This window comes from Bufo bufo, chromosome 8, assembly GCF_905171765.1.
Source record: "Bufo bufo chromosome 8, aBufBuf1.1, whole genome shotgun sequence".
Classification (NCBI taxonomy): Eukaryota; Metazoa; Chordata; class Amphibia; order Anura; family Bufonidae; genus Bufo; species Bufo bufo.
In genome coordinates this window covers 200,020,367-200,144,709 of record NC_053396.1, presented here as the reverse complement: position 1 = coordinate 200,144,709, position 124,343 = coordinate 200,020,367, and the positions used below count along the sequence as shown (strand labels likewise).

At 44.7% G+C, this 124,343-nt stretch overlaps 4 protein-coding genes across 5 annotated transcripts; 3 read left to right on the top strand and 1 right to left on the bottom strand.

Annotated features, from left to right (window-relative positions):
- Positions 1-9,128: 9,128 nt before the first annotated feature.
- Positions 9,129-25,923, top strand: PPP1R18 (protein phosphatase 1 regulatory subunit 18). Its single transcript, XM_040442583.1, has 4 exons — positions 9,129-9,822; positions 12,031-13,417; positions 23,417-23,609; positions 23,711-25,923. The coding sequence occupies exons 2-4, from the start codon at positions 12,167-12,169 to the stop codon at positions 23,728-23,730; spliced, it is 1,464 nt and encodes a 487-aa protein (XP_040298517.1). The 5' UTR covers positions 9,129-9,822; positions 12,031-12,166; the 3' UTR covers positions 23,731-25,923.
- A 17,958-nt stretch (positions 25,924-43,881) lies between these two features.
- On the top strand, positions 43,882-71,313 carry DHX16 (DEAH-box helicase 16). Of its 2 annotated transcripts, XM_040404932.1 has the most exons (22): positions 43,882-43,948; positions 44,365-44,639; positions 47,403-47,614; positions 47,699-47,861; positions 50,194-50,250; positions 50,645-50,899; positions 52,036-52,254; positions 55,107-55,301; positions 55,398-55,508; positions 56,613-56,728; positions 57,411-57,621; positions 58,241-58,339; positions 60,689-60,841; positions 60,943-61,083; positions 65,438-65,600; positions 67,611-67,729; positions 67,821-67,888; positions 68,032-68,194; positions 68,367-68,528; positions 69,832-70,005; positions 70,915-71,074; positions 71,180-71,313. In XM_040404932.1, exons 2-21 carry the CDS (start codon positions 44,442-44,444, stop codon positions 71,041-71,043), a joined length of 3,108 nt encoding a protein of 1,035 aa, XP_040260866.1. In that variant the 5' UTR covers positions 43,882-43,948; positions 44,365-44,441; the 3' UTR covers positions 71,044-71,074; positions 71,180-71,313. The 2 variants fall into 2 exon arrangements, with proteins under 2 accessions (XP_040260866.1, XP_040260867.1); XM_040404933.1 differs by lacking the exons at positions 43,882-43,948; positions 44,365-44,639; positions 47,403-47,614; ... (4 more) ...; positions 55,107-55,301; positions 55,398-55,508 and having other exon boundaries at positions 56,659-56,728; positions 57,383-57,621.
- Positions 71,314-75,964: 4,651 nt separating this feature from the next.
- Positions 75,965-81,983, bottom strand: MRPS18B (mitochondrial ribosomal protein S18B). The gene is made up of 7 exons (XM_040442694.1): positions 81,882-81,983; positions 81,703-81,808; positions 80,868-80,965; positions 80,235-80,303; positions 80,058-80,124; positions 79,922-79,981; positions 75,965-76,270 (listed from the first exon to the last, which is right to left on the bottom strand). The coding sequence occupies exons 1-7, from the start codon at positions 81,939-81,941 to the stop codon at positions 76,068-76,070; spliced, it is 663 nt and encodes a 220-aa protein (XP_040298628.1). The 5' UTR covers positions 81,942-81,983; the 3' UTR covers positions 75,965-76,067.
- Positions 81,984-82,809: 826 nt separating this feature from the next.
- PPP1R10 (protein phosphatase 1 regulatory subunit 10) lies at positions 82,810-100,971 on the top strand. Its single transcript, XM_040405054.1, has 20 exons — positions 82,810-82,862; positions 83,046-83,603; positions 91,344-91,461; positions 91,542-91,628; positions 91,878-92,013; positions 92,638-92,689; positions 92,790-92,867; positions 92,981-93,151; positions 93,247-93,349; positions 94,580-94,689; positions 95,081-95,181; positions 95,263-95,410; positions 95,500-95,649; positions 95,954-96,200; positions 96,328-96,403; positions 97,158-97,346; positions 97,491-97,617; positions 98,678-98,803; positions 99,036-99,371; positions 99,710-100,971. The coding sequence occupies exons 3-20, from the start codon at positions 91,355-91,357 to the stop codon at positions 99,814-99,816; spliced, it is 2,451 nt and encodes an 816-aa protein (XP_040260988.1). The 5' UTR covers positions 82,810-82,862; positions 83,046-83,603; positions 91,344-91,354; the 3' UTR covers positions 99,817-100,971.
- The last annotated feature ends 23,372 nt before the right edge of the window (positions 100,972-124,343 follow it).

The window sequence follows — 124,343 nt, the reverse complement described above, 5'->3', positions numbered from 1 at the left end:
AGTAGGAAAGTGGAAAAAAATTCCAAATGGGGTAGAATTGGGAAAAAGCGCAATTCTGATAAAGGATTTAGTTTTTTTTACACTGTACATTATGCGGTAAAATTGACCCGTTATCTTCATTCTCCAGGTCAGTACGGTTACAACGATACCACACTTGTATAATTTTTCTTGCATTTTAATACTGAAAATAATTAAAACCTTTGAGGAAAAAAATGAATTTATAACCATATTCTGACCCCTATAACTTTCTGTAGCTATGTGTACGGGGCTGTGTGAGGGCTCATTTTTTGCGGGACGATCTGTTCTTTTCAGTGATACCAATTTGAAGTGTGTGACTTTTTGATCACGTTTTATAAAAAAATTGGGGTAGTTTTTCCCCCCGTTACACCATTTGCCATATGCCAATAATATTGTTAGATTTTAATTGTATGGGCATTTTCGCACGCGGCGATGCCCATGATGTTTATTTATTTATTTTTGTTAAGTATTTTTATTTTAAGAAAAGGGGGGTGATTTGAACTTTTAGGTGTTTTTTTTATATATACAGTACAGACCAAAAGTTTGGACACACCTTCTCATTCAAAGAGATTTCTTTATTTTTATGACTATGAAAATTGTAGATTCACACTGAAGGCATCAAAACTATGAATTAACACATGTGGAAATATATACATAACAAACAAGTGTGAAACAACTGAAAATATGTCATATTCTAGGTTCTTCAAAGTAGCCACCTTTTGCTTTGATTACTGCTTTGAGAATAGCAGCATGTGGTAATAAGACTAGTAGAGGATCAAATGACAAATGACAGATAATGTACCTAAATGTAAGAATATGAACACATTATAAGTAAATATGTACAAAAACATTGAATTGTAATATCAGCAATGATAATGCCCTGCAAATTTGACCAGGTGAATGTAAAATACACAAATGGTGATATACCTTCCTTAACCAAATAACAGATATTCTACACCATTGTGATTTATATAACCAGTAACTGAATAATCAAAAGACGGCAAAACTTTTATTTATTTTTACTCTTTATCTTCTGTTTTTTTTTTACATACATATGTATATTATTAATATGTACCCATAATCAATGATGTAAATTGACTCGAAATGAATTGTTACTAAAATTGCCCTATTGTAATCTCCATAGTGCCTGACGAAGGCCAGATACGGCCGAAAACGTTTGCACAATAAAATCTCCTGCCGCATATCAATTGAAGAATAAATATCCTTGAAAGAAACTATTGCTGTGATCTATGTTTTTGATGACTACGGGGTTGGGAACCCTATCCACAGCAGCAAAAAGCAGAATAGCCACAAAGTTTGGTACAAAACGTAACTCAGGATCAGTAATGTAATGTATGTAAACAGTGACTGCACTCAGGATCACTACCGGATAAGTAATGTATATACACAGTGATTCCACCAGCAGAATAGTGAGTGCAGCTCTGAGGTATAATACAGGATGTAACTCAGGATCACTACAGAATAAGTAGTAATAAAAATAATCAATACTTAATAAGTAATGTATTAAATATATTATCATGCTGTAATATAAACTTTTTATTTGAATGCATATAAAACTGTAAAATGGTGTTCAAAGATGGACATTCGCTAACACCTTCTCATCCAGGGAGGAGCCGTCTCCTGAGCTCGCCGCCGCCCTCTGCTGAGTAGTGCAGTTTGTATAATGTACCAAGAACTGTAAGTAAGGGGTCATCTACTCTACTCTGGAGAGTGGTTGTCACATTTCAGGCCTACCCCACAATTCTTCAGAGGGGATACATTCCTGGGACCACCACCAATCAGCAAAATGAAGAGATTGCTGTGCCAAAGTTAAACACTGATTCTGAAGACCATTTACCATTTTACCAAGACCATTTACAATCGTCATCTGGAAGTGTCTCTATCCATTCAAGAAGCATAAAACATTTTGAATAGACCCTCATTGCATGCAGACCCAGTTCTCAGTAATAAACATGTGGTTTAGCCATATAGGTGAAATACTTCATGTGACCACCAGGGGGGGGGGGGGGGGGGAAAAAAAATGATGAATATAAATGATGGTTGCCATAAAATATTCATGTGTGTTATCTTTTTTTTCCATTTGCAGTTTTGTATGAAAAAGCTGAAAATCATCCAAGGCACTTATGTCCTCTCCTGAACTACACTTGACTGCCGGACTTATTTCCTCTGACTGTGCCTTTTTCCCACATTTCCCCTACCTTAGTTGTCTGCATGGCGAATTCATTTTTAAAGGGACAGTAACATAAAAAAATATAGATTTTCCTCTCCATTTAATAGCAAGCCATAATTCTTTTTAGACCAATCATAATAGATGTGGTAAACTTCTGATAATTCATAATTCTTTGAAAAAGCTAGCAAATTTTTGGAAATCCAGCCAATGCCAGAAGCAGAAGTGCTGTGTACTCAAATGCCAGGTATCTCATGGATCTATGTCCAAGTAAGACATGACACCAGACTATCAGATTCTTGTTGCATGCTGGATCAGGGGAAATTCTTTACCGTCTACGGAGAGCTGTTGTACACAGACTAGCATTTTATTTAGAACCTTCTTCTTGGCCAAGAATGTATGTGTTCTCAACAGGGAAAAGAGAATAAGCAACAGCTACACACTTTTGGCATCATCTTCTCTCCCTTGAGCACAAGGGAACAGACATGTCGAATTTCAGCTTCCCTTACACAATATATTATCACACTGTCTGCCTACAGCCACCACTAGAGGGCGCTCAGTGCATGGGAATTGATACAGTTACCATTGACTGCAATGGAAGCTGTAAAATAGCTTTGGACTTAGCTCCCCTTAGTGGAGGCTGCATGAAAGTGCAGAGTTTTCATGTGGGGAACTGAAGAAGGATTTTGGCACCAGGCCTCGCTGCCCTCAAGCCCAATAGCAGTTGTGTGGCCTTTTCCATGATAGGTACGCTACAAGGTTCAGACGACATTCATCTGATGTGTATTGCCAGCTTTACACTGTAGTCCGGACTATAGGTGGTGGCAGAGAGATACGGACCTTAGCAGTTCTCCTAATCTCTGGTGCATTTAAAATGATCAGTAATGCTGTCACGGCCTCGGTGTTGTGCGTGTGACACTTTGCCGTGCATGCCGGTTGCCAGGGGCAACGCATTTATGTCGGCTTGTATGTGCCTTTCTCTCCTTCTCCTGGTTCCTCCCCTGTCTGGTGCTGGAGGGGTTAAATACCTTGATGGATGCGGTCACTAGGTGCTTCTTATACCTGTTGCTTAAGGCCAGGAGTCTTACCTACCTGCCGCAGCTGCTGGACAGCACAACAGAAGACCACACAAAGGTGAACTGGAACCCATGCAAACTTACTGACATACGAACACAATGCCGGACTCAGTACGTACCGACACACATAGGAACCAGCACTTCAGCAACAGCTCACTGACTAGACTTTTGGTTCCCCCCTCCGGGAAACCGATGAGCCCCCTTCCGGAGGAACAACAAACAGGGTACGACTTGCATACCTGCCGGACATAAAACACCATGGCTGGAGTACAACTGACTCCTGACCTTAAGCCACAGGTATAAGAAGCACCTAGTGACCACATCCATCAAGGTATTTAACCCCTCCAGCACCAGACAGGGGAGGAACCGGGAGAAAGGCACATACAAGTCGACATAAATGCGTTGCCCCTGGCAACCGGCATGCACGGCAAAGTGTCACGCGCACAACACCGAGGCCGTGACAAATGCCCAATATGCTCCAACACAATCTGACTATCTGCTCAGATACATGGTCATCTTAAAAGGAATGTCCAGTTTAGAAAATCCATTTTCATATACACTTCAAGGGCATGCTGAGTTACTAGACATGGACCCTCAGTTCTGTGAGGAGCAGTTACAAAGAGCGTCTCTCACTCTGGAGGACCTATCCTGTCCTGTAATGTATGAGTATGAATGGACACTGTGCAATGCCTCCTTTCCCCTGTGGTGGCACTGCAGGGAAATCTAACACTTACTGCCGGGTTTCCCCACAGTTTAGAGCCGAATGCTGGGGGCCTCAAAAGGGGGACACTTTGATGTTTGATGATTATTAAAAGACCTAGGGATTGTCCAAACCGGAAAACCTTTTTAACCTAAAAAAAAGCTTCAATCTTTGGTTACAAATAATTATAAAGGGACCTGGGCGGGGGATCACAAGAAGATAATCTGGTCAATCTGGTCTCCATGCAAATGTGCTTGTCAAGAAGGCTGATTCAATCAGTAAACAGATCATTCAGAGGGTCAGCCGGGAGGGTAATTGAGTCAATTCAGGGGCTATATGCATGATAACGGGACAATAGCTAAAGTTTATGTAGATCTAAACACTGGTGCCTTCTCGAAGGTCTTTTCACATGGGCAGATTTCCTGCCCTTAACGACCAAGTCGATCAACGCTTGTTTAGCTGCATTTACATAGAGACTCTAGGGACGATTGTTCAGTTGATCGTTGGCCCATGTAAAAGGGTCATAGATTTAGGTGGCCAAAGATCAGCAAATATCTCACAAATATCTCATTGACCTGAACCCCCAGTTTTTCTGCAGACTAAATTTCAAAACATTTGGGCCGTACAGTAGAGTGCTTAGGATATGTTCCTAAACTCTAGCGGTCTGTTACAGCAGAGAAGCAGACTGACAGTTCACCATATTGGGCACTGCACATCCCCATTAACTATAGTGGGATCTGGCAGATTTCCGACATAAATTCTGGCTGTACAAAGTATTTTTTGTCCGGCCAAAATCCAGCATTTATGCTGGAAATCTGCCAGATCCCATTATAGTCAATGGGGATCTGGAAGTGCACAGTAGTGTCCGACTATGCCGGATACGGTTACCTCTGGCAGACTGTTGGAGTTCATAACGCATATGTGAACCTAGCCTTAGATGGCCGGTGGCGCATGTAATTCGACTTCTTTTGAAACATCCTTTGATGGCCCAGTAGAATTATTGCAAGGTGACTGTACACATTAGATGTAGGTAGGCCGAATGCTTGCTTAACCGACAGCTACTTCTTCCTATCTCCCATACACATGCACTAGACTGAGCATGCATGTGTTCTCAATAATAAGCTCCTGCCAGACACCTCTGGTCCCCTGAGAACAAAAGGATCCGGCGTGTTGAAATCCAACAGGTTGATCCTCCTCTCTCCCAACATCTGCTGGGAGGTCCCCATACACATTAGATGGTCAACAGGTCCAAGAGAAACATTGACCTAATCTGAATGCATTAAAATTTTCAAGGATCAAATAAATATTGGTGGTGACAGACAGGATCAGACTGGGGTTCCTTGGGCCTACCAAAAGAAAATTATTCTTTTGGCCCAACCCTCATATCATCAATAACGTCGTATAGGTTTTAATTCAAAGAAACAGACCCTAGTGGCAAGTAATTGGCTCCAAAGGCTGCTCCAATATTTTTTTTTCCTCCTGGTCCTTTAGGGCCTACTATCAGTTTTAGAGGTTGAGTCCACCAGGGGATTCTCTGGTACTTTGGTGGGCCAGTCCAACACTGGTGACCAATACAAATTATCATCGAAGAAAGAGGCAAAATGGATTATAGAACATGCTGCTGAGGAAGCCGGCCCGTGGAAGCATGAGAAATGGCCGCCTCCTGCAGGCACTTGTTCTACCCCACTATGTTATGGCCGTAGATTTGGAATAAAGCACATTCTTTTTCGGACTCGGTAGAGCGGTATTTCTTCTTGATAATGGACACGATAAGTCTCTTGACGATGGGAGCACCACTGCTCTGTGAGTGTCGGTGATAACCGGGACACGGTTGGGGCAGTGCTTAATAAAATATATGTGTGAAACACCCCCTGAATTACATGGGCGCCATATAATACTACTTTTCCCCTGCTACTGAGTTTTGCTCCAACTACAAAAAGGAGTTGTCTCAAGCCAAAGCCGGCTGTAAACAGAGGATAGCTTTCGGCTGGCAGTTATTATCTCTATATCCCAATTAACATGATCGCTCAACCGGACATTAATTTATGTAATGGAGTAAAGATGAAGGACCGCATACAAATACAACACCAGGGTCCTATATTCAGTTTCCCTCAGATCCAGGGCCAACCTGGCCATACACATGACATTCAAGGGGTTGTTCCACGATGAATGTAAAAAATGAAAAAACCAGACATAATATAAGACATGAAATTCTCCAACAAAGCTAGAACCAGCCGTGGACCTCACATGGATCCAGAGATCTCCCCGTTCATTGCTCTGCTAGATGTATTTGAAGCTGGCAGATCAGTGGATGTGTCCTTCTAAATGCAGCTCTCTAACAGTAGACAGGGCTGGTGGCAGTGGAAGTGAGCATGTGCGACCACCTCAGTGAGGTGGACAGAGAAGTAAGGAAAAGGACAAACAGCAGGTGGCGCCATACACATACAATGTGTTGAATAATTCAATGGCTATAGTGAATTTTTAATTACATGCAATTACAAAAGTATTCAGATCCAGGTGCTTTTAAAAAAAAATTGAATATATGTTGTCGGACAACCCCTTTAATGCCAGCCAAACCTGTTCGTTTCCGCAGGAACGGCCAATCATCTAATGTGTAGAGGGATCTTCTGAATCTCCCCTGACAGCAGATACCTAGGGGGAAAAAAGGGTAGGGCTGTTGGATTTCAGCATGCACGATCTGCCAGAGGTGTGGCAGTTTACTTCACTCAGAACACATTTGCACACTCGGACAAGCTCGGCGACACAGAGTATGTATGAGTTTGGTAGAAATTCGACAGCTATTGAAGGTGTAAGGGCACCTTTAGACATAAAGAGGACCACACACCTTGGACAGGTGCATATACCCTCATGAGGACAAAGGATCGGACGGATGTTGAAATCCTGGTTTGTAGAGTGAAACTAAATCGCACCTCCTCATTCCTATACTATTGACTACTGTATGTAATAAGCAGCATTTCTTATGATAAAACATGGCTATACAGCGGTTATATCAATCATTTGCTGTGCACTATTAGGAGGCAATTAGTATACAGTTTGATCAAAGAGCATAGGCCCACTTACCGCGACAAGGTTTCCTCCTGTCAAGTGGGAACCTACTCTAACCGTAGCGCAGTGCCGTGTGGCGATCACCGCGTCTCCACACTGCTCCAGCAGGCAATGGGATCCAGCAGCCAACCAGCCGCCCCGCTGTACAGCGGAGCCACCTAGGCCTCGGATCCCACAGCTCCACCAGCACAGCACAGAAACAACGACGGCCGCCATCCAGCGCCGCATGTGAAATCCAACATGCCTGGTTCCTACTTCATCTGTTGGGGGTTGCTGGCCAGACCACCAGACCACTCTTCTGTGTATGGGCACCTTAAAGAGGCTGTGCAACAATGAGAGAGGGGGGGGGGGGCAAACTCCCCCACTTAACCGGACCTTACTTACTTGTTTTCCGGCGCTGGCTCCCCGCTCCTTCTGGCCTGTGGCTCCCTCAATGTAGACATCCAGTTTGACATTGCTGCGGCGGAGACCAGATACCCTTGCATCTTGTGACCATTTGTCATGCCGTAAGGGGAGCCGGTTTCCACCGCGGCCAGTGATTGGCTGTAAAACGGGATGCACAGCGATATATCATAGGCCTCTTTCACAAGAACGATACGTATTAGGTCCAGATGCGTTCAGTGAAACTCGCACCATTTTGCAAGCAAGTTCAGTCAGTTTTGTCTGCGATTGCGTTAATTTTTTCATCCGCGCGGGTGCAATGCGTTTTGATGCGTTTTTCACGCGCGCGATAAAAAAATTAAGGTTTACAAACAACATCTCTTAGGGTACTTTCACACTTGTGGCGGAGTGTTCCGGCAGGCAGTTCCATCGCCAGAACTGCCTGCCGGATCTGTCAAAACGTATGCCAACTGATGGCATTTGTCAGACAGATCAGGATCCTGATCCGTCTTACAAAAGCATTGAAATGCCAGATCCGTCTTTCCAGTGTCATCCGGAAAAACGGATCCAGAACTAGCATTCCGGTTTTTTTGAATACCGGATCCGGCACTAATACATTCCTATGGAAAAAATTCAGGCAAGTGTTTCGTTTTTTTGGCCAGAGATAAAACCGTAGCATGCTGCGGTATTATCTCCGTCCTAAAACGTCAAAACGACTGAACTGAAGACATCCTGATGCATCCTGAACGGATTGCTCTCCATTCAGAATGCATGGGGATAAAACTGATCAGTTCTTTTCCGGTATTGAGCCCCTAGGACGGAACTCAGCGCCGGAAAAGAAAAACGCTAGTGTGAAAGTCCCCTTAGCAACCATCAGTAAAAAACGCATTGCATCCGCACTTGCTTGCGGATGCAATGCGTTATTCACGCAGTCCCATTAATTTTTATGTAGCCAGGGCTGCGTGAAAAACGCAGATTATAGAACATGCTGCGATTTTCACGTAACCCAGAACTGATGCGTGAAAAAAAACGCTCATGTGCACAGCCCCATTGAAATGAATGGGTCAAGATTCAGTGCGGGTGCTATGCGTTGACGTCCCGCATTACACCCGCGCGGAAAACTCGCTCGTGTGAAAGGGGCCATAGGCCTGGAGAAGAAACAGGTAAGTCATCTTCCCTTTCAGGTTGGGCCATTCTTGCACAAACCCTTGAAAGGGGTTATCCAAAGTATAAAACATGACCCTCAAATCCCGGGCCCCTCACCCGCGCCGCTCTTGATCCACGTACGGCCGCCGCTGCATCTACCCATTGTGCGAATCAAAACATCTGGTGACAGCAGCCAATAGCAGGCCGCGATGGGGGCGAGCCTCCCTAGTATGGCGGGTGACGGTAAGGAGGCTCGTCCCCGTGGCGGCCTGTATTGGCTGCTCTCCCTGTCACCAGATGTTTTGATCCACACGACGGGGGAGATGCAGCGGCGGCCATGGGGACATCAGGTTCCGGGAGAGCGGGGTGAGTATAATCTATATGAGGGGCCCGGGAATTGGGGGTCATGTTTTATACTTTGGATAACCCCTTTAATTGTTTTTTTTTTTATATATATACTTTTTCCTTGATTATCCGATAATCCAGAAGATTTAATAATTTGCTACCTATGCCAGATTAAAGGGATTGTACTGTAAAGATACATCCTCCAACAGATAGGTCTACCCAAGAAAAAAAAGGGACATTTTGGGCAGAGAAGCGCTGAGATTTGGAAGATATGAAAGCGTATCCGTGATGGCTTGAGTTTCTTAATTAGCTTTTCCATGTATATAGAACATCAGGGGAAGTCGTCATAGGAAGTGAGCAATCAGTATCGGAATGTGGTTTTTGTAATATTACCGGAGGCTTCAGCAGCCCCCCCCCCCCCCCCATTCGTTCAGCACGGCTAGGGTTAACAGGGCTGTATCCCCCCTCCTCCTTCCTTACTATCTCCACCCTCCCCCTTTACTCTCAGTATTATTCCTAGCAGTAACCTCACCCACCACCCTCTCTCTCCTTCTGTCTGGGAATCAATTTCTTCTTTCCGCACACCCTTCCCTCCCGGCTGCTTCATTTAAAGGGGAGTTTTCAGCACATTTCCTTTTGAAATTTTCTTATTTTTTTTAAACAATTCTTCCAAAAATAAAACTTGGAGTAATACCGCTGACCCGGACGGAGACCGTGCTGTGATTTTTGGGAAGGATGTTCAGCTTTCATTCCGCGATGAAAAGGAGACGCTGCTGACAGAGTCACCCTGGGGTCTCTTTCCGGGGAAATTAATTGAGGCATGATCCTACGGATATAGCGGAGCGACAACGAGGGCTTGGAAGCTTTGGGATCCAGCGGCGGAGGTGAACAGCTTGAAAGCGGTACGTATATCACTTGTGGTGTGTCCTACGTATATACATGTAATAATCCTATATAGCTTCCATAGGCCACCCTACATATGACCCAAACCCGACTTTTTACTTCTCATGCAACCAAAAATGATATAAATACTATATAAATACCAGATGATGACCAGTGATATGTCTCCCAGGACCATTACACATATATACCGCTATATACATCCGGTGACTTCTGTATGCACCGATTACTGCCGCGCTCTACAGAATTACATATAGCTCAGGTTTCGGAGATCAGCCCCCTATAGCGCCCCGTCTATATGTCACTCTGTGTGGACAGCTGCGCCTTTGTCTCTCTATTGTCTCCAGACAGGCCACAATATACTAACTATTCATCGCTGGCAGTCACATCTATTTTTGACTGAGCTTTCTGACTGGTTTGATGATGTCTCATTTGACTCTACGGTCTCTTCACCATCTCATTGTTTTGGGTCGCTATGTCTCCACCTCCAATGGTCTGTCTAGGCCCCCCCCCCCCCTAGATTTATTGCGATGTATGGTCCTACCAGTCTGGTGATCCTATTGTGTTTTCTTGATCCTTGCACTCTGCTGTCTAGTTATACTGTCTCATTGCACTGTGCTGTCTTCCTGTACGGTCTCATTGCACTGTGCTGTCTAGTTATACTGTCTCATTGCACTGTGCTGTCTTCCTGTACGGTCTCATTGTACTGTGCTGTCTAGTTATACTGTCTCATTGCACTGTGCTGTCTTCCTGTACGGTCTCATTGCACTGTGCTGTCTAGTTATACTGTCTTATTGCACTGTGCTGTCTTCCTGTACAGTCTCATTGCATTGTGCTGTCTAGTTATACTGTCTCATTGCACTGTGCTGTCTTCCTGTACGGTCTCATTGCACTGTGCTGTCTAGTTATACTGTCTCATTGCACTGTGCTGTCTTCCTGTACAGTCTCATTGCATTGTGCTGTCTAGTTATACTGTCTCATTGCACTGTGCTGTCTTCCTGTACGGTGTCATTGCACTGTGCTGTTTAGTTCCACTGTCTCATTGCTTTGTGCTGTCTAGTTCTGCTGTCTCATTGCACTGTGCTGTCTAGTTCTGCTGTCTCATTGCACTGTGCTGTTTTACCTTGTGGTCTCATTGTACTGTCCTGTCTAGCTCTGCTGTCTCATTCATTGCACTGTGAGGTCTCCCTCTACTGTCCCATTGCATTGTGCGGTCTTACATTACAGTCTCTCCTCTGCCATTGCACTGCTCTTTTCTACTCTCCTTTTAATGCACTCTCACTCTACTCTGTACTGTTTCTCTCTACCATCTCATTGCTCTCTCCGGTCTTGCTGCACGTTGCTGTCTCATTTTATGGACTTATTGTACTATGCTGTCTCATTCTACCACGCTCTCCCGCTTTAATGTCATTTGCACTGCGCTGTGTCTCTCCACTGTCTCATAGCAGTGCACTGTCCCGATCTACTGTCTCATTGCACAGTGTCACTGCACTGTCTCATTGTGCTGCTGTCACGCTCTGCTGTCTCATTGCGCTGCGCTCTGCTGTCATTGCACCGTGCTTCTTCATTTGATTGCATTGTGCAGCCTAGTCTGCCTTCCATTGTCCACTTCCACTCATTGCACTGCAATCCCATTCTCCTTTATGATTAGTCTGTTGACACTGTCGCTCCCTCCCCCTCTCTACCAGATAAAATATTTGTCTTCAGTACATACAATTTCGGAATTACAAGCTGCAAACCTTAATTTGGTGTTTACTCTTATTCCCAATGATAAATAGCTCAGTAATTACCATGGTGAAATGCATATTAACAACGCCATAGAGTGCCAGGTGTAGCTTGGGTGCCAAGTGGATGATGGATAATTACCATAGGAAGAGCTATTATTAATGCCATTCAGCTCTTCTGATTTGAATTTTAGATGAAGGTTGAATAAGACGTATTTTATATTATACGGTATGTTGCTATCATCGCACTCTTTTAGGCTCTTTTGTTCTGTACGCTACATTTTTAGAATGGTGTGGCCACCAACCTTACTGTTATTGTCCAATCATCTTTATATCCATGTCTATCTTAACTTCCTACCATTGCTGTTTGATACTACTAGTCTTCAAAGTAGTTGCTCATACCTTGTCCCTCTAACGTTCCTTTTGAGGGTTTTTTTTCAATGTTTTTCCCACCCTTAATCATAATATGGCATTGTGTTTCCTCAGGAGCATCCAACTACAACTAGTTTAGTTTTCTCCTTCCGCCATGCCTCCTTGGCAAATATTTATTATGGTGTCTGAAAAATAGCTGAAAAATTTGAGTCTACGTCCAAGCACAACACTTGGATCCATCAATACCAAAATGATGGAGGTCCCAGACTGGAAGGTCCATCTTCTAGAAAGAAAAAGAAAAGAAGAAGACGAGATGAAAAGGAGAGAGAGGGAGGAAGAGGAACGACTTGCCAAGATGCCTCCCTGGAAGAGAGAGATCATTCTGCGAAGGAAGGCCAAGGCCGGGGCCTCTATATCAGAGAACAAAATTGAGAGTGAAGGAGGAGAACAAGAGGAGAAAGTAGTTGGTGGTGAAGAAGAAGAGGAAAGAGAGAGCCGGGTCTTGAGAGAAAATATTGGACCAGTTCAAAAAAATCCATTTATCCAACAGGAGAAGCAAAGACGGATACCAGAATATTCCTGCATTAGACCAAAGTCTACCACCGAGCAAACGGTCCAACGCATTCCAAAGGTAGATGACCTAGTCAGAGAAACAAGTCTACCAAATGAGGTGAAGGAGCAAGATGCTCCATTAGAGGTGCAACAGTCTTCCTCCACTGATGTTAAAGGAAGGGTGAGCAGACTGCTTAGCCGATTTGGAGGTTCAAGGTCAGAAGACGATGGTAGTGACCCGTGTTTACAACGGGTAAATGGAGAAGGGGAAACCAAAACTGTATTGCCCATTCCTCTTGTAGTAACGCAGCCTGAAATTCAGGCCTCAAGTATTGCAAACCCCACTCCGCCTTCTCCTTCCTGCCTTCTTGCTACCACGGGAAGCCAGACTGTAACTCAGGAAACCACTCTCTACTCCTACGTCACTTCTTCCTCTTCCTGTGTTGACTCGGAGCCATCTGAGCTTTCAACTTGTGCGGCCCCTACGGTCATGAGTGGGTTCAACACCAGGAAAAGCATGACGGAAGAAGTTAGGCCTTTTCCTTTCCAGCTGCGTCCAGCATCTCCAGCCAGACAGTTAAGGCAGACTACCCAGGTTTCTCCAGTCTCGTCAAAGCCTGAAACCTTCAAAGTTAATGCTAGAAAAGCAGAAGAAGATGGGGAAACTGGGTTCAGTCCTTCCAAAGTCACTGGTAATATCCAGACCATCAAAAGAGTGACAGGAGACAGTCAAGCTGTGCAAAGAAGGAAAGGCAATACAATTACAGTCAACCCACGAAAAGTGGCCATCTGCGAGAATGGGTATGCTTCCACAGAGACTAAGTCCCCGGTCAACAAGCCCGAGTCTGGCAAGAAACGTTACCCAACAGCAGAAGAGATAGAAGTAATTGGGGGCTACTTGGATTTGCCTAAGTCCTGTCTAGCCAAGCACAGTCGGGACAAGAAGAAGGTAAACTGTGGTTTTCTCTTGTTCTTAGCACTTTCTGCATTGTAGTTTTATAGCATTACAACCTCACTTTTCTATAATATTTCTCTCACGTTATCTCGCATAACAAGAAGGTCATTATTTGCATATCTCTCCGTAAATCACATGACCAACTTCTCCTTTCTTATCCCCTTAGCTTTTAACTCAATCACAGAGCAAAGGGAGAATTTAAGTCAGCCATACACATACATACTAGTCAGCCACACACAGACATGTATATTATACTAGACTTGGCAGAGGGTAGAAAGCCCTGCCAGACTCCTCTGATGGTTGGGGGGCCTTACCTCACCAACAAGCAAGCTGAAATTTAATACGCCCAAACCTTCTAACTCCCAACACCTAACACTGGATGACATTTAGGAGGCCTCCCCACCCCCCACCCCCACCTATACATATTAGATGATTGTCTGATCCTGCTAAAATTGGAGGGTTTGGCCTACATATATCTAATGTTTTTGGGCAGGTTTATAGCTTCTAGGCACCAATGCAGAAGTTCTAATAGGGTCCTCACCCTACCATGGGCCTTTGGCTTTCCTTTTGCACCAGACATCAGGTGTGACCACTACCTCTGTACCTCCGTTAGCTCAGTCTTTTTGGTAATTTATACAGAATGGTAGAAAACCTAATTAAATTGAATAAGATGAAAATCTTTCCAATATATTCAGTCACAATTCTGTGCATTTTTTCCCACGACTGGTGAATTCTTCCAATGGGCTTCCGGTCGACCCTTTTGACTTATCACCGAGTCTGCCGTGACAGGAAAAATAGAGCTGCAAGCAACATTATTATTTTTAAAAAGTGCCAGTAATCCCGTTCTCCATTTGTCCTCCTCCACGGCCCCTACACAAGTACTCCCATCTCAATATATCTCTTCTAGAAGGTTATCGCTCATCCTCATTCCATTGGCAGGCTGGAACAAGTTGCAGGTCAATGTTTCAGCTGCAGGATACAGGCATGCTGTTATCCGAGCATTGCTCCAGCTGCATACCACATCACATTTATTTCTATATATTGCTTTTCCTCTTAATCTATGGGACATACCAGTAAGTGAAGCATTTTCGGGTGCCACTGAAAAATCCCTCAGATGAAAAACTCATCTTTGCAGCCAATGGTCCGAATGTTCATGGACAGGCTTGGATTGAGAGCAATAAGGCTATGTACAACCCTCGCAACCACATTTTTGTCTTCAGTTCCAACGCACCTAGATAAAAAAATAAAGCAACTTTGCAAATAGTCTTCATGGAAAAAAATATTATTAATAATTATATAATTATTATTAACCATTTTGTGTCTACAGCTGTATGCATTTCTAGGGTAATATACAACTAAGTCTACTTTCACACTCGCGTTTTAGCTTTCCGTTTGTGAGATCCGTTCAGGGCTCTCACAAGCGGTCCAAAGCGGATCAGTTTTCATTCTAATGCATTCTGGCACAATAGAAATCGGATCCGTCCTCTACTGACTTTCAATGGTGTTCAAGACGGATCCGTTTTGGCTATGTTACAGATAATACAACCGGATCCGTTCTGACTGGATGCAGACGATCGTATTATCTGAACGGATCCGTCCGTGAGTATGAAAGTAGCCTAACAAATCCTGTGTAGTCTGATCCTGCACTCCTACACACTATCTGCCCCCTACCAGGGTATCTACCATTTATCATTCCATGCAGGTTGAGATACCAGGGGACTGCCAGGATAACGTAGTTAGAATTAGCCCAAAGTCAAATATGTTGGTTGACAGAATGGTTCGACACCCAATGCCATAGTAGGGGCAAACAGAAGGGAATATGACTTCAAGATCAGACTACACAGAGTTTGTTTGTTGTCTGTTACTATGGTGACCAATAAGTCTGCATATGAGCTATAGACACACAACAGCTGGAAATCTTTAATAAAGACTATTTGAAAAGTGTATTTTTACATTGTAGATGCATTGAGGAAATAGAAAAATGGTTGCAAACATGTACATAGCCTTTAAAAAAGTTTCCCTCACCACATTAGGTACAGATGTCATTAATCTTTAGAATGAAGGGGTCCCTTTGAGTTTTTTACATATGTCACTCTTGACCAAAAATTGTGGTGGAACAGTAACCCTGCCATATTTATTTTGCTCTGAGTATCTTTTTATGTCACTGGAATTTGAGTGTGGTTGGCACCGGCAGATGTGGGAAAGAGGTGGTGGCTTCAGTTAGGGACTAAGATGGCTGGCAGGTGGTGGTTCAAAGGGGCAGGAAATGGCTGCTTTTGGTCGAAGGCCTGTATAATGAAGAAGTGGGGAATTTGATTGTCCTATAGGTCTTCAAGATGGACTTCACTGATTTGTTGCCAAGAACTGCTCCATGGTTTTATGGTGCAAACATTTTGACTGTAGTTTCAAAAGACCCGTTGACAGACAGGAGGACACCTGTCATCGTATGCATTCTTCTATGAAGGGAAAACATCTTCATTACAGAGGTTACTCTAGATACATGTTCCCTTTATTGTGTACATGTAAATACAGAAAGGCAATGAAACTGAACACAGGAAGTTCTTTTGGGAAGAGGTTTACAGCAGATTTACACAACATGATGTGACTTTTGTGACCCTTGAAATTAGGAACTTGCAGGACTTCTCATATAAAATTGACTAACCACCTTGACGGAAACCTCAAAATTCATAAAACTCTGTCCACCCTCAGATGAGAACTTCAAAATTCATAACATTTTGTGAATATTAAAGCCCACCATTCATTTATTTGTCTACTTACTGTCATAGCAAGTCCATTTAAGAGGCATAACATGAAGTTCCTGGGCCTCCAGGGCAAAATATTAACAACCAACCCAACTGTCAACGTGGATGCATCTAATGACTTAATTTAAAGATGACTTGGGTTGGGTCATGGCAAAAAATTGGTTGAAAACATGGAGGACCTCACATGACCGAGCACAGTACAGAAAGTGGCCAGTCACCAGAGGAAGTAGCTACTGAACAAGGGCTATCCAAACTAGACAACCTCTTTAACAGATATGTTATTGCACCCCTATAAGCACTGGCTTTTTTCTATCAGAACGCATGGAACGCATGTTCCATAGTCATGTACTGCACCTCTGATAAGATGACCAGTCAGGCAGGCAAAAGCCACTGAACAATGTCACCCATGAAGCCCTAAGTAAGAAGGATACCTACTTTTTTATAGTCTCGCAAATGGGGCCTCTTCCTGACAATTATAATGCCGGGTCAGCCATCGAGGGACTAAACAAATGTCCTGCTCAAACCTCTCCAGATGTCTACATGGCTAAGGTATGGATACATTTCCAAAGAAAATTACTGTTTATATGGACAAGTTCAGACGTAGGTCTTTGACCGGTGTAATACGGGACTCTTTCCATTAGGTATCTGCACCGTATAAATGACAAAGTAGACAAGCCCTTTAAATTTCGGAAAACATTGTTATATCCTATCCTTCTGCATTGTACCGTCTGGCCTTTAACATGTGTAGGGACTCCAAAAATTCAGCTTGCTCACCTAGCAGACCTTGAGCCGCTGCTGAGTGAGCTCTACTGTATAAGCTTCTACTGCAAAATACATGCAGTGGGCCTTAATGTTCAGCTCTCAAGTGATAGAGAATAATGAAATCATCCAGATTTTGCCTTCGGTTCATGGTGACGTGGGGGTGGACTCACAGCCGGAAGTGGAAGCAATGAGTAATAGAACGTAGAAGACAGAAAATAGGATGTAATAAGTGGGCCAAGCAGCTGCTGAATGTGGCTGTAAATGGTCCAACTGCAGGACAACTTCTCCAGATAGAGGCCTTGAAGGAATTCCCACCCCATATGCTCTTTATTCTGGACGCAGCACTTAAAGGGGTATCAGCCTGAAGCATTTATCACCCATTCACGGGATAGGTGATAAATGCTAGACAGGTGGGTGCCCTAGCAGTCAGAGCCCTACTGATCCAGCAGATAAATGCATCCGGCTGGAATACCCCTTTAATGCTAAAGGGGTTGTCCTGTCTGGACATTTATGTCATATCCTATCGATATGCCATGCATGTCCGACAGGTGCGGGTCCCAATCAATGGCAGGCGGTGATGGGGACGAGCCTCCCTGGTATTGCGGGTGACGCGGCTCGTCCCCCTCCCCGTTTGCCATTGGCTGCTCCCCCCGACACCGAATGTTTTGGTGCGGGGACCAGGAGCGGCGCAGTAAGCAGCGAGCAGGGTAAGTATATTCACTGTGAGGGGCCCAGCATATGGGGGATGTTTTTATAGTATTGGATAACCCCTTTAACTCAAGATCAATGGTACAAGGGTAGGACTGATTATAATACTGTCTGAGCCTATGCAAAACTGATGCTTGGATGTATCACTAATTCAGGGTCCAGGGTGAAGCATGACACTGGGATTCGCCGTTTCCCATGGGACTGGATGACTATCTAATGTGCATGCCGAGCTGAGCATGCATGTGTACGGAGAGTAGGAAGGAATAGCTGTGGGCCAGATGCACGTTCAGCTGACCGCTATCTAAAGTGCATCACCAGCTTTAGTTACTGGAGCTATGTTATAAAGAAGACCTATCACCTCTTTAGTAAATCCTTGCATCCCCCATAAAATAGTGATTTATGGTCTCCGCCGTGTGTCATCCCTCTGTTGTTCCTTCTGGACATGCATGAATAAATTGGGTGTTACCAATACAACATACCCTATTGACAAAGAGAGTGGTAACACCCATCGGTCAATTTATTTGTACATTTCACGTTTCCAGGAGGCATAACAGAGGAATACGTCATCTCATTTACCAAATTTATCAGTCAATGGAATGCCATGGGAGATTTGCCTATTATTCGAATACGTAAAAAATGCTCTAGATGGCTACTGGCTGCAGACTTCACAGCAGTTCGGGCCGACCGCAGTGTATTTTATTGAGACCGTCCCCTTCCCCTTTTCCGTGAATGAAACGTCACGCTGTCTGTTCACAGCCTTCTGCCATCCTGCAATACCTCGCCATTTTAATACTTGTTCTGCACCATTACCACCAGAGCCTTCGCCTGCACCAACTTCCTACTTCACTGACGTCTTTCAGGCCATAGTCTTTGTGCACTTCCTGGCCCGAACTATTGGGCAATCAGCCCATCTGCTAGTAGTTCTTAGGTTTCACGTGTTTGTCCACCAGTCATTCAGCTTTCATGTAACTGGTCACACATCTGCTAGAGGGCACACATTCTTCAGAAGCTGTGAAATCTGCAGACTTGCTGCTGGTCACACCTCTCATGGTCAACTTCTGATGGTCTTTATTCACCAGTGCAAACAAAAACTAATGTCGCCCAAATTGTCCCAGCCACATATGTTAGAAGAATGTCAGCAGAACCCACCGATTTTGGTGGGACCGGCCGGCCACCTTGTGCATATGCAGATGTCTGGACTGTCCCCCGATGGCAGATATCAGGAGAGAGAAAATTCGGGCATGTTACATTTCAACATGTTGGTTCCTTTTTCGCCAGGTTTCACCCAGACAAAAACCGATGCGTGCACCATTTTTTGTCTGGCCGAAACCCAGTGCTCATGCCAGACACTGGGCACATCCCCTTATAGTCAATAGGGTGCATGGCAGTAACTGGCTAGACTTGAATAGGAGGCTGTTCCTCTGCCAGATAACTTTACCGCAGAGGTGAAACTAGCCTAAGCCACCAGCTGTCCCTCTTCCTTTTTTGAGAACATATGCACACTCTGCTGGGCCAAGCGTGCATGTATTTGAGGTGATCGGAAGGAACATCAGCCGGCTAAAATTAACGTTTTGCTAACATCTATCTAATGGTGCCCATAGCGGAAGTGAAGAACGAGCATTGGGCCGATAACTATATCATATGTATGGCCAACTTTAGGTAGATGTTGTAGCTTGTTTGACTGCTATTCCTTCCAATCCTGACATGCATGCTCAGCTGAGCATGGATGTGTCCCTCATAGGCACCTGTGACTGCAGCATTTCTCCCTTGAGACTAAAAGAATCGAGCACATCAAAATTCAACATTTTACCGTGACTAAGGACACCCCCATGTAAATCCCACCTAAATAATCGCATTACTGACCATGTCCACCCCAAATCTATCAAGGTGGCTAAGAGATCACACTGTCTGTAGTCCCTATGTCTATAGGTATATAGAAAGGAGTCCTCCGCTCATGGCCCCCTGAATAGTCATAAGAGAGAGCTACTGTAATAAACAGCCGGACTTCCATGGGTATTCGCTTGCTTTGGGGAAGGGGATAAATAATTGAAATAGAAGGATTTTGGAGTTTGGCAGGAGCCTGTGGTATCAAGAAGGAACCCAAGAGAACCTAGCAGGAACATGCAACCTCCATGCAGATGACACAGCTATTTTCAGAAGAGCTATTGAAGTGTAGGGAGATTGGCGACCATACGTGGTCACCTCTCCATTTCCTGACAGGCGCAACGATGCCCCGTTCTATAGAAAGAAGCGGGTCCCAGAGGTTGGACCTGCGTGTATTAAACATTTATAACATATCCCATGGATATGCCATAAATGTCTCAGATGGGAATACCACTTTAATACTCCGCTCGCGCTTTGAGAAGAAGGTGCCATATATAGACAACATAAAAAGATTATCAGTCTGCAGGACAGAAGCAAGCTGGAGTGTAAACATTTCCGAATACAGCGTTCGTATCACATCGGCTGACGCTTATTGATAACGTTGCACATCAGAGAACAGAATGTGACTCCGCTGTTTGCCTGACCGATCACGTCTCGCTGAACGTCACCCCCCCCCACCACCACGAAGGGATATGATAAATAAACAGTGTGTCAACGTGTTTTATGTAAGAAATTGACACGAAAAGCCCTCAAATAGTAAAACTTTATAACACACCAAGCTGTAACATAGCGGGTGTGGAGCACTGTTTCACAGATTTAACCCCTATTTAGGGATCTGGTCTCAGCTGCAGGGGAACCACCAGGCTGCTACCTCTTGAAGTAGTCTCCATTCAGTGACAACTGACCCAGGTGGGTCAAGAGACACCAGTGCATGGCACCAAAGGGAACCAGTCAGTGGACAAACCGAGGGTCAGGGCAAGCAGAGTAAATTCAATCCAATACTTTAGGCCAATGGTTCGGGGAAGGCAGCACAGGATCAGTACGATTAAAATGGCAGAGTTCAGGGCAAACAGAAAACTAGGGAACCTTCTTGTTCAGGCACACTCCCATTGTGTAAGGTGCCTTAAAATTTCCAGGGTAGTCTACCATTGGGGGCAGATTAGGACATGTGTGCTGACCCTTTAAGAGCCAAAGAACATGCGTCCTATGGAAGTAGAGAGCTGCAATCAAGGAGCAGACGAGGAACTGCATGGATCAAGAAAAAACTCTGATGGCTGTTCCACCGGAAAGGAGCAGGAAGATGCCAGGGGGCACAATCCACTGGTATAGTGAGTATTCCAGCATCCATACCTGACGGGAGCAGAAAACATCAGAATAGCAGGACCACCAGAGGCCTGTGGCAGGTAAACAGAGAAGGAGTATATAGGCAAGGATAGGTTCACATTATCATAAAGCCACCATTGGGGATTTCGTAAATCTCAACAGCAGGAACTGTGCAGCATGCAGCACTCTATTTGAAGGACATGTCACACATAAGTATATTACAAGGTTTATTACTATACTAGAAAACTATGGCAAGGAGTCATAAAGTTCTTTGCCAGTACACCAATTTTTCCCTGACCCCCACTGAAACCTCAAAAAATAAAATAAATCTGAAATTCATAATCCAGTGTTGAGTCCCAGTCTCCATCTTTGTCTGGCTGGGACCAGTCAATACTGCTGCACCTCAATATATGGCATCACCGACTCCACCATAATTTCCGGTCAATAGACTCTTTCCATAGAATGAAGCGAATTGCTCGCCATGTCCGGACTGACTACATTATCGACCGTCTTTTAGTACAAATTAACACACAATGATTTTGCACTCCTTCCAAAAATCTGAAAATCTCACTACAATTTTGAAATAAAAAAAGGTCAATTCTGAAATTGCATTGCATATGATGAATTTGTCTGGTCTAGGGCCAGGATTTCGAGCAAACCTTCCTAAAGTGCAGGTCAAGAAGATGACTAGATGAGATAATCTCAGGCCAAGCAGTTTAAGGAAGAGTTAAGGAAGAGGAGTGGCTTAGAACAGAGAATTTGAGAAGAAGGCTTATGACATCTGTGGTCACTGGGGGGAGGAGAGACAGCTGGGCGAGATAGGGAGGGGAGACCATGCAAGAGAAGGTCTGGAAATCCCCTGGGGCTGGAGAGGGAGACAGAGATTATTGATGGCCTGAGGACAATGGACAGAGGGAATAAAAGGGAAACGCAGATTGCAGAGCAGTGAGATAAACTCTTTTATTGAGTGGATGTAATAACTTGAGCATAATAAGATTATTCAGAGAGGAGGAGAACTTCTATGTGATTGAGCTCCTTCCTCTTCTTTCTTCATCATTTTCTTTATGGTCTCCTGACCTTCCATGTTACCCTCACCCTTCATGTCATGATGGATCCCAGATAGATCTCAGCTTCTCAGTCCCTTCTTGTTTCCCCCAGGTGACCCCTAATGATATAATCTTGTTAAGGCCACAGCCAATTAAGAGATTAGCATAGTTAACCCCTTCCTGGCAGGCCTGTAATCAAGGTGACATATAGGTAGCCAATGCTTAGCATGTGATTTGGCTTACGGACAATTATTACTGTTGGACACGTGGATTTATGTGGTCTTTAATAATTACTACTGAAATTATAGAGTATATATTGTACAGCATCTATCACTATAGTAATTCAGTCCCTGAGGCACCATCCTAATGTACCTACTGCACACACCCGGTAGAACTGGGATGACACACCCTTAGGGAACTGATGATGTCACTAACATCCCCGAACACAGTGATACATTCCGGTGGTTGCTAAGTAATAATGTGATGTCATTCATGACATCACAGGGAGGCACGCAGAAGAGATTTCTCTGTATGCCTGTGTAGAGATTACTGTTACACAAATTTTTGCCCGTTCTACCCCTGCCAAAATTTTCACTAAACAACTGCTGTACTGGGATGACTATCCTCCATGTACAGAGGCTGCTTCTAAAGCTAAGGGAGGGGGATACACTAAAAAGTAAAATAGGGTCTTTGTTCTCTGCACCATAGCGCCATCATACATTTCATAATGTACATATATTTGACATTTTTATGCATGTGAATTACAGGATTATTTTTGAGAATAAATATATTTCACTGAGCAAACTACAGTACAGTCAAAGAAAACATGAGCAAATTAGGAAATATTGAATTTTTTTTCACATATTATGTGCCTTGTAATCATTGTAGCACATCTCATGAAAGTAAGAAAGAGATTAAGACAGCATACAAAAATTTTGGATAGGACATCTAATTAAAAATCCCACAAAACTCTTTTAAATATCGTCAAGACATTTCTTATTCTGGAGACAATGTGTCCTGTTTTCTGTTAAGGTCTTTAAGTTCTTCAGGCCAATATCTTTCTCCCTATACTCCCCGTACACATGGCCAAGCGTGCAAGGTTCGAGCATGTTAAAATTAACTCCCCGATCCTTCTCTGTCCCAACAACTGTCAACCAGGGAGAGTTGGGAGGCCTATCAGATGACTGGCCAATGCAGCCAAAATCTGCTGGTTCGTCCAACATTCACCTTATGTATATGGCTAGATTAAGATTCCTTTTACCTTCTAAAATGGTCTAGCTGGTTTGCGAGGTCTACTGAATTTTGCCGATCATTCCTACCCTACACTGATGTGTGTGGTATGTACATGTGAATCAGGGCATGGTTTTGAACCCGTCTATAAAGTAAAAAATATAATCTTTTCTCCACCCTTTGATCACTACTTTATTAGCACATCTCCAGTTCTGAGAACCTCCATAATGTAATCTCAATTCTTTCCACTAATGTCAATTCTCTCACCTCTCACTTAGATGAACATCTCCTTTCCAGAATCGGATCTAGAGAGCACCTTTGAGTATCAATCAGAGAGCTCTTTGTTGGCAGAATTCGGTCCAGCAGATGAGCCAGAGATTCAAGTCCCTCCACTTGCTCAGCCCGAGGATGACGAAGAGGAAGAAAGTGCCCCGTTGCGAAGCATCTTGAGAAGGAAAGCTCTCATAGTTGGTGAGTAATTTGACAATAACTTCACTTCATTTCTCTGTTTCTTCTACCATATAACATGGCCAAAATTAACCATAACACATCTTTATTCTGTTCTATTGTAGATGAATCCTGCAAACGTTGAGAAGAGGTCACAACGCGTTTTGGGTACTGAGCACCATGCACCTGTGGATCCTGGTATTTGAGTACCAGTGGAATTAGCCATGTTTACCAATGAAACAAGCACACGCAAACAGTCTAACAGTGGGGAAAAAAAACAGCCGTTACCGTCAAAGTCAAGAGGTAGCCCTGATCTACGAAGAGTTGCTGCTGTAGGCCAATCGAAATTTAAAATGGAGGTCATAGTGTTGTGGCTACCATTTAAACCATTGACTATTCCAGTGAAGGCCACAACCATTGATCATGGAACTAAGAGCGGCTCGTTCGTCTACATTCACCAAACCATTATTTATTGGTGAAACGATCCAAATCCCCTTCAACAGTGGATGAGTAACAATGACCTGTTCTTAGAATATATATATATATTAGCGGTGAGACTAGTTTTAGCCATATATTAGTATCATAATGTATTTAATTAGTTAATCGTGACAATGTATAGGCCCACTTTATTTAGGTTTAGGACAGAATTCACTTTAGCAGTTGTCCTAATTAGTCACATGTTAAAAATGCTGTACAGAATTAGAAAAATTTGGCTGCTGTCTTCCAAAAATGGCTCCACACCTGTCCACGGGTTGTGTCTTCCACTGACGTGAATGGGACTGAGCTGGAATTCCACACAAAACCTGTGTACAGGCGTGTTGCGCTGTATTTTGGAAGAGGGCAGCCATCTTGTTTTAATGTAAGGTCTTGACTCTTAGTGGAACAAGTTACTGTTACGAACCACTGAAACCATTACTAGTTAGAGTCCATCAGAATATTAGCATGTTCATTTTAGCTAGTTAGTCATTTAGTTAAAGTTTCCTATTGCTAAATAAGTTGCTAGAGAACGTTGAATATTACTGACGAGTTATACTATAGTCTATGGTACTAGTATTAACCCGTATTATTCCATTGGAAGGTCAAGAATTCTTAACAAATGGCCTCTGTAGAAAGGACTCCCGTTGACTCAGGATTGTTACAGTTCTCGACGAGGACACACTGGTTCAGACTTAACTCAAACGGCTAGTTTTTATTACCGGCAAGTATTTCTTTAAACTGCTTTTTTTGGTTGTTTTGTATTTTTTTTTACTATATTTTTTTAATATTTTTGTATTTTTTTATACAAGGAAATGTTCATAAACAAGCGTTCACTATCCAGGCTTTAAGATTTCCTATATACATGAGTGCCAAGCCTCCTTCTTAGCAAAAATGAGGGAGGAGTCATACAAAAAAGAGACCCTTAGATTGTCCAGCCACTTTGAATGTCGCCATATTTAATTTTATTTTTTCTTACCTATTATTTTTATTAGTATTGGTGGGGAAATACGTCCATGTTTGTGACTCAAAGGAGTCGGCGCCCTATACGGTTGCCATTCTGTCGACGATCTGGCATCATCGGGATGAGAGATAATTTCTATTATCTCAATATGGCTGCCACCACTGTGTATGGGTTTACCGGCCCGCTTTCCATTTGACATCATAGTATTCCAGCAGAGGCGAATCTGCTTCAATAATGCACTGTGTTTTGCACTTAATTTTGAATATTTTATTATAAATGTATGTATGTTTTCTCCTTGTATTTTTGGATGGATGTAAAATCATGACTGGGATTTTGAAAGTACATACTGTAAAATATACCATGAAGCGTATGATTCCAACAATGGCCTTGTCTTGATTCTTCTGTATTCTTATCATGCATGGCATGGTCATTAATCCTCATATGATTGTATGAAGATCTGCTTCATAGCATTAGAGGGTCCTGAGGGGTCTCTTCAGACAAGTTGATTACTAGGGGCCCACTGTTTGGATCCTTTGGAAGGGCGTCCATTGCAATGAATATGTGTATAAAGCCTGCTGTCTTCCAAAGGTCTTGGGTTTAGATAGTAGGAAGGATATCCCCAGAAGGGTAAGTCCAACAACTCCAGGCAAATTAATTCTTCAGATTTGAGTTTGACCAACTTACTAACTGCCCGTCATGAAGATACATTCTACAAATGGCTTTAATGTGTTTTTGGTGGTCTTCCAGTAAATCAAAGTCAATAATGGGAATTAATTTCTATGGACAGCCAGACAACAAGGTATGAATATCATTATTTAACCACTTAAAGAGATTATACAAACTATAAAGCATGCCCCCCAATGCCCGGGCCCCTTATGTAGGTTATATTTAACCTGCTCCCCCGCAATGCTAGGGAAGCTCGTCCTCATCGCGGCCTGCTATTGGCTGCTCCCCCCCATCGCCGGATGTTTTGATCCGTGTGATGGGGAGATGCAGCGGCGGCCATGCGGGGATCAGGAGCGGCAGGGGTCGCGGGGTAAGTATAACCTTTATGAAGGGCCCGGGCATTGGGGGGCATGTTTAATAGTTTGGATAACCACTTTAAAGTGTTTTTCAAAGACTTTTATATTGATAGCCGATTTTTACACATTTTTATTCTTTTTCTTTTTTTTTTTTTTGCAATAAATAAATTTAAAAATTTAAATTTTAATGGCCTCTGTGGTGACGTGTCCTAATCAGTACATGACCCAGAATTGACATGAAGTTTGGGCACGGCCGACTGGGAAGTTAAAGTGGCCCTGGAGAAAAACCTAAAAGTGGCCCCAAGTTGTAGGTGAGTCCATACTGGGAGAAGACAGGGCCAACACAAGCCACAAGTAGGCAGGGACAACAGAGCGGGCCAGCCATACCGTAGCGCAACACAAAAAATCACGCCAGCAGAACCAAATACTACAATGCAGCATAAAATACTGCCGGGTCACCATATTGAAGATGGGGGACACAGTGACATGATGCAAGAAGGGCACGTCACCGCCGCGGCATGCTATTGGCTTCAACCCCTCCGACAACAGATGTTGATTTCTGCAGACAGGGGAGATGCAAAGACGGCAGTGGAGCAATCCTGGAGGAAAGCAGTGTTGTATTTGCAGTGTAAATCTCGCGCCGTTCAGTATTCGGCGCAGGCGCAGTGAGGAAGCCGGCAGCCACCGAGCGTCCTTCCCTATTATAAAAGTTCGTTTTTCTCAATAAAGGCTTTAGGCAGTGTTATAGTTGTGTTCAGCTGACATTGGCACATGGCTCATGTCAGCCAGCTTAATACCTATTTTTCAGGTGACAGAAACCCTTTAAGCGTGATCATCACACTATTAAGAGATTTGTGGCTGATTCAGAGCATAGACGGGTTCATGCAGATAAAAAAGGCACATTGAGGAAGATTTCTGCCAGATCCATGCATCGGATCAAGAGAGCAGCTGCTAAAATACCATTACATAGCAGCAAACCGATAATTGAAGCTGCTGGTGCCTCTGGAGTCTCACGGACATCAAGGGTGTAGAGTCCCCCAGAGTCTTGCAACTGTGCACAAACCTTCTATTCGGCCACCACTAACCAATGCTCACAAGCAGAAACGGCTGCATTGGGCAGAAAAATACATAAAGACTAATTTTCAAACAGTCCTGTTCACTGATGAGTGCCTGCAACCCTGGATGGTCCAGATGGATGGAGTAGTGGATGGTTGGTGAACGGCCACCCTGTTCCAACAAAGCTGCGACATCAGCAAGGCGGTGGTGGAGTCATGTTTTGGGCCGGAATAATGGGAAGAGAGCTGGTTGGCCCCTTTAGGGTCCCCGAAGGTGTAAAGATGACCTCTGCATAGTATGTGGAGTTTCTGACTGACCACTTTCTTACCTGGTACAGAAGGAAGAACTATGCTTTCCGTAATAAAATCATCTTCATGCATGACAATGCACCATCTCATGCTGTAAAGAATACCTCTGCATCAATCGCTGCTATGGGGATAAAAGCAGTGGCTGGTTATAATTGGGGTGTTTGGGTCTGTAGCCCCGAGCCCGGCATCGCTGGGGGGCCCAACGCCCACAAACTACGGCGGGGCACGGGAGCACATAGTTCCCTGCCTCCTGATCACCGCTATAGGCCTCAGGCCTAGTAGGCCTGAAGCCTATGTGGTAGTAAAATCCCAGCGCAGGCGGAGGTGATGACGTCATCTCGCTCCTGTGCCTGGACGCAACAACCTGACGTGTGTGCACCATCTACGAGTGAACGCCGACTGGTACACAGGTAAGTATTAGTTTTTATTTTATTTTTTTGTGTGCCAACTTTGGGGGGCACAGAAGGGACAGTGGGGGAAAACTACTACGTGGGGGCAAATTACTAGTGTGGGGGACAATTAATACTGTGGGGGCAGTGTGGAGAAATGAATATTGTGGGGAAAAATTACTTAATGAAGGGCAGTGTGGGGGCAAATTGCTTAATGGATGGCAGTGTGGGGGCAAATTACCTAATGGATGGCAGTGTGGGGGCAAATTGCTTAATGGATGGCAGTGTGGGGGCAAATTACTTAATGGATGGCAGTGTGGGGGCAAATTACTTAATGGATGGCAGTGTCGGGGCAAATTACTTAATGGGGGGCAGTGTGGGGGCAAATTACTTAATGGATGGCAGTGTCGGGGCAAATTACTTAATGGGGGGCAGTGTGGGGGGGTTATTACTTGATGGGGCAGTGTGGGGGCAAATTACTTTGTGGGGGCAAACTACTACATGGGGAACAGTGTGCGGGGAATTACTACATGGGAGGCAGTGTGGGGGAAATGACTGTATGGGGCAGAGTATGGGAAATTACTATATGGGAGCAGTGTGGGGGAAATTACTATATGGGGGTATTGTGCGGGCGTTTCTATTAGGGGACATTATTTTTGGGAACACTATACAGGCATTATTACCTGGAGCACAATATAGGATGTTATTATTACTAGGGGACTTTATAACTGCTGTAGACACTATAGGGACCTTTGGGGTAATTTATCAAACTAGTGTAAAGTAGAATTGGCTTAGTTACCCATAGCAACAGATTTCACCTTTCATTTTTGACAGCTCCTTTGGAAAATGAAAGGTGGGATCTGATCGGTTTCTATGGGCACCTAAGCCAGTTGTACTTTACACCAGTTTGATAAATGACCCCAATTATAAGAACTCTAACGTGTCTGTGTAACAAACTCTGTAGAGACGAGATGAACGGCTGAAATAATTAGTCATGGTGGTCTGGGTCAAACGGAGAAGAGGAAAGAGAAGATGTACATGACAGAAGATGGATGTAACAGGTATGTGGTGCTGTATTCTCCTATAAGTAGAGCTGGCTCACCGCTGTGACCTGCATCTCATCTTCTCCTTTAGTCTTTTTTTATCATGCACACAGGTAGATCGACAGACAGGACGGCTCCAACTCTCCTCCACGGTTTTTACATTAAGGGAACATTCTCTGCGATGGTGACACCGGGGCTCAGTCTCGGTAAGATCAAACGAATATGAGATATGAAGATGAAAGACGGCACTCACCAGTAAAAGTCCAATTCCTGCTTTATTGTTCCACATAGACACGAAAGTACGGGCAGACGATAGGGGTGCAGGACGCCACACAGGCACCATGAGGCGACGGCCGTTTCGCTTAGATCACCCTTCCTCGGGCCTCCTAACGTAGTGACATCAATACGTCACTTTTATAAAGACAGACATGAGCACAAGCAGCGCTACCGGTAATACATAAAATACATAAAACACAAACCTAACAATAAGGTGCCACAATACAACAATGCCTATAAAAAGACACTTTTTTTTAATCATAATCATATGTATTTTAAATTTGGCAACTAAAATTTTAAGTTGTCACCTGCAGTCCTATGTAACAGCCCAGATAACAGTGGTAACTTTCTGTGTGCAGATAATGTAGTAGATGTTCCATGCAGTCCTATGTAACACCCCACATAACACAATAGTTCACTGTGTTATGTGGGGTGTTACATAGGACTGCAGGTAACATCTATGACATCTGTACTCAGAGAGTTATGAGATGGTGGGGGTCCGACTCCTGGCACCCCCGACGATCAGCTGTTTGAGTAGACCGCGATGTTCCAGTGAGCGCCGCAGCCTCTTCGCTCCTTACCAAGCACAGCGCTGTCTATTGCAGCTCAGACCCAATCACTTGGATGGGACAGAGCTGCACCTAGGCCACATGAGCGATAAATGTGACATCATATGGCCTAGGAAGAGACTGTGACGCTCACGAAGCACCGCAACCTCTTCATACAGAAGTTGGGTAGACCGGCCCGGGCCTATCATGCACTTAATCCACCCCTGGATAAAAGGAGAGAAAGTCATGGTGCGGCCTCCATCCTCCCCTGACCTCAATCCTATTGAGAACCTTTGGAGCATCCTCAAGCAAAAGATCTATGAGGGTGGGAGGCAGTGTACTTCCAAACAGCAGCTCTGGGAGGCTCTTCTGACATCTTGCAAACAAATTCAAGCAGAAACTGTCCAAAAACTCACAAGTTCAATGGATGCAAGACTCGTGAAGCTGCTATCAAATAAGGGGTCCTATGTTAAAATGTAACGTGACCTGTTAAGATGTTTAAAAAGTTAAAATGTTGTTAAAAGTTTGATTGAAATAGCTTTTGATTTCAGTAAATATGCTGCAAACACAACCAATGACAATCGTCAGTTCTTTACAACCTATAAAGTGTTTTTATACAGTGTGTAATAATTTGGAACAGTGCATGGTAAGTTTTTTTATGTTTTTTTTAAAAAAATACTGTTATTATTAACTAAGCAAATGTAACAGCTTTCCAATTAACTCACCTTATCTCCAGTGCCTGGTTTCTCAGATGTCACTGAGGGTCACATGACCTGTGATGTCAGCTTCTCGCCCTGCTCTGATAATGTTGGTGCACAAGCCTGACAGATCTGTACACAAGAGGTCACTGTGCTGGCCACGCCCCCCTGCACTGCCGGCTGCTGCTTATTGCTCTCTCCCAGGATTCTTAACCCCTTCAGCTGCACAGACTCAGGGCTGAAGTGTTTACTGTGTAGCTGCAGGCAGTGAAGAGACAAATGCTGAGCACAGGAGCTGAAAGAGAAGTTCTGCAGAGCATTGCAGGTAGGGGGAAGATCCTGTGTGTATTAGCAGTGTCATTGTACTGCTGGGACTTGTAGTTCTATACATACAACATGCTGCTGAGTCTCCCAGCAGGCAGACATGTCACTCAGGGCAGCTCTTGTATTCACTCCCTTAGCAGTGTCATTATACAGCTGGGACTTGTAGTTCTACACATACAACATGCTGCTGAGTCTCCCAGCAGGCAGACATGTCACTCAGGGCAGCTCTTGTATTCACTCCCTTAGCAGTGTCATTATACAGCTGGGACTTGTAGTTCTACACATACAACATGCTGCTGAGTCTCCCAGCAGGCAGACATGTCACTCAGGGCAGCTCTTGTATTAACGGAAACACAACGGAAACAAAAAAATGGAACAATGGATCCGTGAAAAACGGACCGCAAAACACTGAAAAAGCCATACGGTCGTGTGCAATATCTTTTTTTCCATAACTTGGACAACCCCTTTAATTAATGCTGAGAGTATCAGATTGTTACGTACCTGGCTAGCAGCCATCAGGAGGGCTTGTGCAACCCCCCTGGCTTTGGCCCACCAGGAAATTTTCCTGTAGGGTCTATGGCCAGTCCGCCCCTGCATTTGGGGAAACATCACCGCTGAGACCAGTCATTGACCATGCCCGTACAGAAGAGGACAGACAGGGACCAGAAGTCTAGCGAAGGGAGCCAGAGAGGTACAGCAGGGAACGTGGATTTCTTCACAGGTACCACTTAGTTTGGGGGATAGGAGGAGGGGGAATGAGGAGGACTAAAAATAAAAATATGGACAACTCCTTTAATGTTGCAAATTTTTCACCAGAATAAATGGGTTCCCTTAAAAGGGTTTTCTCATCTCAGACAATGGGGGCATATCGCTAGGATATGCCCCCATTTTCTTATAGGTGTGGGTCCCACCCCTGGGACCCACACCTATATCGAGAACGGAGCCCCGAAAGGGAAGGGGAGCACACTGCGCATGCGCAGCCACCCTCCATTCATTTCTATGGGGCCGCCAAAAATAGGCCGTCTGCCCCATAGAAATGAATAGGAGCATGGGCCGCGCATGCGCGGCACGCTCCCATTCAGTTCTATGGGAGAGGCGGGGATTAGCGCTTGGTGGTGGATGGACGCCGGGAAATTTGGGGTCCTCCAGCCACAGCGCTCCGTTCTCGATATAGGTGGGACCCGCACCTATGAGACAATGGGGGCATATCCTAGCGATGTCTCAGATGGGAATACCCCTTTAAAGCCTTATTTCTGGCAGAATAAAATTTCCTCATATGGCTGAATCACCAGAAGGCAATAAGAAGAGCTAGTGATTTATATCTGGACTTCAAATGACCCAACCCAAGCGATATATTGCTCATTTTGCTTGTAACGGACACAAAAAATTGTTTCATGCTGCTTGTCTATGATAACCATGGATAAATTTATCGGACAGATGGGAACCACGGGTGGTGACCCCAGGATCTCACTAATATATCAGACTTTTTAAACCCTTTACATAAATAACTGCACCCTGGCATTACTTGTTCCTACATGCAAAAACATTCCAAAAATATACACGTGATCACCATCTGCTAGTCATAAGTGGTACTATAGCTAAGCTACAGATACCAAAAAGAAACCTAATCCCTGCATCCTCAGCAGGTTTTGTTTGTCTCATTTCACACCATGGGGTTGACATAAAGAGATACTGGGACTAAATAAGTTACCAAACCAGCTAGGACTGGTCCAGAAACCTCGCACAAATACAAGCGCTTTAATGGTGAAACTTGATCTCTAAATTAAGGGCCACATAATCCAATTTTTGTGCACTGAGAAGCCGTCTTTGTGCGATGGGTGAACTACGTCTTGTAGCACAAGGAACATCAGATGTTCCTACGGATCAATGCTATAAACAAAAGGTTACATACTGACTCCCAAAAAGCTCAAATGGAGTAAACTATAGGATATGTGTCTATGGGCATGCTCAACAACTCAACTGGAAAAGTGCTCGGGGGGGGGGGGGGGGGGGGGGGGGGGGGGGGGGGGGGGGGGGGGGGGGGGGGGGGGGGGGGGGGAGGCAGAAAACAACTGTAAAAATTGGGCCTTGAGGACAACGTTGAACCAGATCTGATCTCCTCAAACAGTTTCTTCTGAAGCACAAATTAGTAGATTGGTATTGGTTGTAAAGCCATAAACTTCCTTAATTGTGCCTAGAATGTAAGTGCGCTGCTGGAAACCTTTACCTGGGCTCATCAATGACTTCACATGCTTCCGTATCTAGTGGTCATGCTCAATGACCACTATACATGTCACTGCACCTCTGAATGTCCACAGTAGTGCTGTTCTCCAAAGTATCTGTCTTGCTTCTTCTGGGATTCCAAGTATCGGACAACTCTTTCTGGTAGTGACCTTGCTCTGGGTTAAAGGGGTTCAGAATCATCAGTATCTGATTGGTGGGGGTCAAGTAAATGGGGCTGAGCTGTAATACCAAGCACTGCCACTATACAATGTACAGCGCTGCGCTTGGTGAGCTGTGAGAAGGCCCCGGCGCCCACAGGTGTCTTCCCAAAACAGCTGATTAGCGGGGGTCTTGAGTGTCAGACCCCCACGTATCAGATAGTGATGCCATCATTAAAAAAAAAATCTCAGAAAACCCTTTTAAACCTCATGCCCATGACCGTATCCGTTTTGCTGGCCGCAAATCGTGGATCCACAAAATGAGGATGCGTACCGTGTGCCGTCCGCATTTCTTTTGTGGACCCATTGACTGCATTTTGCTGGCATATTCTATCATTTCGAGGAACAGACAAATACAGTCAGGTCCAGAAATATTGGGACACCGACACAATTGTAAAATTGTAATGAATATAATGATACTGCGCTCTGGGACTCTAGGTATATTTAAATGAATGCGGGGGTGTCATAGGATAATACAATCCAGCACATAAATATACACTATTATACAAGTCTCTATCTGGCTTTGCCAGTGTACCTGCCGTGTAGACTTCTGCTTGTATGTTGATCCTCCTGCCTGTGCTTTTACATTTGATGCGCTGGTGCGTCTTCCTGAAGTCAGGGATTGCCGATTAAATGGTTATTACTCGCCGACTCTTCAATGCTGAAGTCCGGGGAATGAAGTGGTTCAGGTGTCGTATAGATCAGCGTGTAGGTCAGCGTGCAGCTTCGACACCCCTGCATTAATTTAAATATACCTAGAGTCCCAGAGCGCAGTATCATCATATTCATTACAGTGCTTTCTCTTATGCGGCAGACTTTGCGGTTCTGCTGCGATACCGCTGCCACCACTTAGCGCACCCACGGAGCGCCCTTGGAGCGTTATTTAAAAAAATTGTAAAATTGTTGGCTCTATACACCACCACAATGGATTTGAAATGAAACAAACAAGATGTGCTTTACCTGCAGACTGTCAGCTTTAATTTGAGGGTATTACAATGAGCAGATAAAAGGTCCAGAGTTCATTTCCAGTCTGCTATTTGCATCTGGAATCTGTTGCTGTCAACTCTCAAGATGAGATCCAAAGAGCTGTCACTATCAGTGAAGCAAGCCATCATTAGGCTGAAAAAACACAACAAACCCATCAGAGAGATAGCAAAAACATTAGGCGTGGCCAAAACAACTGTTTGGAACATTCTTAAAAAGAAGGAACGCACCGGTGAGCTCAGCAACACCAAAAAATCCCTGAAGACCACGGAAAACAACTTATGGTGGATGACCGAAGAATTCTTTCCCTGGTAAACAAAACACCCTTCACAACAGTTTGCCAGATCAAGAACACTCTCCAGGAGGTAGGTGTATGTGTGTCAAAGTCAACAATCAAGAGAAGACTTCACCAGAGTGACTACAGAGGGTTCAGCACAAGATGTAAACCATTGGTGAGCCTCAAAAACAGGAAGGCCAGATTAGAGTTTGCCAAACATCTTAAAAAGCCTTCACAGTTCTGGAACAACATCCTATGGACAGATGAGACCAAGATCAACTTGTACCAGAGTGATGGGAAGAGAAGAGTATGGAGAAGGAAAGGAACTGCTCATGATCCTAAGCATACCACCTCATCAGTGAAGCATGGTGGTGGTAGTGTCATGGCGTGGGCATGTATGGCTGCCAATGGAACTGCTTCTCTTGTATTTATTGATGATGTGACTGCTGACAAAAGCAGCAGGATGAATTCTGAAGTGTTTCGGGCAATATTATCTGCTCATATTCCGCCAAATGCATCAGAACTCATTGGACGGCGCTTCACAGCGCAGATGGACAATGACCCAAAGCATTCTGCAAAAGCAACCAAAGAGTTTTTTAAGGGAAAGAAGTGGAATGTTATGCAATGGCCGAGTCATTCACCGGACCTGAATCCGATTGGGCATGCATTTCACTTGCTGAAGACAAAATTGAAGGGAAAATGCCCCAAGAACAAGCAGGAACTGAAGACAGTTGCAGTAGAGGCCTGGCAGAGCATCACCAGGGAGGAAACCCAGCGTCTGGTGAGGTCTATGCGTTCCAGACTTCAGGCTGTAATTGACTGCAAAGGATTTGCAACCAAGTATTAAAAAGTGAAAGTTTGATTTATGATTATTATTCTGTCCTATTACTTTTGGCCCCTCAACAAGTGGGAGGCACATATGCAAACTGTTGTAATTCCTGCACCGTTCACCTGATTTGGATGTAAATACCTCAAATTAAAGCTGACAGTCTGCAGGTAAAGCACATCTTGTTCGTTTCATTTCAAATCCATTGTGGTGGTGTATAGAGCCAAAAATGTTAGAATTGTGTTGATGTCCAAATATTTATGGACCGACTGTATATTTGGCTTCAAACTGCGGACCACAGACCCATTGAAGTCAATGGGTCCGGAAAAATGCGGATATGGTATCCGTATTTTTCAGATCCACAATTTGTGCACCTCAAAATGTATTTCCTATGCAACTCCTTCATACAAAAGAACTACAGCTCCAGAGGATTCCTCGTGTACAGTCAATCCTACTGTTGCTGATATCTTGCCATGAGTGGCTCTGGACAACCAGCATCCTGACAGCAACGCTTACTGGATCCGGGCAAACTGCCGAGTCTATGACGAGCTCTATGTATTGTAAGTAACCACGACACTCAAAACAATAAGCAAGAAGATGTGCTCCTTTTATCATTTCGACCCCTACCGGACCATGATCGCGGCCTTGTAGATGAGAGAGCTACGTGTACGGCGTGACACGAGCACTGCTTTAGTTTTTTCCTAGCAGTGCCCGTGTCAGGCCGTGCATCTACAAGGCCGTGATCAAGGTCCTGGAGGGGTCGAAACGTTGGCCAAATTACTATGAGATGCTGGATGGATGAATAAAAGGAGAACATCTTTTTGCACACTGCTTCGAGTGCCGTGGTTAGTATTTTACAGACCTGATCCTACCACAGAGGACCATTTCTAGAGATGTCAGAGTGCCGACAGAAAAACGTTGCGACCTCCATATAATGGTCGTAGTGCCCTCTATCCGTTCAATGGTGTCAGTAATCTACACAAAGTCAGTGAAACCAAAGAAGTAGTACACAGAAGACTACAAACGGGTTGATGGTTCTCTGACCTAATGGATGAATGTGTCCTGCTGCCTGCAGTGTGGAGAGGTCTGGAGGCAGTACTGGAAACCAGCAGAAACCAGTATCGTCAATCCTAATTCAGCAGAGTCCCCTGTGATGTCATTTTAGAGGAATGTCATTCTTGCTGGAGCAATGCCATTGACTACGGGATCAGCTTTTATGTTCAATAGAAGTCCTTACAATCTAAATGTCTCCATATAGTAAGGCAACATCATATGAATTGGCCCAGCTGTTAAGAAAAAGTAAGTGAACCCTTTGTCATGACCTAGATTTCTGCACAGATAGTCAAATACATCCTCAGGATGGGTCATCAATATGGGGTGGACGAGGCTCTGACTACGGGGACCATGGCAGATCAGCTGTACAAAGAGGCTGTGGCACTCCGTGAGCGCTTAGGTCACTTTGTAGACCATGTGACGTCACGTTCATAGGTCACATGACCTAGGCGCAGCTCAGTCCCATTCAAATGAATGGGGCTGAGTTGCAATACCAAGCACAGCCACTATACAATGTATGGCGCTGTGCCAAGTAAGCTGCGAGAAGGATGCACCGCTCTCGGGAGTCGGACCCCCGTCTGTCTCATGTTGATGACCTATCCTGAGGATAGTTCATCACAGAAGTAGACGGCAGCATGTCCAATCCAACAAGATTTTTATTCACACATGGTGCATGAGACAGTACACACAATCTTGGTACAGCAACGTTTCGGCTACATCTTAGCTTTTGTCAAGCTAATGTAGAAGTGTATGAACCAAGTATATAAAGACCAATCGGTCCCTCCCCCAGTTACAATCTACCAATAGAACATCTAATTAAGTCTGTCTAAAACCTGCGTTAACTAAGTCCACCAATACATTTCATGTGAATCACATATCCTATAATACACAACCTATCAGTAGACATACAGTACAGACCAAAAGTTTGGACACACCTTCTCATTCAAAGAGTTTTCTTTATTTTCATGACTATGAAGGCATCAAAACTATGAATTAACACATGTGGAATTATATACATAACAAACAAGTGTGAAACAACTGAAAATATGTCATATTCTAGGTTCTTCAAAGTAGCCACCTTTTGCTTTGATTACTGCTTTGCACACTCTTGGCATTCTCTTGATGAGCGTCAAGAGGTAGTCCCCTGAAATGGTCTTCCAACAGTCTTGAAGGAGTTCCCAGAGATGCTTAGCACTTGTTGGCCCTTTTGCCTTCACTCTGCGGTCCAGCTCACCCCAAACCATCTCGATTGGGTTCAGGTCCGGTGACTGTGGAGGCCAGGTCATCTGGCGCAGCACCCCATCACTCTCCTTCATGGTCAAATAGCCCTTACTTTCAAAGTTTTCCCAATTTTTCGGCTGACTGACTGACCTTCATTTCTTAAAGTACTGATGGCCACTCGGTTTTCTTTACTTAGCTGCTTTTTTCTTGCCATAATACAAATTCTAACAGTCTATTCAGTAGGACTATCAGCTGTGTATCCACCTGACTTCTCCTCAACACAACTGATGGTCCCAACCCCATTTATAAGGCAAGAAATCCCACTTATTAAACCTTACAGGGCACACCTGTGAAGTGAAAACCATTTCAGGGGACTACCTCTTGAAGTTCATCAAGAGAATGCCAAGAGTGTGCAAAGCAGTAATCAAAGCAAAAGGTGGCTACTTTGAAGAACCTAGAATATGACATATTTTCAGTTGTTTCACACTTGTTTGTTATGTATATAATTCCACATGTGTTAATTCATAGTTTTGATGCCTTCAGTGTGAATCTACAATTTTCATAGTCATGAAAATAAAGAAAACTCTTTGAATGAGAAGGTGTGTCCAAACTTTTGGACTGTACTGTATATTACCTAAGGGAAGTGGCTGCAGCTGGACGCCCCCCTCATGGCGATGGAGATCGCTATCCTGGTGTTCCCTGGACTCCATTGCGCATGTCCGGTACATTTACTTCGCGATCACGTGACCCAAATGCGTCCACATGACCCAGGTTGCTATGACGCGAAACGGTCACGTGATCACACATGGGCGCTAGAGTGTGATCATGTGACCGGTTCTCCGATCACGTGACCGCTCTGCGTCATAGCAACCTGGGTCATGTGGACGGATTTGGGTCACGTGATTGCGAATTAAATGTTCATGTCTTTTATTGAGGACACTGAGTAAACATCCACAATGCAGTGAAGATAAGTAAGTGAACCTCTGTGTCAATGACTTTTCTCCAAGAGCTAATTGGCAAAAGGAGTTCAAATTAAAGGGGTATTCCCATGGCGCCTTTTCATACTTACCTGCTGCCAGCGGCGTTCACTTCCTGGATTCTGGCTGGGGGCGGGCTTCATCTTGATTGACGTCTTCTCCCGGCCGGGCCGTGGGCTGGACTGAATGCGCATGCCGCCGCGAATGCGCCATGGTGACTTATCCCTGGCCAGTATAGTACAGAGCCGGCGTGCGCGTTCGCGGCTCTGTACTATTCTGGCCAGGAAAAAGTCACCATGGCGCATGCGCGGCGGCGTGCGCGTTCAGGACTGCGAGCGGCCCGGCCGGGAGACAAGAAGGAGTCTTCTGCGCAAGTGCGGCCACAGGGATTCTGGAGAAGAGCGGTGGCCGTAACCAGGGGAGACCGAATGACAACAATGAGGTAAGTGGGGGATGAATACATACATTGTATAGCGGCTGTGCTTGCTATCGCAGCTCTGCCCCATTCACTTCTATGACCATGTGACAAATGAACGTGACATCACACGGCCTAGGAAAAGCTGGAGCGCCACTGCCTTCTCAAACAGCTGATCAGCAGGGGTCGGACCCTCACCAATCACATACTGATGACCTATCCAGAGGAAAACCCATATAAACAAAGGCACACAAAGCCTGGTTACTAGCAAATCTGTTGTTTACAGGAAACATTGGTTAGTATCAGAACCATACCTCAGAAGACCCCAGAAGACGTGTTACATGGATGCACGACGCTGAAAAAGGCCACAAAATCCATGGCTAAAGACCTGGATGTAAAAAATTCAACAATTAGACAAATAATCTACAAATTCTGCCCAAATAACCCAGGAGATATTCCTTTGTCTACTCACTGGTTATTATATCTCATCCTCTGCTTCCTGACACATTGGGCCAGTTTTACTAAAGTTGTCCTGGTTTTCGCTCTCTAATTTTGAGACCTGGTCTTATCACTTTGGCCCACAGACTTCAATACATTTTTCTCATTTGGAAATCTATACAGCAACGTTCAACCAGTTTCTAATTTTAAACCAGCTCCATGGTGGTGGTTGTTATTTACTATGAAAATCTGTGCCCACGTCAAATGAAGACCACTGCTAAATGTGACTAAAGGTTAAACAGCTGCTGACCATGGCTGACCATATTCAAGCACAAGAAAATTGACGAGCCAGACAGAAGAAGTCATTCTTTTTGGCACACCATAAGAAATGTGCCCAACTGTGCCAATCAGAATTACACAGGGCTGACTGTTGGTTACAGCGTTCATGTGAGGTATGTCATCGATGCAGCATCCGAAACATAAACTGGCCTTCTCTACAGTTTTTCAAAGTCCCAGAAAAATAAAAAATATGAAACAGTTGGTGACTTACCCAAATTCAACCAACTTGTCTAATATCTACCATGAACACAGAGTCTACCAGGACAACTTTAATAAAACTGCCCCAATGTGTCAGGAAGCAGAGGATAAGATATAATAACCAATGGGGCTTGGGTAGACAAAGGAGTATCCCCTGGGAAATTTGGGCAGGATTTTGGTGGTCTTAACAGGACCCCCCGCTCATAGGAAGAATAGCAACACACCTGAATTTGTAGATAATTTGTCTAATTGTAGAATTTTATACATCCAGGTCTTTAGATCTGGACTTCGCTGCAGGGGAACCACCAGGCCGCTTCCTCTTGGAACAGTCCTGGTGTGGTTAGCTGCTGACCCATGGGGATCAGAGACACCGATGCATGGCACCAAGGAAACAGGCAATACACGTAGTCAATAACAGGCCAAGGTCAGGGCTGGCAGAGTTCATGTAAATCCGTTAAACAATCTAAAGGTCAGGGCAAAGAGAGACATAGCAAGATCTATAGATACCGATTGCACGGGCAAGGAAGTGAGGTCACCAGCACAGCTATATAGGAGCAGCTGATTAGCAACTAGACACAGCCATGCAGCAGCTCACAAGACCTAATTCACACACATAAAGCTAGCACCTGAGCGCACAGGACAGCAGCAGGCACCACAGTACCACTGATATGGTTGGTACAACTGTATGGGCATTAATATGGCAGTATCAAGGTATTAAGATTATAAACCTTATAAATTCCGGATAATCTGGCCTACAATTTTTTGGGGTATTATGTCAAATCAGTGAGATTTGGGGATGAAAGGCTGCCGGATTTAAGGACTTTAAAATCACCATTTTAATAGTCTTTTACTTGGGCACTGTGTAGTGTTCTTTCTTGGGCACTTTACAGGCTCTGCTGTAAAATCCGTGTTCATGGTAGATATTAAAAAATAGGAAGTATAAGCGGCTCACCAACCAATTCAGAAACGGAAAGGTGCACACCCCTCTGGCTCACCCACAGCCTATATTCACACACTTGGATATATTGGATATAAATAAGTATGGGGGGCACTCAATATCGGGACCACATGGACCACCATACAAATAAATAAATATATAAATATTTATTTCATAAAATCCTATAAAGAAAACCACTATACCTATAAAAATATATAGAAATATATAAAAATATATTTATACAGTACAGACCAAAAGTTTGGACACACCTTCTCATTCAAAGAGTTTTCTTTATTTTCAGGACTATGAAGGCATCAAAACTATGAATTAACACATGTGGAATTATATACATAACAAACAACAAGTGTGAAACAACTGAAAATATGTCATATTCTAGGTTCTTCAAAGTAGCCACCTTTTGCTTTGATTACTGCTTTGCACACTCTTGGCATTCTCTTGATGAGCTTCAAGAGGTAGTCCCCTGAAATGGTCTTCCAACAGTCTTGAAGGAGTTCCCAGAGATGCTTAGCACTTGTTGGCCCTTTTGCCTTCACTCTGCGGTCCAGCTCACCCCAAACCATCTCGATTGGGTTCAGGTCCGGTGACTGTGGAGGCCAGGTCATCTGGCGTATCACCCCATCACTCTCCTTCATGGTCAAATAGCCCTTACTTTCAAAGTTTTCCCAATTTTTCGGCTGACTGACTGACCTTCATTTCTTAAAGTAATGATGGCCACTCGTTTTTCTTTACTTAGCTGCTTTTTTCTTGCCATAATACAAATTCTAACAGTCTATTCAGTAGGACTATCAGCTGTGTATCCACCTGACTTCTCCTCAATGCAACTGATGGTCCCAACCCCATTTATAAGGCAAGAAATCCCACTTATTAAACCTGACAGGGCACACCTGTGAAGTGAAAACCATTTCAGGGGACTTCCTCTTGAAGCTCATGAAGAGAATGCCAAGAGTGTGCAAAGCAGTAATCAAAGCAAAAGGTGGCTACTTTGAAGAACCTAGAATATGACATATTTTCAGTTGTTTCACACTTGTTTGTTATGTATATAATTCCACATGTGTTAATTCATAGTTTTGATGCCTTCAGTGTGAATCTACAATTTTCATAGTCATGAAAATAAAGAAAACTCTTTGAATGAGAAGGTGTGTCCAAACTTTTGGTCTGTACTGTATATATAAATAAATATAAAGGTAACAAGCGATAAAAACCTCCTTTCTGGGATATTCGATATCAACAGCAGTATATGTACCTAGATACCGTTTATATATAGAAGGATAAGATGTAAATCCACATATGCTAAGGCAATACCCAGTTGTTCAGTAACCTACAGTATATGTGCCTCTCTTGGATTCCTCCTCATTAGGTATATAACCTCTTCCAGTGCCCCTTTTATAGCGTTTTTCACGCTCTTGATAAAAAAAACGGAAGGTTTACAAACAACATCTCCTAGCACCTATCACTGAAAAACGCATCGCACCTGCGCGGAAAAAACAGAACAACTGAACACAATCGCAAATAAAACTGACTGAACTTTCTTGCAAAATGGTGCGAGTTTCACTGAACTCATCACATTGTTTGTGTGAAAGAGGCCTATCTCAGACTGTGTAGCATCTAGAGGAATGAGCCAGGTCTGGTTTTAAAGCTGAGCTATCTAAGCTTTAAAACACAACCAGGATCACAAAGGGGAGAGGGGGGGGGGGGGGGGGGGGTCGGCTACTTCAACCTGCTGTATCTCGCACCACACACAAAAAACATCAATAAACTTTCCTTTTAATACTACACACCTTCCTTTCCATTCCCGATCTTTAGGGCAGAACGCGTAGACCATTTCTCTAACAATACTTGCTACAGTTATTGCGATGATTCTCACTAGAGAGGAATATCTAATATATTTTGGACAGAAAACACATTTTCGCTCACTGACCGTTGCCAGAAACCATTGTTTTTAATTGGTTTTACAGGATAAAAACAGTATGGCAAACTGGGCTCCTGCATAGGGCCGCACGGTTCAGGGGGCAGCAATGAAATACAGAAGGTGCATGGGATCTCTTTTTCCTAGTTATTTGCTTCTCTATAGGAGCTCATTCAATAGCACCTTTGGACACAGGATGGCTTTGCATCATTTTTTGCTGCATTTTATTTTAACTATATATTTTAAAAGATGCCACCAAAAATCAAAGAGGGAGATTTATCAAAGCTGGTGTAAAGTAGAACTGGCTTAGTCGCCCATAGAAACCAATCAGATTCCACCTTTCAGAGCTCCTTTGGAAAATGAAAGGTGGAATCTGATTGGTTGCTATGGGCGACTAAGCCAGTTTTCCTTTGCACCTGTTTTGATAAATCTCCCCCATAGTGTGAACAAACTATTGTTTTCAATTAACGCCCTGTATTGAGCCGCACCCACTACACCCCTTTTTCACCCTTGTACTTTCCATTGGGAAATGTGACAACGTTACATAGAGAAGTCGGGGACATCATTGCTGCAGAGTCACAGACATAGATAACAGGGCGCACCTGAGTGACAAGGGATTCGGCAGGCGAAAAAGACTTATTTTTTACTTTAGAAAATTCTCTGCCTTCACTAAAAAATGTTGGGGTTGTGGTCCCTAGAAAATCCCTTTAATCGGTAGTCTATGGGTTAGTAGGTTTTATTTTAGCTCTGTGGTGTATTTTTGATGACTTTTATAGTCAAGAATATATATTAGCAACTTCTTAAAGGAATTTTCCATTTATTGACTTATTGAGGTCTTGCATCCCCTGAAATGAAAAGACACAAAACCAGCAGAGAGCAATCAGCTAAGCTTGAAAAAAAGCCCTGTGAAAAGTAATCCTTTTGATTTTGCCTATTTATATATATAAAAAAAACGAAGTTGCATGTCACCATGTTTTCGAAGCGCAGCAAAGCTCTCGCTTCCATCCAATCAACTTCAGCGGGAGACAACGAAACCTGACACTCTTCGGCCTCTAGTAATCCTTATTGGGCATGCGCACTGTACAGAGCATCACGAGGACGTGGCGTCATTGAGACGCATCATGCGTTTCACGACACGGAAGCGAGCGCTCCTGAGTGAGCAAATGACGTCATCCATAGGCGCCAGAGCTGGATTACGCTCGTCTGGGGCAAAGTGAGCTGGAGGGATGTACGTTTTCATTTACTTGATCTCGGTGGCTTACATACGCGTTCTATTGCGTATGGAGGTGATGAGTCTCTGGGAAATGCGGAGACGCAAGGGCTTCTGGGATATGTAGTGCCATAGCAACTGGTGAACCACATGTTTTGAGCTACTGAGTAGAGGGCTCTAGTGATTGGGCCTGGTGCGGACGTAACGCGTTAGTGCTGCTCATAGCAACCAATCAGATCACTGCTGACATTTTCAAATCTGCTCTGGAGAAATGAAAGCTGGAATCTGATTGGCTGCTGAGAGCAACATGGATACTTATTGTCTGTAGCAGGCACAGAGACATGCATGCAGAGCGCTGCGTTGCCAAGGCAACTGTAAGGTGTTCTGCCCCTTTAACTAATTTTTATATTTTTTGCCTTGCCATCTTCCTGCAGCCGCCTCATTTCTCCCCCGCATGACGTCCAGGCCGCCGTCACTGCCGCACATCTGACAGTCGTAAGCAGTACCCAAAATGGATTCAGTAGAAGTGTGGGTGAAGGAACGGCTCCACGATGTCCTGGGTATGAGTGATCGGCATGTGGCGCAATTCCTCATTGGCACCGCCAGGCGAAGTTCAAGCTCCACAGACTTCTTAAGCCGCTTGAATGACACCGGAGCCGTCGACGTGACCGACAAAGTGCGCAGCTTCGCTGAGGAGCTGTGGGGGAAGGTGAGAGCGTTGACTCTGGATATGGCCGTGACATCGGCGGGGACGATTACTTGCTATTGCTTTTCATCATCCTGCTGTTACGCGTAGAAGCAAGAGGGTGATCTCTCGGTCCCTCCTGCTTTACACTGCAGCTCATATTGGCTGCCCTTATCAGATAAGAACGACATATTTATGAGGAAGTAGTTCCCTTATGTACTCTGCAGTGTCCCACGTTCTTAGTAGTTCCCTTATGTACTTAGCGGTGCCCCACGTTCTTAGTAGTTCCCTTATGTACTTAGCAGTGCCCCACGTTCTTAGCAGTGCCCCACGTTCTTAGCAGTGCCCCACGTTCTTAGCAGTGCTCCACGTTCTTAGTAGTTCCCTTATGTACTTAGCAGTGCCCCACGTTCTTAGCAGTTCCCTTATGTACTTAGCGGTGCCCCATGTTCTTAGTAGTTCCCTTATGTACTTAGCGGTGCCCCACGTTCTTAGCAGTTCCTTTATGTACTTAGCGGTGCCCCACGTTCTTAGTAGTTCCCTTTATGTACTTAGCAGTTCCCTTATGTACTTAGCAGTGCCCCACGTTCTTAGTAGTTCCCTTTATGTACTCTGCAGTGCCCCACGTTCTTAGCAGTTCCCTTATGTACTCTGCAGTGCCCCACGTTCTTAGCAGTTCCCTTATGTACTCTGCAGTGCCCCACGTTCTTAGCAGTTCCCTTATGTACTCTGCAGTGCCCCACGTTCTTAGCAGTTCCCTTATGTACTTAGCAGTGCCCCACGTTCTTAGTAGTTCCCTTATGTACTTAGCGGTGCCCCACGTTCTTAGCAGTGCCCCACGTTCTTAGCAGTGCCCCACGTTCTTAGTAGTTCCCTTATGTACTTAGCAGTGCCCCACGTTCTTAGCAGTTCCCTTATGTACTTAGCGGTGCCCCATGTTCTTAGTAGTTCCCTTATGTACTTAGCGGTGCCCCACGTTCTTAGCAGTTCCTTTATGTACTTAGCGGTGCCCCACGTTCTTAGTAGTTCCCTTTATGTACTTAGCAGTTCCCTTATGTACTTAGCGGTGCCCCACGTTCTTAGTAGTTCCCTTATGTACTTAGCAGTGCCCCACGTTCTTAGTAGTTCCCTTTATGTACTCTGCAGTGCCCCACGTTCTTAGCAGTTCCCTTATGTACTCTGCAGTGCCCCACGTTCTTAGCAGTTCCCTTATGTACTCTGCAGTGCCCCACGTTCTTAGCAGTGCCCCACGTTCTTAGCAGTGCTCCACGTTCTTAGCAGTTCCCTTATGTACTTAGCAGTGCACCACGTTCTTAGCAGTTCCCTTATGTACTTAGCGGTGCCCCATGTTCTTAGTAGTTCCCTTATGTACTTAGCGGTGCCCCACGTTCTTAGCAGTGCCCCACGTTCTTAGCAGTGCTCCACGTTCTTAGTAGTTCCCTTATGTACTTAGCAGTGCCCCACGTTCTTAGCAGTTCCCTTATGTACTTAGCGGTGCCCCATGTTCTTAGTAGTTCCCTTATGTACTTAGCGGTGCCCCACGTTCTTAGCAGTTCCTTTATGTACTTAGCGGTGCCCCACGTTCTTAGTAGTTCCCTTTATGTACTTAGCAGTTCCCTTATGTACTCTGCAGTGCCCCACGTTCTTAGTAGTTCCCTTATGTACTTAGCAGTGCCCCACGTTCTTAGCAGTTCCCTTATGTACTCTGCAGTGCCCCACGTTCTTAGCAGTTCCCTTATGTACTTAGCGGTGCACCACGTTCTTAGCAGTTCCTTTATGTACTTAGCAGTGCCCCACGTTCTTAGTAGTTCCCTTTATGTACTCTGCAGTGCCCCACGTTCTTAGCAGTTCCCTTATGTACTCTGCAGTGCCCCACGTTCTTAGCAGTTCCCTTATGTACTCTGCAGTGCCCCACGTTCTTAGCAGTTCCCTTATGTACTTAGCAGTGCACCACGTTCTTAGCAGTTCCTTTATGTACTTAGCAGTGCCCCACGTTCTTAGTAGTTCCCTTATGTACTTAGCGGTGCCCCACGTTCTTAGCAGTGCCCCACGTTCTTAGCAGTGCCCCACGTTCTTAGCAGTGCCCCACGTTCTTAGTAGTTCCCTTATGTACTTAGCAGTGCCCCACGTTCTTAGCAGTTCCCTTATGTACTTAGCGGTGCCCCACGTTCTTAGTAGTTCCCTTATGTACTTAGCGGTGCCCCACGTTCTTAGCAGTTCCTTTATGTACTTAGCGGTGCCCCACGTTCTTAGTAGTTCCCTTATGTACTTAGCAGTGCCCCACGTTCTTAGTAGTTCCCTTTATGTACTTAGCAGTGCCCCACGTTCTTAGCAGTTCCCTTATGTACTCTGCAGTGCCCCACGTTCTTAGCAGTTCCCTTATGTACTCTGCAGTGCCCCACGTTCTTAGCAGTTCCCTTATGTACTTAGCAGTGCACCACGTTCTTAGCAGTTCCTTTATGTACTTAGCAGTGCCCCACGTTCTTAGTAGTTCCCTTATGTACTTAGCGGTGCCCCACGTTCTTAGTAGTTCCCTTATGTACTCTGCAGTGCCCCACGTTCTTAGTAGTTCCCTTATGTACTTAGCGGTGCCCCACGTTCTTAGCAGTTCCCTTATGTACTTAGGGGTTTGCAGCAGTGTCCTTTTGTTTTTATATCGCAGTGCTGAGTGAAGTCTCCCCATTGGTTGCTCTGTATTCCTGTGTGGGTTTCTGGCCATGTATGCACTGTGATAATCGAGATGCCAGTCTAATAACGAGAATTCTCTTCATTCCCTCATTGGCATAGCTGCCCCGTAAAGCCCCAGTCGAGCGCCCAGCCAGAGCTGCCGAAAGAGAAGCTTTAGCAATGCAGCAGAAGAACAAGTCTTATACTATGCTGGAAGAGAGCGACGAAGAGGAGGAGAAGGTCACGAGCAGAGACGAGAAGAAGGGAAAGAAGAAACATCTGAGGAAGAGGAAGAAAGAGGAATCATCGGACAGCGAAAATGACCGAGCACAGTGAGTACCGTGTGCCTTCACGGGTGGAGGAGAGGTGAATATTCACCAGGATGACCTCATTCATTGGTTTCTTACATCTGCCAGGAATGAGAAGGTGCCATCACCACAGGTCATCTCTGATGATGAGGAGGAGCGTGAGGAGCAGGCCAGGTTGAAGGACCTGGAAGAGAGAGATGCATTTGCAGAGAGGGTAAAGCAGAGAGATAAGGAAAAGACCAGGAACATTGTGGAGAGATCGGATAAGAAGGTAAGTACCGTAGCTTTAAATGTTAGGCTCCCCTTATATACTACTGGTCAACTGAAGTCAGTTACACGCTAAAGAGGAGCTGTCACCTCTCCAGACATGTCTTTTTTAGAAGGAACTTTTAATAAATCAGGAGCTTCTTTTTATGACTCAATGTTGTACCATTTTTCTGTTATTCCTATTAGAAATTTATGAATGAATTGCCAACAATTTGCAATAAAGGTCCCGCTGGGTGTTACCAGTTGGGGGGGGGGGGGGGGGGTGTCCCTGCACAATCTGACACTATCCAATCACTACTGCCAGTGTCAGACTGTGCAGGGACACCCCCAACTGGTAGCACCCAGTTGGACCTTTATTGCAAACTGCTGGAAATTCATTCATAAACTTTTAGCAGGGATAATAGAGGAATGCCACAACACAGAGTAATAGGAATAGGTTATTATTATTTATTTATTATTAAAGCGCCATTTATTCCTTAGCACTGTACATATGATAAGGGGTATACATACATAATACAGACAATTGCACTAATCATAAACAAGACAAGTTACAAACTGGTACAGAAGGAGAGAGGGCCCTGCCCGTGAGGGCTTACAATCTACATGGTATGGGAGACGGACACAGTAGGTGCGGGTGAAGTTGGTCATGGCGGTATAGAGGCAGCAGGGTCACTGGTTGTAGGCTTGTCTGAAGAGATGGGTTTTTGGGTTTCTTTTGAAGGATTCCACTGTAGGTGAGAGTCTAATATGTTGGGGTAGTGAGTTCCAGAGTGTGGGGGATGCACTGGAGAAATCTTGGAGGCGATTTTGGGAAGAGGTGATAAGAGGAGAGGAGAGAAGGAGGTCTTGTGAGGATCGGAGATTGCGTGTGGGGGTGTATCGGGAAAGTAGCTCAGAGATGTAGGGAGGGGACAGGTTATGGACGGCCTTGTATGTATTTGTTAGTATTTTGAACTTAATTCGTTGGGCAGTGAATTCGCTGGGCAGTGAAGGGATTGGCAGAGGAGTAACAGGGTGGGAGGTGGATTAGTCGGGCAGCAGAGTTGAGGATAGATTGGAGAGGTGCGAGAGTGCTAGATGGAAGGTCACATAGGAGGATGTTGCAGTAGTCCAGGCGGGAGATGATGAGGGCATGTACAAGCATTTTCGCAGACTCAAAGTTGAGGAAAGCGCGGATGCCGGAGATGTTTTTAAGTTGGAGGCGGCAGGTGGTGGAAAGGGCTTGGATGTGCGGTCGGGAGGAGAGGGCAGAATCCAAGGCAGCGGACTTGGTTGCAGCCTGTGAGTAGATGCTTCAGAATTGTTATTACATGGGGGAGGGCAAGTAGTTACTAAAACGGACAAGTCAGGATCGGGGACAGGTCCTCTTTAGTGCCCCATGGAAATCTCAAGGGTAGATGGCACTAAGGTCCTTCAGGTCTTTTTTTCCCTAGGAATTACTGTGGATATTGCAGTGCCCATTAATTGCTGGCATTGAGGGACCCTGTTCCCCCATCCAGCCCACTGAGGAGGAGTTTGCATTTAGCATTGGTCAGCCATGCACACCGCTGCTTAGTGAGAGTTCTAGAAACCACAACGATCCAACATCGGACTCTAATGCCAGCCATATCCATGAGATGCCCGTCGGCTGAAGGCTTGTCCGGCCAATGACCCTTTCTCCTTATGCCCCTATACACAGGCACCTGGCTCAGCGTGAGTCCTGAAGAAGGAGAGGAAGATGCTTTCAGACACTTCTGAGGGCAAGAACAAAAGTATTTGGGCATGTTGAATTCCAGCTGCCCGATCTTTCTCTCCCCCAACATGTATTGTCGGTTGAGAATCGGGAGGCCCCCATACACATTAGATGGCTGGCCAACATTTAGAGGCTTTAGGCTCCATTCACACTGGCATAGTGTACCGCAAGCCGAGGATCCGCAATAAACGGGCATCAGCCATGTGAACTCCGTATCGTGATTCGGATCTATTGACTTGAATGGATCCGTGATCCGCAAGATAAAGACATGTCTTACCTTTTGCGTAGTGTAGGCACGGACCCGTAAGCCTACGGAAGGGTTTCCGTGGACTTCCGGGTCCGTTCCTGCGCTCAGAACATGTTCTATCTTTTGCCGTATCTTGCGGATCGTGGACCCATTGAAGGCAGTGGCTTCGCACCAAGATACGGAGTTCACACACCTGGTGCCCAGGTTTTGCGAACCCACGGTTTGCCGTCCTCAACAGAGGCACGGTGCTACTACGGGCGTGTGAATGGGCCCTTCGATGCACTTGTGCGTGGATGAGGATTGCTGCAGTGGTCTGTGCTGGTATTTTCATTCACAGAGTGTATACTTTCTCATTAGGCTTACGAAGAAGCACAGAAGAGGCTCAAAATGGCAGAGGAGGATCGTAAAAAAATGGTAAGTGTTCCCCAAGACGGAAGTGGGTGCAAACGATTGGTGTCTGAACATTAACCACTTAATGCAAAATGAGGTACATGTACGCCATTGCTGATCAGGCACCTGCGGGATCAGGAGCGGGAGTGTTGCCTTTGGTGGCTGGGATCGGGGTTTGCAGATGTTTAACCCCCTGAAGCTCTACGATCATGGCTCATCGCGGTGCTCCCTCTGGGGCTGAACTGCATTATCAGACACGACCAACGCATTAAAAAAAGTATCAGTTTATTCTCGAAACGGCACTCCTGCCGTCTGGTATTAAAGTCCAGCCCCATTCAGACAACCCCCCCCCAGGTTACCGCCATTACCACGGTGGATATCTGCCTTATTTTACCTTCACTTTATTTGTCCTCCACAGGTTCCAGAGTTACGTAAAAAGTCTCGCAGAGATTATCTTGGGAAAAGAGAGAAGGAAAAGCTCGAGGACCTGGAAGCGGAGATAGTAGATGAGGAGTATTTCTTTGTGGACAGCGAGTTGACGAAGACCGAGAAGAAAGACCTTGAATACAAGAAAAAAGTCAGGGATTTGGCCAAAGAGTACAAGAAAGCCGGAGAGAAGGAGCGCATGGAAAAGCACGACCGTTACTTCATGCCTGAGGAGACCAGGAGTAAAGTACGTCATCGGCTCAGAGAATCAGAGAATTCACTTGTGCAACAAATGTTTTCTTATTCCTTCAATAGATTCAATTTAAAAAAATTAAAAGTGAATCAACTTGTGTTAAAAAAATAAATAAATTATACAGCTCCCATGCAGACCTATGTGTCTCCACTACATCGGCCCGGCTTTTTCTGCCCATCTACAGACCTTAAAAGAGAAGACCGAGAGAGTAGAGGGCAATGCATGGCTGCAGGATCTGACTACACTTGTTTGTAGTCTGTAACCATGGGGACGCATAGGGCTGTATATTCAAATCGGCAGATTTTTTTTTAACCAATCAATTCTCCATTTTTGATTTTCCTGTTTTCTCCCCGCCTTCTCAGAGCCATAACGTTTTTATTTTTCCGTTCACATAGCCGGATGAGGGCTTATTTTTGCGGGACAAATTGTACTTTCTAATGGCTCCATCTTAAATGGTGTGCAATGGAGTGGGAAGCTGGGGAAAAAAAAAAAATCCAAAACGCCACCGTTTTTATCGGTTTTGTTTTCATGGCGTTCCCTATGCGGTAAAACTAACTTGTTACCTTCAGGTCAGTACAATTACAGCGATACAGCTTTTTTTTTAAATAGTTTTTCTTGTGTTTTAATTAGAGTTTAGCGAAACGACCTTCGGATGCTTAATCCGAAGTCGCTTCGTTCAAAACTTCGGAATAATATTGTACGGAGATTCATCCGGATGCGGCTATGCCTATGATGTTTTTAATTTGTTAATTTTTATTTTGGGGAAAGGGGAGTGATTTGAACTTTTTATATAAACTTTTTTTATTTGATTTATTTTTTAGGTTACTATAGCCAGCAATCATTAGATTGCCATTTGTACGAGAATTTAGATTTTTATCTGTTACAGAATTCCGTATATTCTGATGCAGTTCTGTAACCTGCAGGCCTGTATTGGAATATACCAGTGATCACTACAGGGGTAACAGCTTAGGGGTAATTTCAGATTCTGCTCCCGAAAGAGAGAAACGGAGCATGCGATTGGATTTTCAAATTTTCACATTGGTTCAGATTTTACATCAAGTTATGTGGTACAATTAACTGACCCTGAACATTTCAGATATGAATACTGATTGTGTATTATTGCCGTGCAGAAAATTCCAGATCGGTACGAGGAGCCAGTGAGTGAAGAGCGTTTTGCTCCTCGGGAAGAACAGAGGCGATGGGAGGAGGAACACATCGGCGCCGCGGCTTTGAAATTCGGCGCAAAAGATGCCCATGCGCGTGGTCAGAAGGAATATGACTATGTAATGGAGGAAGATGAGGTGATACAGTTTGTCAGCGCCACGCAAATGAAAGGGACTGTGGAGAAGGTAAGCTGGCGGGAATTGTATTGTGAAATTTAAAGGGTTTGTCTCATCTGAGACATTGGTGGCGTAACGTCCCGACAGTAGAGAGCGTGCGCGGCGTGCCCTCCGTTCACTTCTATAGGACTGCCAGAGATGCCTGAGCCAGTGCTCGGCTATTTTTCGGACAGTCTATAGGAATGAATGGAGGGTGGCGGTGCATGCATGGCTGCTGTCCGCTCACTTCGGGTGTCCCGTTCTGGAGATCGGTGCGGGTCCCAGAGGTGGGACCTGCACCTATCTGACATTGGTGGCTTATCCTAGCGATATGCCAGCAATGTCTCAGATAAGACAACCACTTTGAGGTTCTGTAGAGTTCTCCTCCAAGTACTTGATGGTGAGCCAATGGAATCCCTCATCCTCTGTCCCATGTAATATCCGTAGCAGAGCGCTATTAAAGCTCATTATGGGGAAAAATCCTAATCCCTCCTTAGGCCTCTTGCACACGTGGTCGTGCTGCGGGCCGCAATGCACAAGCACAGTCCGTGGGGCAGCCGGAGCGGATTGCGGAGCCATTCACTTGAATGGGTCCGCGATCCGGCCGTTCCGCAAAAAGATAGGACATGTTCTATCTTTTTGAGAAACGGAAGTACGGGATGAAACCCCACGGAAGCACTCCATAGTGCTTCCGTAGGGTTCCGTTCCGTGCTTCCGTTCCGCATCTCCGGATTTGCGGACCCATTGAAGTGAATGGGTCCGCATCCGTGATACCGAATGCCCACGGAACGGCGCCCGTGTATTGCGGATCAGCAAATGCGGTCCGCAATACGGCAACACGTTCGTGTGCAAGAGGCCTTAGGCAGAGGTTTCATAAGATGCGTGCTTTCGGCCTTTCTATAAATGGTAGATTGTTCTTAGTGTGATGCAAGAACTATGCTGTGCACTGAGCCGGTCAGATGTCTTCCCCTCCTGCAACATCAGGGGTGTAGCTATAGGGGATGTAGCTGTAGTAGCCCCCTACTGGACCGAGGAACCTCGGGTGTCGCATAAGAAGACACCAGTATAATGCAAAGCATATGCTACAGGGCTCCAGATGGCGACCAAAATGGTCGCCAATGCGACTAAGAATTTACAAATGGCGACAAGACTTTTTAGCCTTGTCGCCATTTGCGACTAGTCCCGCAGCTCTGCCGTTGAATACAGCGGCGGGGCACAGGAGATGATAGTTCTCTGCCCCGCCGCCGATGTTCTTCTCAGCAGAGCAGTGGAGAAGGAGTCTCTCCCTCCCCCCTGTGCTGCCGCCGCCAGTAACAAGAGAGACCGGAGGAGGAGGGGAGGGGCTGTGGCCACTGCGCCACCAATGAAGATAACTGACCTGTTAACCCTTCAGATACCGCACCTGAGGGGTTAACTGCCGCGGATCGAGGCTCCCTGTCATAGAGGTCGGGTGCCGGCTATTTGATTCCGGCACCCGCCTCCTGTATTTGTATTAACAGGTCAGTTATCTTCATTGGTGGCGCAGTGCGCCCCCACCCCCCCAACACCCCAGTATAATAAACATTGGTGGCGCAGTGGGAAGTGCCAATGAGGGAAGATCCAATTGATCGCGTAGCAGCCGGTCTCCTGTTCTTTCTTCAGGACCTGTCAAAGGACCTGTGGTGACATCACTGAGCTCATCACATGGTCAATTACCATGCTGATGGATCATGTGATGAGCACAGTGATGTCACCACAGGTCCTTTGACAGGTCCTGAAGAAAGAATAGGAGACCGGCAGCTACGCGATCAATTGGAGGAGGTGAGTTAATTTTTTATTTATTTTTTAACCCTCATTGGCACTGCCCACTGCGCCACCAATGTTTATTATAATACAGTGAACAGACTTTCATCCTAGCAACCATGCGTGAAAATCGCACCGCATCCGCACTTGCTTGCGGATGCTTGCGATTTTCATGCAGCCCCATTAACTCCTATGGGGCCTGCGTTGCGTGAAAAACGCACAACATAGAGCATGCTGCGATTTTCACGCAACGCACAAGTGATACGTGAAAATCACCGCTCATGTGCACAGCCCCATAGAAATGAATGGGTCGGTATTCAGTGCGGGTGCAATGCGTTCACCTCACGCATTGCACCCGCGCAGAAATCTCGCCCGTGTGAAAGAGGCCTAAGGGTGAATAGGACAAGGGTTCCAGCCCCTAAGGGGGCTAATAGTAAGTTAAAAAAAAAACACAAACACTAAAAATATTAAGTTTAAATCCCCCCTTTCTCAATTTTACATATAAAATATATAAACAATAAATAAACATATTACATAGCGCTGCGTCCGAAAAGTGCAAACTATTAAATTATTAAAAAATATCTCCTATGCGGTGAGCATTCGCCATTTTTTTAGTCACCTTGTCACCCCAAAAAATAGGATAGGACTGTTCTATTATGGGCCGAACGTTTCATAAAATGCAAAATGCACGCGGCTTTTTTTGTTTTTTGCGCGGAATTGAATATAGCAATACTTTTTTATGGTTACGAAAGCTAATCAAAATCTTGGTATCGAAACAACCCTACGCCGATCTGATCGGCGTAGCATTGTCACGATACTAAGATTTTGATTTGGTTTCGATCTGGCGACTAAAAATTTAATTTGGCTCCTAAATTTTTCAGTTCAGGAGCCAATGGCTACTAGGTATTTTTTTTTTTAGTCTGGAGCACTGTGCTAATGAGGGGCCCTGTTACAGATTTTGCACTAGGGCCCAGACCTTTAGGTTATGCATTTGCACGGCATGCAGTCTCGCACCTTTTCTTAGAACTCTGCAATCTGCCGTTCCTCTGTTATTCCTCTTAGTAATGTATGAATAATCAGCTGTGATTTCACTGCTTTAGGAGGATGAAAATGAAAAGCTATTATCTGAGCTGGAGAAGAAGCAGCTGTCCATCCAGGAGGTGAGGCGCAGTCTGCCCGTCTTCCCCTATCGCTCAGATCTTCTCCAAGCTATTGGTGAGCATCAGATCCTCATCATAGAGGGAGAGACTGGATCTGGCAAGACGACACAGATTCCCCAGTACCTGCATGAAGAAGTAAGCGGTTTAATGTCTGATCCCGTCACTCATGTTCTCGCCATAGATCCCACGTAGACCGCCGTTCATTGTCCCCCGTTTCTCCTGTCTGTGCAGGGTTACACTCATAAAGGAATGAAGATCGGGTGCACTCAGCCTCGGAGAGTGGCTGCCATGAGCGTAGCCGCTCGTGTCGCGCAGGAAATGGCTGTGAAATTAGGCAATGAGGTAAAATGGTGTTTTATACCCTTGTACCAGGGCCTCGGAAGCATCTCGTATTGTCTTAGTTTCATCTGCTTCAGAGTTGACAACTTGAAAAGGTTGTCCCAAGATATAAGGTGGGTCCACGTGCAAGGCACAAAAAATGCGGATTGGATACAGACCCAAAATATGGTCGTGTGTAGGTAGCCTTAAAGGGGTTGGGCAAGAATGAGGGTTTATTTTTTTGCAACCCCCCCACCACCACCCTCAGACTTGGCTAGACCTGTAAAGGAAAGATGACTTACCTGGAGTGTTGAGCGAACTTCTGTTTTAAGTTCGGCGTCTAAAGTTCGGCTTCCGGTTAGCGAAGAATTCCGATATGGATTCCGAATTCCTTTGTGGTCCGTGGTAGCGGAATCAATAATGGCCAATTATTGATTCCGCTACCACGGACCACAAAGGAATTCGGAATCCATATCGGGATTCTCCGCTAACCGGAAGCCGAACTTTAGACGCCGAACTTAAAACAGAAGTTCGCTCAACACTACTTACCTGCTACCCTGCTATGTTCTGCTGGGCTCCTGCGATGTCAACGCCTGGTTTGACATTGCTTAACGGGGTAGAACATGTCCCATTTTTTTATTTTTTTTTGCAGTGCGGACCATCTCTTGCGGATCCCTTTAAGTGAATGGGTCAACATCCGCAAATGGTGTGCATATGAACGGTGCCCGTGCGTTGCGGACCACAAGTTCGTGTACATGAGCTCTTACCTAAACTTCCACCATAGTAGTGAGCAGCATAAAATCCTGACCTGATCCCTCATTACAGAGATTTCTTCTGAAGCAGTGCGGCATTTTAGAGGAAGCAGAGTGCGGCATTTCATGCTGCCCGTGGTTTGGGCATTGTGAACCCGATGGCAGGTTCCCTTTAAGGATGCCATAGCGGCCCTCTCAGAGGGCATTAGCCCCCAATTTTGGATTCCATAATGTGATATCTGCTTGATTTTTGCTCTGATGCAGGAGCGGGGCATAGTGACCATACAGGGCTGGGTGACAACCCATCTGGGTGCTATTATACTGATTATATTAGTTGTCACTCAGCTTTTACATCTTTACTGTTCTCTGCTCCTAGGTTGGATACAGTATTAGGTTTGAGGACTGCACATCTGAGCGCACAGTCCTGAAGTACATGACAGACGGGATGCTGCTCCGTGAATTTCTCACCGAGCCAGACTTGGCCAGTTACAGGTACTACATCCGCTCTCTCCTCCCTCTGGGATCTAATACTAATAACTTCGTGCAATCCTGACTTCTCCCTAAGGGTACTTTCACACTTGCGTTGTTTGATTCCGGCAGGCAGTTCCGTTGCCTGAACTGCCTGCCTGATCAGGCAAACTGTAGGCAAACTCATTTCATTTTTTCTGACTGATCAGGCATTTTTCAGACTGATCAGGATCCTGATCAGTCTGAAAAATGCCTGATCAGTCAGAAATATGCATTGCAATACCGGATCTGTTTTTTCCGGTGTCATCAGGCAAAATGGATCCGGTATTTATTTATTTTTCTCATTTTTAAAGGACGGAAGGACGGAGTCGGCATTCCGGTATTTTGAATGCCGGATCCGGCACTAATACATTCCTATGGGAAAAAATGCCGGATCCGTCATTCAGGCAAGTCTTCAGTCTCTTTTCGCCGGAGATAAAACCGTAGCATGCTACGGTTTTCTCTTTAGCCTGATCAGTCAAAACGACTGAACTGAAGACATCCTGATGCATCCTGAACGGATTTCTCTCCATTCAGAATGCATGGGGATAATCCTGATCAGTTCTTTTCCGGTATAGAGCCCCTAGGACGGAACTCAGTGCCGGAAAATGGAAAACTCTAATGTGAAGCTAACCTAAGTAATCTGCTCTATGCTTCCACTATCCAGTGTAGTTATTATAGACGAGGCTCACGAACGGACCCTGCACACAGATGTACTCTTTGGCCTTATCAAAGACATTGCCCGTTTCCGCCCAGACCTCAAAGTCCTGGTGTCCAGTGCGACCCTCAACACCGAGCGCTTTTCTTCTTTCTTCGATGATGCTCCCATTTTCCGAATCCCTGGCCGACGGTATCCTGTAGATATTTACTACACCAAGGTATGTAGATGAGAAGGTGACTACACATAAAGACATGTTCTGCATGGTGGACTTGGTGGGACTGTATAGGCTTCTTGTTATACCGCATTTGCCCTGTGGTAAAGATGGTGCTCCGCGTGCAGCTTTCCTATTCGGTAACAGGCAGGTTATATCCGCAGAGGACGACCCCTGTAGTTAAAAACTGCTGAATAAACTTCTAATCTATATTAGAAGCAATATTCAAAGCGTATCTCTCCACTCTCCTGACTTGTCAGTTCTTTTATGTACTTGTATTCCCTCTGAATTAACTCTAGGACATCTTTTCCTCTGTTATTCCTCCTGGAAATGTATGCCGAAATTGACTTATGGGCATTACCATTTCCTCTGTCAATGGGGAGTGTCCCTCCACAGGACACAATCGGCACTGTTTTCACAAGGGGAGGGATGGTAACTACTAGTTGTCCGTTTACGCATACGTTTCCAGGAAGAATAAAAGAGCAATGGTGCAACACAGAAAGGTTGCGCCAGCATTGTTAATTCACGGGGAATAGAAGTATTTACCACAACAGACATGTCATATCTTCCGTGGTAAAAGGGTGATGTAGCCTGGTTAACCGTTCATATTCTTCGTCCTCTCCAGGCACCAGAGGCTGATTACTTGGAGGCGTGCGTGGTGTCCGTCCTGCAGATTCATGTCACACAGCCGACCGGAGACATCTTGGTCTTTTTGACTGGACAGGTACAGACCAATCATGGCGGATGATGGGTGTGCTACGGATGTCCTGTTTTATTTCTCTCCACGGACACATACACGACATCACTTCATAAATGTAAGGCTGTGGCTACACGGCCACTTTGTGTGCAGCACACGTCACGTGGCTAAAGATGCACTGCACTGTGCAGCCCTGTAGTGACGCTCAAGTTGCTGATAGTCTCCAGAAACTTTCCATACATCTACATGACCATTGCAGCCATTCACTGGCCTTAACTGTGCTGCTAGCAAGTGCGGCATGTGACAACTGAGGTCATTCATTGGCTTCAGCGGTCATGTGGATGTATGGCATGTCATCGCCGCCGAAAAAGTAAACCAAGATTGTTGTTGACCAATGCAGCACCAACAGGGGATCTAACAATGGAGTACTGCTCAGACAACCCCTTTAACTAGTATACAATTGTGTGTGCCAATTGCAGAATGGCCAATATTGTGGACCTGGCTGCTATTACTTCATGTCACCCCAAGAGGGCAGTAACAGCACCACACTACATATTACTGGTGTCCAATATATATAAAAAGAAAATATAATATTAACCCCTTAGGGACACATGACGTACCGGTACGGCATGTTTCCCGAGTCCTTAAGGACACATGATGTACCGGTACGTCATGTGTTGTTCCGATCACTGGCGGGCAGTGATCGGAACAAGGTGCCTGCTCAAATCATTGAGCAGGCACCTCAACTAAATGCGCGGGGGGGGGGGGTCCCGTGACTCCCCCCATGTAGGCGATCACCGCAAACCGCAGGTCAATTCAGACCTGCGGTTTGCGGCTTTTACCTGGTGCGGCTGCGGTGCCATCGGGTCCCCATGGGGCTCTGGGGGGGACCCGATGGCTTGGAAGGCAGCGCAATGCCTTCCTGAGGCATCTGCGCTGCCTTCCGGTGAAAAGAGCCTGTGAGATCCAGCCCCCTGGATCTCACAGGCCCCGGAAGCTGTATGAGTAATACACACTGTATTACTCATAAAGCCAATGCATTCCAATACAGAAGTATTGGAATGCATTGTAAAGGAATATACCCCCAAAAGTTCAAGTCCCAAAGTGGGACAAAAAATAAAGTGAAAAATAAAGTTGAAAAAAAAAAGGTTCCCTGTTACACTGTTACATAATGTACTTTGGATTCTCTGTCCCAGTCTTCAGGCTGGATACCACCTTATTGCGATATGACCTCATCCTACCGAACCCACTTTCCACCAGGGTATAAGTAATGAGCAGAGGATGGCGCTTATACTGACTGCTCTGAGCAGAGGATGGCGCTTATACTGACTGCTCTGAGCAGAGGATGGCGCTTATACTGACTGCTCTGAGCAGAGGATGGCGCTTATACTGACTGCTCTGAGCAGAGGATGGCGCTTATACTGACTGCTCTGAGCAGAGGATGGCGCTTATACTGACTGCTCTGAGCAGAGGATGGCGCTTATACCGACTGCTCTGAGCAGAGGATGGCGCTTATACTGACTGCTCTGAGCAGAGGATGGCGCTTATACTGACTGCTCTGAGCAGAGGATGGCGCTTATACTGACTGCTCTGAGCAGAGGATGGCGCTTATACTGACTGCTCTGAGCAGAGGATGGCGCTTATACTGACTGCTCTGAGCAGAGGATGGCGCTTATACTGACTGCTCTGAGCAGAGGATGGCGCTTATACTGACTGCTCTGAGCAGAGGATGGCGCTTATACTGACTGCTCTGAGCAGAGGATGGCGCTTATACTGACTGCTCTGAGCAGAGGATGGCGCTTATACTGACTGCTCTGAGCAGAGGATGGCGCTTATACTGACTGCTCTGAGCAGAGGATGGCGCTTATACTGACTGCTCTGAGCAGAGGATGGCGCTTATACTGACTGCTCTGAGCAGAGGATGGCGCTTATACTGACTGCTCTGAGCAGAGGATGGCGCTTATACTGACTGCTCTGAGCAGAGGATGGCGCTTATACTGACTGCTCTGAGCAGAGGATGGCGCTTATACTGACTGCTCTGAGCAGAGGATGGCGCTTATACTGACTGCTCTGAGCAGAGGATGGCGCTTATACTGACTGCTCTGAGCAGAGGATGGCGCTTATACTGACTGCTCTGAGCAGAGGATGGCGCTTATACTGACTTCTCTGAGCAGAGGATAGCGCTTATACTGACTGCTCTGAGCAGAGGATGGCGCTTATACTGACTGCTCTGAGCAGAGGATGGCTCTTATACTGACTGCTCTGAGCAGAGGATGGCGCTTATACCGACTGCTTTGAGCAGAGGATGGCGCTTATACCGACTGCTCTGAGCAGAGGATGGCGCTTATACTCACTGCTGCTGTATATGTGTTACAGGAGGAGATCGAGGCCTGCTGTGAAATGTTACAAGAACGCTGTCGAAGGTTGGGTTCCAAGATCGCAGAGATGCTGATTTTGCCAATATACGCCAACCTGCCGTCTGACATGCAGGCCAAGATATTTGAACCTACCCCACCCGGAGCAAGAAAGGTATGATGAAGAATCGGAGTATGGCCTAGAATGGAGAGGTGGACTGTAGGAAGTCCATTATTTGCATAGTCCTCTTAATAATAGTTGTTTTTCCTATCGAGGTCGTCGTAGCCACTAACATTGCAGAGACATCACTGACCATCGATGGGATCATTTACGTCATTGACCCCGGGTTCTGCAAGCAGAAAAGCTACAATGCTCGTACAGGAATGGAGTCCCTCATTGTCATTCCCTGCTCAAAGGTGATGCCTCTCACTTCTTTTCTCCCTTATTAATATTTATCCTAAAGCGCCACGAATTCCAGGGCCCTGTACATATAAGAAGGGGTTTACATGCATAGTAAAAGACAAAAACAAGTATAATGGCCATAGACTGACTTGGTGATTGACGGTACAGAAGGGAAGAGGACCCTGCCTGTGAGGGATTACAATCTACAAGAGAAGGAGAGACAGTGGGTAGAAGCTGCTCGGACGTTAGTGCGGTAGTAATATGGTTATTGTAGTTTGTAGGCTTTTCTAGAGGTTGGGGGAAGAGTGTGATGTTCTGGGGTAGTGAGTTCCAGAGTATGGGGGAAGCACAGGTGAAAATCTTGTAGATAATTGTGTAAGGAGCAAAGAAGGAGGTCTTGTAAGAATTGAAGATTAAGGCCTCTTTCACACTATCGTATGGCTTTTTCAGTATTTTGCGGTCCGTTTTTCACGGATCCGTTGTTTTGTTTTGTGTTTCCGTTTTTCCGTATGGCATATACAGTATACAGTAATTACATAGAAAAAATTTGGCTGGGCATAACATTTTCAATAGATGGTTCAGAAAAAACATAACGGAAACTAAAGACATACGGATGCATTTCCGTATGTGTTCCGTTTTTTTGCGGACCCATTGACTTGAATGGAGCCACGGAACGTGATTTGCGGGCAATAATAGGACATGTTCTATCTTTAAACGGAACGGAAAAACAGAAATACGGAAACGGAATGCATAAGGAACACATTCCGTTTTTTTTGCGGAACCATTGAAATGAATGGTTCCGTGTACGGAACGCAAAAAACGGCCAGTAAACGGGGGGGAAAAAACGGTTGTGTGCAGGAGGCCTAAGTGTGGGGATGTATTGGGAAAGCAGGTCAGAGATGTAAGGAGGGGACAGGTTGTGGACGGCTTTGTATGTCGTCGTTGGTATTGTGAAATGAGGAGCCAGTGAAGGGATTGGCAGAGGAGAGAAGCGTTGGGAAAACGATGGGAGAGGTGGATTAACCGAGCAGAAGACTTGAGGTTGAATTGAAGGGGCGGAAGAGTGTTAGATAGGAGGCCACATAGGAGGATGCTGCAGTAGTCCAGGCGGAAGATGATGAAGGCATGCACTAGAATTTTAGTTGGCTAGGGGTTGAGAAAAGAGCGGATGCAAGAAGTGTTTTTGAGCAGAAGGTGCTAGGGACTTGGATCTGTGGTATGAGGGACAGGGGAGAATCAAATGTTATCCCAAGCCAGTGGACCTGTGAGACTGGAGAAAGTGTGAAGCCCTTACCTGTGACTGATGGGTAGGTAGGGTCTGGTAGGAGGTTGAGTAACAGGGAGGAAAGAGAAGTCTGTTTTCTCCATGTTAAAGGGGTTCTCCAGGAATTAAACAAATTGAAAATTTTCAAATATTATTTTATAATAAATATATTTCCAAATACCTTTCATTAGCTATAACGGCTTGTTTTGTCTGGGGAGCAATCATTAGGAGAAACAAAATGGCCGCCGTCCTATCAGTACACACAGAACCTGTTCTAATCACACAGGAGGACAAGTTACTTCACCACAATGAGCCATAGTGCTGCCTCATCCTCCTCTCTGCTTGTCAGGAATCATGATCCTGAATACAGGTGAATCTCTGTGGGAATGGAAATGATGATAAGGAGACATGAGAGGAGGGCGAGGTGGGGGTAATGAGCAGCAGCACTTGTTTACAGCCTCCATTACCACAGCCTGTCCTGTTTGTCCTCTCTGTACTTCATGTCTCCTCATGAACTAAATTCCCCAGAGATTCAACTAAAGTTCTTATCAGTTGTATTCAGGATCATAATCCCTGACAAGTAGAGAGGAGGAGGAGGCAGCTCTTTACCTCAGTGTTGTGAAGTAACTTGTCCTCCTGTGTGATCAGGACAGGTTTTGTGTGTACTAATGGGACGGCGGCCATTTTGTTTCCCCAAATGATTGATCCCTAGACAAAACGAGCCATTATAAATAATGAAAGGTATTTGAGAATATATTTATAATGAAGTAACATTTCAGTATTTTCATAATTCCCAGAGAACCCTTTTAAGTTTTAGAAAGCAGGAGGAGAAGAAAGGAGGATGTAGCTGATAGACTCGCTGGGATTTTGGATAGTAGGGAAGTGGCCAGAGAGGTAGATTTGAATTACATCAGCATAAAAGTGGTACTGAAAGCTGTGGGAGTCTGAGTTGTTCTCGGCTGAAGATATACTGTCAGGTCCATAAATATTGGGACATCGACACAATTCTAACATTTTTGGCTCTATACACCACCACAATGGATTTGAAATGAAACGGACAAGATGTGCTTTACCTGCAGACTGTCAGCTTTAATTTGAGGGGATTTACATCCAAATCAGGTGAACGGTGCAGGAATTACAGCAGTTTGCATATGTGCCTCCCACTTGTTAAGGGACCAAAAGTAATGGGACAATTGTCTTCTCGGCTGTCCCATGGCCAGGTGTGTGTTATTCCCTCATTATCCCAATTACAATAAGCAGATAAAAGGTCCAGAGGTCATTTCCAGTCTGCTGTTTGCATTTGGAATCTGTTGCTGTCAACTCTCAAGATGAGATCCGGAGAGCTGTCACTATCAGTGAAGCAAGCCATCATTAGGCTGAAAAAACACAACAAACCCATCAGAGAGATAGCAAAAACATTAGGTGTGGCCAAAACAACTGTTTGGAACATTCTTAAAAAGAAGGAACGCACCGGTGAGCTCAGCAACACCAAAAGACCCGGAAGACCACGGAAAACAACTGCGGTGGATGACCGAAGAAATATTTTCTTGGTGAATAAAACACCCTTCACAACAGTTGGCCAGATCAAGAACACTCTCCAGGAGGTAGGTGTATGTGTGTCAAAGTCAACAATCAAGAGAAGAATTCACCAGAGTGAATACAGAGGGTTCACCACAAGATGTAAACCATTGGTGAGCCTCAAAAACAGGAAGGCCAGATTAGAGTTTGCCAAACGACATCTACAAAAGCCTTCACAGTTCTGGAACAACATCCTATGGACAGATGAGACCAACATCAACTTGTACCAGAGTGATGGGAAGAGAAGAGTATGGAGAAGGAAAGGAACTGCTCATGATCCTAAGCATACCACCTCATCAGTGAAGCATGGTGGTGGTAGTGTCATGGCGTGGGCATGTATGGCTGCTAATGGAACTGGTTCTCTTGTATTTATTGATGATGTGACTGCTGACAAAAGCAGCAGGATGAATTCTGAAGTGTTTCGGGCAATATTATCTGCTCATATTCAGCCAAATGCTTCAGAACTCATTGGACGGCGCTTCACAGCGCAGATGGACAATGACCCAAAGCATACTGCAAAAGAAACCAAAGAGTTTAAGGGAAAGAAGTAGAATGCTATGCAATGGCCAAGTCAATCACCGGACCTGAATCAGATTGAGCTGCATTTCACTTGCTGAAGACAAAACTGAAGGGAAAATGCCCCAAGAACAAGCAGAAACTGAAGACAGTCGCAGTAGAGGCCTGGCAGAGCATCACCAGGGATGAAACCCAGCGTCTGGTGATGTCTATGCGTTCCAGACTTCAGGCTGCAATTGCCTGCAAAGGATTTGCAACCAAGTATTAAAAAGTGAAAGTTTGATTTATGATTATTATTCTGTCCCATTACTTTTGGCCCCTCAACAAGTGGGAGGCACATATGCAAACTGTTGTAATTCCTGCACCGTTCACCTGATTTGGATGTAAATCCCCTCAAATTAAAGCTGACAGTCTGCAGGTAAAGCACATCTTGTTTGTTTCATATCAAATCCATTGTGGTGGTGTATAGAGCCAAAATGTTAGAATTGTGTCGATGTCCCAATATTTATGGACCTGACTGTAGATGGAGAAGAGTAGGGGTTCCAGGACAGCGCCTTCAGGGACTGTGACAGAGAGAATGTAATGAGGAAGTGCTGTGTGAGTGGGATGAGGACATTCAGGAGTGGGTCAGGTCTCTGATGCCGAGGGAAGAGAGGGTTTGTAACAGGACAGTGGTCCGGTCCACTATGTCAAGATGGAAGAGCACAAAGTAATGTACAAGGCAGCGAACAGGTCTAGATGGAGGAGCACAGGGTAAGTAGTAGCCTAAAGGAAGATGACTCTCGGACAATCATTTTTACCCCTTCTGCAAACTATTGGCCAGGGGATTGTAACACCCATTTATCAATTTAGTCATACATTTCCAGGAGGAATAACAGAGGAACTGCACAATGTAGCATTCAAAGAAAAGATGCGTCAGAATTGCAGGGAGAATTTCTTTTTAATAATTGTACTGCCGCCATGTGTTTTGCTGATTTCTTCTCCTCCTTTTTTTTTTTTTTTCCCCCTAGGCCTCTGCCAACCAAAGAGCAGGGAGAGCCGGCCGTGTTGCTGCAGGGAAGTGTTTCCGATTATATACCGCTTGGGCGTACAAAAACGAAATGGAAGATGCAACTGTACCAGAAATCCAGAGAACCAACCTGGGAAATGTGGTTCTGCTGCTGAAGAGTTTGGGTGAGGAGGATGTTGGGAGTTGTATCCCCCTAATCCCTGTTTCAGTTTCTCTACTTGCTCAAACTGAATAGAAACATTTCTGTTGATACTGGACTGACAAGCCATTCTGGTCTAGCCCTGCCAGCACAGCTGCAGTTTGTTGCAGTGTATCAGTATAGGTAATGCTCTGTGAGCTGAACCTAGTACACCTCTCACCATCGCTACACCCCGTGCTGGTAATCTTTACCTACACTGAGACATTGTGGGAAAATGTAGCCACGTTTGAAAGGAGGACTTTTGTACTTGCGTTGTGAAGATCCGGCAGGCAGTTCCATCGCCGGAACTGCCTGCTGGATCCGGAAAACCGTGTGCAAACGGATACCATTTGTAGACGGATGCGGATTTGTCTGACAAATGCATTGAAACACTGGATCCGGAAAAACGGATCCGGTATATATATATATTTTTTTGCATTTGTAAAGGTCTGCGTGGAAAACCGGATCTGGCATTAATGCATTTCAGAGGAAAATAAAGCAAGATGTGGCATTCCGGCAAGTGTTCCGAAATTTTGGACTGAGAAAATACCGCAGCATGCAGCAGTATTTTCTCCAGCCAAATACCGTAAGAGTGACTGAACTGAAGACACCCTGATGCATATTGAACGGATTGCTCTCCATTCAGAATGCATTAGGATAAAACTGATCAGTTTTTTTCCGGTATTGAGCCCCTAGGACGGAACTTAATACCGGAAAAGTTTACCGCAAGTGTGAAAGTCCTACCTAAGCCAGGACAAGTTACTCAAAAAGTAGAGCAAGCTGATATCCTAAAAATGGCGAGACATCGAAACCCAAAAGGGGACAAGGCCTGTCTATTGTTTGTATGCCCAACTGGTGTGTGCAGACATCATAGAGCACTACGGCCAAGAGTGGCTCCCTCCCTGGAAGACTCGGCGTGACCATGAATGGCTGCCCATTCATTTGAGTTGTTGCCATGTAATACCGCATCTTTCCTGTAGTGGCCGCTACACTTGAAATGTGCAGTTCCTACAGCTCCCTCAAGTGGTCGTACAGGTTGGGCAGTTACTTTAATGGGTTATTCTCGTCTCATGATGAGCATTCTTCATCGCTTTATGATCACTGGGGGGAGGTGAGAATTCAAGGGATCAAACTCCCATGATCATAAAGCTATGAAATAGCGTAGCAATCTGCCATCACTTTGCAAGATGGGAATATTACTTTATATAAGGCCTCATGCACACAGATGTGTTACACACGGATCCTGGCCGAGTACATGCCACCATTTTTTTTTTTACTTCTGTAGAAATGCCCTATCCTTGTCCACAAAATGGACAATAAATAGGACATGTTCTATTTTTTTTGTGCGATGCCACGAAACAGACGCGCAGATGCCGACGGCACACAGCGTGCTGTTCACATCTTTTGCGGCCCCATTGAAATGAATGGGTCCTCATCAGATTCGACAGATACTACGGCCGTGTGCATGAGCCCTAAAGGTGTTGTCCACAATTTGTTTTAATACCCGACTTTGTTGGGACGTTTGAAGGGACCTATACTTCACCTGCTCTCCGCCACTGTGTCTTCACGGCACTTCCGGTCTCCGCATGTAAACTTCCTACATGGATCGGGTCACTTGCACCTCTGCAACCAATGACTGGCCTCAACAGTGAAGTGTCCCCAAGCAGCATGTCACTGTTGGGTCACGTGCTGCCTTGGAACACGTCACTGCTGAGACCAGTGGTTGGCTGCAGCAGCGCACGTGACCCTGCCTGTGACTGCGACTGGAAGTGAAGTGAAGACAGCCTGGGACCCACAGAGCCTGAAGAAGCAGAAGAGAACAGGTAGGTATCGTTCCATTCACAGGTCCGGTTTGGTGTAGGGGGAATTAAAAAAAAAAAAAACAACAATAAAAAACACCTTTTAAGTTTTTTATTTTTTACCACAAATATAACAGGAAATCTCAGTAGACTGTTCCCACCATTGCTCTGTCTTATCTTCTTGTTCTCTTCTCCAGGTATTAACGATCTCATTCACTTTGACTTCATGGACCCCCCACCCCATGAGACGCTGGTCCTGGCGCTGGAGCAGCTGTATGCCCTGGGGGCCCTTAACCATCTGGGGGAGCTTACCAAGGTGATACTAGTGGCGAGGGTAATGGTGGTCTAGTGATTCTTTCTCATCCGCGTCTCCTCCTTACATGCGGTTTTTCCATTGCGTTTTGCAGCTCGGGAGAAGAATGGCCGAGCTCCCCGTGGATCCCATGTTGTCCAAGATGATTCTGGCTTCGGAGAAGTGAGTTGCGTTGTCTGCTTTGGCCATGGAAGTCGTGATCTCCCAGCTCCTGACCCTCCTGCTTTTTCTTCCCTCCTGCCCCAGCCTGCTTTTCTGTCACCTTGACAAATACATCTTCCTGTTTTTTTTTATTTCTTCTCAAGATATGGGTGCTCCGAGCAGATTCTGACCATCGCTGCCATGTTGTCTGTCAATAATGCAATCTTCTATCGACCGAAGGACAAACTGGTTCATGCAGACACCGCACGCGCCAACTTCACGGTGCCCGGGGGAGACCACATGGTACTGCTCAATGTGTACACACAGGTAAATATATGACCGTACATATGTGCATGGCTGTTTTGGAACTTTACAGCCACATATCAGTTCAATTCAAAGGGATTTTCCAGGATTATAATAACATATCTGGTTTCCCGGGGGTGGGGGTGGCTTACACTTGGATGTTTCCGTACCCTCGTTATCTTATGGTCTTTTTCAGTGGGTAGAGACGGGTCACTCTCTGCAGTGGTGCTATGAGAACTTCATCCAGGCCCGTTCCCTCCGCCGTGCCCGTGATGTCCGAGAGCAGCTTGAAGGACTCATGACGCGGATAGAAATTGAGTTGAAGTCCTATGAAGAGGACACCGTGCCAATACGCAAGGTATGGCCAAATAAATGGGAGCGCTCCAATCCTACACACAATGTGAATTCTGGATTAAACTGAATTTCAAGTGAACCAGGAACACTTTGGACAATAATGTATAATGGTAAAAACAATATGTCCCCTGAACTTTGAGGCAGTGGTGGGTTCTAAACGGGGCTGTGGAGTCAGAGCTTTGGCTTACCAACTCCACGTGCCAGTCTCCCTGGGAATACTTAAAGGGATGTTCCGATAACATTAAGTTATCCCCTCCCCACAGGATAGGGAATAGCTATTAGATGGGTGGGGGTCCCAGTGGTAGGACCAATCACAAAAACAGGAGCCTTGCACCCTCTGCAGCTCCCTAAAATGAATGGAGCAGCCAGTCAGGCATGCATGTGGCCGCCCCTTTCATGCGCTGTACTTGGCAGAACTCCAATAGAAATGAATGGAGCGGTAGTACGCATGCTCGACTGGCTGCTCCGTTCATTTCAGGGGGTACAGGGCCCCCGTTCTTGTGATCAGTTGGGGTCCCAGCAGTAGGACCCTACCCATCTAATAGTTATTCCCTATAACTTAATGTAACCGGAATACCTATTTAAAGGAACACTCCTGCATGACTAGTGTAGGACCGGAAAGGACTTCAGTGGGGCTGAGCTGTGCCTAGGCCTAAGCAAAGTTGTGCTACTGCAAGCGCTGGTGCCTTCTCAAACAGCTGATCGGCGGGGATACCGGGTGTCGTACCTCCACCGATGACACAAGGATCATGACAACAACCCTTCACGTCCTGCAATGTGCATCAGTTCTGTACACAGTATTCCCTTATAGGGGTATTCCCATCACAGAGAATAGGGGCATATCGCTAGGATATGCTCCCATTGTCTGATGGGTGCGGGTCCTACCTCTGGAGCGAGAACAGAGCGGAGAGAGTGGTAGCTGGAGGACCCCAGCCACCGCCAAGCGCTCTCTCCATACAAGGGAATGGGAGTGCACCACTTTCACGGCTACTGCTCCCATTCCTTTCTATGGGGCCAAGCCAGCACCCAGCTATTTTCGGCGGACCCATAGAAATGAATGGAGGGCAGCTGCTCATGCGCAGTGCACCCTCTGCCACCTTCCCCGCTCCGTTCTCGGTGTAGGTGCGGGTCCCAGAGGTTTTAGCGATATACCCCTTTAACTATGCCCTCTTGTGTGTCACATTGCCTGGTAATTCAGCACGGGATCACTGCTCCGTTTATTCCCCGATTTGACTTCTAATCATGTAACAGATTCAGCTGTGGAACCGACTTGTTTTCATTGTTCCTTATGTCATTTTACATATTAGGCAATCACAGCCGGGTATTTCTACCACACCGCCAGGCTTACCCGCAGTGGATACAAGACAGTGAAACAGCAGCAGTCGGTATTCATCCACCCAAACAGCAGCTTACACGAGGATCAGCCCCGCTGGGTCATATACCACGAGCTGGTCTTCACCACCAAGGAGTTTATGAGACAGGTGAGATCTGATGGTTGAGAGTATATATATATATATATATATATATATAGGCATCATGGGTCACGTCATCTTCCACATACAGCCCTGAGAATCGTAATTCCTCTATACGTCCTAGTGGAGCATATCAGAAAAGGTTCAGATACATCAACAGCCACTTCAAGATGAGCATATACTGCCTGTGCTGTCGGGTGCAGGACAACAGCTATAATTCACACCCGCAGCTCCACATGGTATATTGTTGGCCCTGTCTTTCATCAATTTGGACCCGACTGCAAAACGGGGCCACTGTTATTATTATTTTTTTCAGGGCCACTTTAAGTTCCCAGTCTGCCCCTGTTGCTGAAACTGATTTAAATGTGGCACCGTTCCTGGCAGCTCTCTGCTGTCCCCCCTCCCTTCTCTTTATGTTAGAGATAGCAGAAAGAAGGTGGAGGTTGGATGAGCAGATCAGAGTGTGGAGAGGTGGGAGGCATCCAGTGAGGGCAGCTCACACACTGTAGATAGAGAGGAGAGTGCACACAAGGCAGTTTTCAGGGGGAAAGCAGTAGCATCCTGGACACACAGACCTCACATGCAGCATGTATTGCTGGGAAGGACACATCCATATAAAGAAATGTCTGAAACTAGGAGCAGGTTGTAAACTGGGGGTCTGAAAATGAACAAATGGAAAAGAATGTTGTGGTCCTCAAGAGGTTCAACCCGTTATCAGATGACATTTCTTTTGGTCTAGCATGGTCACTAAGTGTAGTATCCATGGGGTGATCCACCTTGGTTTCTAGGTTAACTGAGCAGTCACACAGTATCGGTGCCGTGGGCCCGACAATATACATTTTTGTCTGAATATTTTATTTACTGTCTAAGTGGTTGGTAAACTGTGATCCATCTCTGACAATTACGTTATACCCGCAGATCATTGAAATCGACAGTTCCTGGCTCCTCGAGGTGGCACCACATTACTACAAGTCCAGGGAACTGGAAGATGCAAGCAGTAAAAAGATGCCTAAACAAGCAGGAAAGAGCAAAGAGGAACTCGGCTAAATGGCGGCCATGTTTTAATTCTAGAACTCAGGTAAGTGTTTAGAATAGCAGTAAAGTTCAAATATGTTCCTGTATCTGCACCTGGGACTGTATGATATGTATGGCTACCAATCACAACTTGTATTTTGTCTTGCAGGAAGAACGGCTGGAGGAGATGCCCGGTCAGCAGCAGCCGCCGCCTGGCATTGGGTTATACGTGACTCATATCTGTACAGCTCTTGTATATAAAAGTTCTCATTTTGGATACAATACACGCTTCTGTCTCTTGTATTGATAAGACCACATTCCTGGTTTACACGAGTGTTATTCCCATCCTGGACATGAAGGTATTGTCCACAGGATACGACGGGAATATCTCAGGGATGTGAAACCAGCATCTCCACAATGGGAATCCCCGAACTGTGCTCGGCTGTTGAATGAAGCAAGCTGTACAGATGCATTCATTCTCTGTCTGGTTGGTCAGCGGACCCTGGGTATAGGTCCTCTGCGCCTTGTGAAAACGCTTAATCAAAATAACAAAAACTTTTTTTATTGAAATAATTGAGTTTAAAAGTGAGGAGCAAAAGAACCGAGCCCGAATTCACTGGTCATAAGGTGGGACTATACCACACTTGCCCTCAGGTGGTAAATCTTGGGGGGGGGGGTGTAAAAGAGATGAGACGGCGCGCGCAGTGTGCACGTCCCGTCTCTTTCTGCATATTATTACATGCCTCATGAGTGGGTATTCGTGCCTGAGAAACACCAATATTTTCATCTGTAGGTGAGAGCTGTAGGTACTCATATTTGATATGCCTGAATCAGGGATCAGCAACCTCCGGCACTCCAGCTGTTCAAAAACTACAACTCCCAGAATGCTTTATTTACTTCTGTGGGAGTTAGAAGAGCAGCCGAGCATGTTTCCATGGTGGGAGTTGGAGTTTCACAGCAGCTGGCGTCCCGAAGGTTGCTGATCCCTGGCCTAAATACATAGTGCTCCATTTCAGGCATTTTGGATTTAAAGGGGCTTCACCGTGACTTTTATATTGATGGGCCGTCCTCAGGACAAACCATCAATACCAGATCTGCAGGGATGTGACACCCAGCACCCCTGTCAATCAGTCATTTTGGAGTAACTACTGCACAGCTCCATTCATTATGTAATACACGGTGCACAGCAGTTCTCTTGTCGCACCCCCACCAATCTGATGTTGATGGCCATCAATATACCAGTCCCAAAGAACCCCCGAGGTCTAGTCACTCACCTGCATACCCCACAGCTGTTACTTCCATAGTCAGCTTTCTGTGTCTGGCCTATTTACCAGCGGCGACATATGAGCACCCACATAGCGGCCCGTCAGAACGAGACCATGTACAATTCTCCTTTACATAATAACACAGGACGCAACGTTGTCACATCCGTCTGCAAACGAGATGCAACATGAAAGCCGTAATGCATGGTACATATGTAGGAAAAGCCAGGGCTGCCACTACTGTACCAATACTATAGCTGCCAGCCATTGGCTTGTAGCCCTCTCCTAAATGCTAGAAAATAGACACATTGGGGCAGATTTACCAATATTGGACTGTTTAACAGTCTAAATACACTGCCTGTCCAAAAAAAAAAATGTCACCACCAAAAAAAGACTCTAAAATTTAGTTGGACCGCCTTTAGCTCTGATTACGGCACGCATTCCCTGTCATTGTTTCGATAAGCTTCTGCAATGTCACAGGATTTATTTCCATCCAGTGTTGCATTAATTTTTCACCGAAATCTTGCATTGATGATGGCAGAGTCTGACCGCTGCGCAAAGCCTTCTCCAGCACATCCCAAAGATTCTCAATGGGGTTAAGGTCTGGACTCTGTGGTGGCCAATCCATGTGTGACAATGATGTCTCCTGCTCCCTGAACCCGATGAATCCTGGCCTTGTCATCTTGGAATATGCCTGTGCCATCAGGGAAGAACACATCCATTGATGGAATAACCTGGTCCTTCAGTATGTTCAGGTGGTCGCTGACCTCATTCTTGGAGCACTTACTGTTGCTGAACCTAGACCTGACCAACTGCAGCAACCCCAGATCATAGCACTGCCCCCACAGGCTGGTACAGTAGGCACTAGGCATGATGGGGGCATCACTTCATCTGCCTCTCTTCTTACCCTGATGATGCGCCAATCACTCTGGAGCAGGGTAAATCTGGACTCCTCAGACCACATCACCTTCTTCCATTGCTCCAGAGTCCAATCTTTATGCTCCCCAGCAAATTGAAGCCTTTTTTTCTGGTTTTCCTCACCGATTAGTGGTTTTCTTACGGCTACACAGCTGTTCAGTCCCAATCCCCTGAGTTCCCTTCGCATTGTGCGTGTGGAAATGCTCTTACTCTCACTATTAAACATAGCCCTGAGTTCTACTGTTGTTTTTCTTCGATTTGATTTCACCAAACGTTTAATTGATCGCCGATCACGATCATTCAGGATTTTTTTTACCCGCCACATTTCTTCCTCGAATACGATGGGTCCCCACTATCCTTCCAGATTTTAATAATGCGTTGGACAGTTCATAACCTAATTTTAGTAGTTTCTGCAATCTCCGTAGATGTTTTCTCTGCTTGATGCCAATGATTTGACCCTTCTCAAACAGACTAACATCTTTTCCACGACCACGAGATGTGTCTTTCGACATGAATGTTTAAGAAATGAGAAGCAACTCATTGCACCAGTTGGGGTTAAATAACTTATCGCTGAAAGATAATCACCCGGCAGTAATTATCCAATAGGAGGCTCAGAACTATTTGCTTAGTTAAAGGGTTTCTATCACTTGGTATCACATATTTAGGTGTCAGACACTAGCGATCCGCTAGTGTCTGCTCTAACAAACCATCCTAATATGATAGCTTTTGGGGCAGCCGTTTCGCTAAAATAACAACTTATATCTATATGCTAATGAGCCTCTAGGTGCTATGGGGGCGTCATTAGCACCTAGAGGCTCCGTCTACCTTCATAAACTGCCGCCGCCCAGCGCGTCCCTCCAGCCCGCCCATCTCCTGCTGAATGCGATCCTCTCCGTGCGCGTCTTTGTTCGGCGCATGCACAGTGAATGTCTGACCGCTTCCCTGCTCAGACATCTCCACTGCGCCTGTTCCTCGGAGCACTATGATGTCATCAGCGCAGGCAAGCGGTCAGACATTCACTGTGCATGCGCCGAACAAAGACGCGCACGGAGAGGATCGCATTCAGCAGGAGATTGGCGGGCTGGAGGGACGCGCTGGGCGGCGGCAGTTTATGAAGGTAGACGGAGCCTCTAGGTGCTAATGACGCCCCCATAGCACCTAGAGGCTCATTAGCATATAGATATAAGTTGTTATTTTAGCGAAACGGCTGCCCCAAAAGCTATCATATTAGGATGGTTTGTTAGAGCAGACACTAGCGGATCGCTAGTGTCTGACACCTAAATATGTGATACGAAGTGATAGAAACCCTTTAAATCCAGGTGGCGACTTTTTTTTTTTTTTTTTGGACAGGCAGTGTAGATGCACAATTTACCACAGTGGCTCGATTTGTCTGATGCACCTTTAGTCTATCAAGTCTCACTTCATACCAACTATTAGTTGATTTATTTTGCGCAAGAATTTAGGTCTTTGATGGCAGAGATTGGAATAACCCTTGTAAGTGACAACCAGGGATGAGGGGGGTAGAGTTAGGCCCCTTTCACACGAGCGAGTTTTCCGCGCGGGTGCAATGCGTGATGTGAACGCATAGCACCCACACTGAATCCTGACCCATTCATTTCAATGGGTCTGTGTACATGAGCGTTGTTTTTCACGCATCAGTTCTGCGTTGCGTTAAAATCGCAGCATGTTCTATATTCAGCGTTTTTCACGCAGCCCTGGCCCCATAGAAGTGAATGGGGCTGCATGAAAAACGCATTGCATCCGCAAGCAAGTGCGGGTGCGATGCGTTTTTCACTGATGGTTGCTAAGAGATGTTGTTTGTAAACCTTCAGTTTTTTATCACGCACGTGAAAAACGCATTGCACCCGCGCGGAAAAAACTGAACGCAATCGCAGACAAAACTGACTGAACTTGCTTGCAAAATAGTGCGAGTTTCACTGAACGCATCCGGACCTAATCCGTCACACTCGTGTGAAAGGGGCCTAACAGAAACAACCTGTGCCATTTCCATAAGTCCCATAGAAGTGAGTGGAAGATACACGAACAACGTAGCACAGAGAGATCCCGAGCTACAGAAGGAGCACAGGCTACGCGGGTGATTCTGTAACTCCACCCACCCTCTGGCCGCCATGAAATAACCTTTTAGGTCACGTCCACTTGATGAGTAACATGGGAAAAAAAAAAAAAAAAGGGTCTAAGGCACTTAAAGGGAACCTGTCAGATTCAACACAATGTCTGAGCTGAAGGCAACATGTTACAGAGCAGGAGGAGCTGAGCAGATTGATATTTAGTTTTATGAAAAAAGATTCACTATAACTTATGCCATAATTTATATCAGTGGCCATTCTGGGCTTCAGAGTCCAGGAGGCGGTCCTATCAGTGATTGGCAGCCTTCCTTCTATGGTTGTGTATACAGAGATAGCGGTCAGTCACTGATAGGGCCGCCTCCTGGACTCCCAGGCCCAATCAGTGACTGACCGCTATCTCTGTATACACAACCATAGAAGGAAGGCTGTCAATCACTGATAGGGCCGCCTCCTGGACTCCCAGGCCCAGAATGAGCAGGAATTTGAATGAATGAAATATAAGTTTTACTGAACGTTTTCCCATAAAACTATATATCCATCTGCTCCGCTCCTCCCGCTCTGTAACGTGCTGCCTGCAGATCATTTAGCATTTTCATTAGTAAATCTGCCTCTCACATGTGGAACGGTGGCTGGGAGCGTGGTAATGTAGTATTATGGATGACGCCATGAGTAACACTTCTACAACAATACAGGCGGTGTTATTTATGATCAGACATCATCTCAACATTACATACAGAAAATATATATATATAAAAAAAAGACACAGAATTAACCACGTGACATTGATTTCTCATTGCTCCCCCCTCATCTGCTGCCAGTAGGGCTTGTAAAGCCTCTGTAATTTGGCTACGTCATGTGCTGATGGTTCTTGCCACTCATACCAGGAGTACCAGGGGCCTGCTGGGGCTGGAGGGGTTTGAGCCACAGCACCATGGTCCCGGGAGTAGTCCCCAAAGGTGATATCCTTGTGCTTGATCAATACAGGCAGTAAACCTACAGATGAGAAGGGAAAAAGGTTATATGGGCCATTTCTTATTCCTTGACATATTAGGCATAGATCTCTTTATTTCATGATCCCCTCCCCATTAAAAAGAATGAGGAACCCATGTTCAGAGGTAGGTAATGAACTTGCAATCCACCTAAGACATTTATAGCCTATGGAAAGACCACCCCCCACTACCGAGAGGATGGGGCTCCCCTCAACCCCGTTCTTCGAGCTAAGGCAGCAGCATCCAGGCAACAACTGCATGAGCGATGGCTGTGAAGTTATTTCCACTAAAGTCTATGAGAATTATGGAAACTGACATGGAAGCTTGCCTCACTCGTAGGGCTCATGCACACGACCGTTGGGTGTTCTGCGGTCCATAAATCGCAGATCTGCAAAACACTGATATCAGCTGTGTGTATTTCGCATTAAGGTGGACAATAATAGGACATGTTCTATTTTTTTGCCGAACAGACATATGGATACGGAAATGGAATTGCTTTTGAGGCCCCGTGGAAGTGAATGGTACTACATAAGGGCCTTAAAAAAAAAAAAATTTTAAAAAATATTTAAAAAAACACGGAACGGACATGGGAAAAAAAACAACTGTGTTTTTCGCTTTATAAGATGCACTTTTTCCCCCCTAAAGTGGGGAGGGAATGGCTGTGCGTCTTATAAAGCGAATACTAGTAAGCGCTTCCATAATGTATTAGTATGCATTAGGTGCCGGGAGTGAAGTGCCGCAAGCGCTTGTAGTTATCACCCTCCTCGGTCTTTCTTGCTGGGACCGGCGCAGCACTGTCCTGACCGCGTACAGCATCAGAACGTAGTGTGCGCACTATGACCTGATGCTGCACGCAGTCAGGTGACAGAGCAGCACGGGCCAGGAAGACAGGGGAGCACGACTTCTGCCGGAGGTGGAGAGGAGCCGTGGAGCAGGACAGCTTAGGGCTCTTTCACACTTGCGTTCTTGTCTTCCGGCATAGAGTTCCGTCGTCGGGGCTCTATGCCGGAAGAATCCTGATCAGTTTTATCCTAATGCATTGTGAATGGAGAGAAATCCGTTCAGGATGCATCAGGATGTCTTCAGTTCCGGTACGGAACGTTTTTTGGCCAGAGAAAATAACGCAGCATGCTGCGCTTTTTGCTCCGGCCAAAAATCCTGAAGACTTGCTGCAAGGCCGGATCCGGAATTAATGCCCATTGGAAGGCATTGATCCGGATCCGGCCTTAAGCTAAACGTCGTTTCGGCGCATTGCCGGATCCGACGTTTAGCTTTTTCTGAATGGTTACCATGGCTGCCAGGACACTAAAGTCCTGGCAGCCATGGTAAAGTGTAGCGGGGAGCAGCATACTTACCGTCTGTGCGGCTCCCCGGGCGCTCCAGAGTGACGTCAGGGCGCCCCAAGCGCATGGATCACGTGATCGCATGGACACGTCATCCATGCGCATGGGGCGCTCTGACGTCATTCTGGAGCGCCCTGGGAGCCGCACGGACGGTAAGTATACTGCTCCCCCGCTCCCCACTACTACTATGACAACCAGGACTTTAATAGCGTCCTCGCTGCCATAGTAACACTGAACGCATTTTGAAGACGGATCCGTCTTCAAATGCTTTCAGTTCACTTGCCTTTTTCCGGATCCAGCGTGTAATTCCAGCAAATGGAATACACGCCGGATCCGGACAACGCAAGTGTGAAAGAGGCCTAAGAGATGGTTTTTTCTGATCTGAGGTCTGATGAGGGTCTCACTATGTGGGCTGATATAAGGTCTAATTTACATATGAATAAAAGTCCGTTTTTGCCTTGGGGGAACTTCAGAAGAAAACATCAAAGGTACCATTAGAATCATAGACTGCTATGCAAGAGCGCTATGTAAGCGGTCTATAAGGTCACAATCTGGTGACAGACTCCCTTTAAAGAGGTTGTGTCATGTCAGCATATGGCATTAATGATTTAGAGAAGTTAATACAAGCCACTTACTAATTAAGGTATTGTGATTGTCCATATTGCTTCCTTTGCTGGCTGGATTCATTTTTCCATCACAATGGTACATAAATATACACTGCTCGTCTCCATGGTTGTGACCACCCTGCAATCCAGCAGTGGTGGTCGTGCTTGTACTCTATAAGAAAAAGCACCGGCCTCTCTGGTGGCCGGGACCGTGGGAGCGCACAAAAGCTTTTTCCAATAGTGTGCAAGCACGACCACCACTGCTGGATTTCAGGGTGGTCGTAACTATGGAAACGTGCAGTGTAGAATGTGATGGAAAAATAAATCCAGCCAGCAAAGGAAGCAATATGGACAATCACAATACATTAGTAAGTGCCTTGTATTAACTTTCTTTACATTATAAATACTGTTTGCTGAAGTGAGAGGACCCCTTTAAAGGGGTGATCCAAGATGACAAAAACAAAGCTGCTTTCTTCCAGAAACAGCGACGCACCTCGTACGTCAGCTCCACTGAAGTAAATGGGCCTGAAGTGCAATACCAAATACAACCTTTGGACAGGTGACACTTTAGTCCTGGACAATCCCTTAAAGGAAATCCTAATTTAGGACCACCCTAATTTGTTAGAGGAGTCCCTTAACAACAACAAAGTGCCTTCCTCCGTTCTTGCAGGGACCCTAAGGGATCAGCTGTAAACTGTGAGGATTTCTTCCACTAAGGCCTCATGCACGCAACCATATTTTTTTTTCCCCGCCTTTTTTGTGGATTGGATGTGGACATGTCCGCCCCGCAATAAAATAAAACGTGTCCTAATCCTGTCCATATTGAGGACTAGAAAAACCATTGACAAACGGGCCTGCGGAGATTGCAGGATGCACACGGCCAGTCTCCAAATTTTGCAGTGTTCATTCACATCAATGGCTTATTTGTGTAATAGAGGACAGAAGAGGTCCTCCAGAGCGAGAGACACTCTTAGTAACTGCTCTCCCCTCCAGCCAAGACAAATACTGGGCCGCAATGCACGATCGCCGGCCGTAGGTCAGCCGCATCGGATTGCGGACCCATTCACTTTAATGGGTCCGCGATCTGCCCGTTCCGCTAAAAGATAGGACATGTTCTATCTTTTTGCGGAACGGAAGTACGGGACGTAACCCCACGGAAGCACTCCGTAGTGCTTCCGAGGGGTCCCGTCCTGTGCGGCCGTTCCGCGATTCCGGATTTGCGGACCCATTGAAGTGAATGAGTCCGCATCCGTGATGCGGAGTGCACACGGAACTGTAGCCATGTATTGCGGCCCGCGATTTGCGGGCCGCAATACGGCCACGGGTCACACACGTTCGTGTGAACTAGGCCTAACTCAGAGTTTCCTAATAGTGTAGCTAAAAAGAAATATCTTCTGTATCTTTATATCATTCAGTATTCATTAAAGGGGGTCTCCGGAGGCATGTCTATCCCCAGGATAGGTCATCAGTGTAGGCCTGACAAGTGGCACTCTTGCTGATCAGCTGTTCAAAGAGGCTGTGGCACTCTGGTGAGTGCCACTGGGCACAGCGCCATACATTGCAGCCCAGGCCCAGTCACTTGCATAGGACTGAGCTGCACATGGACCATGTGAGGTCACTGGCCTAGGAAGAGGTCACAGCCTCTACAAATGGCTGATCACCGAATAGATATAGATGAGCGAAGCCCTGTCTTCATTTTCTGCTCACCGTAGTCCTCAGCTTCAGTTATGGCCTTCACCAGCCGCTTGTGTTGCTTCATGCACACACCTAAGAGATAAACATATGAGTAGCATCTCTACCCCCGCGACCTACGCCCCGAGTCACTATGTGCAGCAAGACAAACCTGTTCTGGTAGGATCATACACCACTCCGGTGTGCGGACAGATGAACTGCTGGAGCAACTTCACGTTCTGTGGAAACAAGATCAGTCACAATCACCGGGCTGGTACAGGAGGATCTGGCATAGTAACAGGGCGAGGTCACGCAGGTAGTCACCGCACCCATACATGAGTTTACTTACTCGGTAATCCACACCAAGCTTCTGGTCCCGGCAGATGGGGCAGGGATTCCCACACACTTTACTGCTTCTCTGGAAGAAAAAACTGAGTAGTTACTGCAGGACAACCAGCAATACCAGACACAACCCATAAACGAGGGTGGCGCTGTTTGTAGGGGCTAAAGGCTCATGTGTCCTGGTGCAAGAGTTCAGCTTGGGCCCTTTGTAGCCAGGGGCAGGGGAGCAGATAGCCTTTGTGTTGAGGCCATGCCAAATTCTTGACTTTACCCCTTTCCTCCAGCCAGAGGTGTAACTTGACCTGCATGCACTGGCGGCAGCGTATGACGAGAGGCTGCTGGAATAAATGTCGGACATGTCGTAGTTTTATTCCGGCAGCCTCTCGCCGGAACTTCGCCCCCATTATCGTCAATGGGGACGGAGCGGCAGTCCAGAGGCACACAGTCACTAGCAGCAGGACGGCTCCGACAGGCTGTCCACCTGCCGGAGGTCCGTGACGCTAGTGTGAAAGTAGCTTTATGGGGCACAAGGGGCTCCTGCCCCCCTGGCTGTTTGTAGAGTCAACTCCTTTATATCACTGCGCCTGTAATCAGAACAGGACCAGCGAGGACCTCTGTAAGACCGCCCGCCATGACTCACAATGCAGGTCTTCCGGGTTTTCTGTGGGGGGATTGGTCCCTTGTGGTTCCTTCTGTAATCTGCCCAGACGGATCTCTGTCCATAGCGCTCCAAGTATTCTATAGAGAGAGGAGAAATGGTAAAATGTAAGGCCGCACGTCCGCTCCGCAGGTACAGCTTAGGGTCCATTTACACGTCCGTAAATTGCGGATCCGCAAAACATAAATACCGGCCGCGTGCCTTCCGCATTTTGCGGACCGCACATGGCCAGGACTATGATAGAAATCCCTATTCTTGTCCGCAGTTTGCGGACGAGAATAGGACATGCTTAATTTTTTTCCCGGGAAACAAAACTAGGAATAAGGACCGCAAGCGGTGCGCTGTCCGCCTCTTGTGCGGCCCCATTGAAATTAACGGGTCCGCCCCCATTCTGCGAAATTGCAGAACGGATGCTGACCCAAAACTACAGACGTGTGAATGGAGCCCTATAGCGGGGTACACTAATAGGCGCTGACCCGCAAATCTCAGCAGTATTCCACATGATGTACAAAACTACAACTCCCAATGTGTCCTAGTACAAGGGTCAGCTGTCATCGTCCGTCCATCCAGTTCAGCGTGTGGAGCTACAACTCCCAGCATGCTCCCTTCACTTCTAAGGGAGCTCTGAGGACGGCCAAGCGAATGTGCATGCTGGGAGTTGTATTCTCGCCACCGCTGGAGGTTGTCAGGACATGCTAGGGGTTGTAGTTCTACCACTAGAGGGTGAAGGTGTCATCGAACACATTGAAGAGCACTAGAGGCTGATAACAGAGAGCACTAGCCTGTGATTGAGGAGGAGGATGATGATGATGATTACCTTCACTGCTCAGGTACTCCCAGGGGAGCTCCTTATAGCGAGAAACCAAATCAAATTCTTCAGGGGGGCTACAGAGTGAGCGGACCCCAAGGGGCAGGGCTGCGGCCTGCAGGGAGGACACAGGTTACAACACATCCCCACACACTGCCGACCCCTCATTATAACCCCCCCCAAATTACCCTGCTCCAAAGAACCCCTCTCACGCCGGTCACACACAGCCTGCTCAAGGAGGCCGCCATCTTGGAGAGGGAAGGTCTCGTCAGAACTCAAGGGCATCTGCCAACCAGCGGTTTTTTTTTTTACCATTAAAACTTTATTAACAATGCACACATCGACAAACAACGCCACAAGCCTCCGCCTCAGAGATTTATATATTGCTTATATCTAGGGCGGCGGTGAAGAGTTGCTGCTATTGTATCAACTTTATTCACGCTGTCTGTGGACACTGTTCGTTTTAGAGTGTGACGCAGCATCCGGGTTTCAAATGACGGCTGTTTCTTCCGTAATAAGGCTTCATTAGGGATATGTATAAAAAAAGAAAATAAGTTAGAAGGCTTTATTCGAGCTCGTAGACGTATAAAACATACAGAACACGTGAGTTGGTTTTTTTTTTTCAGTTGGACTACAACAGGCGCCATCTTTCTGAAGACTGGCCTCGTATTTGCATGGGCGGTGACTCACGCAAAATGGCTGCCAGCTGTGAGTGTTTTTACAAAACGACAGCCCGCGCTCTAGTGAAGCTGCCCAGTCACCACAAGAGAAGGGCGTTAACGCCATTACGTCATCTCGGCTAAGAGTTGCTTCATACGGCATAAATACCGATATTTTAGATCGGTAAACCGCCGCCTTATCGCGGTTTGGTCAGCTTAAAGGAAGACGGACACTAATCTATTCGGTTGTTCGGGTGTTAAACCGTTAAAAGCGGTTTAACGTCGAGGTAAAATCCGTGGGCGGGTCACGCGCCTCGGCGGTTAAACGGCCTGTCATTGGTCGGCTGCGCGACGTCACCGGTCGCTAACCGCTCTCTATAATCTGCCTGCACCTCCTAGCCAATCGCGCTCCTCATTTCGAGCCCCGTCTTTCTCCGCCCCCTCCTGACGCGGCGAGCCTATATAAAGGAGAATGCGTCACGCCTCCGCCATTCCAGGCTTCGTCGTCAGGTATGTAGGGTCTAGTTGCTGCTGTTAGCGTTACTGGCAAAATTCCCCTCCCCCATAGTGCCCTTAGCCTCCGACCAGCCGCCATTTCGTGTCCTTCCTTGTTTGTTTAGACGCCATTATCATCTGCTGTTCCTTTTGGTTTTGCCTTGTACTCAACCCATTTTCTCTTATTTTTTTCCACAGGTCTTCGCGAACATTCTGGCTTTTCTACGTCTTCACCATGATTATGGATGACAGTTAAAGATTAATAACTTAAAGAGCCTCAAGCATCTCTCCCCTTTCCCCACATTTTTGGAGTCTGAAGATCAAACTGCTCAAGAAAGCCTCTGCCTACGACTTAACACTTTTTCACCCCTTCCTTTCCCGTAAAAAAGACGAAAACTACCACCGTAATCCACCATAGGGCGGTTTAGTCTATAGAGTAACAGTGGTAATAAATGCTAGTCACCCGTCTTTCCATGTGAAAGATAACCCCCTCCCCCCCCCCATGTCCCTTATAGCTGTTTTTTGAACGATTTCTTAAAATATTGGATATTTTCCAGTGCCTCGACATTGATACGCCCTTTCTAAGATGGCCACCGCAGCTTTTGCCATGCGGTCCTAAACCAGAGGCACGTTGTAAGGGTACTTAACCCCCTTCCCCCCCCTCCCCCCCCCCCCCCCTTTTTTTTTTTTCCGCCCTTCCTCTTTTTATTTTAGCCCAATACCTACGTACGAAGCACAGGAGGAGAGTTTTGGATAGTAAGTGTTGCTTTTTTCGACCAACCTTGGAAAACCAACTTGTAATATAGACCTATAGATTCTACCCACTCGAAAGATCTAGATCTCCCCCCTCTTCAAAAAAAAAACAAAACATAAAAAAGGCAAAAAGCCCACGCTTTTTTATGGACTCTAGAAATGACGGCACAGTCTGAATCCTTGAGGCAAGACGAAAGCTGCAGAGAACTTATTGAAACCCCCCTAAATATTTTTTCTCTCTCTCTCGTGACTACGCCATTTACATGTCTCTATAATTTTGGCATGCCTATTCACCTCATACAGTCCAGCTGGCGAAATACATAGAAGATGTATAGTAATAGAGGTTGGATAAGCGGGCGTTTATGAGCCGCAGACATCTAGAAATGAGCTCCCACACGAGAGATGATGTTGGGGGAGCGGTGGTCAGGAAAAGCTTCATCTCTGTGTGGGAGACCCGAGGAGGCAGAAAGGGAACGATAATAGGCTTTTTCCTCGCCCTCTCCCTTTCACCCCTCCCTGGATGAGAACACGAAAGATCCATGAGCAATCTGTACATAAAGATTGCAGGGAGAGACGATGCAGAAATGAACCCCGATGGCAAATTTCAAGATATTATCCCTCCCCTGACCAGGGCCATAAATCAAAAAGGGGACCCTATTAACTCTATGGATACGCTTCTATATTTTTCGACTTCCGTCTGGGGCTCTACATCCGTATTACTGTTATTTTGTGTCCGTGAGGAATTAATATTGACACAGCAGCGGGTCCCAATTATATAGAGATATCATTATATATATTTTTTTATACCTTCTATGGCAGCTGAGCCTAAAAAAAAAAAGGAGACCTAAGAGAATTGCATGCAATCTAGCAATAAAGATTGCCACGCTATAATCCCTCCGAGCAGTAGTGCAGCGCAGGAAATATTCCTATAATGACTGTGACATAGGGACGCTTGTTGTTCTGTGGCATTTTAGTAATATTTTTTTGAGACATGCTTGGCATTTCATACCTATCCATTTCGTCTTAAAGATTACAACACACTTCATCTTAGCTATCCATTTTTATGACTTTATTATGATGTGTATTATACGGTATATAGCTTTGTATTTGTTTGCAGAAAAAGGTGGCAATGCAAGATTTTAAGTTCTCATTTTTTTTATATATAGATTTTATTTTTTACGTGTATTGCAATTTTTGACTTATTTTTAGTTTTTTTGCCTTCTGCTAATCTCGAGCTTTAGATAGATTTTATTTTATTTTTTTCCCCTCCAAGATGGCCGCCCGGCTTGTTGTTTTTCTATTCTCAAAGCTCCAACAGCAAAATGGCTTCCTGCTTCTCCTTTGTTGTCAGCTCGGGCGAACAGGGGGTTGTACTGCAGTGGGGGTTGGCCTCCGGATCAGCCCCTGGGAACGCCCTTGTTTCGTTAACAATTGCCATCTCCTCGTGATGATAAAGGAGGGGGGGGGGAGAGAAGAGGCTAGACGGTGAAGGTGTTTGGTCTCCCCCGACCAGCACTTCATACTGTAAACTAGTGTACAATAGGACAGCAGATCATATAGAAAATCTATAATGGGTCATTTGCCACAGACGTATGTGTTTATACAGTATCCTGTGAACATATTGATAATATATTGCCTTTTTATGACACGTGTGCTTAACTTGTTCTTTTCTGCTTCGATCCCTACTAATGCCATTGTATTCTCTTGTAGCCAATACAATAGGTTTTTGTAAGACAGATGGATTTATTTTTTACCAGTAAGCTCATTTTCTAGATTTTATAGGTTTTTGTAAGACAGATTTTTTTTTTTTTTTTTTTTACCAGTAAGCTAATTTTATACGTATTTTTTATTTTATTTTTTTATCGTGGGTTTTTCACCTCCCAGGTATGTCTTAAAACTTACATATTACTCAAAAAAAACTCAGCAAAAGAGGCATGAAAATGCAGTCACTTTGCGGTTTTCGATGCTGTCAGTACAATATTTTTAGTTCTGTAGGGAACAACCAAAGCCTTTACTGTGTTTAGTTACCGATCTTACGTTTTCTGTTTTTTTTTCTATTGTAGTTTTGGTATTGCACAGTTGACTTTTTCTTAGCAACAATTTTTTATTAATAACTACCGGTATATTTTTGTGCACAGCCATCTTTACATTATTTTGTTGCCTTTCCGATGTACATGTGATGCTGCTTGGTGTGACGGATTCTTCCTTTATGGAGAGAAGTCATATATACTGATTCGTCGTATCCAGCGCGGATTCTGCTTCGCATCTGGCACTCGACCGTGAGCATTTGATGTTCTCTCAGATGTTAATATGATTGACCTTGGTCGTCATCTAGGGTTTTTTTTTTGGGAGGGGGGGGTAGTTCACAAAAAAAAACACACATTTTGCATGTCTCTAAAAATTGTTGTACATTTTAAATCTTTTATTTTTTTTTGTACTAGATACTTAGCATAAAGGTGACTTGGCTAACCAAATTTGCCAGGGAGTCATTTTTTTTTATTTTTTATTTTTAATATATAGTTATATTTTGTTCTTACTTTTATATCAGCATGTAGGGTAGGTTTTACCTGTCAGATTTCTTGCCCTAAGTGTGCCCAGGAAAAAAAGAAGGTGAGTAACACGCAGCCGGCGCTAACAGTTTTGCTGTTGTTGCGGCCGTGTGAATGCTTTTAGCGCAGAGGCGACTCTTAACGCTTTCGTCATTGCATGTAATGAATGGAATAGAGGAGGATCCTGCAGATGGCTCCAGCTCAAGTGTTGGTAAGATACTACAAGTACCAGTGTGTCCGTGCGTATGTATACATATGGATGCGTGGGTGTGTGTCTAATATTCTCCAATCTCTTATAACTAGGGTCAGCAACCTCCGGCACTTTAGCCGTTGTGAATCCACAACTCCCAGCATGCATATTTGTTCAGCTCTTCTCAGAAATCCCATAAAAGAAGAATGCAGCATGCTGGGTGTTGTAGTTTCACAACAGCTGGAGTGCCGACAGCAGCTCATACCTATGGCTTATGAGACAGGTGTGTACTGTCCGCATGTTGGTTGTGTGTCCCTGTCTGCCCCCACCTCCCCCCGACACAGCGCCGCTCCAGGTCATGCGTTGTGTCTCCATCCAATGAAATGGCGCAAAGCCAGTCTCGGCCCGTTGACCTTGTATAGTAAAAAGAAGAAAAAAGCCTGCTACAGTGTCAAAGAGAAAAATCTGTGATTTTTAAAGGGAACCTGTCACCTGGATTTTGTGTATAGAGCTGAGGACACGGGTTTCTAGATGGCCGCTAGCACATCCGCAATACCCAGTCCCCATAGCTCTGTGTGCTTTTATTGTAAAAAAAAAAAAAAAAAACTATTTGATACATATGCAAATTAACCTGAGATGAGTCCTGTATGTGAGATGAGTCAAGGACAGGACTCGTCTCAGGTTCATTTGCATATGTATCAAATCTTTTTTTTTTTTTACACAATAAAAAGCACACAGAGCTATGAGGACTGGGTATTGCGGATGTGCTAGCGGCCATCTAGAAACCCGTGTCCTCAGCTCTATACACAAAATCCTGGTGACAGGTTCCCTTTAAATACTCTCATGTCAAGGACAAAAGTTTAACAGGAGATACCTTTATTGAGTAAAGAGAATAACTATGGTGCACTGGCGAACTTTCCGAAAATAAGGGGCCCCTTCATCAGGTAAGTTTACAGTCTACCCAAGTGCAACATGTAAGACCGCTTTCACACAGTCAGCGATTGGAAGCCAAAACCAGGAGCGGAGCCGATGGACGTGAGATTTGGACTGTGTAATATCTCTCCGGCCACTTTCACACAGACATTGTACAGTTGCCCGGTAAAGGGGCCCTTGTGCTCAGAAAGCATGCTGATATACTGTAAGTTTCCTGGTTTCCCAATAGAGGTATCACTTCTATTATACTTTTGACCTTTTGGACAGAAAAACGATTAAAATCATGTTGATTTTTTATTTATTTCTGTTTTACACAGTAACGCGCTATTTCTCGTGCATGGCATTGGGGGACACAGCACCATGGGTATATGTCCAACTATTTTACTGTACGGCGTTTCTAATCTCATGCAACCCCTGAAAGCCCTCGATTGTATGGTGTGTGTGGGCGAGCGGCTCGTGTGCTGATATTGTGTGAATGCATTTACTTGTTAAAGGGGTTTTACATTGGGTAAAGGATAACGGTTAGGACCCCCACAAATTATGGAAATGGAGGACCCGTTTCCCCTGTTTGACTGATGCACACCACCACTCAAAATCTGTGGGACTGCCGGAGATGGTTGTGATCCCAGTGGTTGTTGCCCCACCAATCTAACAGTTAGGGTCCATGCCCGTGCAACATAAAAGGGTATGGCTATGTGGCGACCTTTTATATAATGTACTTCAGTGGTGTCTCAGTAGGACATGGTACGACACAGTAGTCGCAGAAAAATCCGACTCGGATGGATTTTTTGCAAGTGTCGCAACGCAGCAGGTAGCATGTCCCATAGCAACACTATTGAAATCCATTACACGTAGCCAGACCCTTATCCCCCTACCCTGTGGGTAGAGGGTAACTTGTAACTGGAGGGCCCCTTTGCCATAAGCCTACATGGTGCACTTAGGTTGCATCAGTTTTAAGCAATTTCAGTGTAAATGCACGTGTTTTTGTTGTGGCAATGACAAATCCCAAATGGTTACATGGGGTGATTTAAAAAAATATTGGGATAAAAGGCGAGATCTGTTAATGCCCATTTACACTGGCAGGTGATCGGGCCAATGATCGCTTTTCCTGATCATTGCCCCAGGAATCAGCCGGGAAATGAGCAAACACTGGTTAGTGGTTGATTGCATCTCTCATGCAGACATAAGGCTGGGGGCAACAGGTGTAGCAGAAAATGAATGGGGTTGCAGAGCGACTCACACATTTCGGGCGACCACAGAATCGCTGGATATTTGTTGTGGTTACGTTCATTTCTATGGCCCTAGCCTAAAAGCCACTGTCTGCAGTGTGTCTCACATAGAGGATGTGCTGCCCCTGTGTGTGCCCCGACCGTTGTTCAGTCACAGGCAGCAGTGAAGATTCCTCCATGTTATGGAGCCAGACCAGTGCTGACTCCCTCCATCTGCCAGCCTGGCCCTTTACCCTGAGTGTATGTATGTGCGGGGAACTCATCCAGGAACAGCCTCAGTGTGAAAGGGGGCTTTACTCCATCATTACAAAGTCTCTCTGTCGCCCCCTACCAGACAGCAGGGGAAAGACCATGTTTAGTGTCTACATCTATTATGCAAGGACTGTAACAGCCAGATCTCTGCCTCTAGGCACCTTCTCTGTCCGTCTGCAGGAGGCTCTCGCTTAACTTTCAGGAGTAGAAACCTTTTTTTTTTTTTGTACTCCTCCTATTCCTCAGTTCATACATTTGCCTATAAGGATGTAAACCACAGTTTTTCTTCGTCGTTTCTCCCACCATAAGTGCATAACAGCGTCCTGATGTTCTCTGCAGCTTTACAAACGACTTGCCTCGACCTAAACTATGACTGTGACCCATTCCCAGCGTCTAGCATGATGACCCCCAAACTGAGTGTAATGATAGGAATCTATAACATCTGGCATTGGGAATTTTGCTTTCAAGGATATCCTGCTTCTCCTTAAGCTTCGGGGCTTGTTCACGTTTCAGCTCTTTTTTTTTTTTTTTTTTTTTCCCAAAAAAATTGGGACTGGATCCAACTTTTCTAACAGGAGATGAACGCCTCTCATGCCTTTCATTATTGTCTCACTTTATTTTGGTTAAAAGAAGACAACGTGGAGCTGAGATGAACAAGCCCTGGGACAGTTAAAAGGGGGAAGGAGCCCTTGGAAGGAAATCAGTTTCCCATCACGGTTTTCCTTCAGCCAGCGATCAAACGTCATTATAAGGACTGAGATGATAAATATCTGTTCTGTTCTCACGTGCATGCTTATCAGCTTATATACAAATCTATATTGTAATGACTATATCGGGTTAGCTAATGGTGTGGGTACGAACCACACACACAATCTGTGCCATTAAATTACAAAAAAAAAAGTATTAGGGCTCTTTCACACGAGCGGATCCTGTGCGGGTAATCCGCTGCGTGAAAGAGAGCCAAGCCCCGTTCCGGACAGCAGAGACACGGAGCATTAACCTGACTGATAACGCTCCGAGCCTTTGTGTGACCTTTTTACTACAAAATGTCAGTGACGACTTCATCTCACTGGGATCACAGAGAGGCACGGAGCATTATCAGTCATGTTAGTGCTCCGTGTCTCTGCTGTCCGGAGCGGGGCTTGGCTCTCTTTCACGCAGCGGATTCCACGCACGGCATCGGCTCGTGTGAAAGATCCCTTACAGAGCTAGTGGCACAATAGTGCAGGAAGATGTGAGGCTCAGGTGCTGCTGGGGTATGTAGGTAGGGGCATATATGCTGTAGACTTGGACAAACCCCCATGTAGCCCCAAATGTACTGAAACACAAAATACACATAAGCGCAGGATACCATTTCTTTTCATGGCAGATGTATGCAGCTTTATGGCAGTTGCCTATTTCCATCAATACATTAGGTGAGAACATAAACATTGAACCCAATGTGAACTCCGGCTTAGGGGACATTCACACGACTATATGTATTTTGTAATCCGCAAACTAGGGGTGCAGTCCGTGTTGCATCCATTTTTTTTTTGTAGGGCCATTGAGTTCATTGGGTCCTTAAGCCACAGCCAAGAATAGGACCTGTTCTAACCTTTGCGGAAAGCTCACAGAAGAGATATACATACGGCTGTGTGAATGTACCCCTACTCCTACACTACCAGCCTTACATATTATTCTATGTCTAGGGATATAGATTTATGGCCCAATGGCAGCTCTATAACAATCAGGGTCAGGCTATAGATATCTGTTCCATAAAATGTGCCCCCAATGTTCTTTTCTATGATCTGCCATTATCGGGCTCCTCTACATGATCATATTGCTTCTCTGTCCATGAGCCATAGTTTTTCATGCTGATCTGATCCTGTCATGAGATCAGGAAAATCCTCGAAAGTCTATCCTGTTCTCAGGGGCCAAGATCTGGGCCCATCGTTTGCTCTACACACGTGTTGCTTCCATGTGCATGAGCTGTTTAACATTCGAAAAGTTTCTCATATTAGCCCCAAGTCATTACCGTTACCCTGATGTCCTAAAGTGACCTCCAACACATCAGTAAAAGTAGGGCAGCCTTTTTATATTTCCTGCTAGGAACACTAAAACCAAGTAGGGTCCAAGCTCAGGTCATAGCCACCTCTTAAAGGGAACCTGTCACCGGGATTTTGGGTATAGAGCTGAGGACATGGGCTTCTAGATGGCCGCTAGCACATCCACAATACCCAGTCCCCATAGCTCCGTGTGCTCTAATTGTGTATAAAAACCGATTTGATACATATGCAAATTAACCTGAGATGAGTCAAAGCTTAAAAATAGGACTCTTCTCTGGTCACACAAGTAAGATATGACTTTTATGTTAATTTGCATATGTATCAAATCAGTTTTTTTACACAATAAAAGCACACAGAGCTATGGGGACTGGATATTGCTGATGTGCTAGTGGCTATCTAGCAACTCATGTCCTCAGCTCTATACCCAAAATCCCGGTGACGGGTTCCCTTTAAGAATCTGTCATATGCTACTTTCAGGAACCTCCTTACTATATGTCCATGATGAAAGCCGACTTGTAAATTAATGACCCTTTTTTTTTTCCTAGCAACTAACAATATGGGGTCTGGACCTATAGACCCCCTCGAGCTCCTGAAGGGGCTAGACAGTATCCTTGGTCAAGAAGGAGAAGCGAAAGCTGTTGATGCAATGTCCAAAATTTTCAAGTAGGTGTATCTAGGTGTTAAGATCACTACTTCAGTCTGGGGTCACTTCAGTCTCTAACATTTCCAAATGTTTTCCTCAGCTTAATGAAAGAGTCTAAAAAGCTGGTGAGCCGCTGTATCTACCTTAACATTGTCCTTCAGACGCAAGCCCCAGAACTTCTCTCCAAGTAAGTGACTTTTTTTTTTAAAGATTTGGTGCCGAAAACCATCATACTAAATCTCCAGGCATCCATATTGGCTCCTCTGGGGTGAAATTTAGCAGGCGAACTTCAGTATTCTCACACGGATTGCCGTGTAAATTAGTTTAAGTATTTTACCATTGAAACAAATAATATTGTAATTCTAGCCAAGAATCAGAGAAGGGGATAGACTTAGACCTGTGAAAATCAACATTTTGTTTTATGTTTGACTTTCAGGTTTATTCGTGTCGGTGGCTACAAGCTGCTGAATAACTGGCTGACCTATGCCCGCACCAATAACAACAGCCCACTGCTCCACCAGATTCTCCTTACACTGCAGCACTTACCTCTGACCGTGGACCACCTGAAGCTGGTAAAGAAACGCACATCACTTGCATAGTTACCGTATGACCAATCATTTCCACATGAATTTCCAGAAATCAACATTCATGCTGCAGCCAGAGTCCCGTTCAGATGTTTGGAACAGACTTTTCTACAAAAAATCTACAGTGTCAAAAAATTTGTTATTTTAGAGGTAGTTTAAACCAAGACCCAGGACCCCCACTGATCAGCTGTTTGAAAAGGCAACGGCGCTCACCGTATCCCTGCGGCCTTCTCACAGTTTTGCCTAGGCCATGTGAGGTCACGTTCAACGGTCATATGGTCTAGGCACAGCTCATTCCCATTGAAAGTGAATGGGACTGAACTGCAATACCAAGCTCGGCCACTATACACTGTACAGCGCTGTGCTCGGTGAGCAGAGAGAATGCCGCGGCACGACTGCGAGCGCTTTTCTCAAACAGCTGATTGGTGGGGGTTCCAGGTGTTGAACCCTCACAGATCAGATACTGATGACCGATCTTGTGGATAAAAATAAAAACCCTTTATGGTGGAATTCCACTTTATGCATGTCTCTAATGTTTAGGGACACATTAAACACTGAATATTCTGTAGAGATTTTAAATTCTCAAACACTTATCCGGTTTTATCTCCACAGAACAACACAGCAAAACTAGTCAAGCAGCTCAGCAAAACCAGTGAGGATGAAGGTATTCTAATGTGAACCTACTCATGTGCTGCAGTCAGCCGTATGGCGTAATGTTAAAGGAAGTAAAGCTAAATGTTTTTCTTCATTTCATTTTCTTCCAGAGCTTCGGAAGTTAGCAGGAGTTTTGGTCAGTGACTGGATGAATGTTATCCGAACTCAGAGCAACCTCATACCTCCAGGTATGATGAAATGGCCGCCTGCTTCTCAAGAAAGGCTATGATTGTATGACCTGAGAATCCAGTCAACCCTCACCTTACTTTATTTTTTTTTTTTGTTTTTTTTACACTAATAGAAAAGGAGAAAAAGAAAAAGAAAGAAGATGCAAAATTGCGATCGCCCATTGCTGATAGGAGCGCAGAGGCTAAAACTGAATCTAAAGTTGAGGATCAAGGTGACAAGAAGAAGGAAAAACCAAAAACCCTGCGCACTACAGCCCCAAGTCATGCAAAATTCCGATCTACTGGTGAGTGGCGTCACTATGAACATTTCAGTTTTTCTCTCAAATAACTACATTGGTTTGATGGGTTACTTATTTTTTTTTTCTTCCTTCATCTGCAGGTCTTGAACTTGAAGCCCAGCCTCCTGTCCCCAGCAAGAAACCAACAGTTGTTCCAGTTATATCTGACAAATACTTGAAACCAGTCCCAGTAAAGAGGCAGGGGTGAGCAAGCTGATTGCTTTGGTGATATACTACCTGCGCATATTGGAAGTGGCCAGTAAATGTTAGGCTAGGGTGCTGGATTCCACACTGCAAACACAGTAGAATATATGTTGTTGTTCTTTATATATATTTCAAATGGTTTTATTCCAGGTTGACATATTAAAAGGGTACATACAGTGCAGGATGATAGGTGGTGTTGTACATAATTTTGTTCAATAACGTCATTAATAAAAGTCTCAAATCAGAATGAAATATTGATGTTGCTACGCCAACCTTCCAACACTATAGTTGGTTTTTCAAGAAGAAAGGGAAAGAGGAAAAGGCGAGGGGACAGGGCAAAGGAGTATTGGGAACATCAAGGGAAGAAAAAGGGAGTGCATGGGGTTAGTAACTCAATTTAGAAACAATAACTTTGCACCCCGCAAACCGCAGGGTAGGCAGAACACAACAAAAGCCCAACATAATCACCTCCCCTCCACATTTGATACAGTACAAAACTAGGCAGGCAGGCGAGGACCCCCAGTGAGCCATGTCTCAGATTGGCGGATCACCTAATAAAACACGTGTCTGAAATATTGGGGGGGGTTAAATGTCAAGCACATCTGGCAGCAAAACACGCATGCACAGATTTTCAAAGCTGCATTATGTCAGTTATCTGCAGATTTTTACCAGTTGGTAGGTCATCAATATAAATTCCCGGATAACCCCCTTAAGGGTCTTATACGCATTTGATAAATGTTGAACAAACTGGCTGACCATCTACCAGAGAGTGCCCCCAGCCTGTCCTCCAACTGCACGTGTCAGCGGGAGAGAAGGGTTGGGCATGTTAGATTTTTAACGTACCCAATCATTTGTTCTCACAGGACAAAAAAGCTGCCAGAGGCTTATTTCCCTCTTTTCTATGAAAACACATACATGCTCGCCTGAACCAAGTGTGCATGGAAGGGTTAGGAGCAATAGCTGTCAGCTGAGCAAGCCTTTAGCCAACAGCTATCTTGTGTATTGACCAGCTTTATTCAGCATACAAAACACTAGGTGTCATGTCTGTATATTAAAGCGCAGCTGAGATGTATCCTGCGCTGTTCAGAGCTTTTAGTCCTCCGACCTTGCAGAACAGGGTGTGTGCTCATTAGAGTAGGGTTCTTCTCTAGAGGTAATTCATATAGCTGCTTCCTACCGCCCATGGCTTACTGATGGTCTGTTTAACTTACTCATGTATTGTCCCACCAGATCGGTACCCTCTACCGCCGATGCTCCTCCTGCCGAGAAAAAGTACAAACCTCTTAATACTACGCCAAATGCTGCCAAAGAAATCAAAGTCAAGATCATTCCTCCTCAGCGTATGTATTTATTTTATTTATTTTATGCACTTATATAGCGCTACTATATTCCACAGCGATTTACAGACATTAGCATCCAACTGTCCCCAATGGGGCTCACAATCTAAGGTCCTTATCAGTAAGTCTTTGGAGTGTGGGAGGAAACCGGAGGAAACCCATGCAAACATGGGGAGAACATACATGTATCAAGCCTTTCATACATTTCTCCCTATCGACTGCAGTTTTACTGTTTGTGCTTTTCCATTTCCCAGATCCGTAGTTCTCGATCAGTGATTTCCTTGTGCTTTTGTTTGTACCCCATATTTATTTAAATGCTTTATACTTTATAGCAGTCATTTTCCGTTCCTCGCTGCTTTACCCTTAAATAACCCATTGCATTATCTATCTCCAGCTATGGAGAGTTTAGGTTTTCTGGATGCACTGAATTCTGCCCCAATTCCTGGAATAAAGATCAAAAAGAAGAAAAAAGCAGTATCTCCAACCAGTAATAAGGTAAGTTTGGTGCAGTTTCATGGCCCTGTTTTTGGATGATGTATTATCTGTATCTATAGTGTACCACTTTTGTACTTGCAGTCTAGTCCATTTGACAGCAAGTGTCAAGGAGAGACAACCAGTGTGAGCAAACCATCTTCTCCTGAACCAGAGCCACCGGCTGAAGGGATGGAAGTGGAGAGACCAGGAACTCCAGTTCCTGCTGAAGAACTTCCGGAGCCCATAGGAAGTAAGGCCTTGTTCCACTGAATTCTCGCACTGTTTCTTACGGTTCCATTCTTGCTAGGTCTGTACCTAATCATATATATATTTTTATAGCCTCTGCACCTGCATTAACAGAAGTAAAGCCTATTGAACCAGAAGTCCCTCTTCTGACAAAGAAGGGAAAAAAGAGGAAAACTGTCAGCTGGCCAGATGAGAGTCACCTCAGGGAATATTTCTACTTTGAGCTGGATGAAACAGAGAGAGGTATGTTTTAGCATATCAGAATGCTAACTTTTTTCCAATCCACAGGATAGTGTGATCGACTGGGGGGGAAGGGGGGCTTTGCTATCGTCAGCAGTCCCATAGACTTTGAATGGATGGAGCAGCGGTTTGCATGCACAGCCGCCACCAGATGGGAACACGGGGCCCCCTCCTTGTTCTTGGTGGGATCCCAGTGGTCAGACCCCACCCATCTGGTGAACAGATAACTTATCTTTATGGGACAGCTGTGTATGGACTTTCCTGGTCTATCGTGTATTAACTATAATTTCATATCTTTCATTTACAGTCAATGTAAATAAGATTAAGGACTTTGGTGAAGCTGCCAAACGGGAAATGCTAATGGACCGCCGTGCTTTCCAAAATGCCCGGAGGCTTAGTCACGATAATATGGAAGAAGCAACGCCTTGGATACTGCCACGGCCACTGGCACTTTCAGGATCCCTTGTACAAATGGGCAGCAATAGTACTGAGAAGCATACCCAAGCTGAGCGAGAGATGGGTATTCTGCAGGAGATCTTTCTATCCAAAGAAAGGTATATAAATTTCTAGCGGTGTTTTCTTTTTCTTTTCTTTTCTTTTTTTTTCTGTTGGCAAAGCAGCCAAAATAACCCCAGTAGGTGTAAATTACAATTGTAACTTATTTTATTTTACCCACCACAGTGTTCCTGACACACCGCATGAGCCAGACCCAGAGCCTTACGAACCTTCACCTCCAAAGCTCATACCACTGGATGAGGTACATATGTTCTCGGTCACCAGATCCTAACTAATGCTTTCATAGTAATGTGAATCCCTTGTTCGTGGATTCATAGCTAGAACTAGTTTCCAGGTCCTTTGTCAGTTATGAACCAGCAATACATGTGTCTCTATGAAGGTTTTATGTTGGTGTCTTTGACATTCCTCAGTTTGTGAGCCACAAATACAGTGGGGCCAGATTGTTCCAAATAACTGGCTTACGTGCCATGCTCCAAATTTAAGGAGTGCATGACAATGGAGTTGTAGCGTGCACCACAGTTATTAATGGTGCGTGTCAGTAATTTGGCACAAGAGTGTGAATTAAAGGGGTATTCCGGTGCCATAATCCTAAATGTAAATCGGGTTGGAGAGGGCAAACAAAACAATCACCCGCAGCTACTCTGGTCCTGCTCTCCTCCACTTCCTGTTCTGGACTGCCCACACAGCCAGGAAGTGGAGAGGAGCGTAGACCGGAGCATCTGCCGATGATGGGTAAGGTAAATATTCATTTGGTGTTTTTTGCCCACTCTGAACCCATCTTGATTTAAAAAGTGGCACCCTCTTATGTCAGCCAAGAGGTGGTGTAGGGAAGAGCTTCTAACACATGTGACGAGGTGTGCCTGTGTGATAAACTGGATGCAGTGCCTGCATGTCTGTTCTAGGATTCAGACAATGTTCATAAATCCATGTAGCTATGTTTTATCACTCTGTACAGTTATGTACTTGTTTATTAATCCGTTTTAATTCTTCCGTAGGATTGTTCCATGGATGATGGGTCATATATTGAACCGATGGATCAGAGCGGGGCTTCTCAATCTCCAGACTTGTCTGGCGGTGCTAAATTGCCTCCTGTGCTCGCTAACCTAATGGGCAGTATGGGTAACACCAAAGCCCAAACTAGTCCCTTGCCCGACACGATGCAGGAGATCTTGACTTCCATAATGGTAAGAGAAAATATTGCACGTGCAATCTTTATATAGTGTGGGTTCTGGGGACACTGAAGCAGTCAACGATCTGTATCCATTATTCATTTGCAGTGCTTTAGTTCATTTTGGATGACCTTTTTTTACTGTATTGTTTTATTTCAGAGTGTCCAGGGTGCTGCTAAGACAGAGGATTTGATGAAACAGCCAGATTTCTCTGACAAAATAAAACTGCTGCTTGGATCTCTACAAAGTCAGACACAGAATCAGAACCAGGCACCACCAGGAGCATGTAAGTGGTAGTGAGTTGCATTGGATCAATAAACGTTGGCTCCTTTTTATTTTTTTTCAGCTTTCCCATCCTAAGGCCTTATGCACACAAAATACGGAAATGGTCTGTGTGCTCTCCCCCCCCCCCCTTTTTTTTTTTATATTTTTTTTTTTTTTATTTGAGGACCCATTGACCTCAGTGTTCTGTCTTTTGCAGAACGGTCATAAGGTGATGCGGAAAGCACAGAGAAGTTCCACAGGACATGTTCTTTCTTTTGCGGAAAGCACACTGATGACTTTCATGTGCTTTCCTCATCCGCATGTCTATGCCGCAAGGGATAGAACATGTTCTGTACTTGTCCGCAAAGTGTGGACAGCACACAGAGTTTGTGGACCTCAAAATGCTTAAAGAGGACCTTTCACCATAATAAAACCTCTAAACTAACTATACAGACGTGTAGAGCGATGCCCAGGGATCCCACTGCACTTACTGTTATCCCCGGGCGCCGCTCCGTTCTCCGGTTATAGCCTCCGGTATCTTCATAGTTAGGCTCCACCCAGGGGAACCTGACGCCGTCTCTTTCTCCTATGCTGTAGCGCTGGCCAATCGCAGCGCTCAGCTCATAGCCTGAGAGTTAGTTTTTTTTTTTTCTCTCAGGCTATGAGCTGAGCGCTGCGATTGGCCAGCGCTACAGCATAGGAGAAAGAGACAGCGTCACGTTCCCCTGGGTGGAGCCTAACTATGAAGATACCAGAGGCTATACCGGAGAACGGAGCGGCGCCCGGGGATAACAGTAAGTGCAGGGGGATCCCTGGGCGCCGCTCTACGCGTCTGTATAGTTAGTTTAGAGGTTTTATCATGGTGAAAGGTCCTCTTTAAGGTCGTGTGCATGACTTTTTAAACTGTTCTTGGCATAGTCTCAGCTCCTTAGTCCATGCCATCACTATACATATACAGAGCAGGGTAGGAAACTTTAAATCCAATAGTCTCTTACTATCCTAGTCCCTAGAATGGTGGAGAATTTTTCTGTATAAACATAAATTTACATGCGACTAACTATCTGTTATTTCTACTCTTATAGCTGGATCAGGAATGGCAGGACCCATGCTAGCAAACAATGGCTTTCCACCAGTAGCACCAAAAAATCTACAGCAGCCACCACCACCTCAGCACTATCCACCCCCTGGGCCCGGTGGTCCATACCCAGGTTTGTTTTTTCCTTTTTTTTTTTCCCCCTGAGTTTCATTGTAACTGCTGTATTCAGGTGAAATAGTTGCACGTGTCTGGAACCACTTATGAGTTTTGTTCTCCTTTCTGATTGTACCATATAATTGTGGTTATCCTACATTTTAGGGATAAAAGCCAACCTCCCATTGAAGCTTAATACAATCTTTTGAAATTGTACATCTAAATGACTGAAAATCGAATTTGTTTTATAGGTCCACATGGACCCCCTGGTGGTCCACGGATGATGGGACCACCTCCTCCCCGTGATGGTTACTGGGAGCCTCCACCTAATGACATGCGGGGCGAACATCATGAAAACATGGGAGGAAGAGGTAGAATGAGAGGAGAGAGAGGACACCCTCCTCCTCCTCCATTCCATCGAAACAGAGGTGGAAGAGGAGGTGATCCAGGATACAGAGGGAGAGGTGGAAGAGGAGGTGAAAGGGGGCCTCCTGGTAGAGGAAGAGATGGACCTCATGGAATGGAACACAGAGGTTACGGTGGAGAACACAGAGGTCATGGCGGAGAACACCGAGGACATGGCGGAGGTAAGGCCAGCAACTACTGGAGTGCTTTTGCGCTTTTTTCTTTTCTTGACACTTTTTTTTTAAAGGGTTATTCCCACCTTAGACACTTATAGGATATCCTGCCACTGCACTGCCAGGTCCAGGTGGAGCATGAAATGAGAGATGGTTGTGTAAACGCACTTGGAGATTGGAGAGAGCTTGCTTCCGTGCCTGCCCAGTTCTCTATATATTCTCCATGCTGCAACGGCTACAAACCCCCCTGTTCTGGAGATAGGTGTAATTTGCCATAAGTGCCTTAAGGTGGGGGAACCCCCTGATATTTCTGCCCCTTTTATACAACATTTTTCTTCTCTTTTCAGATATGTCCCTTCGCCCTGTCTGCCGTCACTTCATGTTGAAAGGAAACTGCCGATATGAAAATGGCTGTGCCTTCTACCATCCAGGCATCAACGGCCCTCCCCTATAGTGACACTTCCCCACCCCCTCAAAGACCATTTTTTAATCAGTGTTTTCCTGGAAGAAAGCGAACAAGCGACTTGAGAATTATTTTTGGATTATTATTATAATTTTTTTTATTATGGCTTCTGTGAGGCCCAAATATCTCCCTTACTAGAAAAGAGCAGATAATTCCACCTGCCTCACATTACCTAAGACTCTACTTGAATGACATTAAAAAGCAAACTAGTACTCCCAAGTACAGAGTGATCTTGGGATCCTCACCTATTCCGTTGACTCTAGAAACGTTTGACTCTTAAGAGGAACTATCAATGTTGTGGTGGGGGAGATGGCGTGGAGCCCTGGAATGCCACTGCTAAGGAAACAAAGCGAATGTGACTTAAGGAGAAGCGACCTCTCCAATATCGGTGTGTTTTGTTGTCCTCACCCTCACCCCCCCCCCCCCCCCCCCGGTTTCCTGTTTTTCACTTGCACCTTCTATGAGGTCTCCTGTTCATTTTTCCATTTCCTCCAGAAATTTTACTTCCCTGTGTTAACACTACAACAGTACTATGTGACTCAGTGTTCCCTTCTAAGAACAAGTATTACACTGACTAAAACCCCACCCTACACTAATGCGGGAAGACTTGGATCGATATGGACTCCTTTATCGGCATTGAAAACCACTGATTTTTTTTGACCACTTTTTTTTTTAAATATGTATAATTGGTAAATTTCAATGATGCTGAGCATCTGTACAATGTATATAGTGAACATGCTGCTCTGTGTGATGTACAGGGTATCTATATACCGATAATGCTGAGTGTTTATACTGTCGTGGCCTACACGTGAGGAGCTCATCGCTGTCAATCAGTATCCAATGAGAATTTTCCGGTTTCGATACCACTTCAATGCGGTCGTTGTCATTAACCCTTCTGAAACATATTTAAATACAGTATTAACAGGACAAGCTCCGACCTTTGTACCCATTGACATCACAGGATGGGGGAAGGCTCCGAGTCCGATCCTGTAAACTTGTTTTCTGTGAAAACTGTCTGAGGATATATTGTATTTTTTTTAATCGTTCCTTGCTTTTTACGGGCCCCTAGAGGGAGCCCTAACTCCATGGTTTTCATTTTCTTTTGTATACTTTGTAAATGATAAATAAACCCGATGCGAAGGTGGATCGAACGGTATTGGAACAGATCTTATTTCTGAAGTTACAGATTTACAAAGGATAAAAGATGGATCCCCAGTGTGTAGCATCTGCAAGCTGGAGTTAAAGGAATTCTCCTATTTGAACAATCCCTGCTTGTTAAATGGATCACTTGATAATAAGCTGATTACAAAGTGTCCCTCTCCTGGGACCTCTAGGAAACAGCAATTATCTGTTAGGAAACCTGGCTGTGCTTTGGGAAAAATGAGTCCCTGCAGAAGAAAAAAAACAACTCAGAAGCAAAGATTTCTAACGTTAATCTGTTTTCCCTTAGTCCTACCAGCAGCACAAGAATTAAACATAGGGAGTAACTGAAAATTAACTGCCCTAGAGCTTTCTCCTTTGAGAACCAGCAATTCAATCTGTAATGGTTAAACCATCCCATCAAACAGCGTAAATCTCTGGCACCTAGTGATTTACCACATGGAGTGGATGACACGATCTTAGGAGCTGTGCATGCAACAGCCAGAGTGGGTGTCCATTGTGGTGACGTACAGCTGTCAAGGTGGTCAACTGGCAGGATGAGCGCCAGCTGCAGTTCTGGCAGTTAGGCCCTTCAGATGCTGTTGTCGAAGCATCGTGTCTTGTGAATGTGGGGTGCTGATGGTTGCCATGTTGACCAGAGACTGATCGACCTCTGGTTCTGCCAGCTACAGAAACTGCTTAGATACCACAAGTAGTAGCTATTATGCTTACTGTCGGTGTAAGACCTCATGCACATGACTATCCATTTTGTGGTCTGCAGATCCACAAAACATGCATACCGGCCGCGTTTGCCCTGCGCTTTACTGTTCCGCAGGTCCTGAACTATTCTTGTCTTCAATACGGAAAAGAACTACGGTAATTCTTTCTTTAATGTGGACAGCACACTGTGTGCTGTCCACGTCTTTTGTGGCCCCATAAAAATGAATGGGTCTGCATCGAATCTGCAAAATATGCAGATTGGATATGGACAAAAAAAAATTTAAGGGTATGTGCATGGGGCGCAAAACTGACTGGTATGATACACTGTAATAGATAAGCAATCAGGATGGTGCAAGTTCCCAAGTGGAACAAAAAAAGTTTCAAAAATAAAAATTTTAAGTGAAAAATGTATTAAAAAAATAATTTTATTATGCAAATGTTGTAAAAAATAAAGTATATAAATTTGGCATACTCCTAATCGCATCAACTAGCAGAATAAAGCTAAGCATATTATTTACCCCATACGGTAGACCCCATAAAATTAAATAAATTATCAAAAAGTCATTTGTACACCAAAATGGTACCAATCTACAACCCATACCACAAAAAACAAGCCCAAAATAAACTGCCTTAAAAAAAAAAAAAAAATGAGGTATGGAATATGGCAACAGAGAAAAAGTTATTTTGATAGTGATTTTTTTTCTGACCTTGGATGCCTGGAGAACTCTCCTGCGAGTGCTTACTTCACCTAGTAACATGTCAACTCACCCAGCCTATCCTCTTCCTCAGCATTAGGAGGTCCTGTCGGGGATCTAAAGCAAAAGGCTTTATATAAAAGAAGAGATCAAAGAAAAATTTCAAATGATTTTGATCCTCGATGTGGACATATGACACCTCAAAAAGAATTTGATCGGTTATTTAATTATATTGTGCAATCAGTAAAACAAGGTACAAGCATCTTATGCAAAAATATAAATTATACAATAATTTATATACAATCAATATATATGAAACCAATAATAGTAAAAATGCAGTACCCAAAACTCGCCACAAGATGGCACCAACACAAATATCAGCGTATACACAGTACCTCTCAGACATAAGAATATAATACAATCCGTCTTGACCACAATTTTAGATATAAAAACTCAATAGCGTTAATAAAAGATACGAACCCTTGCTCTGCACACAGCTATGACAAATCTTGGATATTGGGTAGCAATATAAATGATCAAGCCTGGTATTGACTATGGAATAAAATTATTCCAATCAGAGTTTCTTCTGAAAAGCAATATTAGATCTTTGATTCAGTAATATGCATCGCTATTGAATAGTTATATAGATGTAGCGCCTTTTAACAACTATGCATGTGCTAACAGCAGGGAGTTTGCTAAATATCAGGCTGATTAATTTATGTCAATACTACACAAAATAAAGTTATACATTACCAAGAATGCAGATGATGTGCAGAGACGAAGGGAAGTCAGCTCTAAGGTACATTCTGGTCATTGGGATTTTTCTCCTGGGGTCTCTCCTTTCTTTCTTGTTGGTGCTCCTTTTTTTTTTCTTTTTATTCTTTTTTTTTTTTTTTTTTTTTTTTTTCTTCCTTCTTCTACCTCCTCTATGTGGGTTATTATCCACAAACTTATCAGTTAGACACACCTTCCTAGTTTGGAACTTTCCAATCACTGTCGGATAGGCGTGTACATGTGATAAGGGTGGTGATGTCACTACATCACCCAAAATGCACTTCTGCTCCTGTTGTAATGTCACCTACTCATATCTAGGTGGCATTGTTGTATAAGCTATTAGCATCATACTATAGAGTTAACTACGCAAGTCTGACTTCATCTTGCATTCTATACATTTTGACATCTAATCTAGAACCTAAATCAAAGCTAGAGGGATTCTGACACTTCTTACCAATTTCTAGGCGCCCCTTGAATGTTTCTCACACTCCTAAATTTCTGTTATAGATAATAAAATGATGAGCTTGTTTTCTCACAGAGATATGTGCCTCCTATGCTATACCAACGGTTAATTGATTGTGAGTAAAAACGCCACATCTTTACAGATACTCCTTAACAAAGTCCATACCCAAACTGTCTTCATCATATAATAGGAATATATGCGTTCCTAAGAATATATATACGATAGCAAATACATAAATGTCCTTAATAAGACGTAACAATATAAAACAATACATGTGTCTTATTCATTTTCTTATACAAAACTAAGGTTGATTATAAGTGTATATAGGTACCAAAGATTTTCTGCCTCATTAATAGATCCCAAACTGTAGAGTTAATTAGCACCAGCTGCTTCTAGAGCCTACCCTTATCTCAGCCATAAATTTATATGGACACAAGAAAGCCTCTTTTCAGACTGGTACATTCATGAGAAGAAATCTGAACCGTCCTTCGCATGAACTCTCTCTAGGCCATCTTTAAAATACATACAAAGTGATGAATATAACAATATGGCCTCTTATAGATATATATCAAATCCACTATAACTAGGATATTTAGACAAAGGTTTTATACACTTATGAAAAAGCACAACAAATCCCCCTTCATTACAATATAATCCATTGAGATAAAATTGGATTATATTGGAATGTCAAAAAGGGCTTTTCATACGGGTTCCTCTAGAACCGGGGTGTTTGTACTTGGTCTGTAATGTTCCAGCCAGAGCTTTGCTAAAGTCTTTCTGAGAACTTGCATCCAACACATCGCTTGGATGGTTAGGGTCAATACACTCCTTTACGAATATGAGTTTTTGTTTAAATTGTTTGTTACTCTTATGAAGATTTATTGAGTGGGTCAATAACTTTGAATGTAAGTTGGTGGTGACAATAGTGCCCCCCACAACGGATATAAGTTCGATAAATGTTGCTTCTAATTTTCCATCTCTGCATCAATGTCATCAGGTACTTTTTAGCGAACCGATCTCAAGTTCCAATGTCTTAATAGAGATGGAATTAGCAGATGATACACCGGTAGCAACGACGGCGCCTATTAGGCCAAAGATTATGGCTGCTGCAATCGCAGAAATGAAATGCTTTGGTTGTTGACTCGTGGAAAACTGTTCCCTCAGGGGTCTTTCTTGTCTGCTCCAGGATCTGTGTGATCCGTTCTTGGGAATAACCAACGTGCATTTGATACCACATCTTTATCTCTAGAGACTGAATCTCGGAAACGTTGAACTGTCTTTCAACGGAGATGCGTGGATCCAAACTGACGTAGATTTTCTCGGATAGAATCCCTTTTATTTGTCAAGATGAATCCTGTGGTATTCTGCAGCATGATCCCAGATGAAGGACCTGGTACAGCGATCGGTTCAATGTGGAACTCCTTCCCCAAGACCAGGACGATGTCGATAACAGCAACAATTTTTTATGTCATCTTGCGCCTGTAATACACTGCTCAAAAAAATAAAGGGAACACAAAAATAACACATCCTAGATCTGAATTAATTAAATATTCTTCTGAAATACTTTGTTCTTTACATAGTTTAATGTGCTGACAACAAAATCACAGAAATTAAAAAAATGGAAATCAAATTTTTCAACCCATGGAGGTCTGGATTTGGAGTCACACTCAAAATTAAAGTGGAAAAACACACTACAGGCTGATCCAACTTTGATGTAATGTCCTTAAAACAAGTCAAAATGAGGCTCAGTAGTGTGTGTGGCCTCCACGTGCCTTTATGACCTCCCTACAACACCTGTGCATGCTCCTGATGAGGTGGCGGACGGTCTCCTGAGGGATCTCCTCCCAGACCTGGACTAAAGCATCTGCCAACTGCTGGACAGTCTGTGGTGAAACGTGACGGTGGATAGAGCGAGACATGATGTCCCAGATGTGCTCAATTGGATGGGGAACGGGCGGGCCAGTCCATAGCATCAATGCCTTCGTATTGCAGGAACTGCTGACACACTCCAGCCACATGAGGTCTAGCATTGTCTTGCATTAGGAGGAACCCAGGGCCAACCGCACCAGCATATGGTCTCACAAGGGGTCTGAGGATCTCATCTCGGTACCTAATGGCAGTCAGGCTACCGCTGGCGAGCACATGGAGGGCTGTGCGGCCCTCCAAAGAAATGCCACCCCACAACATTACTGACCCAATGCCAAACCGGTCATGCTGGAGGATGTTGCAGGCAGCAGAACCTTCTCCACAGCGTCTCAAGACTCTGTCACGTCTGTCACATGTGCTCAGTGTGAACCTGCTTTCATCTGTGAAGAGCACAGGGCGCCAGTGGCGAATTTGCCAATCTTGGTGTTCTCTGGCAAATGCCAAATGTCCTGCACGGTGTTGGGCTGTAAGCACAACCCCCACCTGTGGACGTCGGGCCCTCATATCACCCTCATGGAGTCTGTTTCTGACCGTTTGAGCAGACACATGCACATTTGTGGCCGCTGGAGGTCATTTTGCAGGGCTCTGGCAGTGCTCCTCCTGTTCCTCCTTGCACAAAGGCGGAGGTAGCGGTCCTGCTGCTGGGTTGTTGCCCTCCTATGGCCTCCTCCACGTCTCCTGATGTACTGGCCTGTCTCCTGGTAGTGCCTCCATGCTCTGGACACTACGCTGACAGACACAGCAAACCTTCTTGCCACAGCTCGCATTGATGTGCCATCCTGGATAAGCTGCACTACCTGAGCCACTTGTGTGGGTTGTAGACTCCGTCTCATGCTACCACTAGAGTGAAAGCACAGCCAGCATTCAAAAGTGACTAAAACATCAGCCAGGAAGCATAGGAACTGAGAAGTGTCTGTGGTCACCACCTGCAGAACCACTCCTTTATTGGGGGTGTCTTGCTAATTGCCTATAATTTCCACCTGTTGTCTATCCCATTTGCACAACAGCATGTGAAATTGATTGTCACTCAGTGTTGCTTCCTAAGTGGACAGTTTGATTTCACAGAAGTGTGATTGACTTGGAGTTACATTGTGTTGTTTAAGTATTTTTTTGAGCAGTGTATATTGTATGACAAATATGAGCACATACATCTTTCCACTTTTCCTTTTATCAAGAAAAATAACTTTTATCAACCCTACACTGAAAGAAATTATACTACCATATTTCCCTTACGTCCTAACCAGCAGCACAAGTGGGGAGTTTCTCCCCTGTGAAAACTGGTAGGACAGGTGGAATTTTTATTAATCAAAATTACTACTAAGATAATTAAACAATTAACCGTCCCCCCTATAAAGGACCCCCCCCCCTTCCCCCCCCTTCAACCAGTGCTTTATCAGCAAGTACACAAAAGAAAAATAGGGTGGGAAATTTGTGTGCTGCTGTTAGGACTAAGGGAAAACAAATTTACTTTAAAATTAACGTCCTAACCAGCAGCAGCACAAGTGGGGACCTAGCAAGGAGCAACAGACAAATTGGGAGGGTTCCCCGTTCTCTTTTTATTTTATTTTATGAGAGGGCGGCACTGAGAATGGTACGTCCAAATGCCACTCCCTCAGAGCGCCTAGAATCTAGGCGGTAATGCTTTATAAAGGTGCTGTGGGAGCTCCAAGAGGCTGCAGCACAGATTTGTTCTAGCGGAACCAAACTTTTCTCCGCATACGAAGTAGATACTGCCCTTGTAGAGTGGGCAGTGACAAAGGATGGAGGAGCCAACCCCCGAGCTAGAAAAGCTTCATGGATTGCCTCTTTTACCCATCTACTCAAAGAGGGTTTAGAGGCCTTTAGACCTTTGTTTTTCCCGACAAGGACAGCAGGAGGTGTTCGGATCTTCTGAAGTCCGCAGTTCTGTTCAGGTAGATTCTGAGATTTCTGGAAATGTCCAAGGAATGGAGGGCTTCTTTCTTTCTTCGGAGATGAGGGAGAGGGACATAAAACAGGTAAGGTGATGGTCTGATTAGTATTTCTAAATGATGGTACCTTGGGGACAAAGGTCGGTAGAAACCTCAACAGAACTCTGTCCTGGAGGAAGAGGGTATAAGGCTCAGCGGCCGCCAAGGCCTGAAGTTCTCCAATCCTCTTGGCCAAAGTTATATGGCCAGTATAAATGTGACCTTCTAAGGTCCACATTTTCCAAGGGTTCAAAGGGGGGAGAGGATAGCCCCTTCAGAACCACAGATAAATCCCATTCAGGGATAGGTCTCAGGATTCTAGGTTTTAATCTTTCGGCTCCTTTGAGGAACCTCCTGAGTAGGGGGTCTTGAGCTAAAGATCTGCCTAAAAAGGCAGAAAGCGCACTGGTATGAACTCTGAGTGTTGACGGGCTTAGACCCTTGTCCAGGCCGTCCTGCAGAAACTGTAGAATCGCTGAAAGAGGAGGATCTGAGGGTACAACCTCTTTATCAGCACACCACTGAAGGAAGATATTGTATATCCTTGAGTAAGCTTTGTTTGTAGACTCCGCCCAGGAGTGTGAAATGGTTCTCAAGACCTCCGCAGAAAGCCCTCTAGCTACTAGTAGGGACCTGTCAATCTCCAGGCTGTCAGATTGAGTTTCCTCAGATCAAGGCAGGGACCTGTGTCCTGATACACTAGGTCCTGCGTTATAGGAAGTCTCCAATATGTTCCCTGACTCATCTTCATGAGCTGGGTGAACCAAGACCTCTTCGGCCAGAATGGTATTATCGCAATGACCAGGGTCTGGTCTTGCTTGATTTTCGTCAATACCCTTGCTATCATGGAAATTGGAGGGAATATGTAAGCTAGCCTGAACCTCCATGTTATGGACAGAGCGTCTATCGCCAGAGGATTGTCCTCCTTGTAGAGGGAGCAGAATCTGTCCACCTTGGCATTGGCTGTTAGGACTAAGGGAAAACAAATTTATGTTAAAATTAACGCATCTTCGATTTGGCATAGTTTTCTTTCATGAACAGAGCAAATTCTTGGTTCAGAAGTGATTCAAGAGCTAATTAGCTACAGAGCAAAATACATAAGGATTTGTTAGTACACTTGTTTGTTTATATTATGCCAATCCTGGATTTCTGCCTTTAGCTGGAACCTTGATATCTCTTTACTCCTCATCATCCGGTAATCCTTCCATTTGGCGAAGTTGTGACCTAGGAAGACAAACACAAAATTGATTTAATATGCACCCATTTCTCTATAAATTCACCCCCCTTAGAAATTTTGATCTTGTAGACCACAGGTGACAATTTGTCAATAACGACATAGGGTCCCTTCCAGGAAGGCAGGAACTTCCTTTCCTTCACCTGATCCCAGGAAAAGTTATAGAGATAAACCCGATCAGAAATCTGGTACTCCTTTTGAGTAGTCTTTAGATCATAGTAGGTTTTGGCGCTTACTTCTGCTTTCTCTATATTCTTCTGGGCAAACGCAAAAGCATGCTGAAGGTGCTTGCGTAGATTCTCCATGTATTGATGAGCTGTTGAAGCGTTTATCAAATTGTGGTCTGTTGTCCGGTAGAGTAAATGCTGGGGTAATACCATCTTCCTGCCTGTGATCATTTTGAAGGGAGAAAGTTTGGTTTCTGCTCTTGGGGTGGCTCTGATGGCCATGAGAACCAAAGGCAACTTCACATCCCATTCTTTACCGGATTCATTGACAAATTTCTTTAGAATGTTGACAATGGTTTGGTTGTAGCGTTTTACTCCACCACTAGAGGCTGGCCGATAAGCTACAGTACAGACCAACACACCTTCTCATTCAAAGAGTTTTCTTTATTTTCATGACTATGAAGGCATCAAAACTATTAATTAACACATGTGGAATTATATACATAACAAACAAGTGTGAAACAACTGAAAATATGTCAATTCTAGGTTCTTCAAAGTAGCCACCCTTTTGCTTTGATTACTGCTTTGCACACTCTTGGCATTCTCTTGATGAGCTTCAAGAGGTAGTCCCCTAAAATGGTCTTCCAACGGTCTTGAAGGAGTTCCCAGAGATGCTTAGCACTTGTTGGCCCTTTTGCCTTCACTCTGGGGTCCAGCTCACCCCAAACCATCTCGATTGGGTTCAGGTCCGGTGACTGTGGAGGCCAGGTCATCTGGCGCAGCACCCCATCACTCTTCTTCATGGTCAAATAGGCCTTACTTTCAAAGTTTTCCCAATTTTTCGGCTGACTGACTGACCTTCATTTCTTAAAGTAATGATGGCCACTAGTTTTTCTTTACTTAGAATTTGTATTATGGCAAGAAAAAAGCTAACAGTCTATTCAGTAGGACTATCAGCTGTGTATCCACCTGACTTCTCCTCAACGCCACTGATGGTCCCAACCCCATTTATAAGGCAAGAAATCCCACTTATTAAACCTGACGGGGCACACCTGTGAAGTGAAAACCATTTCAGGGGACTATCTCTTGAAGCTCATCAAGAGAATGCCAAGAGTGTGCAAAGCAGTAATCAAAGCAAAAGGTGGCTACTTTGAAGAACCTAGAATATTACATATTTTCAGTTGTTTCACACTTGTTTGTTATGTATATAATTCCACATGTGTTAATTCATAGTTTTGATGCCTTCAGTGAGAATCTACAATTTTCATAGTCATGAAAATAAAGAAAACTCTTTAAATGAGAAGGTGTGTCCAAACTTTTGGTCTGTACTGTATACAGGGAGTGCAGAATTATTAGGCAAATGAGTATTTTGACCACATCATCCTCTTTATGCATGTTGTCTTACTCCAAGCTGTATAGGCTCGAAAGCCTACTACCAATTAAGCATATTAGGTGATGTGCATCTCTGTAATGAGAAGGGGTGTGGTCTAATGACATCAACACCCTATATTAGGTGTGCATAATTATTAGGCAACTTCCTTTCCTTTGGCAAAATGGGTCAAAAGAAGGACTTGACAGGCTCAGAAAAGTCAAAAATAGTGAGATATCTTGCAGAGGGATGCAGCACTCTTAAAATTGCAAAGCTTCTGAAGCGTGATCATCGAACAATCAAGCGTTTCATTCAAAATAGTCAACAGGGGTCGCAAGAAGCGTGTGGAAAAACCAAGGCGCAAAATAACTGCCCATGAACTGAGAAAAGTCAAGCGTGCAGCTGCCAAGATGCCACTTTGCCACCAGTTTGGCCATATTTCAGAGCTGCAACATCACTGGAGTGCACAAAAGCACAAGGTGTGCAATACTCAGAGACATGGCCCAGGTAAGAAAGGCTGAAAGACGACCACCACTGAACAAGACACACAAGCTGAAACGTCAAGACTGGGCCAAGAAATATCTCAAGACTGATTTTTCTAAGGTTTTATGGACTGATGAAATGAGAGTGAGTCTTGATGGGCCAGATGGATGGGCCCGTGGCTGGATTGGTAAAGGGCAGAGAGCTCCAGTCCGACTCAGACGCCAGCAAGGTGGAGGTGGAGTACTGGTTTGGGCTGGTATCATCAAAGATGAGCTTGTGGGGCCTTTTCGGGTTGAGGATGGAGTCAAGCTCAACTCCCAGTCCTACTGCCAGTTTCTGGAAGACACCTTCTTCAAGCAGTGGTACAGAAGAAGTCTGCATCCTTCAAGAAAAACATGATTTTCATGCAGGACAATGCTCCATCACACGCGTCCAAGTACTCCACAGCGTGGCTGGCAAGAAAGGGTATAAAAGAAGAAAATCTAATGACATGGCCTCCTTGTTCACCTGATCTGAACCCCATTGAGAACCTGTGGTCATCATCAAATGTGAGATTTACAAGGAGGGAAAACAGTACACCTCTCTGAACAGTGTCTGGGAGGCTGTGGTTGCTGCTGCACGCAATGTTGATGGTGAACAGATCAAAACGCTGACAGAATCCATGGATGGCAGGCTTTTGAGTGTCCTTGCAAAGAAAGGTGGCTATATTGGTCACTGATTTGTTTTTGTTTTGTTTTTGAATGTCAGAAATGTATATTTGTGAATGTTGAGATGTTATATTGGTTTCACTGGTAAAAATAAATAATTGAAATGGGTATATATTTTGTTTTTTGTTAAGTTGCCTAATAATTATGCACAGTAATAGTCACCTGCACACACAGATATCCCCCTAAAATAGCTAAACTAAAAACAAACTAAAAACTACTTCCAAAAATATTCAGCTTTGATATTAATGAGTTTTTTGGGTTCATTGAGAACATGGTTGTTGTTCAATAATAAAATTAATCCTCAAAAATACAACTTGCCTAATAATTCTGCACTCCCTGTATGTAGCTTTCTTTTTACTCCCAGTATCCCCCACATTTTTGTCATCACCTCACTAGTCAAATGACTTCCACGATCGGATTCGATGCCTTGGGGAAGCCCAAACCTGGAAAATATGTGGTTAATAAGTAGAGACGCGCGCACACTTGAACTGCATGTTCTGCAAGGCAAACATTCCACCCATTTTGTGAACAAACAAGTCACGGTTAACATATATATGTTGCCTTTTGATGAAGTTGTTACTGGTCCAATAAAGTCAATTTGGATGTCTGACCATGGCATGGACATCCCCCTTTTCATCAGCGGTGCCCGATGAGTGGGTGCTTGCGGCTGGAATTGAGGACATATTAAACATCCTTGACAATACGTGCGGACGTCTTGCAACATATGAGGGCCAATTAAGCGTAATCCCGTTATAATTCATACATTAACTCCTCACCTCAATGACCATGGCCGTTGGGGCGTCATGGGTGTGCTGTAACATCAAACTTTGGGAATGCCGCGGTTACCACTCATTGTGAGATACCATTCTTTGAGGTTCTTACCAACAGTCCATCCTGTAATGAGAATTGGAACTTACCCTTTATCAAAATCCGTAACTCTCTTTGCTTGCACAGTGTCTTCCGACAGTTATGGGACAATTTCTGTGGGCTCTTCAATGTGTTTGTAAAATACACTAATGACTTGATCCCCTTTTGACTCTCGATGAGATCCTCACTAGGGGAATCCTTGGCTCTACTGCACCACATTGGATTCGGCCTCCTTTTGGGCCTGTCTTCTTGTCATTGCCTCCCACTTGAACAGTTCCCATAAGGTTATCAAAAGTTCAGGACTTCTCCATTAATGGGTTCCTTGTTGGCAAGGGAATCTGCCAAATCATTCCCTTCCTTAATATCCACACCTAGATATTTTGAATGGCCTTTTACCTTTTTCCAGTAAATGGTGATACCATGGCGGTAACTATCTTGTCGATCCTACAATTTTTTTACCATGCGTGACAGGCTTGTTGCTTCTCACCATGTTAGACCTTTAACATCCAGGGAAGGTACTCCACAAAGCTGTTGCTAACATAATTAGAATCTGTGATTATAACAAACTCTTTAATACCAGATTCAATAGCCATTTGTAATGCTTTATACACAGCGGTAAGCTCTGCGACCTGGCTACTTTTGGGACCAATTTTGTACCCCACGGACACATCTGGGAATATATTATTCCACACGACTCCGATACCTGCAACCAGTGTACGTTCAGTTCCATTGGTATAGAAAGAACAGCCGTCTACATATACACATGGTAAGGATTTGCAATACTCTTCTTCATAAGACTTGTATAGAGATAAAGATTGTTCTTCCAGGAAATCATTTCCGGTTGATTCATCTTTATGTCCTGCATCCTGCATTGGTACAATCATGAAGTTCAGCTAATCCTTGAGCAACTGGATTCTTATTATTTTGTTTGTACCTGATTTCCAATGGCCATCCCATTAAGGACATCGTCCAGGCGGTTATCCTGCTGTTTGACATATTTCCATCCTTGATTCGATCACTTTGCAAATATTGCAGTGGTTGGTGTGCAGTTTCCACAATGATCTTTTCGCCTTGGATAAAACTCCTGAAATATAGCAAAGCCCACACTGTTGACAATGCTTTTTCACAGTCATTGAATTTTACCTCAACTGGTGATTAGGACTTGCTGGCATAGGTGATGATCTTATTCAGGTTTCCCTGTTTCTTTAAGAGGACTGCGCTCACGCTTTTGTCGGTAAAGCCTGTTTCAGTGAAGAAAGGTTTCCCACCTTCTGGGTACGCAAGGCATGGAGCTTGGGTGAGTCTGGCTTTGACCTCATTCACAGCGTGCTCGTGGCCTTTACTCCATTCCCATTTCGCTCCTTTCTTCAGCAACTGCAAAAGAGGTTTCATAATCTCGGCATAGTTGTCTATGAACTTACGTGAATAGTTCATCATACCCAGGAAGGATCTCAACTCCTTGAGATTTGTAGGTGACTTCGTATTGGTCACTGCTTCCACTTTCCTTTTCTGCGGGTTGATTCCATCAGCAGTGATTTCGTGACCTAGGAAATTGACTTTGGTACGACACCATTGAGCCTTCTGCAAAGAAAGCTTCACACCAGCTTTCCTCAGTTGGGTTAGCACATGCCTCAGTTCCGCAATGTGTTCCTCAAAAGTCGTGCTTTTGATCAGGACATCATCCACATAGGATAAAGCACCTCATTCAGTGGCATCAGGCATCGCCTTATGCATGAACATAGCAAACTCATGGCCTGCATTAATGTACCCGAAAGGCAATTGGGTCCAGGCATATTGCTGCTTCCCAAATGTGAAGGCCAATTTGTATTGATTCTTCTCGTCCACCTTTATCGTCCACTATCCTTGCGCACTGTCAAGAGCAGTGAAAATTTCGGACCCTTGTATCTGTGCCAAACACTGGTCAATATACGGCACGGGCTATCCGGACATATATACCCGATTGTTTAACTGCCGTAGGTCCGAACAGAGGTGAAATTTAACATTTGGTTTGAGAATCCCAAGTATAGGATGGTTGAACGAGCTGTGCACCAGATGGATGATTCCCCGCTTCTCCAAATTCTTGACGATTTCCAATAGCGACTCAGAAGCTACCAGCGGAAGACGGTACTGTTTGACATATACAGGGGGTGCATTGGGATCCGTCTGGATTATTGCAACGTGCAGGTCAGTTTCCCCACAGTCATAAGAGTCCTTAGCAAACATGTCCTGGAATTCTGCGAAGAGCCCCTTTAGCTGTTGACGCTCTGATTCATCGGAACATGCGTCAGCTATAGAGATTTGGGATTCTGGGAAGATTTCAGGTTGACTTAACTCGTAAGCTTCTTCAAGCTCACTGGTTAAATCGTTTTGAGTATTGTGTACCTTTTCTTTTCCTTGTTGGCATGACTCATACTCCTTTTCATCGATCTCTTGGTTGAAAACCAAAGATGATTCTTCAATGTGGCATGTACCTTCTTCAGAACTGAAAGGATAAACAGAGTGGATATTAAATAGCCCCTCAGGTGTTGAGGAAAAATGTTGTTCCATTACTTGCTCTTCTGTCAAGTATTCATCGGGAATAGATCAAAGCATCTGCATTCTTAAATTTTTGCCCCTTCTTTACTTGAATGGGAAGAAGAAATGACTTGCACCCTTCAGGGATTTTAACCTCATCAGCAACCATGATACTTACGGCATAGGGCATCTGTTGTCCCTACCTCAAGGCTTGCTCTTCATCCTGGAACCCCTCTGGGTTTCCAGGTAATCTGGACCATAGAGTATTGTTGACCAGATCAATCTGCACGGAAAATTGGTGTAGAAGGTCATTACCTATGCACATCTGGTACCGTGGTTCATTCAACACGATGAATAAATGCTCCGTAGTCTTATCTCCTATGGAAATAGACAATAGAGATCTTGCAATCACATTATGACTTTGACAATCTCCATCCAGATCATGAATCCATTGGTCTTGTGGAGAGGAACCTTTAATCACTTTAGGGTTGGTGACCTGTTTTAAGAGATCTAGGCTTATATAACTGGCTTCGGATTTTAGATCCAACTTGGCATATTTCACCCGGGCTATATTGTTCACCTGTATAGGAATCAATAAGTTATCATTAACTTTCTCAATCCGTACCATGGATTGAGTATGCTCGGTTTAGGTGCGCAACTTCATAATTTCCCCCTACAAGAGAAATAGTTAAGACATCCCTATCCAAGGTTACCTTTTCAATTCTGTCCTTCTGGATGGTTATGGTATGAGCGGTACCATTGACTTCTTCTCCAGGCTTACCATTTTTCAGGATCGTGACATCCTGCATCCGGTCGTTCCTAAAACGAACTTCAACAGAGGTAAGCCTTTCTTCAATCACATGGCAACTATGGTGGGTTTGTGCATTGCAAGAATACTCATAGGCAATAGGTGCCTTTACCTGAGTCCAAATTGCTTCATTGATGAAGTCTACTATGGAACTCAATATTTTCAGGAGGTCGATTCCTATAATCAGCCGATTATAGGGAAGGTCCACAATGAGTGTGCAATGTCTAATTACCTTCTTGCCAATTTTAAATTTTAACTATGTTGTACCTCTTACCTGCAAAGCGTCTCCGCATACACTTATCAAAAAGCCATCAAACGATTTCAACTTTGGCCTCTTTGCTGTCACATCCATAACCTGTTGGAAATAACTATATGACAATATGGTGGCTTGTGATCCCGTGTCAAGTAAACCCCTAATTGGCCCGATAAGTTCATCTTGAAGATAAGAATCAACAAAATATCGGCCTCTAACCTGAAACAAATCACATAAGAAATTAGGATGTTCACTCATCTGACGCTTTTTGAGGATTTGATCCTTTTGCAGTGATGCGACTTCTGGAGAAACCCGGACATTCTTACTGCACGCGGCAGCAGCCCCCACCTTTGGGGAAAACTGGATTATATCACAGTTTACAGACGGCAGCTCACAGATTGTCGCTGAGATGATCGGATCACTCACTGGAGAAGAGACATTAGTGCATGAATCAACATGGTTAGATTGCAAGATAGACAACAAGTTAGACACCTCCTCTTTGGCCTCAATTTTAGCTTCAGGAACGCTGCAAGGCAATATAAGATTAGAAATCACATTTGATTCTTCTATAATCAGCTCAGTAGCCTTGCAAGGGCTCTGGCCCCGCCCTGCCTGCTTTATAGGGCTGAACTGGGCCCTGCAGCCGCCCCTAAAAAAGGCTCAGGTTGTTTTTCCATGGACACCTGGGACATCTTATTAACTATTTTAGTTAATTTAGCCACTTGATCTGCCAACTGATCAAACCGATCATTTGATTTGCGCACAGTTTGGTTTTGTGGTGTACCCTTACTAGAAGTGGGAGACTGACTTCCAGGTGAAGAAGAGAGTTCAGGCCTACCTTCCTTCTGTTGTCTGGGCCTGTTATTCCAGCACCTGTATCTCGGGGAACCCCTATTGTAATATTGGGGACGATAGTTAAACCTTTTGTATCCATTATTATTCCCCTCTGACCCATTGGGGCTTTGAGGCTTTGTTTGCTTGGGTCCTACCTGTTGTCGCTGGGTTTGTTGGAAAGGTCCTGTAGACGGAGGGTACTTGCGTGGCTGTGTTTCAAATCCTAGGTTTGGGTTTTTCTTAGCTTCTGCTACGTTTTGTTTTAGGGACCTTTTGTATCTCCTCTCACCTGTAGCATGGCACTCACTGATGTTATACAGGGAAGTTGCAGCCATCACAAATCTGTCGAATAGAGCTTTGAGATCAAGATCTCTAGCTAGGCTAAGTTTAAGTTGCATAGGCATTGCATCATAAAACAGTTGTTTGAATTCCCCAGATTCCCAATTTGGGGACCTATACCCTAACCCATAGGCATTTTTAAGGATAAAGAGAAATTCCTGGGGACTTTGATTGGGCCTACGTGTGAGTTTATAAATATCACGTTTGGCAGCAGTAATAGTTTGTTAAGGGCCAAATTCTAATTTTAACTTGTGCAAAAGATCCTGCCAATCCTGGATCCCTCTGTCCTTGAAGGAAATAAAGTAATGGCGATACTTATTTTCAAATGTCCATGGTAGGAATCTGATCCTATATCTGCTATGTGCACATTTCTATTCTTTAAGCGGGTACTGTCTTCTAATATTGCACATATAACTAGTGGCAACATCCTTGAGAGGTGTTAGTCTTTACTGGCAGTACTTTTAAGCACATCAAAATAGGTTAGATGTCTCCTGACTGTACCAAGTGATGTCCATACATCCACACATTCTCTCTTGGCTTCTGCCTGCAGCTCACTTAACCATGCAGTTACATCCTGATCCAAACTCAACCGTGAATTTACATATTCAACAATGTTAAGGATTGACTGTTCCGCGCTAGATGGACTACCTCCTGTAGCTTCACCAGAATAAGCTGCACTACCGGCTGTGCTCATTTTCACTACCAATAATCAGTACACAGATATATCAACAGTCTGGTCAGCCAAGAAAATTATGGAACGTTTTACTATTTGCACAAATAATTAATAAATTAACACGATCTCAGCAGTGCCTCCATCTTATGTCGAGGATATAAAGCAAAAGGCTTTCTATAAAAGAAAGGATCAAAGAAAAATTTCAAATGATTTTGATCCTTGAGGTGGACATATATGACACCTCAAAAAGAGTTTGATCGGTTTTTTAATTATATTGTGCAATCAGTAAAACAAGGTACAAGCATCTTATTCAAAAATATAAATGATTTATTATACAATAATTTATATACAATCAATAACAATGAATATAAAACCATTAATAGTTAGGAAAATCCGCCACCAGATGGCACCAACACAAATATCAGCGTATACACAGTACCTCTCAAACATAAGAAACATAATACAATCTGTCTTGACCACAATTTTAGCTATAAAAACTCAATGACATTAATAAAAGAAACGAACCCTTGCTCTGCACACAGCTATGACAAATCTCGGAGAATGGGTAGCAATATAAATTATCAAGCCTGGTATTGACTATGGAATAAAATTATTCCAATCAGAGAGTTTCTTCTGAAAATCAATATTAAATCTTTGATTCAGTAATATGCATCGTTACTGAATAGTTATAATATTGATGTAGCGCCTTTTAACAACTATATATCCGCCAACAGCGGGTAGTTTGCTAAATATCAGGCTGATTAATTTATGTCAATACTACACAAAATAAAGTTATACATTACCGAGAATGCAGATGATGTGCAGAGAATAAGGGAAGTCGTCAGCTCTAAGGTACATTCTGGTCATCGGGATTTTTCTCCTGGGGTCTCTCCTCTCTTTCTTGTTGGTGCTCCTTTTTTTTTTCTACCTCCTCTATGTGGGTTATTATCCACAAACTTATTAGTTAGACACACCTTCTTAGTTTGGAACTTTCCAATCACTGTCGGATAGGAGTGTACATGTGATAAGGGTGGTGATGTCACTATATCACCCAAAATGCACTTTTGCTTCTGTTGTAATGTCACCTACTCATATCTAGGTGGCACTGTTGTATAAGCTATTAGCATCATACTATAGAGTTAACTACGCAAGTCTGACTTCATCTTGCATTCTATACATTTGACATCTAATCTAGAACCTAAATCAAAGCTAGAGGGATTAATTCTGACACTTCTTACCAATTAAGGACAGACTTCTAGGCGCCCCTTAAATGTTTCTCACACTCCTAAATTTCTGTTATAGCTAATAAAATGATGAGCTTGTTTTCTCACAGAGATAGCTGTGCCTCCTCTGCTATACCAACGGTTAATTGATTGTGAGTAAAAACGCCACATCTTTACAGATACTCATTAAAAAAGTCCATACCTAAACTGTCTTCATCATATAATAGGAATATATGCGTTCCTAAGAATATATATACAATAGCAAATACATAAATGTCCTTAATAAGACGTAACAATATAAAACAATACATATGTCTTATTCATTTTCTTATACAAAACTAAGGTTGATTATAAGTGTATATAGGTACCAAAGATTTTCTGCCTCATTAATAGATCCCAAACTGTAGAGTTAATTAGCACCAGCTGCTTCTAGAGCTTACTCTTATCTCAGCCATAAATTTATATGGAGACAAGAAGGTCTTTTTTCAGACTGGTACATCCATGAGAAGAAATTATCTGAACCGTCCTTCGCATGAACTCTCTCTAGGCCATCTTTAAAATACATACAAAGTGATGAATATAACAATATAGCCTCTTATAGATATACAATCAAATCCACTATAACTAGGATATTTAGATAAATGTTTTATACACTTATGAAAAAGCATACCAGGCCGGAGCAGAGAACGGGCAGCAGCGCACATCCCTTCCCTGTTCTAGGCAAAAGGCTACATTTACACGACAGTGAAAAAAACAAATGCTAAAATCAGCGAAATCATACGTTTAGATTTTTATTTTTTGTCCATTGATGCCTTTCTGAGAAAAAGCCGTTAAAAACAGTCCCCTTAGATGAGGCACATGGCAGAGGCAGACAGGGAATCCCTGTGAGCTAGAGAGTCCCTTCTCTAGTGGCGTAATTTCCAGTGCAATGAGCGGTTACGGGACCTATCCAGAGCTGTGTCTGTGTTGAAAGGTCAATGCAGGGGAAATATCATTATTTACCTGAAAATTGTATTTCCTGCAGTCTGTAGGCAGCACAGTCCCAAATGGGTTAAGGCCCCCTAGGTACACCTAGACAGAGGCTGGTTAGTAAGCAGTAATGATCAATTAACTAATCACCATGGATCCTATAAAGCTGAGAAGATGAAAGGAACCAGTGTATTTTTATAAAGCAATGTTAAATTTATTAAATGGATTAAACGGAGGGAAAGTCACGCTTTCTATGGACTAGCAGAAATGAAAATTTCAGGTAAATGTTCATTTTCCTGGACATCCTACAGCAGCACACTCCTGAATGGGACCTACAAAGCAATGATCAAATGGGTGGGACAGAAGACTTCATTCAAACATTCTATTGAAAATGTAAAGGCCTACGCAGTGAGAATGTCCAGCATGTAATTCTATAAAGGTGAACATGTTGACGATGTGCCTCAATTCAGCCCAGGGGATGGCAGTGGACCAGGTACAGTGAGCTCTTTCATGAAGAGGTGACTGGTGAAATTCGTAACGATTCTCAATAGATCCCCTGATCCACCAAGCTAGTGGCATTACTTTCTCTCTGGCCTCTATCGGGTCCTTCATGCTGAAGAAACAGGGCCTCAGCTTTCTAACCTTCAGATATATGCTGAGACATTCCTTCTGACATCAAGGGAGTTCCATTCATCCTGCTCCTGAACTTGTGGATTCTAGATCTCTGAGATAAAGTTCCTTGTGTGACAAATCATGTAGTTAACTAATACACCTTGCAGAGGTGATGACAGCTATTAGGATCATCCTGAAAATGATGAATCTGAGGAGAATCCGCTAATAAACTGTTATCTTTCAAGAGTAACCACAAAAACAGGAACCAGGCCGCCCTGGTAGAATGACTATGACTTCTGTCTGCTTCTTCAGGCTCTTCCTGAATACTCTCACCACGAATAGATGTGATGGGGCTATATACGGTATACACCAGCTTCTCCTTCAGCTGATTGGGTAGACCGTCTGACGCTAGAGCATGGTGAGAGCAAAGTTTACTATCTTAGTTTTGCCTCTGTCACCATAGAATCCAGAGTTCTTACTATCTGAGAGAAGACTGTAGAGTTGAGGCTCCATTCCTCTGGATAAAGCTCATTGCAGCCTGTTTACTGAAATAAACTGTTTGGAAAGCCTGTCTCATAGACCAGAGATCTCTTAGGTTGGATGACAACCCCTTCTTTATGTGCCACAGTTTTTGGACCCACAATCTGTCTACATGCGCACCCAAGACACAGGCAGAGTCATCCACAGTGAGGATTTTTCTGAGGTTGGGGAATCTTGGCAAGTTAATAGATACATCCATAAAATCTCTTAACTAGGCTGTTGTGACATCTGTTTCAAGGAGTCTTGGAGGGAGCCATTACCTGCCAATCCTTGAGGTATGGGTGACAGTCACACCTTGCATCCTTAGGGACCCTCTGTTACGGATGAAGTTGCAGATAGCTGAAACTTATAAATAAACGACCGACTGGCTTGATCCCAAACTAAGGAACATGTAGGTGAGCCCTTTAAAACCCTAAGAGCTCTCCCTGACTGCTATGCACATGCAAGGGTCTCAATGGTAGACGATTGCATGCCCACGTACCTAAGACTGTGTGACACCTGAAAACCCTATAATAGTGAGGGGACACAACCACCGGCTCCCTGCACTTAATACGGACGAAGTCAGGGTCACCTAGAATCAAGCCAGCAAGGAAACACAATAAGGGAAAAGACTTATCTGAGCAAACAGCAGGAGATGCCTCCAGCAGTGAACACTTCATCCAGGAAGTAGTATAAACCGCAAAGTGAGGCAGTATGGGAGGGAATATAAAGGAAGACGATTAGTCTAAATAAGTGACACCTGGCAGAAGGAAAGGAGATGACAAATTGAAACCAAAACAAAGAACGTCATACAAGAGGTAGAGAAGAACGTCTGCCAGACCTTCTCACAGATCTGGCGGTGACACCCTCTTAGTAATACTGTGATCTTGGCAAAACTATGGGAGCAGATAAAAAGCTGAAGGGCCGACAAGTGAATTGCAGATGAAGAATAAGTTTGTGTGTAATATGACCATGGGAATTTCCAGTGGTCCGGTAATATGGGAATGCAAAGGTAGATATCCGTGAGATATATAGTGTGGCTGTGGCTAAAAAAAACTTAAACTTTTCTTTCAACTCCATGACTGATTGAAAAGTCAAAATTTAGAATTTTCTGTTTACCAGGAACCTTTCTGTGAAGATGGTACTTCTTCTAATACCAGCTTTTCCCAAAAATCTATGGAGGAGATGAAGAACAACAGGATTCTGGTTGGGGGAAAAACATCTGGAAGGAATTCTCTGAACCCGAGTGTGCAGACGTCTTTTATTGATGAGAAGACCCAAGTGTCTGACGGGGTCCTGGACCATACAGAAGAGAATTTTATTCAGTCTGACTCGTATGTGCACACCCATACATCTGGTGTCAAACATCTAAAGAGGCCTGGAGTTTCAAGATTTTTTTTTGCCCCCAAAAGATCTAATAGTGCGCTCTTTCTTTACTTTGCCATTGTCCAGAGACTAAAAATTTTCTCTACTTGGGGTCTAAACAAAAAAAAATGAAAGAAACAGATGAGGTTACAGAAATGGGTCTTGGCTGGTACTGTACATCAGGCCACTGTTTGACAAGCTCTTCTGACAAGAATGTAGAGGATTTTTTTAATGTTGATAGGAGCGTCACAGAGGAACTCTAATGCAGACTTCAGTTAGGGCTTACGCACACGGCCGTAGCAATTTTTGTAGTCTGCAAATTGCAGATCCGCAAAACACAGATACTGGCAGTGTGTATTCCTCCTGAAACCTCCTGCCCTCTATAGAACTATCTGTCCTATCCTTGTCCGTAAAACAGACAAGAATAAGACATACTTTAATTTTTTTGCGGGGCCACAGGTGTAAGTTCTGTACACATCTTTACACAATTGGCTCTGCCAGATTCCAGTGTCTTTGCCCTAGAAGTAGATGTCAGGGCCACTTTACGGGCCGCCGAAGGTGAGGTATAAGACTTTTTTTGACGTCAGGCCACTGGCTGAATCACCATCCCACCCTTCAGAGAATTTCCATCCGTTCAGGTTCGAGAGTCTGCAGACAAAGAGGTAAATCTTAAAATCAAGACAAAGTATCCCTGGATTCATTTTGCAGAGAATAAAATGCATGTGGTGAAAAGGTACAGCTGACATTGGAGGCTACACCTTCTGGTAAGAGCCCCTGGAGTCTTACTTCTGGTCTTACTAATAAGAGAACACACAGACATCTCCTGGAGAACAGGGGTCATAGAGCACCATGTAACATGCAGCAGAGTAAATCTGTGATAAAAGCAATGACGATGTCTGCCTTATTCACCTCGGTAAGTAGAGGGCGCTATTTGGTGATTCTACCATCATGGTGAATTGGAAGCTATATTCCCTTACGTCCTAACCAGCAGCACAAGTGGGGAGTTCTCCCCTGTGAAACTAGTAGGACAGGTGGAATTTTTGATGACAATAAATTTCCTACCAAGTAATAATTAAATAATTAGTAAAACCCACCCCTATAAAGGGCAGACTGCCCATAATTCAGTGCTTTTTTTCTCTGTCCCTGTGGACAGTAGGACGGGTCAGGCTACGGCCTGTCACTTTAAAAATACTTTTTCTTTTTGATGGATTTTTTCCTACCGCTTGTCTGATGGTCCTAGCTTGTGGCCATAAAGTCTCTCCGGTCCCCTCTGGTCATGGCGTTAATTCGCGATCCGCCGCACGCTGCACCTGCGGTAGTGGCAGTCCAGGCTACAGGGGCGGAGCCTATCGGCGCTCGGCCACCTACAGAGCTTGGATCGCCGCCGTCTCTTCGCCGGCTCCTGCTGCATGCTGCACGGCCGACAGGAAGTGCGTCAGTGACAACTTCCGGTTTCGGCCAGCGTTATTAAACTTAAAATGCAAGTGTATTTTAGTTTTATGAGCCCTGCGGGCTGCATATTTTATGATATATATTATGTATATATGTTTTAAAAGCTTATATTCCTAGGGGAAAGATCAAGTGAGGCGGTGCTATCCAGAGGGGGCCGATCTAAGGTTAGGGGTGGAGCTATCCACCTATATAAGCCCACAACAAGAGGAGTACTTCCTCTTTCTGAGCAGAGAGCTAAGGCTACAGTTCTGTGCCTGCTAACTACTACTGAGAGCTAAAGCTACAGCCTGTGGCTATTACTACTACTTCTAAAACTGAAAATTTATTTTCAGATGGCATGTCCTAACGGTGATCAGCGCGGTAAATCCGCCCACAAGCAGAGACATTTAGTCTGCGCTTCCTGCGAGATTCCACTGCCGGACTCCTACGAGTACAATCGGTGTCCATCATGTCGTCCCCCTCT

Excerpts from the sequence above, each read along its gene's own strand:
- PPP1R18 (XM_040442583.1), top strand. The coding sequence starts at position 12,167 with ATGATGGAGGTCCCAGACTGGAAGGTCCATCTTCTAGAAAGAAAAAGA. Across the intron at positions 13,418-23,416 it reads ACAGTCGGGACAAGAAGAAG|ATGAACATCTCCTTTCCAGA; the intron begins GTAAACTGTGGT and ends CCTCTCACTTAG. Across the intron at positions 23,610-23,710 it reads AAGGAAAGCTCTCATAGTTG|ATGAATCCTGCAAACGTTGA; the intron begins GTGAGTAATTTG and ends GTTCTATTGTAG.
- DHX16 (XM_040404932.1), top strand. The coding sequence starts at position 44,442 with ATGGATTCAGTAGAAGTGTGGGTGAAGGAACGGCTCCACGATGTCCTG. Across the intron at positions 52,255-55,106 it reads TGAAAGGGACTGTGGAGAAG|GAGGATGAAAATGAAAAGCT; the intron begins GTAAGCTGGCGG and ends TCACTGCTTTAG. Across the intron at positions 67,889-68,031 it reads ATGATTCTGGCTTCGGAGAA|ATATGGGTGCTCCGAGCAGA; the intron begins GTGAGTTGCGTT and ends TTTCTTCTCAAG.
- MRPS18B (XM_040442694.1), bottom strand. The coding sequence starts at position 81,941 with ATGGCGGCCTCCTTGAGCAGGCTGTGTGTGACCGGCGTGAGAGGGGTT. Across the intron at positions 80,125-80,234 it reads AGCTTGGTGTGGATTACCGA|AACGTGAAGTTGCTCCAGCA; the intron begins GTAAGTAAACTC and ends TTGTTTCCACAG. Across the intron at positions 79,982-80,057 it reads GTATGATCCTACCAGAACAG|GTGTGTGCATGAAGCAACAC; the intron begins GTTTGTCTTGCT and ends TTTATCTCTTAG.
- PPP1R10 (XM_040405054.1), top strand. The coding sequence starts at position 91,355 with ATGGGGTCTGGACCTATAGACCCCCTCGAGCTCCTGAAGGGGCTAGAC. Across the intron at positions 95,182-95,262 it reads TATCTCCAACCAGTAATAAG|TCTAGTCCATTTGACAGCAA; the intron begins GTAAGTTTGGTG and ends TTGTACTTGCAG. Across the intron at positions 96,201-96,327 it reads ATCTTTCTATCCAAAGAAAG|TGTTCCTGACACACCGCATG; the intron begins GTATATAAATTT and ends TACCCACCACAG.